This window comes from Ochotona princeps, chromosome 1 (genome assembly GCF_030435755.1).
Source record: "Ochotona princeps isolate mOchPri1 chromosome 1, mOchPri1.hap1, whole genome shotgun sequence".
Taxonomy (NCBI): Eukaryota; Metazoa; Chordata; class Mammalia; order Lagomorpha; family Ochotonidae; genus Ochotona; species Ochotona princeps.
The window spans coordinates 18,375,439-18,519,617 of record NC_080832.1 but is presented as its reverse complement, the minus strand read 5'-3'; the positions used below and the strand labels follow the sequence as shown (position 1 = coordinate 18,519,617).

Below are 144,179 nucleotides of genomic sequence, written 5' to 3'. Positions count from 1 at the left end.
AGTAATCTCTGTAACTTGGTTTGAGACCTTTCTAACTCAGGCTCATCTATTGCTCTGATTTTCAAAGCCCTCTGAACCACCCTACCTGAAGAAGCTCCTTATGTTCAAAGTAAAAAATCTTGCAAGTCTCTTGTTTTTTGGTTGGCATTCTTTTCTGTTTCTCCTGAGTCACAAGTTTCCTAAATTTACCTGTTCTTTTCTGTGTCATCAAATTGTCCTCCATTGGCAATTGCCACGTCCTTGCCTATGTGTTCTCAGTTACCTGCAGTATCAAAAACATTTTGCTCATTTCCTACTCCCACGAGCATCCAGCCTGCAACTCTGTCTTACTTCCCATTCTAACTTTCATGAAAATGCATGTTCATGGCTTCTACTTGTTTGTATCTATTCTTTTTCTGTGCCTCTAACCAAGCCATTGCCGCCACTCATCTAATGACCCTCTTCTGTGCCCATTCATGCCAATTCAGGGATTGTCCCTGTTCTAGTTGGTTTTCCTTTGTATTGCTATCCTGGTTATTTGACACCTTCCCTGAACCTTGTCTTTCCAACTGTACCCTATCTATGCAGTGGACCCTAAAGTCCCCTCCTGACACCTCCTATTAATTAATTATTAATTATGTGAATTTCAAAGCAACACAGCCTTAAATTCCATCTGGAACTTGTCACCATGTGAGTAGTGCTGCCTTGCCCATTTCATCACCTTGGCACTACAAAATGGAAAGAATAATAACAGCTGCATCCCACTGTTCTTTGAGTATGAAATGAGAAATCGTTAGGAAGTGCTCCTAGTCCTTGTACGATAGTATGTGTCAATTACCACTTTCCCCCAAGGAAACACAGTCCCTTGTTTTGTACTTAGGGACATAAGCATATTTTTTCCAAGTTCTTGAAGAAGAGGGAGTATCTCAATTGAGCCTCCTAAGGTATCTCTTTTGCCCTTCACACACCTTTGCTAGTGTATGGATGGAAACAGTTTTTCTGTCTAGTTGAGTTACCTTCAACTTACCTTCTCTGTGTTTTTTATACCCTCATTTTATGCAGAGCAGCCTGCATGCAATAGTTTTCTGTAAGTCCAGGGATCTATATCAGGAGATCTGTTGTTGTACTCCAAGTCATGGTCTTGGAAACTTTTTGTATTAATCAGCCATGTCTCTTGTCATTTTTAGTTGATCGTGAACCACAGCAGAGGAAGGAGAGTGGTGACCCATTGAAGCCCCTCAATTCCCAACACTATTATTTTTTTTTCCTATTATACTGGATTCTAAACTCTAGGATATTCCTGCTAAAATCCATCCTACACATCACTGCCTATATTCATCCTAAAGAAAAGCTTGCACAATGTCGTTGCTTTTCTAACAAATGCAATTGCTTTCCACTAGGTGCAGAATTGTGTGTGGATTTTAGACAGGCATTCATAGCTTTCTAAAGCATGATTGAATTCTCACATTGCTGCCTTTGTATTACCCTGAGTCCCAGATGAGCTGGGTATTCCCCTAAACAGCACTGAAATTTTCAGCTTCTGTTTTGCTTTTGCTATTTCTTTGACATACAGAATACTCTCTCATTCCTCTTCATTTTTTTTTAAATTCTAGTAATATTTTTAAGGGAATGTCTGCTGTCTGTTTTAATAAAGACATCCTTGGTCTCCTTCTGCTAGTAATGTATAATGTATTATTTCTTTTGCATCTGTTTTTCAATTTTCTTTTAAAATTATGTTTCTTATTTATGCAAAGTTAAAATTTTATAGATATATTGTTAAGAGCATGTGGTACATCTTACCCTATCCTCATTCCAGCCCAAATTTCCAATATCTCTAAGCCCTCCTTTCCTATTTTTCTTTTTAATTTTTGCAATGACATGTTTTCCGTCTGTTTTATAATCTCAAGCTTAAATTTCCATCTCAAGAGCACTTCAATAAGTCCAGGGAAAAGGGAATTAAAAATAAGAATATTGTGGTGTAAAAAGGCTTTAAAATTCATTCATAGTTTTTTTGGTAAACATTTCCATGAACTTTGTGAAGAGCCTCATAGAGCTCTTTGTTTCAATGTTCGTAATGGGAATGTTTTCCCCTCGTTCATTAGAAATCATAACCTACTGACGGGCACAAAATAAGCATAGCATATTTTTCTTAAAACTTGGAAATGTCTGTTGAATATTTTCTGTAGTTACCAAGTGTTATACCACTTAAAACAATAAGTCAACCATTGTCTTTGTTTATCCAGAGAACAGAGCTGACACAGCATGTATTCAAATACACATAGTCATGAGCATACAGATATATGATTTATGATAAGGAATCGGTTCATGATTGGTTGTCTGTAAACTGAAATCTACTTCTGGGAACCATTTGAGAACAGTAGACTTGTGTTCTAGCCCAAGTACTCCGTCAAAATGGATTTCTTTTTCTGCTGCTTTTTGTTTCATCCAGGCTTTCAGTGGATTGGATACGTGTCTGTTCTCTTTGTAGAGGTCTTTGTAGTGAATCCACTAACTGAAATGCAAATCTCATCCAGAAACTCTTTCAAAGTCAAGCTTAGAAGCAGTATTTAATCGAGGTACCAAATGTCCTGTAAAACAGACACATGAATTGAACCAACACCTCCGTATTACACACACACACACACTTTCCACTTATATGTTCTTTGGATAAAATATTTTATGAAAAAGATAACTGTCATTTTGGTATGACAAGAAGCCATTTCTAACTAAACACTTTTTAATGGGAGTAAAGGAAAAGGGATCATGAATTGATTTTGCATGCAGATCTAGTTTTATCAGTAGTTGTGTGAATCATGCACATGTTTTCTTTGAAATGAGCTTCTAAACATTTAAATCCTCTGGATGCTTGTTTTCTTAAATTTGTCCCATAATGTATTTGTCACATGGCTCTAGCACAAGACACTAAGCTGAGCCTGATAGCATATTCAAAATTTAACTTGAAAACTTTTGTGGATAGGCGTTCTGCCATGCCATGCCCAAAGGAAATGTTCATGTTCATGATGCTGGGCCTTTTTCTTTTTCCATTATTTCAATTCCCCTGGTTGTGTTTTATATCTATTTCTTTTTAATCTGCCCCTTCCGTCTTATATATTTTATCTTGTTCTGCACACACCTGCCTGAGAGTTTATTCATGATCCCACCTATTAAAATATTTATTCGTTTTTTTTTCAGTCATTTAACCTTTCAAAGCCTTTGAGAGGATCACACAGATCCCTGTGACGCAGCAGACGAGAGGCTGGCTTGATTACATGCAAGAGAGCATGTAGAGCCATGAGAGTGGGTCCATACCCACCCTACTTGTTGTTGTAGACTCAGCATCTTGTTCAGTACACTAAAATAGTAGATATGTGGGTATTTTCTGAATCTTAAGTTAGGAGCACTAACACAGGAAGAGCATCTTGTAACACACCAGAATACTGATGACCTTTTGGCTTGGTGCTATTGCCAAGCTTGGCGAAGACTTTATATATGTGTGTTGACCCCATTACCTGGATATGTTATGACAAAAGTTCAATGCACTCATAATAAATAAAAAAAACCCTTTCCCTCTCCCTTTCACATCTTTCCTTCATCTGCTTTTGTTCATCCATCTGATCTACTTTTGACAATTGCTTTTAATACAACTCAAATCTAACATGAGTGCTATGCAATCCTATATTTGCAGCAGCACAATCTACAATAGCAAAGAATGGAAACAATCCAGATGTGCGTCCAAAGAAGAGTGCTTAAACAAACTGTGGTACATCTACTCCATGGAATATTCAGCTATTAAGAAGAATGAAATTATACCATTTACAACCAGGCGGTCCCAACTAGAGACCATTATGCTCAGTGAAAGGAGTCCATCACAAAAGAACAAATACCATATGTTCTGTCTTACATAAGGAAACCAGCATGGAAAGTGTAACTTCAATCATCTAATCCGTACTGCATTTTGGTTTGTTTGCTTGTTTTTTCAGCTGTATCCCATATGTTCTGATGTTTTTATTACAGTTTTGTTTATTCCAAATAATTCCTTTTCTCTTGTCAAATTCATCACTGGCTCATGGATTACATGGTGGCATCATTTTTCCCAAGAAACTTTTGTGTTTCCTTTTTGTCGCTCATGTGTTGGTTACTCAGTGGTGTGTTTTTCATGGGGCTGTAATTTGTTGTTGTTGTTGTGGCTGTTCTAACTTATACCAGTTGTTGAGCTGGTTTCGTGGCTTCTCAATTATGGAAATGTATAGTGATGGAGTACTGGGGTCTATCATATACAGATGTGGGGGAATAATGGAACATGCATCCCTGCTTTCAGAGGAAAGATAGATTCCCAATGGAACTGTTGGACATGTGTAGACCATGGAATGTTAAACTGCCTGACATTGTCTGTACCAACAATGTTGGTGTACGCTTAAATAAGAGACTAATAGAATTATGATTCCTTACGAAGAACTACACTATTGTAGTAAAATGGGGAAAATCTGTTGGGATGGGAGTTTGTGGGGGGATCCCAGCCTATACGAAATTGTGCCACATAATTCAAAATTCAAAATAAAAATGTATTTAAATTTTTTTAATTAAAAAAGGGAGAATTCAACTGGAGGGCCATTCTGTAAGGGATGAGTAGAAGTACCTAACACGAGACACGGCAGTACTGAAAATGAATAGGAGGGTAAACTACACAGCCCAAATCTAGGGTGAGTCTTCTCTATATTCTCCTTTCCTACTCATGCATTTTACTTCATTTTTTGTATACCTACTTGAGAGGTTCTATTTATTTATTTTTACATTAATTAATTTATTTTATTATTCAATAATACAATTCTACAAGCTCCAAGATTTTCCTTTCCCTAACTCCTACCCTACCCCCACACTAATTTCCCCCACACTGTTTCAATAGTATAGTCCTTCACAGTCATAAGACTATCATTCTGCTATTTAAGTGTATCCTGATTTTATGTTTGTAAATGATGATTTTTCTTATTTTTCAAACTTTTTCTTATCTATTTGAAAGACAGAGCGATAGAGACAAAGATCTTTTATCCACTCGCCCCAGCTCTCAGTGGTTGGCCAGGCCAAAGCCAGGAGGCGGGATCTCCATCCTGGTCACATGGATGTTTAGGACCCATGTGCTTGGGGCATTCTTTCCTGACTCTCCTGACACATTGACAGGGATGCGAATTGGAGCTTCAGCCAGAGTTGAGACCAGCACTCTCATTGCAGTTTAACCTATTGTATCACAATGTCTGTGTCTTCACAGTTCTGTTAATGCGGGTTTCGATCTAGAATTTAGACTGAAATAATTTGTTTGAGTGTGTCAGTCTATTAGCATAAAAGTTCTGCTCTCAGTGTCCCAGAAAATGTCTGTTAACATAGAGGAGAAAAAATCTAACAGTAAACCTATTGTTATCCTTGGATGAATCCCCATTAATTTAACAGTTAGGGCTAAATTGAGAACTATTTGCAAGTAACATTTGTTTTCATTTGTTGTAGATCAAATTCTATATGTGCTTAAAGAAAGTAGTCCCAAATGCAACTGTCTTTTGTTATTATTATTTGATTTCACATATCATCTGACCAAAAGGCAATGTTGGGAACTAATGGCATGTAGAATGAGTTTAAAATGATCTCCCAAAATGCAGAGTGAAAAGCAGATGAAAAAAATAAATGAAAATGCAGATTGTTGGTATGGAAAAAAATACAGAAAAAAATGCCAACAAAGAATTCCAGATAGTCTCACAGCAAGACAAAGATGTTAGAACAGAATTAAAACTTAAAAGCATAAACTTTTAATCTTACAAAATTATCCTCCCCTAAAAGACCATGTCACATCTCAGGTGAACTGAAATCTACAGAAAGGATGGCTGGATGTATAGTTGCAGTTTTTGTGGATTTCAAAATAGTGAAAAGAGAACAGAGCAAAAACAAAAGCAGTCTACTGAGAATAAGAATATGAGCTTGGACTGGCTTCAAATAGGAAAAATGAAAAACGTCCAGAACTATTGTGGAAGACAGTTATCTGGGCAAATATCAAGATGGTGTCCTTAACCTGAAGGCACTAGACAAACATATTTACAGGGCCCGGTGCAATAGTTTAATCACTAAAGTTCTCACTTTGCATGTGCTGGGATCCTAAATGGGTGCCAGTTCATGTTCTGTTTGCTCCACTTCCCACACAGACCCCTGCTTGTGGCCTGGAAAATCAGTAGAGGATGGGCCAAAGCCTTGGGACCCTGCGCCGGTGTTTGAGACCCTGAAAGAACTCCTGGCTCCTGGCTTCAGATTGGCTCAGCTCTGACGCTCATAAAGATCTCTCTCACTGTCTCCTTTTCTCTGTATAAATCTGACTTTCTTGACAAACTCATTTATTTAAGATTTTGTGAATGAAAGAATTATATTGCCAACCTGCTGAGGAATTACACAAATATATTCTCCATCTGACTGATTTTCAAGTCTAGGTTTTTATCTCACTACATAAATCACATGCAACCTAGATATTTATTTATGATGTCTTTTATATATAAATCGGTATCAAAATGAAAATATAGGGAAATATTTCAAGGCAATGACATGAATCAAAGACAAAGCATTTATAATATTGGATCTTTCTGTATCGTATTACAGGAGAAACCACCATAAACCAAATTTAAAGAGAAAATAATTAACAATACAGAAGTATTTATTAGACTATGTGTTTATGTGTGTATATATATTTACATATTTATGCATGTACAAAAACATTTATGTATATACTTACATGTATTTACATGAGCATGGGTATGTAAACTGTAAAACTGTAGCGAATACAAAAAATATGGAGCTTAGATATGGGAAGATATCATTAATAGATAATTATAAAATATAGATAATTTCATTAACAAAATTAATTTCATTTATAAAACTTTCGGGCCCAGCACGGTGGCTTAGTGGCTAAATCCTCATCTTGCTTCTGCCAGGATCCCATATAGACACCAGTTTGTCTCCTGGCTGCTCGTCTTCTCATCAAGCTCCCTTTTTGTGGCTTGGGAAAGCAGTAGAGGATAGCCCAAGACTTTGGGACCCTGCCTCCCTCCACATGGAAGACCCAGAAGAAGCTCCTGGTGCCTGATTTCGGATTGGCTCAGCTCTTGCCACTGGCCACTTGGGGAAGAAGCCAGAGGATGGAAGATTTTTATCTCTGTACTTTCTTTTCTCTATATATCTGCCTTTCCAGTAAATAAATAAATAAACAAACTTCAAAGGAAACTTTCTAGGTTACATATATGTGCATATCTGCCCTGCAATTTAACAACTGAAAAACAAAGACAAACTAAATAGACGATCTGATCCAATTTTTCAATCTATCAAATATGTAGCCAAATCAAAACAAGGTTATTTTTCCATGCTAGGAATCGATTCTTTGAGTTTTTCCAGAAACTACTGCATGAAAATTAGTCTAATTCTGGAATGCATATTGACAATAAGTATGACCTTTAAAAAGTTGATTTCTTTTGACTCAGCACAATCTCTTCTTGATTTTTGTATTTAGAAAGCTATTTAGAATAAACAAAACTGAAATAAAAAACATCAAAACACATGGATACAGCTGAAAAAGCAAGCAAGCAAACCAAAATGCAGTATGGATTAGATGATTGAAGTTACACTTTCCATGTTGGTTTCCTATGTAAGAGAGAATATATGGTATTTGTTCTTTTGTGATGGACTCCTTTCACTGAGCATAATGGTCTCTAGTTGGGACCGCCTGGTTATAAATGGTATAATTTCATTCTTCTTAATAGCTGAATATTCCATGGAGTAGATGTACCACAGTTTGTTTAAGCACTCTTCTTTGGACGCGCATCTGGATTGTTTCCATTCTTTGCTATTGTAGATTGTGCTGCTGCAAATATAGGATTACAGATATTCTTCTCATATGCAGATTTCACTTCTATTGGGTATGTTACTAGGAGCTGGATAGTTGGGTCATATGGCAGGTTTATTTGCAATTCTCTAAACACTCTGCATACTGATTTCCACAGTGATTGTACTAGCCTACACTCCCTCCATCAGTGAAGGAGGGTGCCCTTCTCCCCACATCCAAATAATTCCTTTTCTCTTGTCAAATTCATCACTGGCTCATGGATTACATGGTGGCATCATTTTTCCCAAGAAACTTTTGTGTTTCCTTTTGTCACTCATGTGTTGGTTACTCAGTGGTGTGTTTTTCATGGGGCTGTAATTTGTTATTGATGTTGTTGTTGTTGTGGCTGTTCTAACTCATACCAGTTGTTGAGCTGGTTTCGTGGCTTCTCAACTATGGAAATATATAGTAATGGAGTACTGGGGTCTATCATATACAGATGTGGGGGAATAATGGAACATTCATCCCTGCTTTCAGATGCGAAATGGATTCCCAGCGAAGCTGTTGGACATGTGCAGACCATGAAATGTTAAACTGCCTGACATTGTCTGTACCAACAGTGTTGGTATATGCTTAAATAAGAGACTAATAGAATTATGATTCCTTATGAAGAACTACACTATTGTAGTAAAATGGGGAAAATCTGTTGGGGTGGGATTTTTGTGGGGGAATCGCAGCCTATATGAAATCATACCACATAATTCAAAATTCAAAATTCAAAATTCAAAATAAAAATATATTTAAAAAAAAGAAAGTTATTGGAATACTACTAGAAGTAGATAAAATATCTAATTGTTGCATATTTTTAGGTCAATACATGTTTTACGTATAAACATTTTAAAATTTCTTTTCATGATGTGAAGAATGTTTTAATTCCATAATGATAACTGAAACATCAAACATGAAATTATTACTATGATTTGAGTTTTGTAAGGAAAATATTCATTAAAATTAGAAAGGATTAACCAAACCTAATACTATTTTCTCTTCATGGTGGATATTATGTGATTTATATAACTTCTGTCTTCTATTACATATAAAATTCTAAATATTTGGTAGATGTCACAAAATAGTGGAAAGTTATTACTTAGTCAAAACATATTGATAAATAGTAAGAAGCAGCTTAAATAGGTTCTTATCTTGCTCACAAGAATAAATTTGCTTGTTTTCTGCCGTAACATGTTGTCCATTTAAATTTTAGCACCTGGTAACCTTACTATTTTGCAATTCAGCAACTAAAATATTTATAATGACTCATAAAAATAACGGGGTGACTAGCTTGGTTATTACACAATTCCAATTATGTTTTTATAGAAATATTAACTCTTTAATTTACATTTAGACCTCAATTTCATGATGTTAGAGGAAAAAAAGTGAATTGGTGCACAGGTTCTTAGCCTTTTGCTGTCATTCCAGTACAAACAATTGAAGAGAGTATTTGCAATTCTTGTGCTGTTGGGAATATGTAGTAATTACATTTCTTCAGATTTCTATCTATTATAGAATATGCACTCATTGGAGAAGTAATGATCAGTAAATTAGCATATTAATGAAAACCATGTTTTATTATTATTCCTTTCTCATCCTTTAATCATAGTAAATCAAGGAATTCAATTTTTCTAAATAAGAAATGTGAGTTATAAAGCATGCAAGAGAGCTTTTGATGTGCTCCTGTTTTTTAGATATTGTTAACGTGAAAATACACTCAATTTGAGGACAATATGGCTTGGAAATGTTGCTTGTTGTCTAATAGTACAAACCAAGTAGGTATTCTTAATGTTTTCCAATGCATTTTAGTTCATGTTGACTGTTTGATCCCTGGCCTCACTCATCCAGCCTGGGTGACACTTTCCTTGACAATCAACATCCAATTAATCACCAGTGTCCTGAAACTCCCTCTTTCAAGGCTTCCTAATCATATACCTTTTCCCAAACATGGTTGCACTGACCCAATTATTTGACAGTTGTTTCACATAGAGCAAACCTATCACTGCCAATTCCCAGGCAGACACTTTGAGTCCTTCCCCATTGTGCAAACCATCCCATGGGATGACTGCATGAATCAATCATCCTTACAATGCACTTCTTTCCAGCTCTGCTAAGTTTAAACCATTTCCAGATTTTGTCACATTTTCCCCTAGGTCAAAGTATTTTACTGGGGTATAGGTGATCTGCTAGCAAGTTCTGAGTGACAACACATTAAGATGTGAAGTCCTACAGCAAGCTACCCAGTATTAGCTCTCAGCACTTGACTAGGCTGAGTCCTCTTGTGTCAACTTGTCTTTAAGCAGTTGAGTTGCTTTGTAATGAAGACTGTAATCAAGATTACTATTATGTTCAGCAAACATACATCAAACAGGTACCATCACTGAAAAACCATGCAGAGGGTTTGAAGGACGAATCTGTGATAATATTACCTTATAATTCAACATTTGCGAAGCTGTAATGGAACTTCATCATTTTGCTCTGCTGTGTTTATCTAAATAAGACAATAATTGCTTTGATGGATACTGTGCATTAACATCTGTTCGGAAGCTTTAATACATAAAGTCTGTGGCCTTTCTGACATGAGCAGACCTTATAAACAGAATTGAGGTGATAGCATAGCAATTAGGATGATAAAGACATGTTTTTCTTTTTGTGAGTGTAAGCTTTTTGTTGACTGAATTAAATACATTATATCACTTGCAATGAGGTGTGTAAGGGTTACACTAGCTAGGAAATAACCACTAAGATTTCAAGCTAGACAGACTAAAGAAACCACTATGCAATACAGGTATAATTTATTTTCCAAGACCAAGTGTGAAATGCTTATCTTCTGAAAATAAGCTCATATTCCAAAAAAAAAAAAAACAACTCATAAGAAAACAACACCAGATCATTTACCCTCAAGGTTTCATTTTATTTTATTTTATTTGGATTTTTAATACTTGGCCAATACCAACTAAAGCAGTCTGGAAGCAGGTGTTAAACTTATCAGTTTAATGAGTGTGTCTGAGACTAGAGTGCCTGTGTACAGCTGTGTCTAACTCTTGACTCTAATACAGACTTCTTGCTAATATAAACTTTGGAAGAAGGCAGCAGTGGCTCAGGAAATTGAATTGCACCACAAACATGGAAGAACTAGATTGTATTACTTGCTTTTACCTTTGGTCTCAAGATTAGCCCTATCATTGTAACTATAGGCATTTTCAAGGGCTCTCTCTTTGTTTTGCTACCTATCTTGCCTCTCTTTCACAAATGTAACTATTAAATTATAAATCTGATCATAACTTCTTTCTAAGTCAATATTTCTGCCGTATTCACAAGAGTTGAGATGTCATGTCAGACTTCGGTTTTATAACATATTTACAATAGTATTTTATCTGTAGTGTCAGAACTTAGTCTTTCGCTGTGGTGAGAATAAATGTACTCCAAAGTCTCCAAGTGGCATAATGAAAAGTGGATAAATAGATCACATTACCTTTTCCCCAGAAGTTTGATTAGGTTTTAAACTCATTCTGTTGTACACTTACGAAGGGCATTTACCATCAGTAAGCATAGAAACCTATTCCTTAGGAAAAAATCTCTTCTGTCTACCTGCACTTGTAATGAGAAATAAATGATCACATTATGAACCTGCCAATGGGCCTGGGGATAAATGTCCACAGCACTCCAATTCAGGTTCTCAAGAAGAGTATCACTACTGTATATTGCCCATTTCCATTGTGTAAAAATAGAGAAATCAATATGTGATTTTGTATTTCTGTAATTCCTATTTGTATGTCCTGCAACACTGTTTCAAAGCGAGGCCATGCTTTCCCTTTTCTCTTAGCCCCCTAGCAACCCTGTGCTAATACAGCAATTAATAATTGGTAAAGACAATGGGGATAGTTTAATTTGCACTTCACAGATAAGGAAACGTGGATGGCAAGTACCGCACAGTTCAGAGGACCATAAAAGGGATGGTGAACAAATTCACACCCAGCAAAAAAGCTTGACACTTGTGTCCTACAATACTTGCTAAACTGGATTATGTGGAGTAATGCATAAAACTAAACAATTTAAATATGAAACAAGAGAAGAAAGAAAAGAAATTAGCATGAAATTCAGACACAAAGTGCTGATGTGGAAGCCTAAATTTACATATTCATATTTTGTATGTAGTAAATTAAGATCATATATTTTCATTCATCTCAAAGGCTTAGGAACCAGAAAAGTTAGAATTTGATGGGCAATTCATTTTTATAACAATGCATTTTTATAACAAGCATTTCAGGATTCAACATTATTTCTGCTGTTTTCCAAAAAGACATGCTTAGCACAGAAAAATATTTTGAAAATTAGGCCTTGCAAAAATCTGAAAGCATGTCTTATGTGTTTCTCTGACTTTAAATCCTTCATGATATCATCATGTCTACCTTGGATGATGGAGGAACCTTCTATACTAGGTCAAAATTTCAAGAACGAAAATAAAGAAGATAATGTCACTTTTTTTGTGATTTCTCACTCTCTTGCTGAGGGATATAAAAACACCATGGACAGATGGCTGAAGTTCCTCATGACCCCAAAGGATTCTTCGCATACTCGCCTCTCTTCTTCTAGCCTTTCTCCTTTGGTGTCGCCAGAGATAGTTGTTCGCAGTCTTGGTCCAAGCCATATTTGACTGCACTAACCCTTGATGAATGCCATTTTTGGGAAAAATAGGCTTATGAGATACCCTAATGTTGATTTGTTATAGCTACCAAAGAACATTAAAAAGTAAATAAAAAGCAGTGAAATCCACCTTGGAGGTTGCCAGTGCCCCTAGCCTTGAGTCTGCACCTTGAGCCCGAATGTAAGGGTTGAGGTCGGAGGCATATCCAAGGCTCAGGAGAAAGCTTCGCTGAGAAGCTGGTTGTAGTGGACATAGGATAGTGGTCTGTGTGAACTCCCCTTCCCACCTGAGCAGTGCTGTAGCTCCAATCGCCAATCATGGATCACTGCTATGGTGTTTGGTCACTGCAACACCGTTCCACTGTCTCTGTTGCTTTCCTGTGTCAGTGGGTCTCCAGGTATCCCTCTGTCATTGGCTTGTGCTCTCCTGTTTCCCAGGATCACACCCTCTGTGCATCTCCCTGGCTAATGATTCTTTATCTGAGAGTCAGGAGGCTTTGCAGGGAATGCTTTCTTGCGTTAGACTATTGGGTAGGATTTGGGCTGCTTGTGGAGAAAAATTGTAGAAAGTTTGCTTGGGGTAAATAGAATAGTTTTGTTGTTGTTGCTATTTTCTTTTTAAGAGTGATTGTGTCTGGAGAATTAGTGAAGCACAATAGCAAATGAGAGACGGTGCTGTGACCATGAATGGAGTTATCTTGGTTGCTTATAAAGGAATAGAGACATTATTTCTAAAATATCCAACAGGAAGCTACACAAAGCTTTTAAGCAATAAATTATTGGATACTTATGAGGTGGAGAAAACAGAACGATTTCAGGGTAAAAGGTAGGCTTTTAATGATAGCACCATAGAGAAGGTTAGGCTAGTAGTTAAAGGTCCCAAGACTGTGTGTCTTGTATTTAAAATGCTAGCAATCGGGCTCATGCTGTGGCATAGAGGGTAAAGCTACTGTCTGCAGCACCAGCATCCCTTGTGGCATTGGATCCTCCACCCAGATCCAGCTCCTGCCTGGTGTTTCTTGAGACACAATGGAAGATGGTCCACTTGCGTAGGGTGCTGCTGTGCAGGAGGGGACAGAGAAGGTCCTGGTTTCCGGTGTTGATCTCCCTAGGCCTCGCTGTCTGGGGCAGTGAATCAATGAATGAAGGATTATTGTCTGTTTCTCACTTTTTAATCCTGATTTCAAAACACATGAATAAATCATTTTTAAAAAGGCTAGCTGTCTGCGTCAGAATGCTTTGGGGGTGAATGTGCTTCCTGACCAAAATCTAATGCCTTCTCTTCTTGCTCCTCTGGTATTTAAATTAGCAAAGGTATTTGGAAAACCCCGAATTCTGGTCTTTCTATGAGCAGTATGGGGGTTACTCAGTGCATAACTCCCAGATGAGGTCCTTCATGTAAGGGGCAACTAGGCAGGTGGAAGACTTATGGCTTGTCCTGGTGGAAGGACATGTTCCATTAAAGGAGAAAAAAAAAACCCAGAATCTGCTTAAGTGAGAAAACACACCAGTCAAAAGTGGTGTTCTTCAAACACAAACCACAGAATATAAAATAATTTGCGGTTAAATCTTAAATAACTTAGAGTTAATTCTATTTCCTGTGTCTTAAATCTGAATTGCATGCTTTGAATATTGGCCACATTGTCAAAGAGCAGAAATATCAACAAAATTACTACTTCCTCTTCCAACCTCTAAGAGACGCACCATTTTCACGGATTTCTAATGGTTGTCCCATGATGATCATAGTGACTTCGAGAAGGACTCTTGTATAAACCAGAGGGGAAATTAAAAATGTCCCTTCTAAAGGAGGCTGATAGGCAGTGCAAAGGGTTGGAATCGGTGTTTAGAACTTGTTCTTTTTGTTCCAGATGGATAATTATTAGAGGCTTATTACCAGTTAAATGAAACAACAATTATGAGGAGACTATGGACAAATCTGCCTTCATTTTTATTTGAATGTTGGAGCACTCAGAGTATTTGTTGTGTGCTCCTGATAATGGAATTCAATCCTTTATCTTTTGTTAAAATGTTCTTCAATACTGTATGATTATGCAGATGCATGGGAATAAAACATGCGTTGCAAAGTCAGTCTCTGCAATCCTTCAAAGCCTCTCCTGTTTTGTGTAACTACAATGAGAATGTGCCTTTTGATTTGCTAAAGATATGCATATGAGCGCTTATTTTAAGCCATGCAAACAATGAAGAACCAAACACAAATACAACCAATATGCCTTTTGAATAAATGTAAACTTAGGGAAAAATAATAACAAATTACTGTCATTTTGGGGGCATCTGTTATTATATCTGAATGGTTTTGGTTCAAACAGCAAAAATATTTTTAAAGATTGCATGCTTATAGTACGCACAATCTGGAATTATGATCCTTTTTCAATAAAAGTGAACTATACAGGCTATTTTCTAAGAGTTCTGCAGAAAAGATCACCTCAGAGTCCCCAAGAAGCCGATAGAATATTGTGAAGAAGAAATGGCTTCACGTGTAAGCTTACTGCTTTGGTTCTACATTCTTTTCTGAATAGGACAAACTCTTGTTGGTTGGTGCTACTTATTCTTATCAGCTCAGAGTTACCTTAAAATCTCTTTTAAGTCGGTTACTATGGTGACTGATGGGTACCTCCAACATAATGAGAACATTAGGATAAACAACACATGGCTGGCTGGATTTTAATCCTTCATTTACTACCATATGATGTTAGGAAAATTCTCTCCTATGGTCTTTAAATGCCAGTCTTGATATTATGTAAAGCAATTCATGTTCTTCTTGCTTTAAAGAAAATACAATCGTAAATAACTTACATGAATAGTGCTACTTTAGAATTCTAGGGAGCACCATTGTGGTATAGCAGATTAAGCCACTTCTGTGCTATCTACCTTTGACCATTTCCGTGATTTTTGGTTTTAATATCTACTTTCAATTTTTAAACTTTTGGTGATTCCAGAAAAATCAGGGTCAAAACCGAAGTGATTGTTTTCCCCCGAATGCCTCATTATCATGATAGTCATGTAATAAAAAATGGTTGTAAAGTGTAAATGTGTAAATCCTCAAATCATACTGATGTAAAAAGATCCAAGTATGCAATGCGCGTACATACACTCTTTTCAGTCTGTAATTTTCAGTATAAGTGCACACTACAACACCTTCTAAGGTACAAGATGTAGAGTTTCTTTCTTTTTTTTAAGATTTATTTATTTTTATTGGAAAGGTGGATGTACAGAGAAGAGGAGAGACAGAGAGAAAGATCTTCTGTCTAATGATTCACTCCCCAGGTGAGCGCAACGGCCAGTGCTGCACCAATCCTAAGCCAGAACCCAGAGCCTCTTCCAGGTCTCCCACACGGGTGCAGGGTCCCAAGGCCTTGGGCCGTCCTCAACTGCTTTCCCAGGCCACAAGCAGGGAGCTGGATGGGAAGTGGAGCTGCCAGGATTAAAACCAGCGCCCATATGGGCTCTGGCACGTGCAAGGCAAAGACTTTAACCACTACACTACTGCGCCAGGCACAAGATGTATAGTTTCATACAAACATTTTTAAATCCATGTAATTTTTTCATAATACATACGAATTTGAAAAGTGTTTATGAAGAGTGTATTTTTTTAAAGATTTATTTATTTTTATTGGAAAGGAGGATATACAGAAAGGAGGAGAGACAGAGAGGAAGATCTTCCATCCAATGATTCATTCCCCAAGTGACCGCAAAGGCCGGTGCTGCACTGATCCGAAGCCAGGAGTCAGGAGTTGTTCTGGGTCTCCCACATGGTGCAGGGTCCCAAGGCTTTGTGCTATCCTCTACTGCTTTCCCAGGCCACAAGAAGGGAGCTGGATGGGAAGCAGGGCAGCCAGGATTAGAACCAGCGCCCATATGGGATCCCAGTGCGTGAAATGCGAGGACTTTAACCAATACACTATCGCGCTGGGCCCAAAATGTATTTTTTGACATTTTAACTGAGCATAAATCAGTGTGTATTTACAAGAGCTTATAGGAGCAGCTTGCTTTTTAAAACTCAAAACAATCATTATTTCCAATTAATTATAGTAAAATATCTGTGCGACTTAATGCAACTATTGGTAGTTAGGTGTAAATCTACTATGTTATATACTTTCTATCCACTTTATTATTATAGTATATATACATGACATAATTTGTAATTTTAAACATTTTCATTTTTTGGATTAAATATATCAAAATGGATCTGCTGACTTTTTGTTTCTAATTTAAGTGATTGATAGATTACAATGCCTACTTTTAGTTTTTCAGAGTCTGTCTTAACTTCATTTGTATCAATTCTTGTGATCACTCACAACCTTAGGATTTATTTTCTAATTCCGATTCTCATTCTGCTTTTGTCATAGAACCAAGCCACATGTGTCATGATGACTTTCCTGCACAAATTATTGCTATCATTACGGGTAAATTGCCTATTTTTGGCAAAGACTCTTATCTTTTCACTTAAATAATGTGTGTTGAATGTGTCTTCATCTTAAAGGACAGTTTACTGAATACAGAAAGTCAAGTTAATGATATTTATCTTTTCTGGTCTGAGATATTTGCTGATGGCAACAGCAGACTCATTGTTAACTTGATGTGTCAATATGCATCACGACTCTTCCTCTGGTTTCTTCTGATTCCTCATTTTTGCTTTTCAGTAATTTGATGAGAAAATGTGTGATTTTTTTTTCTATATTGATTCAGTCCAAGGTGTTATTGAACTTCTTAAGGTAAGTGGGATGACTTTTTAAATCAAACGGATCAATTTTTATCATGATTTATTTAAATATTTTTTCATACTCCATTCTCTGTCTTCTTGTACTTTGGTTAACGTTAGATATGCTGATATGCACATCCCTTTTTCTGAAAAAGTTTATCTATGTCGGTTTTTACTCTGTTCATTAGCTTAGGTTCAGCTTCACGTTTCTCCCTTCTACAATAAATGGTCTTGTGGTAAGTTCATCTAGTATTTTTTTTTTTAATTCTCAAATGGTATATTTAGTTTTAGAATCCTCATTTCTTTCTCTGTTGATGTTTTCCCTTGTCCATGTGGTTTCTCCTGTGTTCTCACTGTTTTCTCTTGTCAACATTTCTAAGGCCTTTGCAGAGCCTCTGGTGTCTTTGCAACCCTTTATCTCGTGAGTTTCTTCTGCTATGCGTCACGGCTCCTACTCATTCACCTATCTAGTATTTTTGTTCTTTATTGTAATCAGTTCTTGCAAACGTAACACTGAAAACTGGTGAGTCCCTTTTGTAAGAAACTTACATTTGAGCACCACGAAGTTAGATAACATCATGGCTGCATCATATTTTTTTTTGTTGTGCAGTGCAATATTCCTGATCTCTACCCATCAGAGATAAGCAATACACGTACCTCTAGTGGGAAAAAATGACAGGGTTTTTGGGGAAGAAAAAATATCTGTAGGTCAGAACAATCGTTTGTAGTAGTCATTTCTTGGCATACAAGAAAGCCCGTCTTCTCCTTTGTGGCCTCATCTTCACATGCAGGGGATCACCATGAACAGTCTCTACTCTGGCTGTCTAGAATGTCACAGCTTTTGAGGACTGTGTGACCTTGTAGAAAGTCAAAATCATTGCAGAAATCGCTGTGTTTCAACAGTCACAGTCCTGAACTATCTACTGATGGACACTTGAAAATGGTTGTTGCGTGTGTCTGTCCAGTTTTAATGTCTTTCACAGTAGAAATCTAACAGATGCTGGTTGTTACCCTTTGACAACTAGTATTGCATTTGGAGTCTGAATAGTTAAAGCTTGCTACCAAGGTCTTTGGATCAATTTCATTTGTTGTCACATTGAAGAAGTTTTATTCCAGTGTTGTATAGTCTTTTTTGAAAATTTTATTGAGTTAATAATAGTGTTATTTCATATTTACAGAAAATCTTGGGCTCAGATTTATGTATTTTTTCTTACCTGGAGGAATGAACACTTAATAAGAATTTATAAATTATTTGTCTTAATTTTACTCATTGTTTCCTTTACAATGTTTGTCTTTATTTCTTTTTAATACCAACCCTACCTACCTTTACTTATCTTTGGGAGGTAAAGTTACGCTGAGGAAGTGACTTTCTTTGACAATGAGAGATTTATTGTCAAGATAAGAATAAACATATATTTCCAAATAGTATGAATACTTTTCAAAGATACAAGCTTTTAATTTTTTTCTTATTAACACTATTTTCCCACATCCCTTTTGCTTGTAAGTTTCATGATTATCAGTTTCATCATAAACTAAGTTCTGAGTTTCTTTTATGAAAAATGTAAGAAATTATTCAGAGAATGAAAGACCAGAATGGTAGCCATAGCCAAGCCCATGACTAGTTGCATAATAATTATCAAACAAATTACTTAGTGCATTTTGCCTTAGCGACAACATCCTTAATGAGTTATGTCTCCTAATGTGCTTTCCAGCTATAAGTTCTGTCTTGGGCATTGGGATATATGAAATGTCTATTTAATCTAACTAACTTACATTTCCATAAAAATTCTAGTTATTAAGAATGATTTTTTATTCGAGTTGAAAAAGGACAAAATGTGAGAAGCATAAAGAAAATTTTAAAATGTTTATAAGACTTCAGAAAGACAATTTTATAATAATTATTATGGTTTTACTATTAATGATATTCATTTGTTATGTTTCTCCTATTATATTGGATGTGACAATTTGGAATACTTTCATGTTTATATCTATATTTCTGGAAAAGAAGATTGGAGACATATATTACATAAATTGATTGAACACATGCATTGTATCTGTATTTCCAGAACAGAAGAATAGAGATTGTCTCACTTCATGAAACAAATTAAATATGGCTTTCCTTTTCTTGAATTGCCACTGTTTCACAGCCCCTTCTAACCATTTATTTGAGTTCCAAGTCACTTAATTTTACCTCAAGCCATCACTATCACTGTTTTTTAAAAATAATTATTTATTTTTGCTTGGAAGGCAGATTTACAGATAGAAGGAGAAATAAAGAGAGAGGGAGAGAGAGCTTCCTTCTAGTGATTCACTTCCCAGATGACAGCTGGAGCTGAGCTGAACTGATGCTAAGAGTCAGGAGCTTCTTCCAGGTCTCCCACATGCATGCAGGGGCCCAGGGACTTGAGCCGTCCTCTGCTGCGTTCCCAGGCCATAAATAGGGATCTGGATCAGAAGTAGGTCAGCCAGGACATGAACGGCAGCCCATAAGTGATTCCAGCATCGGTACATGAAGGATTAGCTTGCTGAGTCATAGTGAGTCATAGATTCTTAAAATATGGAGAACCTTTATGTGTGTCTGTGCATTTGAATTGAGCTTTTCATTAAAGTGTTGTGGTTAAATAAACCTTAAGATGCCATATTTGCACATTAGGAGTTGAAATTGCAATTCAGTTTTGCAATGCAATCAATAACTATAAATAACTATAAAAACATGTGCATTAGCTCTATATTATAATAATAGGTTACTTGAAGCTCTTTTATTTTTTTTTTATTTTTTATTAATTATTTTGCATTATGTGACAGTTTCATAGGCTCTGGGAATCCCCCCACCCCTCCCCCTCCCCTCCCCCCTGGTGGATTCCTACGCCTTGATGCAGTATTACAGTTCAAATTCAATCAAGATTCTTTCCTTGCAAACATATACCAAGCATGGAGTCCAGCTACTTATTGTCCAGATGGGTTGAACAGTTTCTTGGGGAGACCATTTCTGGTCCGAAGTTAGAGCTGGTAGAATATCATCCCAGTCAATTAAGAGTCCCAACATCAACAGCAATTTGCAATATTATGGAATTGACATGGTTTTGAGTAACCAGTATGTTAAAAAAAAAAAAAGAAGCAAGTTCTTAACCACAACCTATGATTAGCTCATTGACATTTCAATTTTAGTTTATATACAGGACCGGCTGCTATATACCTTAAATTGGCTATAAGGTACCATTCAGCTGTCTCGTGTCTATTTCATTTTAGTATTTAGCCATTTGTTGTGTTGAAGTATAATTTTGCTGATCTTGGCAGATTTTAGGATAATCTAGACTGGCCTGTAACTCTAACAAGATATTTGTCGACATTTAAGGTGCAGAACAATTTTTTTTGGGGGGGTGGTGTGCAGGAAAATCCTCAACACCATGGTGAGGAGTGACTAATCTTTGTGTCCGACCCAGCGAGGCATGAGCCAATCCACGCCAGCTCTTTCTTGTCAGATTCCAAGCTCTACTTTTTGTTGTTTGTCTATTTATTTTAGGTTTTTTTAGTTTGTATGATTGTTTGTTTGCTATGAGGAGTTTTCGGAGCAATCCCGGTGGTCATTGCGAGGGAGGGTGGGGGTCCAGAGGTGGAGCCAGGCTCAGACCAGAGAAAGCTCTCCTCCCTGGTCCCGAAGGACGTTTATTGTTCTTCTGTTTCTGCAGACCACTCAGGGCTTCTGGTTGTCTTTCCGATGACGTTGGTTTCTGCACGGTAGTGTTTGGACTTCTTCCATCCCCTGCGGAAGCTCCGGTTGGGGGTGGGTGACCTCAGAGTACTCAGCCTCCGAGGGCATCCAATTCCCTGTGGCCTCCTTGGCAGTTGGGGCATAGTCCTTGTTGCTCGTATTAATAGTTTGTGGTGAAGGTCTGGGAGTCTTCATGGTTGGGATCCAAGCTTCCTCCTTACCACTTGCTCCACTCTGGAGTGCCCCCTGCTCCACGCACATGACCTCCTGTTAAGAGATTGTCAGGATCGCACCCGATTCCCTCCTCATGCATTGGTATAGTAGTAGTTTTACTGTTGTTTAGTGCCTCTTTGAGTCTGTTGTCTATGAATTACCAGATTTGATCTTGATAGGCTATATTGTACTTTTTCATGTTTGCCTTAATCTGAGATGAAAAGATGACAACTTGGAAGATAGTATCTGTATATTGTAATATTAGTGCAATCTCTAACAACCTGTATCCAATGCAATAAGATAACGTGATATAATCTATAAACCAATAATTAATCTCAGAATACATCGAAGCTCTTTGATTTTATTTAAAAAATTTTTTTTGGCTCATAGTTCTGGAGTTTCAAAATTAGAAGAGATCCATATGTCCAATTCCTGTGATGGTGTTCTGACGGGCAGAGTCCTGAGTTGGCACAGGCTACAAGGAAAGAGTCAGGGTAGACAGACATATCTATGTCCGTGTTTCTTACAGTTAACAGGATTTAATCATGGAACCTCCTCTGTAAAAGCCTGATCCAAACGGAAGCCTTCCTGGAACCCCCACCTCTAACACCAGTGTTAGATGAAATTTTTACTCTCTTAGAACAATTAATATAAGACTTTGGGAACAAACTTCTGAGTTGGGAGAACAAAGATTCAACCTGTAACACCACGTAACCATTTCACAGGGTAATATGGAGTCATAAGCAAAAAAAAAAATGGTTTTCATTTCATGATAGGACTTGAGAATACTGTCAGCACTAGATTCTTTTTGTGCCATAAACAAACTTTCCTCTTTCAAATTCTTAATCTACCAAAGACCAGAATGTTGTTTCACTTATGTGCATCTCCAATCATCCATATTTCAGTTGAGCCTCTACTTTTTTCAAGATTTATTTTTTGGGGGGGCCCGGTGGCGTGGCCTAGTGGCTAAAGTCCTCGCCTTGAACGCCCTGGGATCCCATATGGGCGCCGGTTCTAATCCAGGCTGCTCCACTTCCCATCCAGCTCCCTGCTTGTGGCCTGGGAAAGCAGTCGAGGATGGCCCAATGCATTGGGACCCTGCACCCGCCTGGGAGACCTGGAAGAGTTTCCAAGTTCCCGGCATCGGATCGGCAGGTACCGGCCCGTTGCGGCTCACCTGGGGAATGAATCATCGGATGGAAGATCTTCCTCTCTGTCTCCCCTCCTCTCTGTATCTCTGACTTTGTAATAAACTGAATAAATCTTAAAAAAAGATTTATATTTATGTATTTTTACTAAGAAGTTAGATTTACAGAGAGAAGGAAATACAGAGAGAAAAATCTTCCATCTGCTGTTTCATTTGCCAAATCCTGCAGCATCCAAATCCGAGTCGATCTGAAGCCAGATTCCAGGAGCTTCTTTCGCGTCTCCCACATGGATGCAGGGTCCCAAGGCTTTGGGCTATCCTTGATTGCTTTCCCAGGCCACAAGCAAAAGGGAAGTGGAGCAGCCAAAACATGAACTGGCATTCACATGGGATCCTAGAAAATGCAAGGTGAGGACTGAACCACTAGGCTATCACATTAGGCCTGAACCACTACCTTCTTTAAGGCATTTGTTCATTTTTCCAAAGTAGTGTCACCTCAACAATGTAATTTTCTTAGCATTTTACATTTTAGCCACTTACCACTAACCACAATTAAACTATTTTTTTTATTTTATTTTTTATTTTATGGCACAATTCCATAAGCTCTGGAATTTTCCTTATCCCCTGCCCAAGTTCCCTCCTCCACTGATTTCTCCTATATTATTACAATAGTCCTTCATAAGCAGTAATCAGTCCCTCATTCTGCTATTTAAGTGTACCCCGAGTTTACAGGTACAGACAGTGGCAGACATTCAAGCATCCTATGTCAAGAACATTTAGCAGTTTCATTTGAAAGTCCATCTTTGATTTGGGAGTAGAGATGCATACTGCATTGCATCCTCACATCTGGATGTGATAGTCTCAATTACACAGTCACTATACATTCCCTTAAATGAAAGCCATAAAACAAAATCAGCAAGAACAAAGATGAAAAATTACAACACCATGGAGTTAAGTAAGATGATGTTGAATGACCAATGTGTTGCTGAAGTAATGAAAATGAATATAAAAAGTGCTCTTTGAGAGGATGATGCTGCTGTATGATCTATGTATAAACAACCCTGTAATAAATGGGAAAAGTTAATGAACAGATTTTTTTAAAGAACAAATTCAAATGGTTAATAGACATATGAAAAAGTGCTCAGGCTCCCTACCATCAGGGAGACACAAATGAAAACCACAATGAGGTTCCATATAACTTCAGTGAGATTGTCCTACATTCAAAACTCTACTAACAATACCTGCTGGCATGACTGTGAGAAACATATCCTCCTTCACTCTTGGTAGGAGGTTAAGCTAGTACCATCACTATGGAAATCGGTATGGAGAGCATGAAGAAAAGTGAAAATTAATCTGCGATATGACTCAGCTATTCCACTTCTGGAAATATATCCTGAAGAAATGAAAACTGCATATAATAAGGGGATCTGCAATAGCAAAGACATGGAAACAACCCAGATGCCCATCCAAAGAGGAGTGGTTAAAGAAACTGTGGTACGTCTACTCCATGGAATACTACTGTGCCATTAAAAAGAATGAAATTCTACCATTTGGAACCGCATTGTCCTAACTGGAGACCATTAAACTCGGTGAAATAAGCCTATCCCACAAGGACAAATAGCGTATGTTTTCTGTGATATAAGGCAACCTTGATGAAAAATATAAGGTCATTAGCTCTTTCAATATTGTTTTTGCTGCAACTCATGGATTTTGATATTTTTGGTTTTATTTTCTTTTTTTTTAAGATTTATTTTTATTACAAAGTCAGATATACATAGAGGAGGAGAGACAGAGAGGAAGATCTTCCATCCGATGATTCACTCCCCAAGTGAGCCGCAATGGGCCGGTGCTGCACCGATCTGAAGCCGGGAACCAGGAACTTCTTCCAGGTCTCCCACGTCGGTGCAGTGTCCCAATGCATTGGGCCGTCCTCGACTGCTTTCCCAGGCCACAAGCAGGGAGCTGGATGGGAAGTGGAGCTGCCGGGATTAGAACTGGCACCCATATGGGATCCCAGGGCATTCAAGGCGAGGACTTTAGCCACTAGGCCATGCCGCCGGGCCCCTATTTTTATTTTCATTTCTCCAAAATAGTTTCTTTTCTCTTAAATTATTTATTTGTATTATTGTTCATAGTCCGTCTCCTCAAATGGTAAGAACCTGTTTGGATCTATGTTATATCTGTGGCAACCTAAAATATGTCTGGCTTGTAGCAACTACTGAATACAGACTTAAGAATAAAAAATAGAAGTGGACTAATGAAAACATTTAAAAATGCGTATCTCTTTCCCTGTTCTCACTCTCTGTGTCTATCCAGAGTATTGGGGAATTGTTACAGTTACTCTTGATATTTCATGTTTCTTTTATTCAGAAAATGCTTTTTGAATGAAATATTATTGTAGTTCAGAGCCCATATATATATATATATAGTATATACAAAACACACACACCCTCTTGAGAATAATTACTTACATTTATTAAATGCTTACTTATTTTTACAGATGGTCAGCAAGCCTGAACTTGATGGGTTAACTATGTAATATGAATAAATAAATAATAAACATATATGCAGTCATTGCTTACCGCATTTTACAGCAGCATTGTTGAGTCTGATGGATTAGGTCACTGATAGGAAATGTTCAGGAGGCCACTTTTTCTCCAGGTATGGTTGATAGTCTCTCTTCCTTGAATTTGGGACTCAGTAATGCTCTTTTCTTTAACCAATGAAACAATGGTAAACCCAATGCAAGAAGACCTGTGAGGTGTAATTGCACAGCTGGCCTTATCTCTCATGCTTCCAGTATTATCACAAGTTTCTTAAAAGTGGTGTTCCCTTGGTCCCAGATCACATCTAATAAATATAAGAACTAGGCAGATCTGAGCCCAGGCATAGAAATCCCGGCATGAAGCTGTGCATCGCAGCAGTCTGCTATAAATCAGCCAAAAGCTCAAGCAAATGTGTGAATGAAAATAAATAATACTTTCATGCAACTGTTTTTAAATACTTTGTTATAATTAAAGATTATAAAAATGTCAGCCACATGTAATTTCCAAAGCCTTGCTGAAATCCCAAGTTATGAAAGCCAGATTTATATGTAAACCTTGGTTTTATTCTGTTGGGTATGCAGAAGTTACTTAGGAACAACAACAGTTGCTCTGTGAGCTAACAAGGCACAATAAAACAGGTGTTTTTTATAGATATGCATGGAATAAAATAAGTTCTGTTCTCACAGGTGATATTTACCTAGAAATGTAGATCCAGCTTAGCATATTATACAAGAGCTTTAGGAAGCCCTTTGCTTATTTTCTGTGTAATTCATGCATCCTTAGATCAGAATGAAGGTAACTGATAATGTTTCATATTACTGAGCATATGTTTCACAGACCAAGTTCTGGGAAATCATCACCTTTTTAAAACTGAAAATATGAAATAAATGTATTAGTTGCATATAAAATATAAATATAAAAGCACAGATCTTGACAGTGGTATAGTGGACACTTAACCCAAGCAACATAGTTCCAGGCTCCACATTTTAACCTCAGTAAGACAGTGTTAGAGTGTATCTGTCTTATTACTCATCTATAACTTGTATATAATAGATGCACAAACATCTGGATTCTAAATTTTCCAAGAGCTCAAAGTTGATTTCAAATACTACAGTTTGGGCCATTGGAAGTTTACTAAGTGCAAACGTCTCTGATTTTGTCCCTTACACTGAGTCCTATGAATCATCTGCTTGCATTTCTGCTTATCAGAGGACAGCTGGGAGACCATCAACAGTCAGCACACAACCTTGAGTTACAGGGCCTGAAAACACTGTTGGGAGTGTCAAGGGAAAGTTCGTAGTCACACGTTTAAGACACACAGATAGCTTATCAGAAAATGCTGCCTTAAATGAAATCATAGCAATTACCAAGAGACATCAGTTTATGGTTGTACATGGGCAATGACACTTTTTAGTGCTTTTGAAGGAAAGAGGAAGGGCAGGGAACTGTAGGGAAGGGAACGGAATGAATGTGAAGGGAAAGGAAAAGATTCTAAGATACTAATTTTCTTTGCTGAAGAAGCACAATTATTTTTGTTTATAAATGTGTAAAAATGGGAATATCTGTGCACAGTATAGTATCCTTTACTGTAGATTCTAACATAATATCAGGTGATTAAGTTTACTAAGAATGCATAGATGATCTTTTTGAGATTAACTTTGGTTAGTATATACAGACACGGGATATGTTAAACTCACACGATCTGCTTCTTGCTTAGTGATGTTAAGTCCTAAGAATGAAAGAGATATGAAACAGTCAGTCCTACTTCCTAGCACATTTAATTGTTTCCTTCAGATTATTTTTTCTCCTACCAAGTATAGAATTTTTTTAAAAAGATTTATTATTTTTATTACAAAGTCAGATATACAGAGAGGAGGAGAAACAGAGAGGAAGATCTTCCGTCCAATGATTCACTCTCCAAGTGAGCCGCAATGGGCCGGTGCTGCGCCGATCTGAAGCCGGGAACCAGGAGCCTCTTCCAGGTCTCCTGATGTGGGTGCAGTGTCCCAATGCATTGGGCCATCCTCGACTGCTTTCCCAGGCCACAAGCAGGGAGCTGGATGGGAAATGGAGCTGCTGGGATTAGAACCGGCGCCCATATGGGATCCCAGGGCGTTCAAGGTGAGGACTTTAGCCGCTATGCCACGCCGCTGGGCCCCCAGGTATAAAATTTTAAAGGCAGAGGAGAATTTCACATCATCTAAACCCAAACCTATTTGATTTTTGAATCTCCTCACTTGGACAAAGGCACCACTTACGGGGTGTAGTCAACCTCACAATCGACATACTTGTTGGGCTGTCTCAAGTGAACATACCCCAGACAAACTCTGATACTCCATCTCTGTTAATGTGTTTGTCATCCCATGCACCTGCTACTCAGACAGAAATGGAGGGCAGAACTTTCTTGCCCTGTTGGCTTTGTCCTTCATGCTTAGTTTACACCAAGTATTGCTGAGTACGCCACCTAGGATCTCTGCTGGGTGCTGCCATGTTCTGTGTCTGTACTGTCATACACTCTCAGAAACCACACCACTCACTCCAGACCAGGTGGGAATGGTCTGATTTCCCTTGCTTACCCTAGCTCCATTTCCTTGATTCTTTTTAGAACAACTAATGTTTTTTCTTTACTTGATGTACACAGCATCCTTTGTTTTCTTCTATAAAACCTTTTACTTGACTGACATTTCACTTAGAAAAAACTATGATCTTTGGCTTTAGATCTTAAGCTATCTTCATCTTTCGTACAAAATTTATCGGTGGTGATCTTTGCACTGTTTACCATTCTCATTCATATTTTAAATTGTTGTCAGAATTAAATGGTAAGATATTTGCAGATTAATTGCAATAGTGCATGGCAGGTTGGTGTTTAATTAGCCATGTTTGTTATGTTGTTGCTGCTTTTTATTTATTTTGTGCTTGCTCTTTGAGAGTAAGGTTTTTATCTATTTGGTTCACTGACCTATAATTCACACTTGGAAAATGTGACATAGATATTTTATATTTTTAACATACATTGGATAAATGCTATACTTACTTCTAGTTTTTAAATTGAGTTGTAACAAAAATATTTATTATGTCTTCAGGACACATTAAGTTTTACTCTGAAATATTTATGATTAGCTTATCTGTTATTATTAGTCTTTGCTATCCCAACTTCATTTGTACTGAGTTCACCAAAGCTTCTTTTTAAAAATATTCAGTTTAAAGTACTTTAGCATTTTAATCCTACAATTCAAAAATTGTATAAGGCCTTGCTGTTTTAAGAAGTATGAGAACTAGTTTAGATTTCCATTTTAAGACATCTTAACACTGAGAAAGTTACAGACTAGAGAAGACTGAATGTCAGACTTTTCTTTCTAATATCTATAAGCTAAATGAAGGTACTCTTATTCCTACCTTTACATTCTTAAATGAATCACAGGATCTTCATAAGAAATGATTCCTTCTGTTTTTTTAGGAAAATAGTTTATCTTAACTGACTTCAGATTTGAGTGTGTATAATTACCAAATACTTGATTGAACAAATTCTCCTGTACAAGAGACAACTTCCTAGTCCTTTAGAACTTTAATGTAGGGCCTGGCGTGGTACCCTAGTGGCTAAAGTCCTCATCTTGCACACGTTGGGATCCCATATGGTGCCGGCTCTAATCCCAGTGACCCCACTTCCCATTCAACTCCCTGCTTGTGGCCTGAGAAAACAATTGGGGATTGTGCAAAGCCTTGGGACCCTGCACCCTTGTAGGAGAACTGAAAGAGTCTTTGGGCTCCTGGCTTCGGATTGGTGCAGCTTTGGCCACTGCAGCCGCTTGGGGAGTGAATCAGCGGATGGAAGATATTCCTGTTTGTCTCTTCTCCTTTGTGTATATGTGACTTTCCAATAAATATAAATAAATCTTAAAAAAATTTAATGTAAAGACATTTCCACATACCTGTTGAATCAGTCAAGAAAATCCACAGGGAGCAATATAATTTCCTCCTCAGCACATACAACAGAGAGATATAGAATATAATATTGTCAGTGATCATCTCATCATCAGTGTTGGGTTTTGAGTAGCTGAGTCCCTATGAAACAATTTAAGAACATGAGGAGAAGGTGGCATTGATTGACAACAGGTTGGGCCAATAGGATCAATGGTTCAAATACTGGCTGTAGAATGTATTTCTTGTATTTTCTGAGGAGGTCAGCAGGGAAACGCAATATTAGTTAAGTTACAAATGTGTAACTGGAAGGACTTTTTGTTTCCATACAGGGAAAAAATAGAACAACTGTCCAGTTTTCAAAGGTTTGTAAAACCTGGCTCAGTTGACTCTGATCACTTCAGAGACACGAAAAGAACTCTAGTAATGAAAAGTCCCAGCGGAATGTGGAGTCCTTGGAGAAAAGTTTGGAGAAAAACCATGCAGCCTCTTAAATGATATTTTATGAAACAGTATGCAAACTCAACTGAAAGTAATGTTAAATGGAAGACTTATTACTCTTCTGGGGAAAAATATAATGGAAATCAAATGTTATAGCAGTGTATGTAAACAGTAAACGAGGGAGATGAACTGTCATCCTTTATGCCTGATTCATGTGGACAGGCAAGCCAACCATTTAACAAAGAATATACTTCACAGGTTTTGTGGGAAGATTTTGCTTAACAGATGTGGATGATTGCTTATTTTTTTAGATTTATTTAATTTTATTGAAAAGTCATATACAGAGAGGAGGAGAGACAGAGAGAAAGATATTTTGTCCATTGATTCACTCCTCAAGCAGCCTCAATGACCAGAACTGAGCCGATCCAAAGGCAGGAGCCTGAACCCTCTTCCGGGTCTCCCATGTAGGTGCAGGGTTCCAAGGCTTTGGGCTGTTCTCTACTGCTTTCCCAGGCCACAGTGCAATGAACTTAGGATTGCTGACATACAGAGTGGTATGATAATAACTATTTTGTTCCAAGTCATCAAGTTTGTGATAGATGGTGATAGCAATGATAGGAAACTAGAACTGACTTTGTTAGCTCTATCTGATGAACTGATGTTAGAAGTACATAAATATGTGGGATGACCTTGGAATTGGCCAGTGGTCAGAGGCTGGAGACCTAAATGATGCAGAACTGTTAATAGAAATATGATTATCAATGACTATTGTTGTGATATCAAAGGGATGAAGAGCAGAGAAAGCATGCTACCCAAACAATACTAAGTTATAAGGAATGGAAGTTGATAGAAATAAAAGTGTTAAAGGTATTGCCAGTGATGGCTCAGGGGGAAATGAGAAGTATGCTCTTAAAAAGTACAGGAGAGAGGATTGTTATCAAATAATGATAGAACTTAGCCTCCTGGTGTCTTGCAGCTATATGAAGGTAAACCTAAGGTGATTTTCAAGCATAGCTACTGAAAGGACATCTTTGTTTATTTTGGTTATTTGCAGTAAGAGTGACAGAAAGCAGATAAATTGAGTATAAGACTGTTAGGAATGGATAATCTGAGAAGTTCTCAATCAACATTATGAGTATACTAAAATTAGGAGATTTACTGTTAAGAAAATATGCTTTAGGGCCCAGCGCGATAGCGTAGTGGTTAAAGTCCTTGCCTTGAAGGCGCCAGGATCCCTTATGGGTGCTGGTTCTAATCCCGGCAGCCCTGCTTCCCATGCAGCTCCCTGCTTGTGGCCTGGGAAAGCAGTCGCGGACCCAAAGCCTTGGGACCCTGCACCCACGTGGGAGACCCAGAAGAGCTCCTGGCTCCTGGCTTCAGATTGGCTAAGTTCCAGCTGCTGCGGCTGCTTGGGGAGTGAATCCTTGGATGGAAGATCTTCCTCTCTGTCTCTCCACCTCTCTGTATATCCATCTTTCCAAAAAAAATAAAAGTAAACCTTAAAAAAAAAGAAAATAGGCTTTAGAGATAAAAACATGGATGCACTTGGACCAGGTGTTGTCAGTGCAGTTGGAAGGTTGTCCAGTCTATTCAATCACACAGGGGACTGAGTGCAAATTTCTATTTCAGCAGTACCTCATTCCCACCTCACTGACTTGTTTTTGAGCAGACAGTTTGCTTTCTAATTTCATAGGATTGTAAGCGTAAAGTAATTTTGTCCCAGGGTTCACATTTTTTCGCTTAACCCCTTTTGTAGATGACTAAAGCGAAGCTACTTTGGAATATTGAACTGAAGGCATTTAAATGAAAGTACAAAATTTGAGTTGGGACTGCAATGGGAGGAGACATTTAAAGGCATTTGGATGCTGTGAATGTATTTTGCAAGTGGGACTGATGTGATCTTTATGCAATAGAGAACATATTGCAATGGGCAGAATAATGGCTGCCCAAGAGACTCACATCTGATTTTCTGAGCCTGTGATCTTGTGGCATGACCAGGGGCATTAATGTACTAGATGGAATTAAGCATATTAACCAGCTGATTTACAGATGGGTGTTTGCCTTAAATTATTTTTCTCAATATTGAAATGAGGTTACTTAGGGTTTTTTTTTTTTTCTTATATTCCATTGCTTTAGAAATTTAACAACATTCCTTTCGGCTAGAAGTGATAGACATGTTAAGTTAAATTTCTGCTATATGTAATTTTATTTATTTTATACTTAAGAGCGTTTCCATCAATATTTTATTTCTGTTTTAGTGTGCTTGGATATATGTGGGTGTGCAAGTCAATTCTTCTGACATCTTGGAAAGTTGCCATTATGTTAAAGCAGTGACTTTATGTTTCACTTTCAAACATACTTATTGTTAAGTATAACCCTCATGCAAAAAAGAACATGAAATAAAGAATGTTAAATATGCACAGTTCAGTGAATTTTCACAAAGAGAAAATTCTCATGCAACCTTTACCCAGGTAAGAGGTTTGAATATATCCAGCACCTGATGATACGCCCCCAGGTCTGTGTCCAGCTGCTAGCACAACTCTTTCTTAGATGAGAATTGAACTTTTAAACTTAGAAATTATTTTGTTTTGAATGGTATTTAATTAAAATTATATAAAGTTTTTATTTTGTGCCCATGTTCTTTTGATTAACATTGTCTATGGGATTCATACAAGTTGTTGCACATAGAATAGTTAACTTACTCCCATCATTCTGTAAAATTATTTTGCTGTAAAAGCATTTATTTTTCTCTTTTACATTTTATTTATTCAAAAAGTATTTAATATCTTCAGCATTCCTATTTTATCACTTTTTAATTTCTCTCTTAAAAATTTTAGCTGATATTTACATAGTCGATCAGGGTGGAAAGAGTTTATGGTTAGGTAGAAGTGGGAATGATCATTGTTTTCAAGCTTTCTATTTCTTCTTCCCATTTCTGGGGGAAGGGGAAAGATAAGGGAATAGGCCATACCCAGCCTCCCAACCATCCCAGTACCCAAGAATGGGGAAAGGCCACCCCATACTAACCCAGAGTCACAATGGCACATGTTCCAAAGATTCTGCCCAGGTGGATGGAATAGTTTCAAAATGCTGTTGCCTTTGCTGATCTGTGGATGAGGAATCCCCTCCAATGTCCATTGGCTGGCGTCACTGACCTCCAGTCACCCAGATATTTGCTGTCATCATTTGGCTGGAGCAGTCATCTATACGTTCTGTTCTCCATTCTCTGCTATGGTACCACTTGCCCTCTGTGGGCCCTAATGAACTACTATGTTCCCCATATGCACTATTGTTTGTCATCCAGCACTCCGTCCTCTACACTGAGTAGGACCAATTCTCCTAGGCTCTAGGTGGGCTAATGGACCTGAGCCATGCCGGACCCCAACCCTCCCACCCTCCACTGGGGCTCTTGCATCAAGCAACCACCTCTTAGTTGACACTCATGGCCCTGGGCTATGAGGCCCAAGACCCACGATTCTCTGCTCCTGGGGCTCAAGAACCCAGCCCCTACCACTCAGGCTGGTTTGGTTACCTGGACCAAGAGACATAGGCCCCTCTGGGTTCCCCACCTTTGGGAGTCACGGATCCAGCACCCACCACACAGTAAGGCCCCAGGACCTGGCCAGGAGACCCAGGGTCCTCCCGGTCCCCACCCCTGGGGCTCACAGATCCGGCACCCACCACCACCAGACTGACATGGCTCATCTATCCTCAGCATCCATCAGAGGGTGCTTTAGCTGCAGAGTCAGGCACCAGGCCTGGCTTGAATGTGAACTGGCTGGTGATACAGTCTAACCCAGCCTCTCCTGTACCCCATCCTGGTTCTCAGATCTGCCAGTGGATGTTATGATCAGGCCCAGCCTGGCCTACCCCTTTTCCTGACCCACATATATGCCAGCAAGGTACTGCCACCTGGTCTGGGTTGGGTTGTTCCCTGTCTTGGTTCTTGCACTTAGCTGCAGAGACTGCAACCTGACAAGAGTTCATCAAACTTCTCTATCTGGTCTCCTCTCAGTGGCAGAACTTGCACATACTGGTGGGTCCTTGCCCATGTTGACTTTGCCCACCTGTGGTCCTGGCAGGGACAGCGTTCTTGTCCAATTATCCCATACCTTTTCTGATTCTTATTGTTGAGTGTTATAACCCATTCACACCTGGTCTGTACACAGATACAGCTTTCACATGGTTCAGCAGGAGCCAAGACCTAGCCCACGCCATTCAACATCCACTCTGACTCTCCTAAGTACTAGTGGGTGCTAGAGTTTAGCCAAGTCCAGCTCTCCCAAGGCCCAAGCCCCAACCATGCCAAGGGGGATTGAAACCATGTTTAGCCCAAGACAATGCACTGATTCTGGAACTTGTGTTCACTGAGAGGAATTCTAGCCCAGCCAGGGTATCTCATTAGCTCCCCAATCAGGCCTGTTCCTAGCCACGGTACTCGCATGTACCAAAGGATATTGCTGTTCCACATGTGTGAGCCCACATATCGTCCTGTAGATTCTGCCCCTAGACCTGGTTCACTCATGTATTTGTTGACTTCATGGCCCAGCTTCACAGGACCTGTTCCCTTTTCTGACACTCTGGTGGATTCTATGTTGTAGCCCTTCAAGTAGAGTGATAGAATGGCCTTGTCCATAGAAGTTGCAGAGAAATCATTCCTCACCTGGACCTGAATCCTAAGGTTCTTGCTGATCCCCACCTGTGCCATCTCTCAGACTCCCTGTAAGCCCCACACCCCCAAGACCCCAGAGCACATTGTCAGGTGACCTGCAGGTTTCACCCGTGGAGCCACTGGTGCACTGGGCCTCCTGGCCCGGGTTCTCCCAGCAGTTGGGAGAGGCGAACACCTGTGCTCCAGTTTCAGACTCATTTTGGCTGTCCCCACCAAGGTGTGGTGGTGGGTGGAGCCAGTGTCCTGCATCTGCCCAGATCCATCCACAGTGTACTGTGGAAGGAGGTATTTCTCAGGCCTTGGGACAAGCTTAGGATTTGCCTACCATGTGGCAGTGGTGGCCAGAGCTAGAATGCCATCCATTAAGCCTGGCTCAGCCTGGGTCCTCATACAAGCTGCAGTATGGCTGGCAGAGTCGAACATCCATGCCTCAGGCTTCAGACTGACCTGGGCTGCCCCCACCAGGATGGCAGTGGTAGACAGCTCTCTTTTACTTTTGACAAACATTTGAGTTACTTCTAATTAAAAAACACTGAACTGTGAACATTCTTCTTCATGTCCGACTGTGTGTATATATATATTCTGTTGAGTGTGTAGCCAGGAGTATAAATTCATATCCTAATATGAGTCTTTCTGTATGAATTTATGAAAACTGTTACCAGTTAAGGATGTTTTTCTCAATTTTATTTTCTGACTATATGACTGTGTGCTCTAAGGTTTGAACAATTTTACACTTTATGGCACTACTTTCTACATCTATTTAGTTATTCACATCAGTATTGTTGTTTACTATGTTATAGTGCACTCAGAAACTCTTAGTAAATTACATAACCTTGGTGAAAAGAAAAATATACCTAGGCAAATTATCACAACTGATCCAAGGCAAAACAGAAAATTGGGATAAAATGCTACAAAATTGAAGAGATTTAACTGTTGATTAAAATATCCCAGCAAAGAAACCTTCCAGCCTAGTTGGATTTACTGAATAATCTAAAGCAAAGTTTTACATTATAGTTCTTATTTTATGAAACCAAAATTGCCATGATGCCAAAACTTAATAAAAGTATCACAAGAAAAAAAAAAACACGGACCAAATTTTCTTTAAGATTTTGTTTTGTTTTGTTTTTAATTTGAAAGACAGGTGTGCAGAAAGAGAGAGAGAGAGAGAGAGAGAGGAGAGATCTTCGATCTACTGGTTCACTCCTCAAATGGCCACAATGGCTGGAGCTGGGCCTGAATGAAGCCAGAAGCCAGCAGCTTCTTCTGTGTCTGCCATGTGTGTGCAGGAGCCCAAGTAACTGGACCATCTTCCACCGGTTTTCCAGATACATTATCAGGGAGCTGGATCAGAAGAGGGGCAGCCAGGACTTAAATCTGTGCCTCCATGGATGCTGGTACCACAAGCTGAGGCTTAATACACTGTGCAATGACTTTAGATGCCAGACCAATATTCTTATGAACATAGATGAAAAATCCGCAAAAAACATGGATATTTAAATCTAATAGCATGTTAGTAGTATCATATACCCTGGCTAACCATGGCAGTTCAAAATGAGAAAATAAATCTATGTATTCACATTAATAGAAAAAAAAGTGGGAAAAGTACTATGATTGTCTCAACAGAAAAAGAAAGATTTTGAAAAAAAATTAAAGTCTTTTTCATGCTAAAAAGTAGTAAACTGAAACTAGCCCTGTAAGGGAACATTCCAAACACAGCACAGGTTTTCATGGAAACCACACAGATATGGCATAATCAGTGGTTAAAAAAAATTAAAAAGGAATGTTTCCTTCTGAAAACAAGCAAGTCAAATTCCTCAGTCCCATTCCATGTAGTGCTGGAAGTTTGGCAATATCCTAAATGGAAAACACAAAGAAAAGATACTAAGTTCTTAGCCACATTCTGTGACTACTTCATTGACATTTCAATTTAATTTATACACAGAACTGGCTGCTATACACCTTAAAATGGCTATAGGGTACTATTCAGCTGTCTCATGTCTATGTTCATTTTAGTATTTAGCAGTTTATTGTGTTGAAGCATAATTTTGCTGAACTTGGTGGATTTTAGGATAGTCTAAACTGGGTTATAACTCTAACAAGGCATATGTCAATAATTGAGGTGCAGAACAGTTTTAGGAGGGGTGTGCAGAGAAATCTCCAATAACCTAGTGAGGAGTAATTAATCTTTGTGTCCTACCTAATAAGGTATGTGTGAGTCCATGCTGACCATTTCCTGTCTGGTTCTAAGCTTTCCTTGTTGTTCTCTGCCTATCTATTGTAATGTGTGTGTGTGTGTGTGTGTTTGGGGGGAAGGGCTCTGGAGTGACCCTGATGGTCATTGCAAGAGAGGGTGGGTATCCAAAATTGCATTTTTTTTAACATATTGGTTACTCAATACCATGTCAATTAATTCCATAATGTTGTAAATTGTCGTTGATGTTATGTTGTGGCTTTAAATTGATCGGAATAATATTCTGCCAGCTCTGCCTTCAGACCAGAGATGGTCTCCCCAAGAAACTGTTGAATTTACCTGGACAATAAGATGCTGGACTCTGCTTGGTATACTCTTGCAATGAAAGACTCTTGACTGAATTTGAAATATAATACAGCAACAAGGTGGAGGAATCCACCATGGGGGGAGGGTACGGGGAGGGGTTGGATTCCCAGAACCTGTGAAAGTGTGCCACATAATGCAATGTATTAATAATATATATATATATATATATATATATATATATATATATACCAAAGAATATGAAAGTCTAAATGCAAAGTTTAAGCAGCCAGTCTCAGGTGAACAGCACTCCTTTGATTCTTACTCTGGAACTCGTGAAATGTGAGAGGGTGCTACAGCAACTTCCTTTTCTGCAGCTATGGAAAATTTTGATTACTTAGACCTAGGGGAATGGGGCAATCATACATGACTGGTTACTGGGTATGAGGTTTATTTGGTGAAAATATTTTTTTTAATCACTGCAAGGTGGTGAATGCACTGCACAATGGATGCTCTGAGTGCCACTGAAGTATTCATTTTAAAATGATTGCTTTCTATCCTGCAAATTGCACCTTAATTAAAAGATAATAGATTAATTTTAGAGAAAGGAGGTTGAGGTGATGCTTGATGCAAATCAACTAAAAATATCAGTCCAGACTGATGACTCCACAATAGGATGTTAACTGTGAAGCAAACTCAGTTACATATTTTTTTAATTGTTGCATTACATTATGTTTTTGATATATCATTTTGTTTATTTTCTGGAATTTGGCTTTATGATTCTTTTTTTGCATCTATCTCTTAAATGATATTAGAATACATTTTCAGAAATGTTTAACTTTTGTGTGGTTTTTGTGTTATGTAGTATAACACATCAAAGGATGAACTGTAGAATGTTAATAAGATAAAGGTGGATTCTTCCAACACATATAAAACCAACTGATGAATCCTATGTTTTTAAGTGGGCACATGATAGTTAAGTGGGCACATGATAGTTAAGAACTTGCATTTCATGTAGTTTGCTAGTTTAGACTTCCTAAACATTACCCATTATATGCTTATGATTCAAATTTGTAAACATAAAGTTTTGACACTATTTTATAGTTGTATTAATTTTATCTATATCATGTTATCTTTATTCTAAATAGTGCTCATTTGGGATTTTTTAAATTCATGTCAGTAGCTTCCAAGCATTGTGTAATTTTTTTTCCTAAAAATCAAAATTTAGCCTGCTTGATCATTTCTGTTACATCTTTTCTCCAGTTTCATTAGAAACTGAAAATTATCACATTAGAGCTGTTTTTATGGAGATTAGGATATATGATCATATACTTTAAATTATTCCACATCATATTTTTGCTTTTCTCAGCATCTGCTTTTAATCTGATACTAGTTTAGCACTGTGATTGTGTGTGTGTGTGTGTGTGTGTGTGTGTTTGTTTTTATGTATTATTGCAAGCTGAGTAGGTTTTCACTATTTATGTATTTGAAAGGCAGACCACAGGGAAGATGTCCTGTCTGCTGGTTTGTTCCCCTATTTCCCACAGCAGCCAAAGTAATTCAGACAGAAACCAGGGGTTAGAACTTTACATGGGTCTCTTAGGAAGGTGGCAATGATCCAAGTGACCAAGCCAGCACCTGCTGCCTTCCAGGGTGCACATCAGCAGAGTGGCAATCAAGAGTAAAGTCAGAACTCGGATCTATGTACGTAGATGTGGAATGTGGGCATCCCAATGCCCCTTGCTATGTTATTTATAATTAATAATCAGCTTGCTTTCTTTCTCTCTTTCTTTCTTCCTTTCTTTCTTTCTCTTTCTTTCTTTCTTTCTTTCTTTCTTTCTTTCTTTCTTTCTTTCTTTCTTTCTCTCTCTCTCTCTCTCTCTCTCTCTCTCTCTCTCTCTCTCTTTTTCTTTCTATCTTGGAGAGTGATGGAACTAGACAGCACAGTCTAAACTAGCTTTATTTTGTTTATTTTTAATGATTTGATTTATTCAAAGTATTCAAAAGGTAGATACACAAACACACGTGGAGAGAGGGAGACAAAGAGAGGGAGAGAGAGAGAGAGAGACCTTCCATTTGTTGATTCACTCCACAAATAGCTGTAACTGTCAGGGCTGAGCCACGCAGAGGTCAGGAGCCAGGCCTGTTTTCCCAGGCCATGAGTTCACCACTGGATTGGAAGTAAAGCAGTTGGAACAGGAACGGGTATCCATATGCCAGAGCTGGACGTGGCAGCTTAACAATCTAGCCCACTAACTATGCTTTTAATGTTTGACTTATATTATCTCTTTCTGTACCTACCCTGTCTCCCAGTGCAATAAGAAACCAAAGTTTTCAAGATTTTGAATGACTTCCAGTGGCATTGACTTTAAATTTTGTTTTCAATAAATAGGTGAATTTATTAGTTTATGGCTCATGTGTAATCTTATATAGACTATACAAATTCACCTATGCTTATTTTCTTTCCATTGTTTTTTTCTTACTCGAGTCTTTAGAACAGCTTTAAGCTTTCACCAATTAGTGCACAGTACTTGCAGGTTCAAACTACCAGATTTTGCAGCACTCTTAAACCCCCAGCTTTGTGTGGGAGTCTTAATTTCAACTCTCCAACTTCTGTGGTTTGTCAGATTATTTTCCCATTATTATGCATATTTTCATTTTTCAAAAATCTTCTTTACAGAGTCTAAACTCTCTGGGCTGCGTTTTTACTCCTTTGTGATCATTCGTTTTCCTTCCCCATTTCTTGCACTTGAAGGATAATTCTTCTTTCCTGTTTCTATTTCATTCTTTATCTTGAAGTAATGTTTAATTTAAATTTTGACTAGCGTTTAACAGATGCAATATGATTTGTGGATACAGTTCTAAGACCATAATGATACAAAGGAATACATGTATCAAGTTAATTGACCACATTGTGAAGAGGTTAGAAAATTTTTTTAAAATTCCACTTTAAAAAAAAATGAAACCAAGAAGAATTTGGACACTTAAGATAAATTAATGTCACATATCTATTAACCCCAACCTGCTAAGGGTTATTTTTTGGTTTGAAATGGTAAGATCTAGAAATTTGAGATTAAGATAATTTTAAATTGGACTGTTAAGGGAATTCATTAATGAAGTCACTAAGCCATTGAATTCACTTTCCAAAAGCCATAAATTGCTGCACTTTGACCCCTTGTTCCACTGTAAAAAGAAAATCACATTTGAAAGATAATTGAAAGAAATTTGCCAGCCTGTTTACCATCTCAAAGCATAAGAAGGCTGCACTGGAAATTCACCAGTTCTCTGTCCTATGACTTTGCAGCCCCGATGAACCCAAAACGTGTTATGCTCAGTCCTTCGGCTTTCTCCCTTCAGTTTTTCCTTCCTTCTAAAAATTACATATGCCATAAAGTTACATTCTCAGGAGTATGAAATAATTATTTCTTCCCTGAAGCTCCCAGAAATATCTACGATATCTAGGAATATTATTTTTACCATCCAAATGACCCTGCAACTCAAGAGTTGGTCCGCCACAGGCCATTGCAAGATATATTCCCCACTAGTGCTTGGTCATTTAGTTATTCTCCACTTTCAATCTCTGAACCTCTCACTCATTACTTTTGTTCCTATGAATTCTTACTCACCCTTAAAGTCTCCATAATAGAATCAATGAGGCAAAAGAAAGAATCTCAGAATTGAGGCCTGGCGAGGTGGCCTAGTGGCTAAGGTCCTCACCTTGAATGCGCCGGGATCCCATATGGGCTCCGGTTCTAATTCTGGCAGCCCCACTTCCCATCCATTTCCCTGCTTGTGGCCTGGGAAAGCAGTCAAGGATGGCCCAAAGCCCTGGGACTCTGCATGCGCATGTGGCTTCAGATTGGGTCAGCTCCGGCCATTGTGGCCACTGGATAAGTAGATCATCGAAAGGAAGGACATAGAACTCCCAACAGGGTTGACCAAAATTGATCTTCAACACAACACATGATAACAGTTGATCATAAGGAACAGATCCTTAAATATGCATGTGAAAAAATATCAATTGACATATAGAGGAATATTAATCAGATTCACAGATGATCTGTCACAGGAAACTCCACAGGCCAGAAGAGAATGGAATGACATATACCAGATTTTAAGAGAAAAAGATTGTCAGTCCAGAATAACCTTCCCAGCAAAGCATTCCTTGGTCTTCGAAAAATGAAATAAAATTCGTCCACACAATAAAGAAAAGTTAAAAGAATATGCCTCTTCCAGACCTACCCTGCAAATGGTACTTAAAAACGTTCTTTTAACAGAGAAAGAGAATTACACCCATGAAAACCAAAGGCAAATAGGAGGAATCCCAGTAAAATAACAACAGGAGATAAAATAACCTCATCGAACAATGAACCACCCATTGCTTAAATGACAGGACCATATTACCAGCGGTTCATTTTAAGCCAAATGTAAATGACTTAAATTCATCAATTGAACATTATAGATTAGCTGACTGGGTCAAAAAGCAAAATCCATCTATCAAAACAGGTTTTTTTTCTTGTATTAAATTCTACAGTGCCTCATAGATCACACAGTAGCATCATTTTCTTCAAGAAGTTTCTTGATTTTCATTCCTTCAGCAACACATTAATCATTCAGTAGCATGTTACTTAGTTTCATGGTGTTAATTTCCTTTTTTTTCCCTTGTTGATTATGTTTTGTGGCTTTTCATTTAAGGGGATGTATAGTAACTGTGTAATGGAGACTGTCATATGAACATGTGAGGATATAATGCCATATGTATCTCTACTTTCAGATCAAAGATGGACTTCCAATGAAACTTTAAATATATCTTGACAATAGAATGCTGGACTCTGCCATTGTCCATGTCTGCAATGATGGACATATGGCTGTTTATGAAGAACTATACTATTGTAATAATGTAGGGAAAATAGGGGATGTCATTGTGTCAAGGGAGGGAAGAATTTTGTGGAGGAGTGTCAGAGAGATCTGAGAGCCTATGAAACTGCATCATAAAATCCTAACAATAATATTTTTAAAAAATGGAGAAGAAAAAAATGACATTAAATCAACTGAGGTCAGAATAACTACTATTCTTACCAAAGAGCTATTGTTTTCCATGTTATTGTGCATAGTTCTTGCCTGGAGTCCACTGTCTGTAAGAACCCCCTTCTCAATCACAGGACTTTGTTAGACCAGAGACTACTAAAAATTGGGCGTTTTAAGGAGCAGATAAATCTTATTAGATAAGGTCAATTTTGATCCCACAAATCAGCTTTAAATGTTGCAGAATTTCAGCCTTAACATCAACAGTATGTGACCCAGTTCCCACAGAATGTGACATTAAATTCTTTCTGGAATGCACTTGAGGTAAGTTCAAGAGACATTTCAACAGTGAGAAGTGTTTGAGCTCTTTAGGACAGAAAAGCTTGCTAAACAAGCTCTAAATTAGGGAGTTCAGGTGTGTGTGTTTACCGACGGCCTGATGATGAACAAACATTTGTCTGGGGCAATTTTTTCCTACTACTGAGGCCAGACTATTTCTTTAGCTCTGATCTTAGAAGAGATTCATCACTTGAGGTTACCAAAGGAGATCATCATTGTAGAAACGTCATCTTCATTTTCTGACTGACTTTAAAAGCTGTGGAAACTTTTCAAAAATTTAAGAGTTCCTAGAGGAAATAAAATACATAGTATACTGAAAAACATGAAATTATATGTTGAAACATGATCTCTTCTGGCAGATGAGAGTATTTTACACCAAGGATTCCGAGGCAATGGGTAATGTTCTGACTCAGTGGCTTGCTTTTATCTTAGGGTCTTTCCAAGGCTGCCTAAAGCACTCTTCTAGAACCTCCTCTCTTGACTCGACTTTGCTCTAGCTCAGATCTCAGCTCGCAAATTGTCCAAGTGGCTTCTGAGACCACTCGGGGACTTTCCTGAAGCTCCGTTACTAATCGGGTTCTGAACAGACTACTGTATTAGGACAAGCAGGTTCATTTTGGCTCATGATCCACTCATGTGAGAGACCTGAAGGAAGCTCCTGGCTTTAGGCTTTGCATGGGCTCCATTCCAGTTGTTGTAGCCATTTTTGCGTGAAACAGTGGGTGGAAGATTTCTCTCTGTTGCTCCTTCTCTCTGCAAAATATGCCTTTTAAGTAAAAATGAATCAATCAGAAGAAGAAAAGAAAATGTCTGTTAGGCAAGATGAAAGTAGCATTTATGGTCATTTTTCCCCACCACTGAGGCAAGACTATTCTGTGGCGGCCGCTCAGCAGCGGTAACACTAAAACGACAAGGCACACTCTGGAGGGTCCGGGAAAAGCCGGAACTACAGCCCGACCCCTCACTGCCAAAAGCAGCTGCGTTTAAATCCTTCTCTCTGCTGTCCCGTCCCCATTGGTCTAAGCTTTAGCTCCCCGCTTCTCCAGCCCTCTTTCCGCCACCCTTCTTCCCATATTTCTTCCCATACTTTCTGTTGCATTTCTCCGTTCTTGTCCTCGTCTTTCCGTACTGCTTTTACTGCTTCTGTCTGTATCCCTCTTTTCCAGCCACCCTCTCTCCGGCACCCTTCCTTCCACCTGGCCTCTTCCATCCGTCTGTTGTCCAGCGTCTTAGTCGTCCGTTCGTCTGTCCTCCCCTGTCGTCCATTCGTCTGCGTTCGTCTGACGTGTCTGTCGTCCCCTGTCGTCCGTGCCTAGCTTTTACCGGCTACTTTTATATCGTTCTCCACCAATCACTTCTACCCGTGGGTCCAAGAGACAAAGGGGGGCGACGGCCCCTCCTATTCCAGCTTTGCTGTTTTGGAGATCAGCTTCAGCACCCCGCTCCCCACACTAGTCCTTGTCCCTTTTAAATTATTATTATTAATTACATTGCTTTATGTGACACATTATCCCCCCATGGTGGATCCCTCCACCTTGTTGCATTACCACAGTTCAAGATCAGTTGAGATTCTTTCATTGCATGCATATATCAAGCATAGATTCCAGCATCTTATTGTCCAAATTCAACGGCTTGTTGGAGAGACCATCTCTGGTCTGAAGTATCATCCCCATCAATTAAAAGCTCGAGCATACCATCAGCAACAATTTACAATGTTATGGAATTAATTGACATAGAATTGAGTAACCAACATGTTTTAAAAAAATGCAAGTTCTTTACCACATCCTGTGACACCTTCGTTGACATTTCAATTCCTTGTCCTTAATTCAATTCTCCATGACATGTTCCACCCTGGCGTTTTAATGGTAGTTACTCTTCCTAATGCTAGGCGACCCTCTATACTATTCCTTTAAATTTTTTCCTTGGTTGTTTCCTCTGTCAATGACAATTTCACCTCATGCATGGGCTACTAAATGAGGTTCTTGAGGGAGGTGGACTGCCCTCTCTTTCCATGGCTGTCTCTTCTCCTTGTACCATTTATATGAGCCCTGGTCAGCCATGCTAGGAAACTTTCAGCTTGAGAGACCTGGTGTGGAAAACTGCAGTCAGTAAATTGAAAACCTTGTATGGGTCATCTCGTTTCTTGCTCAATAAGTACAGCTGTTCATCTGGTGATGGCTAAATGAATAAAGCCAGTCTAAATTATTATTGGAAAAGTTGCACTGCTTCCCTCAAATTTCCCAAAATAATATCTCCTGATTTATATGATAATCTCTGGGATATTTCAGAAGAATTACAGTTTATTATTGGATACACTCGATTATTGGAACTCATAATTCTAAAGAAAATCACTTTGGTGACTGTTTCGTAATTTAATTGAATGAGAATAAATTCATCTGAAATGATTTTGGACACTTAAAAATTAATAGATTGTATAACTACATTTTACTACCAATTTGCTGATTATTTTTAGCTGATATAATGCACATATAACATGAATATAATTCCTGTAAAGTTATAATTGTTAGAAGTAGAAGTAGTATTTTCCTGTGGTTGAATGTAGAATTTATTAGGTAGGAGTTAGAATGTGAAATTTTATAGAGAATAATTTGGTAAGAAGAGAATAGTCTTTTGAGAAATCGATTTATAAAAATATTTAGTGGGGAGAGGTAACAAGAACTCTTATATATTGTGAGAAAGAATAAAGACATAAAGCTTTCTGACTATGATCCAGTTCTTCCGCAATGCACAGTTTTATTTCCAGAAGCCCAGTTAGGAAAAGAAATGCATACTCGGGAAACAGATGGGGTAGCAGAAGCTGCTAGAGGCTGTGAATGTGTCCCGCAGAGGCCAGCACCATCTGAGGCTGGGTTATCACCCAGCACAGCAAGATCTACTCCAGGCCCTTGAGGAAGTGACAAGGCGCCTGAAGGTCATTTCAGGTCAAAACTAGTCTACGTCAACTTCAACAGTGTCTTCTAAGAAGCATCCTAGGCCAAGAATGTGATGAGCTACTGGCATTCTATTTCAAATACAGGGACAACTCACCAAAACAGTATTCTCACTCCAAATCCCAGTACAGCCAAAAAGCAAAATCCTTGAAATTCTCTTCCAATGCAATTGACAAGGAATACATAAAATAAAGTCTAGCCAGGAAAAACAAGGAGCAACTTTGCAGTTGTGTGCCAGCAGTTCTTTTGTGCAAGACATCCTAACCCCTTATCTCTGATAGGTTTTAGGCCTCATGCAAATTTTACAGCTAACTCTTTAGAAGATATTCTCTAAGTCTACTGGCTTGAATAATTTGTATTTCATATTCTGGTCCTCCTTGAATTTAAGATGAGCTGTAACTTCTGGGAGGTAAGTTATGCTTAGTAACAATGAAAGGCTTTGATCAGTGGCTAAGGGAATTTTGGCCTTTAACCTGATAGAATACAAGAGCTCAGATTCAGCTATATTTACAAACAGAGCTTCATTCTCATGATGTGACTTCTGTGGGCTCATGGCAAGGAGGTCACACTTTAATCTGCCTTTCCCTAATGCTATTGCTGCCACACAATAAGTTAAATTAAAACAAAGCAGAAATGTAAATAGATCTCATCGAAAACTTATTTCATACATTTTCTTAAAGCTGTGAGACGGTTTTGTGTACAAACTGTAAATAAATCTCACATAGCAGTAAGCCTTGGGGGAAAACACACTTCAAGCCTAACCTTTATGTCAAAAAGCAATTCCTTTCTTCACCTAAGTCATTTCGATTTTATTATTTATTAATAAGCAGAATTTCTTGAAAGTCTAACTGGTTTCATTTTGCACCTCTTTTAAGCAAAATTTGAACTATTGCCCAGATCTGAAAATTACTACGAAATTGTTAAAACATAAATGTAAATAATTTTAATGTAATTACTTAATCAAGTTGAGACTTTCTAAGTAGAATGAAACTGCAAAAAAATATTGAATGCTCTTTTTTCTTGATAACTTGACAAGCTGTCATCTTCAATAATGGTGCGCAAAGAACACGCCAGAACCACACTGAGATCGCTTGCCATGTGGGAGGGCAGCTGCCTGCCTTTATTGAGTAATAAGAAGGCTTGTGACATTTGCGGACTTTCCCCAGTCCCCAGGATAATAGATCCTTAGGTTTATATGTATACTTTCATCTCATACTACTAATAAAATCCTAAAATACACCAAACTGTATCGTTATGTTAACCTGAAGGGAATCTTCTTCTTTTTTAAGATTTATTTATTTTTATTGAAAAGGCAGATATACAGAGAGGAGGAGAGACAGAGAGATCTTCCTTCTGATTCACTCCCCAAGTGGCTACGGAGGCTGGAGCTGAGCTGGTCTGAAGCTAGGAGCCAGGAACTTCTTCTGGGTCTCCTGTGCAGGTGCAGGGTCCGAGGCTTTGGGTCATCCTTGATTGCTTTGCCAGGCCAAAGGCAGGGAGCTGGATGGGAAGTGGAGCTGCCGGGATTAGAACCAGTGCCCATATGAGATCCCGATGCATTTAAGTTAGGACTTTAGCCACTAGGCTACTGTGCCAGGCCCGAAAGGAATCTTCCATGGCATCTGTCCTCTTCTCTACCCGAGTAGTAATAGCACCCCTACCTTTAAGTCTCAGCTTCAGCATCAGTTTCTTCAGGGATCCATCTCTAGCTCTCCCTTCCATCTACACACCTCCATCCCAGAATAACCAAGAACTCCCTCTTATCAATTCTTTCACTTCAGAAAGTTTGTGATTGTGTTTAACAGCTTTTCTTCTCCCTCATCTGCAACACCAGAAGGCAGAATAGTGTGTGTCTTCTCCTCAGCTGAGCAAGGTGCCTGGCACACAGCGCATGGTAGGGAAATGAAAAAGAAGAAGAGGCAGAAAGGAAGAGAGGGAAAGAGAACTGGAAAGAAGGAGAAGGAACAGAAAATCTGTGTAGGACTGTAGGTTTAGAAGTCTGTGGACATCTTCTAGTTTGGGTAAACTAGATCATGTTCAAACTCCCATTAATTCTACATCATTTTATGTCAGCCCTATCTACCAGTCTTGACCTCTTGGAAACAGAGTTCACGGATAGACTGGGAAGATTTCAGGGAGGAACTGAATCATTTAGTTCATCTAAATGGATGGTGCATTAATACCAGTTAATCTCAGGTAACAAGGGCTGAACTATGGTCGGTTTCATGTATTTCAGCTTGTCTGTTTTCCTGCTCTGTGAGAAGCAAGCAGCTAAATATGTTCTCCAGTTAATATTGCTTGGTTATGCCTCACAAACTACAGGGCACAATCTGTGACTATAGGGGAAAAAATGCACTTCCTGATCCCAGTGGCCTAAAGCTCCTCTCAGTTTAAGCAAAGCTTTAACAACTTTCTTCCTGAATTTCGCCACCTGATTTTTCTTTCATACAACATTTACATTAGAAAGTTTGAACTTGTAAATTTTTTGTCTACTGTTTGGGATGTAAATCTGTTTCCAGGTTTCATGACTCAGGAATGCCTTTCCCAAGGATTTGGAAGCATTTCTTCCAAATGGAATCATCAGGAATGATGACACATCCTTAAATCCCAGTTCCTTTAGGAGAGAAGGACCCTAATTCATATAAGCGACAATTAAGTAATACAGAGGACCTTGTTGCATTGACCCTCAGCCCCATCATCCTCCAATTCTTTCCCATTAGTTTTTGTTTCAGCAGTTTAATTCAATGGTCTTAAACAAAGTCCTCATTGTCCTTTCAATTTCTCCAATGTAATTTTTCTTTGACACTGTTTTAAGTCTGGCTTATGAGTCCAAAATAAAACGAACTTGTATCATGCATGCCGACTGTGACAATTCTAGAAAAGAACCAAATGGTTTAAAGTTTATAGCCCTTTAGTATATTCTATTGGAATGGTGGTCTTTCTGTTGTGGTCTAAGTTTTGGGTCAAACATTTATTTCCTAGGTTCTTGCCTCTTACTTAAAAAAAGCATTTTAGGTACAAGCTCCGGCATAGCTTATGCAAGTAGTAAAGTTTATTCAGAGGGTGAGGAATACAAAGGTATATGAGCCATGTTCAGGGAGAATGGGCCAGAAAGGGAAAGGATGTGCAAGGAAGAGAGATTGCTGCCTCTGTCCTCAGAGTCCATCTACAGGAAACAAGAAAGCAAGCAGGTACAAAGTATGTGCCCGAGAGAGTGATCACCCCCCAAATGGGCCTTTATGAGGGCTTGAGAGAGGAGTGGTTACATAACACCCCTCAGGTTGCAGGTGATGATACGTGAACGTCATTTGATTCACAAGTGGGCAGAAAGGATTACATAGGCAGGGGAACTGTGGTTTCCAAACTCATAACCCGGAACTAGCTGCCTATTTCTTACTTGTTGAGTTCTTTGCTGGAGGATTAAGCCTGTGCTTGTAAAGTAAATTGACCGTCTGCTATTACAAAAATTGAAAGGATAAACAAGAAAGACAAGAGGTAGGTGCAGGATGGAAAGCATATTACGTGCTTAAAATTGCATACGTGAAATTTGTTAAATCTGTTCTCTATTTAAATAAAAAATTAATGGAATTGAAGATTGATATGCTTGTATTTAGTGAGAGGAATTCTTTTCATATGTGGCAATAAAAGTTTTATCTTTAAATGACGTTTTTTTGTAATAGCAGTAGTGAAAAAAAAAGTAATTCACCTGACCACTTGTATGTGAAGAAAGTTTGAAGATTGCCCCAGGAGAAAAATATGTTGACATGTCTCAGAACTTAGTTTTCTTCCCCCTGGAAAGTAGCTTACATAACGGTTTTGGCTGCAATGGTGAACCCTAGCTTAGCTCTTGTTGTGAAGATCCCGGATGCCTAATCGTTACCTTCTCTACTTTGGAAGTCAGTGACAAGCTATCTGGTTAGTGGTGAAACCACTAGACTCAAGTCAGGATCACCCAGACTCACCATGACTTCAGCTGGCTGGAATCAACATCTTCCATTTCAGTAAAAGCAAATAACAAAAAGCCCGAGGTATAGTGGATTCTTAGTGAAATGTAGTTGTAACAGTCCCCGCCATTACTTTTAATCATTACCTGCATTCCTGGGCAAAGACAAACCAACAATAAGGAGAACGTTCCATTTTCACAGCTTTCTCCTTTACCCCAGACGTACTCAATGATGCATAGTAATATTTACTTACAGTGAACTTCAATTTTGCTGGGATATTTTTCTTTGTTTAGATATAATGCTGAGCTCTGTGTGAGACCTTTGTCATTCTCTCTCCCCACCCTGGTTCCTGTCTTTAGCGATGGATGGGCAGACAGAGATGAAGTCATTGAAGGGTATGAGGTGGAAGCCAACGGGGGAATCACAATCAAGCTGCAGTCTCCGGAGGTCCGGTCGTTTGATGACTACTTCCTGAAACTGAGGCTGGACACCAACACAAGGAATCCTTGGTTCCCCGAGTTCTGGCAACATCGGTTCCAGTGCCGTCTGCCAGGACATCTACTGGAAAATCCCAACTTTAAAAGAATCTGCACAGGTAACTCATGTTCACAACACACAAGGTAAAGCCTTGGTCATCTCCTTTAGCTCCATGACATGTGGTTGGATTATAGCAGTTATTGGGGTGGAGATTCAAAGGCAGGAATCCCCTACACAGGTAAGTAGAAAAATAGTCTATTAGGGGAGTGTTTAAAAGATACCACAGATATAGTAAAGTAGCACCACTTTGATCTCTTTGCTTTCCCTTTGTGACTTCTATATATTCTCAAGTCAGAGAGAGACGAGAGGACCACATCCTTGACGTGGGCGTTCACAGCGTACCTGCTGAAAACAGCCCTCTTCGTGTAGGTCAGAATTCTGATCCCCGCTTCTTCCAACGCATTAACTCATCCCTGCCATGCCAGCAAAGGGCAGTGCATTGATCTAATTGTTTTAGTAGTTTGGCGAAATACACAAAATACCTATTTTATTTTACAACAGAAACTGCCATGACCAAGTCTCCTTAATGTTGTATCTTTGATGGTTACTATTATTACTGAGAGGCAATAATTGCCCTCTGGGCTTTTCCAATATAGTCTGGATCACAACAGGATCATCTTGGGTCTATCACAATGCCACTCAAAGCCAGTCAATCTGTGCTAGATGAATGAAAAAACATGACGAACTTCCCCTGCTGATGCTTGAAGGCCTCTCTTTACATCCTAATCTTCACTGTAGACTTGTGGTCATGCATGCATGTTCTGCATAAGACTGAACAGATATCATTTAGGAAGTTCCAGAATCCATTCATTTATAGCATACCCACACATAATATATAATACAGTATATGCGGCAGAATAATCTGTGACTCTTCATTAAGAGAAGGAGCTTCTAGTCTATTTTGGCAAATGAAAAAATTTAAAAAAATGAATCATATGTTGGGCTTGGACTTGGCACAATGGTTCAGTTGGCTGTCCTCTACCAGCACAAGTTTATGTCCTGGCAACTATGGACTGAGAGCCCGCATCTCCTAAAAACTGCAATTCCTGACTTATGACTTTTTATCACTTACTGTCCTTTGCCATGTGGAATCTGTGAAGACCAAGTATCTTTACCTCTTTATCCAGTACGCTATAAACTTAGGTTTCTAGGAGTGCCATTAAATATTCTTAATAAATTGATGCTAGTTTATGTTTCTTTCATTCAAGACATATTTATTAGGCATCTTCTTTATGAGAGACATCATTTCTGGAGATGAAAATGCAGCAGACAATGCAACAATGAGGAAGCAAGCATGCTCTCAACCACCTTGCAATGCAATGCAGCAGGTAGACAATAAACCAAAGCAGTGAAAGCAGATGTGTCTTTATTGATTTTATCACAGGACTGTGAAGGGCTAACGTAAGGAATGAGGGTAGAGAACAATGCAAAGGAGGAAAAAAGTCTATCCGAGAAGGCTGCACTGGAACGATGATTAAAACATGGACATTGAGGAAAGTGTGAGCCATCCTAACCTTGAGGAAGGTCTTTCCAAGCAGAGGTAACAACACGAGTGTAGAGGCCCAAATGTGCCAGGACCAGGGAATATGCAGTGCCTAGGAGATGACCTCAGAACAGTCAATAGGGAGCAGATCTTTTGGGGCTTAACCAGCTTCTGTAAGAATGTCTTCCTTTGCTGGGAGAGTGAGGGGAAGACACTGGCAATTCAGCATGGTGAAGACATGATTGGCTTTCCCTTTCTCAGTAGAATCACTCTGGGTGCAGCATTTAAGCACTCACAAAAGGAGAAGGGGTTTGAGGAAGGAGGTGAGTGAAGATACCCCAGAAATAACATGGGCATGCTGGAATGGGCTCAGCCCAGGCAAGTGGAAAGAGCTGTGCAATGCTGAGCTTATGTGGCATAAGAATTGAGATTTGAGCAGACTGCTAAGAATGCAGGAGGATGGGGTCACTATTGACTGAGACAGGAAAGATTTCAGAAAAAGCCAATTCAGATTTCTGTTAGTGGCCCAATTACCTATGTCACTGTGTCATTGTGTTTTATGACTAAGTTCAAAGATACAGTGTATTAAACATGCTGGAAAGTCTTATTCTTAAAGGCTTATAGGAAATATTTTTGTGACTTGAGATTGCTAAGCAGAAATTAGAACTCTGAAGCCTGGTGCACTAATAATTTAGTTTTTCAATTGCTTTAGTCCCTGTAAATGTCAAGGTCAGAGCTTGAACTTGGCTGATGTTTGCAGTAGGAAATAAAGATTTTTCAAATTCATGAATTATTCTTGCATTGTGCTTGAATCTCAAAGCTCTTTTTAAGAGCCTGTTATATGATTGCAATCTCTCATAAACACGTGTTTATTTGCATTTCATTCTGGAGTCAAGTTCAGCAAATATTTTCTTTAGTTCTTAATTTTAAGAAATGCAGAGGCTTTTATCTAACTTTTCTGTTTGCAGCTAATGCACAAAATGCTTGATCTTTCCTGCTGCAAATACACTGGTATTTTATCTTCAGTAGCTGATATATATATGTAATACATATAATCAGTGTGTACACATTCATGCAAACTTACTTTACTCTTCAGTTTCAATAACATTGAAGCCAATTTCACTAACATACAAACTTCCACTTCATATTTTATTATTATTCTGCTAGGCATCTTGAATATCAAATTAATTCTGTAGTCTTATAATGAATATGTAGACACATTTGTGAAAATTAGAGTGAGGAAGTGGAATTAACTTTTCCATTTTATTGATAGCTACTATTTCTGTCAGTGGGAAACTGGGTCACTTGTGGTGTTTTTAAAGTTTTGAAATTGTCATTAGTTTCTATAGAAACCTTTATTGAACTTAATCTCAGATGTTACTATTTAAATAAGGAGTTTACAAGCACTAAGGGTCCTGAGCCTAGGCTGAGTAATTTGGGAATCATTGTGGATAATTAAAAAGTACTTCATGCAAAGTCCACATCACTACTTAATTAGTTGAATGTATCAAGGGATTGCAGATGTGTTGGAAAAGCAATAACATCAAAGCCAAACTTGTGAAAAATTAACCATTGTACGAATAGGAAAATAGAATAAGTCTAAAACAAATAAAATTACTCTTTCATTGTCTTGGCTACTTAGAGGATTTGTATCATGTTTACAGTGGCATAATGTTTCTCATTCTTGATGAAAACCATGAAACAAAAATTTTAAAGGATGACAAAATGTAGCAAATGGAAGTGAACAACTGGATCCAACACTGGCTTAGTTATAATATGTGTAGATAGATAGATAGAAACATAATTTGACCACAGATTCAGTTACTGTATCTCTAAAATCTACACACAAGTGAATGTGAGCCTTTAATGCACATTGTAAATGCACTATTTTGCAACCTGTTAGTAGTTATAAAGTGTAAAAGGCTATTGTAAGTGCCACAGCTTAGGAGAAAAGAAATAAGACACGAGACAGTTCATCTCATAAAAATGGAAGCACACACTGTTAATCTTTAATCAGTCAACCTTATATAGTTGATGCCAATTTAAACATTTTCTTTTCTATTTTTTCTAGATAGGTTTCTAAAATTAATGATGGAGGATAAAAGTAACATATGCTATCCATGTTTATTGCATCTTAGAAATACCAAAACTCTTGAGAAAATCAGGAGCGTTAAGAACTTTTTTTTTAGCATCATTAATCCTTATTAAAATATTTGATATATTGGCACTGTTCTCTATGTAATTCTGAATTATATACTTAATGCTGTATTTTATGTTACTTCCCAAAATAGAATAATTCTTTCTTGTAAGTCTATAAAGTTTTCCTTGTCATTACAATCCTTAATTCTTAATGGTTGCATAAAATTGTGAGTATATACAATCCAGAACTCATCTAACCATTTAATTTTTCCCACATACTTAGAATTTTCCTAGTCTTCACACACTAAAAAAGAAAAAAAACTTCCAAGATTTAATAAAATTTCTTCTTCCTAAACCATTTTCGCTTATGCATTTTAGATAGTTTTTTTAATTGTATTTCCAGAACTTCAGTCAAAAGGTACACACATTTCCAAAGCTTTTGAAAATAAGAATTGCAAGCAGCAACTCCTACCAGCACTGTATGAAACTCTGCACATTTTTCCATTTTGTTTTATATAGCTATAATCACACTGTACATATAATTCTATTTGTTATTTCCACTAGGGAGTGTGTTTTATATGATGTTGTTGCATGGCCTTTCTAACTACCATTATAATCGTTCCTTAATAATGTATCTGATAAAAATACTTGCTCCAGTTTTAGTTCCTATGAAAAACAAAGAAGCAAATAAGCACTGATAGTAGTCCAGAAAATTTCAAAGATTTTATTGATAATTTCTTTCAGTTATTCCCTTATAATGTTTTTCTAAATATAAAAGTATTTCGTTAAGATTAGGAGACTCTTGAGGTCCTTTAAATTGATTGTCGCAGTTGGCAGTTGAGTTCCTCCTGGTGATATCCATGGAAACTGGCCGATGATGACTCCTCTACTTCAGTCTTACAAATTACAGAGAGAACTCTGACCCTGTTGCAGGCTTTTGAGAAGTGAGCCAGCAACTAGAAGGTATCTCTCCATCTTTTTCTTCATCTTTTTCTTTTCTTGTCTCTCTCTCCATCTTTCCCTATTTCCCTTCTTTAGGCTTCCTTGCATCTCTTTCTCTCCCTTTCTCTTTCTCCCTTTCAAATAAAATGAGGATGAGTTTAAAAAACCCATGTATTATTAATGTCTTGCAATGTGGCCATATTACTTTCTTTGGTTAAGTTTATTGTCTATAATGCAGTTGCTGAGTTAGAAATGTTTTTCCAAGCCTTTTTCACAACCCAGTGGATTTACAGTTATAATTTTACTTTCCCTCTTATTCTTTGAACCAATTGGAAACAGATAGCAACAGTGCTTTTTAGAACTAGTATACAATTGTATTTGGCTATTATTCAAGACATAATGAAACATTTTGGCTGATTATTTTAATGTGCACTAACAACTCAAGACTAGTAAGATAATTATGGCTAGCTAGATGCTATGGTTCAAATGTCACCTACCAAACTCATGTTGAAATTCAATTTACATTATGATGACATTAGCACATGGAACCTTAAAATGTTAAGCCATGAAACACTTCCTTTATTAATGAATTAATTCTAGAAATAGTCTTCTTGTAAGATAATAATTTTGGATCCCATTATCTCTTACACATTCACTTGTTCTTCTGCCTTACATCATGAGATGATCCAGTCCAAGACCCTCCCCAGATGTAGTCCCTTGGCTTTGAAATTCCTAACCTCCAGAACCATGAGTAAAATAAGCTTTTATTGTTTGCAATTTATTCTTTCTGTGAAATTTGGTTCCAGTAGCAAAAAACATACTAAAGTGCCAAGGCTTCCAAACAAGGAAACTTCCACAGTATCTTAAATACTGTCGTGCACAATTTTTACTGGTACAAGTTTTTATAATATGCTTGCTTTATTGATTTTCTAAATGTTATGAACCTTTGAATTTTCCATTTTTAATCAACTTATTTTGCAAGGCCATATAAGATTGGTCCACTATGATTGATTTGTGTTAAGATGATCCATGAACTGAAATATGGATTAATTTATCTTGGCTTTGGGTCCTAGGATAATGACTGTTTTTACATTGGAAAGTTTGGATCAAATGCAAAATGTAATTTACCTTCAGAATATAATTTACCTTCAACAAAGTATAATTTACTTTCAACCATGAAGTAGATAATCTTAATTAGAGTTTACAGAAGACAGTGTTTTTCAGCCATACTTGTATGCATCCTCTTGTAACAGATTTCGCAGCCCCTTTTAAGAGGTAAACTTCTCATTTCTCTCCCTCTCTTGCAACCCTTTCTCAACCATAAAACACACCTGAGTTAGTCTGCCAGAGACATGCAATAAATGGATTAAAAGTTGGATGATTCTCAGCTGAGGATGTCCTAGATCAGCAAGGTCCCGGATGAACTTGTGTTTGACTGTTGGTAGATTAGTGAACTCCCAATTCCTCTTAGATCTGTGAACTAAGCAAACCCTTGCTATCCTAAACTATTAAGCCTTGGCTGTGACTTACTGTGCAGCTTCATGTAGAAGTAGCTGACTGGTTAAGGGTCCTCACAGCATTGCAATTCTTGACCCTGACATGGGAAATGATTGGTTTAGCTAAATTAAGGAAAATCATTCATCAACCAATGCTAAATTCAATTTCTGCCCCCCACCCCCAGAAGAAAAACAGCATTATACCCCAACTTTCCTGGCAAATGTTTAACATATTTATAGGTCCTAGAATCAAGAATATAAGGCCCCTGATCAAGGCAATACAACTATTCTACCTAGGAAATTCAGTTAGCACACAAGAACTTAAAATAGGTATAATTGAAGTTACGCTAAATATATACTCTTAAATGTAACAGTTGTGCGCTCTCACGTGATGGTTATAGAAGCTGCTTCGTGGAAGCATGTTTCTAAGGCTGTGTATGTCTGCTAGCTAGAAGAATAAAAGCAAACAGACTTTATGTTGCATCTAGACATTGCAATTTCTGAAGCAAATCTTATTATCACACAGAAAGCAAGCTCTGGAAATATTTTGCTATAAGCACAATGCTTATCTATCTTTCTTTTGATTAACACTTTTAATCAGAATGATCAAATATGGTAGCCACAAAATTTATATCTAGTTATATTTAGCTTCATTAAAATTAAATGAAATTAAAGATTCAGTTTCTTGTTCTCACTCATTTAACATGCCATTAGCCACAAGAGGTTATTGTCTACCACATGGGATATCACAAATGCAGGAAATTTCTTTTATTGAACAGAGTTCTTTTGCAGAGATATGCACCAGAGAGTTCTACTTTTCTCATCTTATAAATGCACATTTGATTGTTTCAAAGTCTTTTGGATATAATTTACAAAATAGCATTTTGATCATGCTCACGTTTGGACATTCTTACAAACCTCTGTAGCCAAAATATGGCTTGTTTTTCTCACAAAAGCTATTTGCTCCTCAGAGACCTTCTGCCCAATGAAGGGTGACTAGACATGCATAAAAACTAGGCATGCCTGTATAGCATCCTCTGGTGCTGGAACTGAGGGCAAGTCCTGTCGAACTAGATTACAGAATCACCTGAAGAGTACAAGATCTGGGGCAAGGAGTGGGTCCAGTAGGGAATTTGTGGGCACCTCTGATGGGCTGCAACTCTCACTGAACGTGAGAACCAGAACTGAGGGCTGGCCTGGTTAGACAGCTGGTGGCATCTGCTGGCTTTGGTCTGGGCTGGCGGGTGAAACTGGTTGAGTTCAGCAAGGTTTTAATGATGTGTTTGAGAGCTGAATGGGATGTGGGATAGACCAGGCCAGTCCACTGCACATGCTGACAAGCACAGGAACTGGGGCTGAGGGCCAACCCCACGGGGCTTATTTGGGATCCCTCTCACTGGGCTGCAACCCCGCCCCCTCCGGTGACAAGAGGGCTGAGCATGTGGTGGGCAGGGTTGGGCTGGGCCGCAGCACCCACTGTTTTGCATAAAGGAAGCAGAGAAAGGAGGGCAGAACAAATAGATCCACTACCCCAGCTAAGCTAGACAGCAAGTTTTTGGGTGAATGGAGACTCTGAGGCAGACTGTGTCACCCAGTTGAGCTTGGAAGGATTTCCTTATCCTTGAATCTGCAAAATCAATAGCATTTCAGAACTATTGAAACCACTTGAGCGGAACCCTCAGAATATGTTTCACATTAGGGATCCTGGCATGACATCGGGTGGCCGTTCTCCACCCCCAGGGACTGGGGACGTTGGGAGGCTAAGTGTGTCTCCTCTTCCCCCCAGATAAAGGAAGAAGGGAAAGAACGTGTGTGAACAGTGACCTCACCTACTTTCCCCTAGTCCTCAACCATTCCCACACTGTTCAACTGAGTAAACATCATCAAAATTAAAAAAAAGAGGGGGAAATAGAATACTGAGGAGTGATTGAAAAATCAACACTGACATACTCTGAGAACAATAATTAAAGTCCCATGTTAAAAATGAACTAAAAAGAAAAGACTAAGCCTGGCTTCATTCACTTGTTAAGTCCAATACAGTCCCTATTTCTCAGTGCTTTTAATTTTAGATGTTATTAAAGAAACATGTTCTGTTATCTAATCAACTCATCATAAAGGTTTGACAGTCATGTGATTCTCCAATTTAAGCCTTTTCGAAGAGGCTTAAATGATTTTCAGTTAATAGAAGATAGAGAATTAAGGTTTAAAATAGAACTTCTTTAAGACATCTAATATTTATTTTGTGAATCATTGCTGTTTTGTCTTTTAGTGAAAACATTAAACCTACAGTTGTATATTATTAGATTTTTTTTTTAAATATGTCAACTAACCAGGTACCTGTGGTTCAGATACCCCAGCTCTTACTGGAATTTGTTTCAATTGAATAGCAGATTTTTCTGTTAAGTTATTAACCTTTATTAAAGAGCTTCTGTGTCCGTGAAGTTGAGTCCTACCTCAAATGGTCCATCTAACTCATGTACAAGTTTGAGAGATTTTTTTTTTAGTGATTCTTTATAAAGGTTTCACCCTGATATATGTGGCTGGTATATATTTCAGGAAATTACTGAAGAGGTTCCTCCATATTCTGTATGTTGTGTAATTTCTCACCAAGGAAATCATTTTTATCTCATTTATTGTGCCTGTTTGCTGCTGAGGAATTTCACAGGTAATAAGTCGTAATGTGGAAAAGAGGGCTCTGTGTTACTTGTCAAGCAGCCCAAGAAATCGCAGGCTTTCTCACAGCTCCCTGCTGAAAGGGAGAATGCTGAAAATGAACAGTGCATTGCTTTTTTGCTTTCTCCTGTTAAATGGATTTGGGTTGACTGTCTTATATGCAGTTGTTTGATTTAGCTTGAAAATTAAAGGCACAGAGTAGTTTCCAGAGATAAGCAGTGTCCTTTTAAATGTTTATACTGTGAACGCAAAGTTAAAACAACCAAAATACATGGTGAATTTTCCAGCGCTCTCATCACATTATCACGTTTGTTGTCACTTCTCCAATATATTGTGGAGGCTGACCTCTGTATAACTAACAGTGATATTGTTGACCCAATACTGTAGTGTTAAGGTTCACTTTTATCTTGGGTTGCAAATCTTTGTCTCTTGTAATTACTGTATCCCTTTACTTCCCCTCGTCTACTTACTATGCTGTCTGTCTATTGTTATCCTTATACTGCCCTATTTTTACCCTGTAATTCTGTCTATTTAAAATTCCCTAATGTTTTGACTAAAATAAACAGGGCTTAACAGTTTAAAATCCTGTTAATAGATTCAGAAACCTGTCCTAAGCAAGTGTTATAATTGTCCTGCTCCATGGAAAAGTCCTTTAAAGAGTAGTGCTTGGGATACGGAGCGTGCCTCTCCATCTCTGGAGTGTTCCTTGCAAGTGTTGGGGCCATTATCAACTTGTATTTATTTTGTAGACTAAGGATCTCTACCCTCTCTATCAGGTGTTCAGGAAAACAAGCAGAGTAGAGAGGACAGCAGTTTTGAAGGGTTTTATGCAAAAATAGCTTTCTAATGCCAACCATTGTGATTTTTGAAGATAAATTTGAGCAGAAAAATACAGATAGATAATAGATGATAAGTAGATAAAATAAGCAGGTAGCCCTTAAAAATGACATACGGTAAGATAGTTGGTTTAAAAAATTGTCCTTCAGGTGTGTGATAGCTTGGAAATTAGAAAGACACATTAGTGGATGGAAATGTTATGCCCAAAGACCATTACAGCATTATTATGATATCAAGAAAGACAGTTGTCATCCCCAGAGACTGTCTTATTCTTCCTCTTTTTTTAAGATTTATTTATTTTTGTTGGAAAGGCAGATATACAGAGAGAAGGAGAGTCGGAGAAAGATCTTCTGTCCGATGATTCACTCCCCAAGGGGCTGCAGCTGCTGGAGTTGAGCCAATCCAAACCCAGGAGCCAAGAGCTTCCTCCAAGTGTCCCATGTGGGCGCAGGGTTCCAAGGCTTCATGCTATGCTCTACTGCTTTCCCAGACCACAAACAGGGAGCTGGATGGAAAGCGGGGCTGCAGGGATTAGAACTGGCACCCAAATGGGATCCTGGTGTGTTCAAGGAGAGGACTTTAACCACTACTCTCTCGTGCCTGGTCCCAGAGACTGTCTTTTTATCGAGTGTCTGTACTTGGTGAAGTCCTCATGCACCATGCATATCAGTTAATAAGACACGTGAGTTTTTAAGTGCCACCCTGAATATTGTGACAAAGTTGACAGCACACAATAATGCTCATTTGTTATCTAACAGCTCTGAAGGGTAGAAATTACAGCACACCCTGGCTCATGAGTCTTATCTGGCATTTCATAAGACACTGGATATGAATGTATCAGAAACTCAACTAGGTTGTTGACCAAGTTTTCAGTGGTAATGGTGAGGTTCCAGCATGTTCCTGAAAGTTGTTACTCTCAGAGGCTCATACACTTTTCAAGTTTTCCATCTTATCACTCTAGGCAAAAATGACTTAGGTCCCTCCTGGGCTTCAAATCTCAGATTCTCTTCTGCTGCTATTTCTCTGACTCTACACAGAAAGAGTCCTTTATTTTTCAATGGTTTATGTGATTTAGATAGGATCTACATGAACAATTCAGATTGACTCTAATGAATTCCTTAATTTTATCTTTAAAGAAACTACACCATCATCTCTTCTTGGCCTTTTGGCTAAGATCAAGTGTAGTAGAGAAACTACACCATTGGGCTGATGTGGTGGCATTAAAGGCTAATCTCTCACCTACAGCACTGGCATTCTGTATGGGCCCTGGTTCCTGGTCTAGCTGCTCCACTTCTAAATCCACCTTCCTGTTTAATGGCCTGGGAAAGCAGCAGAGGCTGGCTCAAGGCCTTGAACACTTGAACCATTATAGAAAACCCAGGAAAATTCCTTGGATCCTGTCTCAGCTCCAGCCATTGCAGCTATTTGGGGAGTAAACCAGCATATGTAAGATCTATTTCTCTCTCTCTCTTTTTCTCTCTCTTTCCTCCGGTTTTTCAGTAAATCTGTCTTTCAAATAAATAAATAAATAAACAAATCTTACAAAAAGAGCCTGTGCTACGGTCATGGCATTTATACATTCCAGAAGACGTTGGCATTAGTTGGGGATCATTCTTTTTACCACAAAAATAATATATTTATTACTATTTGCCTGCTTTTTTTGTTTCAGGTAGATTAGCTTGTCAATCTCTGTTATCTTCAATGCATGAAATCAAACTTCTTAAAGTACTGGCAATTAAATGATGTGAATTGGTTACATTTGAAATGTGTGTCCTCCCTTTCCGGAGTATCTCCGAGCATGAGTAGCCAGTTTGCTCCTTTATCCTGGTTAGATTTCTCAGTATGTTGTATTTCACAGATAGCCAGTTTGGAAAAAGGATAATATGTATTGATAAGTATATCTCATTGAACATAAATGATTATCTTAAACTATTTGGGGCAACCGTTATGAAAATACTTTAGTACATTTCCTGATATGAATCTAGAAAGATGTTGGTAATGAGTATGTCTCCTCTGTTGTAAGATTCTGCCAATTGGAGAGACTGAAGTGACTGATATAAGACCATTCCTATCACTGAGTATGTGTAACTCCCAAGTGGTGCTGCCCTTTCCTCCAATGGACACCATCAGGGGCTTCTGGGATGGGAGTGAGCTAAATCCTAACACCTGAAGGATTCTGATTCTTATGTGCTTTGTTACTGGTTACATTCCTATTTTTAAATTTTTGCCAGTTTGTGAGGGCTGGAGATAGGTACAGGCGTCCTGGTCAAGCAGTCTCTAAAGCTTTCTCTTTTTCTTTTTTTAAAATGTAATTATTATTACATCCTTTTTATTATAAAGACAGATATACAGAGAGGGGAGAGGCAGAGAGGAAGATCTTCCATCTGATGAATCACTCCCCCAATGACTGTTACAGTCAGTATGGTGCTGCACCAATCTGAAGCCAGGAGCCAAGAGCTTTCTCCAAGTCTCTCATGCAGGTGCAGGGTCCCAAGGCTTTGGCCCGTCCTCGACTGCTTTCCCAGGCCACAAGCAGGGAGCTGGATGGGAAGCAGGACTTCCAGGGTTAGAACCGGTGCCCATATGGGATCCGAGTGTGTTCAAGGTGAGGACTTCAACCGCTAGGCCACCACACTGGGCCTTCTCTTCCTTTTTAAATGTTTATTTCCTTCGGTCTAAAAAAGATAGATTGAATAATGCCCAAATTTCTTATCACATTTATAAAGCCCTTTATCCTGAAGCTGGTACTGTCTCCTTCATCCCTGTGGCACCTGTGTCCTTCAGGCACCTCACTGCTAACTAGCACTGAGTGAACAGGGACAGAAAACTAGAATACAGTTACATTTGACCCAGATCATCAGTCCTGATGGAAGACTTGGGGAAAAATAACGTGGATACCAGTAACCAGAAGGGATTTGTTCTCTGACAATTCTTATCCTAGAATCCCGTGACAACTGTCAGAAGCTAAATGGTATTGTTCTTGATATGTGGATGGTCTTTAACATGTAGATCAGGGGAGTCCATCATTACTCCTTCTTACTTCACAACATAAGGAATCTAGACCAGATACAAAGCTTTGTTTCTCCTTAATAAATCACCATAAATTTCAAGACTTTGTTTTGACAATCTCGTTTTTTTTTTTTTTAGCCCAAGACAATTTCATGTTGCTGATGATATATGGCCAGACCTTATCCTTGCTTCAATTCCCATATAATTTCTTTTCATTATGAAGTCTTTTCCTCTTACAAGATTAGCTAAAACCTAACAAGAAAGGAACACTGCATTTTGCAGTCTCACTGCTAAAGCAAGCATAACACTCCAGTTGCAGATTTTCTCTCACTTAGGAATGATTTAGATATCAAGTAAGAAAGCCCTTTCATTGAGTGACATATTGCAAATGAAATTTGTAGCCTCTTGAACTTCAATACAATTTTGAGACTCAGCCAGGAAATTATTATGGCATAATAACTTATATTTATATAATGCCTTTTTTTACAACTTGTTTGAAACATCCAGCACAACCTTTCAACTTATCTCCATAACCTGAATGTTACTTGTTAAGGGTAAGGACTCACTAAGTTCATTTGATAAATTGTAAGTGAAGTTATATGATCCAACAGAATTCTCATAATTTTCTAGTAAATATCATTCACTCTGAATCCCTCCAGGGAAAGCTGGTTTCATCCATCAGATGCCCTTTATTTGCAATTCATTGTGTTGTCTATGGATTCAGTACCAACTTCTGCTTTGTATGTCAATCCCAGTAACTATGCCACTCCGTCATTTGTCACCTGATTCACAGCCATCAATTGTTTGTCTTAATGTTCAAAGTACATGAGAATCTACAACTATTCTGAGTGTGAACAACGGTGGCTGTTTTTGTAGGCCTACGATGGAGTCCATGCCCCAAATTTAACCAGACACTAACAGGATGTGATGGTGACAAAACATGACTGACAAAAAAAAAGTGATTGACACAATGTGCCTAATAATCAAATTTGGATGGGAAACTTGGGTAGCACATTAGAATCTTGAGTCTACCAATTATGATGTTGTGTATTCCAGGTTATCCTTCTTGTTTTAGGAGAAGTTCCTGAGAAACAGAGTGAGAGATAGAGATTCTCTAATGCTTTACTGAGGTGTGTTTGGGAGAGAAAAGGGAGGGAACTGGAGAGTCTGGGAATGAGCTAAGCAATGTTGATCCCAGGAGGCTGCACTGAAGCACAGATTGAAACAACCAGGAGGCCAGCACCTCTATCCCAGTGACAATCATTAAGTTCTCCTATGAGACTACGAATGGGGATGTAAGGCCTGCTTGAGGGGTGTCTCCAGTTTTCCTTGGGCTGATTCTAACTCTGGTTTGCTTTTAGCACTTCTCCACCAAGTGGAATATAGTGTGTTGCTGATAAGGGTGATCTGAGTCTAGCAGTTAAGATTATGTGTTATAACTCTCCACTCCACAGGAGTCACTGTGTAGCTTTGACCTTCCTTTAGCCTCGCTTCTGCTTAATCCTGAGAAACAGTTCCATCTTCCACTCAGGTCAAGTACGTGTCTCCATCTTCTGCTTTTGAGCCCCTATTTGGTAGATTTCAATAGAAACAGACTGTTAAGAAGACTTGATCTTAATAATCCTTTTCCTAGACAGTGAAGTTCTGCCCTGGACCCTGCCTGTTAAAAGGGTGCCCACACTGGGCTCTAACAAATTACAAAGATCATTCTATAATCTGAATCTCTCCCTATCAGGGCTCTCGCATTCCTGTTGACGGGTGTGCTGACACTGGCCTTATTTCCAGGTTGGACTTCAAGGGTACACAACTGTGAAGTGTGTACTCTGATAATGTGTTCTCTGATAATGGTGTCTTCTGAAAATGTGAAATATGGCAGCCCATAAAATGCTTGTTGGGGGCCCCGGTGGCGTGGCTAGTGGCTAAAGTCCTTGCCTTGAAAGCCCCTGGATCCCATATGGGCGCCGGTTCTAATCCCGGCAGCTCTACTTCCCATCCAGCTCCCTGCTTATGGCCTGGGAAAGCAGTTGAGGACGGCCCAATGCATTGGGACACTGCACCCGCGTGGGAGACCTGGAAGAGGTTCCTGGTTCCCGGCTTCGGATTGGCGCGCATCAGCCCGTTGTGGCTCACTTGGGGAGTGAATCATCGGATGGAAGATCTTCCTCTCTGTCTCTCCTCCTCTGTGTATATCTGGCTGTAATAAAATGAATAAATCTTTAAAAAAAAAATGCTTGTTGGCCAAGGAATTGGGCTTAAACTTTTGGAAAAAGAAATTGACGAATCTCACGTTTAGTCTTTGTCATGTTTCAGGGTCCCCTTGGCTATATCTTATCTGTTGTGAAGAATGTTTTTACTTCTTCATGGTCATATACTCTACTGTATTTCCTTTTTTCACTTTATTATTATTATTATTATTATCATTTATTGATACAATTCCATAGGCTCTGGTGTTTCCCTTATGCCTTCTCCCAACCCCTCTCAAGCCCTGCGTCCCAAGTTCTCCCATATCATTACAACATCATAGTTCCTTAAAAACAGTCATAAGGCCGTCATTGCAGGCATGGACAATGGCACAGAGTCCAGCATCCCGTTGTTGAGACACATCCAACAGTTTCACTGGGAGTCCATCCTCGATCTGGAAGTAGAGATGCACACTGCACCCTATCCTCACATAGGGACATGACAGTCTCCACTACACAGTCACTATATATCCCCCAAAGTGAAAAGCCACAAAACAAAATCAACAACAGGAAGAAGAACTGAAATTTACAATGCCATGAAGTTAAACAACATGCCACTGGAAATGACAGTCTCCAGTACACAGTTACTGAACATCCCCTCAAATGGGAAGCCACAAAACAAAGTCAACAACAGAAAAGAAGTAGAAATTTACAACACAATGAAATTAAACAACATGGTACTGAATGACTAATGTGTTGCTTTTTTAAAAAAAATGCAAAATTGTAAGAGGCCATCAAAGACTCTGCATTTTTTTGTAAACTAATAATGAAAATATATGCTCTTTGAAATAAGTAAACACAATAACTAAATATGTAAAAGTAAACAAACAACAACAAAACAAAATGAAAACAAAGATGTTAAGCCAGTTTCCTAATGCCTTAGTTTGGGTCAATGCACTACACAGCTTTCTCATGAAGCTTTGGGTCTGTGTTTTAAGACAGCAGTTTGGAAACCACTGTTTCAATTACTGCTTGCTAAGGATATTCTACTTGAATGATATGGCACACAAGCATGTGTTTGGAAAATTAGACTTACATTTTGTGTTTCATAATGTTGACTAAAACTGTGACTATTGAAAACTCCATCAATAATGATGATAAATATAATTATTAATTGAAAGGCAATTGGGTAACAGATAGGAATGCATAACTCACAAGAGAGAAAACAGTTTACTGCTGGTAAGAAATGAAGCAAACAAAAGGAATCATTTTCTGCCTGTCATATATTGACGCCGTTCTCACAAAATTGCAGTGTCTAATGTTGGTTAGGACAGGAAAAATATGACATTAAGACACATGGCTTTTGGCAGAATGATTTAGGAAGGCAATTTTTCAAAATGCATCTGGAATCTAAAGTTTGAAGGGCTGATGTTTGTGTTGCAGTGCACTAAGTGGTTCAAGTTACAACTACTCTACTTACTATACAACTCTCCATTAACACTCATAGGAAGACAGTGGAAGATGACTCAAGAGCTTGGGCAATTGCCACTCCTGGGTAGCCCCACTCGGAATTCCTTATTACCAGCCCTGAACTGGTCCACATGTGGCTGTTATTATTTGGGGGTGTGAAATGATAAATAGAAAATTTCTCTGTTTCTATCATTCCTCCTTTCAAATAAATAAATCATTTTTAAAAGATTAGACAATTTACTCCAACAGATTGATACCAACAGGATTAACAGACATGCAATAAGGTTAACTTTTTCTTCATGCAAACCAGAAAATAAGTTCTTTATTTATACTTTATTTGTATACTTTTTTCAGTAGTGACATAATGCAAGTTTAAAAGCTATTAAGATTGTGGCTGATTGGGAATGAGAAATTGAGAATAGGGTAAAAGTTGTTTGAGTCTAACAAACCCCTTTATGGCAACATGACTATGTGGCCTATCCCATTCTTTTTGATGTAACCAATCCCTTTCGTTTTGAAATCTGAATTTAGTTTTGTGTTTATGTCTCAATTAATAAGACAATGTTAACTTCGTCTTTTGTGCCTCTTGGTTATACATGTGTTTTAGGACCTCGTGTCTGTAGAATAGAGAAAGACTTCTGTGTGCTGAGAATATTCATTTTGGACTGGACACCAACTATATACTATATGAGAGCTATGAAAGTGTGGTAGCACCCATAATGTGAACCTTCTATCCCAAAGATTAGGATGACTCCTTTGACTTATTGTGTCAATGTAAGCCCCTCTATCCAGAATGTCTCTATTATGTTCAGTAAATTATGCCTGTCATTGCTATCTTTTCTAACCATACCCTCCAAACTTATTATGTTTCTCTGTTTTCCATTTTATTAACATTATGGGTTCTGATGAACCCTTCTCCCTTCATTCTCTTTACTTTGTCTCTCTCTCTTGCTTGACAATTATCTTATGCCCAACTTCCTCCGTGAATATCTTCTGCAGGGCTTACCGGGATTCTACCCTGACTAAGTGCTTTCCTATATCCATATCCTTATACTTGGATCCATACAATTTTACTCTTTATTTTTTTTAAAGATTTATTCATTTTATTACAGCCAGATATACACAGAGGAGGAGAGACAGAGAGGAAGATCTTCCGTCCGATGATTCACTCCCCAAGTGAGCCACAACGGGCTGATGCGCGCCAATCCGAAGCCGGGAACCAGGAACCTCTTCCAGGTCTCCCACACAGGTGCAGTGTCCCAATGCATTGGGCCGTCCTCAACTGCTTTCCCAGGCCATAAGCAGGGAGCTGGATGGGAAGTGGAGCTGCCGGGATTAGAACCGGCGCCCATATGGGATCCAGGGGCTTTCAAGGCAAGGACTTTAGCCGCTAGGCCACGCCACCGGGACCCAATTTTACTCTTTATTTTATGAAAACAGCAGAGTAAGATGTGTGAAATATGTTCCATGGAAAGCTAAGCGAACAATTCTCAAAATGATAATAATTTCTATTCTGTTGAATAACTTCAATGAATGATCTGGTATTTTCATCGTCATTTTATTCTAAAAGCTGTTATTTCTATATTACTTCAGATATCAATGTCTTTATTATATCAGAGAACTAGGCATCCATGAGCCTTAAGCTGTTCTCTTTCAACCACTCTCAGCTCATGTGTATAAACTGGAATGCAGTTTTTATTCTGACTGAGGTATCTGAAGGGTGCTTTACCGTATTACTTTATTTTTTGAAAGATTCATTTATTTTATTGGAAAGGTAGATGTACAGGGAGAAGGAGAGACAGAGAGGAAGATCTTCCGTCCAATGATTCACTCCCCAAATGACTGTAACAGCCTGAGCTGAGCCAGTCTGAAGCCAGGAGCCAGAACCAGGAGCCAGGAACTGCTTTCCAGGTCTCTCACATGAGTGCAGGGTCCCAAGGCTTTGTGCCATCCTCGACTGCTTTCCCCAGGCCACAAGCAGGGAGCTGGATGGGAAGTGGAGCTGCTGGGATTAGAATTGGTGCCCATATGAGATCCCAGCGCGTTCAAGGCGAGGATCTTAATAATTACGCTATCGCGCTGGGTCCACCTTATTACTTTAGACTGAATACATACCTGACCTTCCTACTGCATTGTTTTCATTTTATACAGCTTCTTAATTTATTTCCATAGATTTAGGAACTCCTGGTTTGAACAATGCATTGTAAAAACATTTCATTTAATATTGCATTGTTATTCAGTTATCTCAAGTGATAGCTAATAAACATCATATTATTTTCCTTTTGAATGGTCTTTAATGTATTTTAGTTGCCATCAATTATAATTAAGATTCATTTCATCCTGATTTGTCAGTCATTCTCTATCGGAACATTTGCGATCATTTGGCTTTTCTGACAACACGATGATAGTTTTGTGATTGGGATAAGGAATAAGGAAATTTTTGTGAATTTCTAGCATAAAAGTGGTACTTTTCATTCCAAGCATCCCTTGGCCTCTATGAATACTATTACAATCTCATTCAATTTCAGAAAGCCACAGACAACAGAATTTCACTGTTAAACAGCAGTATCCTTTTTACACACAAAACAAACCTTTTCCCTAGACGATTTAGCCATAAAAAATATTCTCCAGAGAATACTGTATGCTCCCCATTTAGATCATCAGTTTCAGTAGATCTAATGACTGTCATTATTGTGATTCAGTAATTGTTGAAGCTAAAGGGAACCATTCTGCTTTGCCTTTTGCACTTCAATACTGTTCAGAAGACACATCTGCAAAACCAGTGTCTAGTGTAGTTTTATTGAAGCTGCTTTTAATTGCTTCCCTGTTAACCTCACCACTAGAATAGACTGTCATATTTGATCAATGTGGCAATGTCGTGCTGACCAATATTTTCACAGCTTTCCCTACTCGAATGTTTCTGAATTTCTACGAAATGAATATATATGTTGTAATGTCAGTACTTGTTTCTCAGCAAGGGAGTCACTCAGATGTCTTTCTTACCCCTTGTTCAGTACGGAATTCATCTCTGCAGCTCCCTTTCACTCCCAGCTCTTTAGGAAATCACTGCTGAAGGCCCAAAGCCTTGTCCCTGCCCTCAGCACCAGATCCATGCCAGCTCAGCACGATCTGGACTAACGAAGAGTCCTTTATCTGTGTTTAGTTCACTTGGACGAATCTGAAAAACAACAGGTGCTCAAGTCACGTGGATGGTGCTTTGCATTGCATGCATAAAGCTATTTAGCTCAAGTCATGTAAAAACATACAGGCACATCTGCTAAGAGTCGTTTTTGTACCCAAGGTCAAAATTGTCTTCTTAGTACATATGCTTTTGTATATATCAGTCTGAATTTCTTCCTTGATGATGAATCACAACTATCTTTTTTTTTTTTTCAGTATAACCTTGACCATGACAAACCTTGGTCTATAATCTGTGCTTTCTCAAAGTTGAGCCTTATTGTTTACTATTATGAAGAGGTCTCTGTCATGCTCCTACTAGAATTGAAGCCCTGTGTTGTTGAGAATCAGATAGATACACTGGGAAAAAAATGAGAAATCCTTAGTTCATCTAAATTCCAAGCCCCATTTGAATGTTTATCTTGATGTATTAAAAAAAGTATACTTTTTAAAAAGATTTAGCACTCACGTAGAAGGGAGAATTATTTGTATACACATAAATTTTGTTGTGGATATAGTTTTTGTCAGACTTTGTTTTAGATCTCTGTCAAAGAAACTACCACACCGTTTCAATGTAACTACCTTATATTTTACTTTGCGTCAGTGCAGTTGAATATTTTTTCATTTGGTAATTATTTATGCCCATTGCCTCTTTTCCTGCTGGACTATGATATTTTTACTACTTTTATAAAGATTAATTTATGTTTATTTGAAAGGCAGATTTATGCTGTGAGAGAAGGAGAGACAGAGAGAAGTTCCTCCATCCATGCTGCTTCAATCCCCAGGAGCTTTCACATACCCCACATGGGTGCAGGGTACAAAGGACTTGGCCATCCCCTGCTGGTTTCTCAGGTGATAAGCAGACAGCTGGATTGAAAGTAGTGGACCAAGGAATGAAATGGTGCCGTTATGCAATGCTGACCCCACAGGGTGCAGAATTACTCTGGTGACCACCATGCTGGCCCCTACCTTTTTATTCTTTATTTGCTTGTTTCTTTGTCTAGTAGAGCTATTAAAGTCCTTAACTGCAAAGCAATTCTTAAAGTGTTATTTAAAAATAAATAAAATATTAAGTTTTAAAACGGCAAATTCTGCTTTGGACACAAAAAAAATATTAAAAAACCCACATAATTATAATAAAAGAAGCACTGGGCTGGTCTCATATACCCTCAAATAAGAATAGCTAGCAACCATCTGGAAAAAGTTGGGCATGTTTCCTGATTAGTGTTTCCGTGGGACTGAATCGCATGGTGAAGATATCATCCAAAGGTTATATACCACGTATCATCCTAGAAAGCCAGTTTCCTAAAGTCACTGAAGAAGCAACAGAACTTTGGGCCAGAGATGCTGAGTTTTATGTTTCTGAAGCCCATGTTTAATGTATGTTTTTTTTAAAAGATTTATTCATTTTTATTGCAAAGTAAGATATACAGAGAGGAGGAGAGACAGAGAGGAAGATCTTCCGTCCAATGATTCACTCCCCAAGTGACCGCTACGACTGGTGCTGCACTGATCCAGAACCAGGAGCCAGGAACTTCCTCCAGGTCTCCCACACGGGTGCAGGGTCCCAAGGCTTTGGGCCATCCTCGACTGCTTTCCCAGGCCACAAGCCAGGAGCTGGACGGGAAGCGGGGCTTCCAGGATTAGAACCGGTGCCCATGTGGGATCCGGGTGAGTTCAAGGCGAGGACTGCAACTGCTAGGCCATCATGTCGGGCCCTAATACATGTTTTTATAGGCTGAACCACAGTCAGTTCGCAAAGGACTGACCTCGTCAGTACAGTTTCCAGAGCTTCAGTTGTAGAGACAGTGCTGCTTGAATAGAGCTCCTCATGATCCCCTAGATTTTCTTTAAAATTGGTGCTTATCATTTGGCCTCCAAACTCACAGTCAAGAATGATGCCTGCCTCAAGGGCTGCATGCTTGATTAGATTGTGGAACTATTCCTCCGTGATTGTTTCCCACTAGAACAGATTTATTCCCATGGAAGATACACTTCAAGGTTTTGAGCAACAGGAAACAACTGTATTTAGAAGCAGTATTGTAAAGTAGCATATGGGCTGAGATACAACCTTGGAGAAATATATTAACCGTTTCCTGTGCCTAAGAGAATCTGAAGTTCACAAATATTGAAACAGAATACTGATTCTTAGTGGTGAGTTTATTTCCAAAAATTTAAAAGGAATTCTTATGCATTTATCTGAGAGGCAAAAAGGTAGAGTGAGAAGGTCTCCATTGCTGATCCAGTCCCGAAATGCTGTCAGTTGTTGGGGTCCAAACCTGGAAGCAAGGAGCTCAGTCTCAATCGCCCACATATGTGCCAGAAACCCAACTACTTGAGCGATTCCTATTTCCCTCAGGTTCTATGTGAGTAGGAATCCAGAGTTAAAAGTCAGGAACTGAATTCAGGTACTCCAATGTAGAAAGTGAGCATCTTGCTCAACATCTAAATTTGTAAGCCCAATGTTACTCCAAAACACTTTTTTGTCTGTTGATTTTGACCTTGTCTGTGCAGTGACTGTTGGAACTATTATATGAAAGATCCAAGAAAAAGAATTTGTCTATGTATCAGTATCATTCATGAAAGATAAATCATGGAACATCACAATGTGATGAAATTTTGTACAAGGTCTCCTAGATTATACATGGTCTGTGACGAGGGACAAAATTTATGTTAACACCACCATATTTATTAAATAATGATTAGTAGGATAAATTTTGGTACATGTTTTATTAGTTAATAATTATTAACATGGTGACAAATAATGGGTTTCTTAAGTATAATATCACTTCTGGTTGAAAGTAAATGACAGCAGAATACAGTACAAACAGTAGGAGTCTTGAAGTTGGACCAGCTGTCATTCCACTGACGATTGCCTTTATCCAGCGTTAGGATTGTGGGCAAATAATCTGGTCCAGTCTACAGATTTTTCATCTGTGAATGTGATAATAATGTCAATTTCACAGATGCTTGTGAGATTAGTCAGGTAATAGAGTTAGAGAACTTAACTGTATTCCTGAAACATAGCCAGCAATACATCATGTTATCACTTACTGGGCCAGAAGTGATGCTAATTCTTGTAACATTAAAAAAATCAAATTTTATGGTTCGGAATACATTTTTTTAAGTTACCAAGGTAGTACAGAGTATTCTCCTACACTCTACAACTGGTTTTCCCTATTATCATTTTACGTTGCTATGTAATATTTGCCACAATTAACAAACCAACATTGATAGATTAGTATGATCTAAACCCTCACCAAAATTTTTAAGTTCATCAGTTTTTTCTTTTACTGATCTGGAGTTCTATCCCAGATATGACATATACCATTGCATTGGTTTTTTTCTTTTGTTCCTCTTTTTTAAAGATTTTTTTTTATTGGAAAGTCAAATATACAGAGAGGAAGAAAGACAGAGAAGATCTTCCATCCGATGATTCACTCCCCAGGTGGCTGCAACAGCCAGAGCTGAGCTAAAAGCTAAAGCTAGGAACCAGGAGCTTCTTCTGGGTCTCCCTTGCAGGTGCAGGGTCCCAAGGTTTGGGCCATCCTTGACTGCTTTTCCAGGCCTCAGGCAGGGAGCTAGATGGCAAGTGGGACACAAATAAGCACCAATATTGGATTCTGCAGGTAAAAGGCTAGGACTTTAGCCACTACGCTACCACACTAGACCCGCATTTATTTTTCCTGTATGCTTAGTCTTAGGCTAATAGTCCTCAAACATTTCTGATTTTTGATGACTTTCACAATTTTCGGAGCACTGGTCAGGTATTTTGTAGAATAACCCCCAAATGGGATTTAGGTGATCTATTTCTTTCAGACCAGGACTATGAAAACCTACAGCACAGAGCTGAAGTGTCTTTCTTCAAACAGAACTGGAATAACTGAGGCAATCTTATGTAAAAACACAGTTGGGGGCATCACAATACCAGCTTTTCATGCATATTACAGGATAGCTAAAATCAAATCAGCCTCGAACTAGCACAAATATTGGCATGTATAACAATGGGACACAAAAGAAATCCCAGACATTAATCCATACCTCTACAGCCACCTAATCTTTGACAAATGAGGTAAAATTACTCTGTTGATAAAGGACAGTCTCTTCAACAAATGGTGTTGGGAAAAGTGGATCTTAGTGTGCAGAAGTATGAGCAAAACCTGTACCTTATACCCTGAAAAACTCACTGACAGTAGATAGAGCATCTAAATCTACAACCTGATACCGTCCAATCACTAGAGGAAAACACAGGGGAAACTTGAATCTTATTGTCACATTGAAGTCACCACCACCGTTTCAGTTTCACTCTATGTCAAGCAACGCAATTGGCTTCTAAAACCCTCCATCATTTATTTATTTGTCCAGTCTTATTACACAAATGTGTATCTAATTCAGCACTGTTAGCACAAATCTCATACAAAACACTATTTCTGACTAGTCTACTGTGTTTATGATTCCTTTGCTGAGTGTAGTTTTAATACCTGTATTAGGGCTTGGATCCCTCATTGTGATTTTTGTCATGAAAGCATTATATTTGCCAATCTTGCTTCTTTAGAGTGTTGATAGCCAAAGTTGAACAGATATCCAAACACATTTATATGAAATCTGGACATTAAATTTGTTTCATCGAGAGTCTTTCTGATAACAGCTCTTTGCTCTATATGCTTGACATCATTAACCTTAGGAGCTACTCTTAAATTCTTAACAGCTTTTGACTAAAATTACACAAGCCTTGAGTTCAGTGTGATTTTATTAGACCCTTAAAAATCCTAAAGTTGATTATTTTAGAAGACATTGCTGGGAGACACCTTAGAAAAGCAAACATCCACCAAATAAATTCCTACAATTGCAAAGTTGGTAGAGCTGATGTTATGATCTAACTCAACACAAAGGGCTACATAACGTAATATTGGGAAATATAAACCAGCTATTCAATTCCCCTAGGAAATGAATTTTAAATGGAAATCCACACATTATCTTCTTTAAATCGTAAGCCATAATGTCTTATTTGTCAATGTTCCAAGCATGGTTATAAAGACAATGGCCTGTATTTAAACCCCTAAGACTGTGAGGAAAATGGCAAGTTACATTTCAAGCTCTCATTTAATTAAGTTGATATATGGACGTAGAGAAAAGAAATGAAACTCTTTAATTTGTCACAATAAAGACATTTTTATGTAAAATGTTTTGTGAAGTTAGATACTATCTTCTATTGTTCAGAAATCATTAATAAAATTAGGTGTGCATTCTAATGTCACGTAACACGTATGGCTTTCTTTTTCTAATTAGTAAGGCCCTATATCAATTATCAGATTATCAATTATCAGAATTATTAGATTGTAATTGGAGTACATCAGAGATAGAATTTTCAGACACAGCTATTCCATTTCTGTAAAATCCACTCTGAAGTATCACTTTAGCTTAAATCACAGCCATGTGAAACTGGAGACATTAAACTGGAATGCTCATGTATATGTAAGGTAAGCACATTTTCTATCAGCCATTAAAAAGAAGAGGTGGTGCCATTTTAGATCTGCCCTTTAAGAATATGAAGAAAGCTAAGAGAAATGGACTTGGCCAAGACCCTGACCCCAGAAGGCGGGTGAGAAGGGAGCAGGCTGCTGGGGAATTGTAATAATGCAACTTCCTGCATTGACTAGATTGCCAACTCTCTCATTCTCTAGTTCTTGGATTACTTTCCAAATGTTTACTGCAGATGTGCAAAGATTAGTAACGCCACAGGGAGTGATTTATAAGCCCATGGCATAATTTTGTGCCTGATCAATAATAAAAGCAATGGCGTAGCAAGCTGTCCTGATTTACTGTCTTTGGAGAAACAAAGAGCGTTATAATTCAGCTGAGTGTTGCTGACAGAGCTGCAGTATCACTTAATGTACCAACAATTGTCCTTGTTCATTTTGCACATACATCATGATTACTTGAAAGATGGATTGACTAAATACAGTTGTATTTCAGGAAACTGAATGTTTACCATACTTTCTCATCAGTTTGCCAGAAGCCTCCTGTTTGTGTATTCTGTAACTGGGAAATTTCTCCCTTAACAATAGTTGTGATAACGTTTTAGGAAAGCTACTGTATTGTTTCCACATGCTAAGAACAGGTGGGTTTAAGCATTAAAAATCCAACTGATAATACTAGTTTTAATAGCATCTGCTTGGCTGAAGGATCCTTTTCTCTTTTCCATCCTGTATAAAGCTTAATGTAGGTCTTAATATAATCAGTAGAAAGGAGGCAAGATGGCGGCATAGATACAGACATGTTTGATATGACGGATAAGCTTTAGACAGGGTGAAGTACAAGAAGCAGATTACAGGGGAAAATGGGGGTCAGGCAATAAGCAGGGGGTACCTGGTGACGCCCTGGACACAGGAAAGCAGCAGTGGTGGTAGAGCAGTGTTGTATTGTACAGAAAAACCCACCAGTGGTCAGTGAGCAGCAACTCAGACTCCAGGGATCCAGGCTCCAGCAATTCGTTTCCAGCGCCAGCCAGACATCCAGCAGTGGCCTCCGCTCATATCTTGTGACAGCCTGTTGTGAGCCTGGGTCCACGTGAGGAGCTCGGGAGTCAAGTGCAGTCTGGGACCTGCCAATTGCACTGGGTGACATGGATCAGCTGCAGGCGGAAAAAGAGTAGGAGACTCAAGGTGCCTTCTTCTGCATAGAGGTGCAGTGTGGAGTTGATGGAGTGGCCCAGAGGGGGCTTGATTCTGTCTGATCACGTGGAACTGATCCAGTGGGGAGGGCAGCACCAGCTTCACTCCCTGCAGGGTCTGTGTGGTCCCTGGAGCTGAAAGCCAGCAGCCGCAAGCCTCCAGCAGCGTTCTGCCTGGCGACATCTCGTGTAGTCATACGACCCAGTTATCCCGCTTCTAGGAATATACCCAAGAGAAATGAAATCTGCATATGAAAAGGGGACCTGTAATCCTATATTTGCAGCAGCATGATCTACAATTGCAAAGACATGGAAACAATCCAGATGTGCGTCCAAAGAAGAGTGGTTAAAGAAACTGGTACATCTACTCCATGGAATATTATTCAGCTATTAAGAAAAATGAAATTATACCATTTACAACCAGGTGGTCCCAACTAAAGACCATTATGCTCAGTGAAATGAATCAATCACAAAAGAACAAATACCATATGTTCTCTATTATATAAGGAAACCAGCATGGAAAGTGTAACTTCAGTAATCTGATCCATACTGTTTTTGTTTGTTTGTTTGTTTTGGCTATATCCCATGAGTTTTGATGTTTTTATTTCAGTTTTGTTTATTCCATAAAATTTCTTTGCTCTTGTCGAATTCATCACTGGCTCATGGATTACTTGGTGGCATAATTTCTCCCAAGAGAATTTTTTTTAAAGATTTATTTATTTTTATTGCAAAGTCAGATATACAGAGAGGAGGAGAGACAGAGAGGAAGCTCTTCGGTCCAATGATTCACTCCCCAAGTGAGCGCAATGGGTCTCCCACATGGGTACAGGGTCCCAAGGCTTTGAACTGTCCTTGACTGCTTTCCTAGGCCACAGGCAGGGAGTTGGATGGGAAGTGGGGCTGCAGGGATTAGAACCGGTGACCGTATGGGATTGTGGCGCCTTCAAGGCGAGAGCGTTAGCCGCTACACCACCGTGCCAGGCCCTGCAAGAGACTTTTGTGTTTCCTTTTTTTCACTGATGTGTTGGCTATTCAGTGGTGCATTTTTCATGGTGCTGTACTATGTTATTGATGTTACTGCTTTTGTTGCGGCTGTTCTAACTCATATCAGATGTTGACCTTATTTCATGGCTTCTCAATTATGGAAATGCATAGTGATGGAGTACTGGGGTCTACCATTTACAGATGTGGGGGTGCAATGGAACATGCCTCCCTGCATCCAGATAAAAGATGGATTCCCAATGAAACTGTTGGACATGTGTAGACAATGGGATGTTAAACTGCTTGACATTGTCTGTACCAACAATGCTGGGGTACACTTAAATAAGAGACTAATAGAATTATGGATTCCTTATGAAGGACTACACCATTGTAGTAAAATGGGGAAAATCTGCCAGGCGGTGGCAGTTTGGAGGAAAACCCAGCCTATACGAAATTGTACCACATAAATCAAAATCAAAATAAAAGTATATTAAAAAATAAAGTCAGTAGAAAATAGTGAAAATGTCATATTTTTCTGTGATTTGAGCATAGAGAATCCTTTATGGAGGAGTAAAATATAATTTTATTGCAAACAAACTATTCACAGATGTTAAACTTAAGCATAGTCAAGACTAAACTGTTCTGAGTCTTATCACAATTGCTCACTAGAAAAGCTTAAGGGAAATTTGTCAGATCAAGCCTTCAAGCAAAATTGAGGGCACTGAAGTCCTTTGAGGTTATCATTTTTCTAAAAATGACCTGATTAATCCTCCTTTGGTAAATCTAATACTTGGACATTTAAAGAAATAACAGTCATGTTCTTGCTTCATACGTTAACAATATAAAATAATTGAAACTCTTCCCACTTTGATCTAAATTGAGATTATATCAAATTATATAGTCAACACATAATTCCTTGCACAAAAATGAAGCAGTGGGGAATCACAAATATCAAGAATTCAGAAGCATGCTTCTCCAGGAAAAATTATTCTTACCAGTATTTCCTAAATGCTTTCTTCTCACGAGGATGCAGAACACCTCTTCTGCCTGTGTTTGTATGAAAGGCTATGAAAAGGCTGTGCCATCAGAAAAACATGCACAGTGGTGGCAAAGAAAAGGCATCCACCAAAACACGTTATCTAAACATTCTTTCAATCTTTTGTCTTTCTTTTTCAAATCTGGCTATTCAAACTAGGACAATGATCTTAAAATGTAAGAATAAGTAATGGCATGCTGATCATTTTTACTATAAATGACCTGTGGGTAGGACTACTACATGCATGCACAGTAGTACTTGGAGTGAAGAGCCTTGCATATTATTAGTGTTTTTATTCTTTCTAGCTGTGCACCATTAAACGTGGCACTGATTGGAGTTCAATGGGCCAACCAGTGTTATTTCCTTTCCAAAACTGAATGCAATGTAGAAATGAACTCAGGAGGCAGCAGATGGGGGCCAGAGTGTTGCATTGCAGGTAAAGGCATCACTTGCAACACTGGCATTCCATACATACCACGTTGTCACTCACTATCTCCCTTCTGATTCATGTTCCTGTTCATGGTCTGAAGAAAGCACATAGTTATAGATGAGGCTTCTGGTTCATGGCCCAGTGCTGTCTGTTGAAGCCATACGAGGAGTGTGCCAGTGGACAGAAGATTATCCTTCTGGCTCTCCCTAACTTTCTCTTTATCACCGACTTTCAACTTATTAAGCAAAAAAAGCTGAGACAAAAATTACATCTCAAGCTTGTTTGCTACCATAGATCATCTCAAGCTTGTTTGTTCATGGAATATTCAAAAGAATTTATAAAAATTAGCATTAATATGTAAACTTAGCACACTTGTACCATGCAGACTCATACACAAACATCATTCATAGGCATTTATATGTTTATACACTTGCAATAGAATTTTAAGAAAATACACCAATTATGGTAGTTAGTACCTGAAAAATAAAATGCATAAGATCCCCAAACTGCAAGTTTTAGAACATTGCTGGAATAAATAAGAAGGCTTGGATAAATAGATGCCTTTATTGGAAATATTTCACATCATGATCAGTGTAATAGTCACAAGTGTAGGTATATGAGAATGCATTGACCTGTGCAGTACAGATTTCCATATCTCAATATGAGGGAGCTTTAAGATGTTTGTGGAAAAAGTAAGTAAAAGATGAGTAAATTTTTATCAGGGATTTTTAGAAGACCTCTTGCATGTGAATTATGTTTCATAGGAAAAGTTGTTACATTTGGGGGAGAAAAAAAAGATAAACCAAGCACTAAACTTGATTGAGAATATCAATTAGATAAGTGGCCACCATGTACCTTTAAATGCTTGGCTGGACAGTAACATTCCACCTAGACCAACACAAAAGAATCAACCAGAATCTTTGAGTCAATTGCTTGGCTTCAAATCAAGGAGGAACAACTGAGTTGCATATACTGTTGCTTTTCGTAAATCCACCAGCAAGGTGAATGTGCCCTCTCTTCACGAGATGGGGATAGGGCGTGTGCTGTTACTCTGAGGGAACCTCTGAAAAAAGAAACAGCACCAGAGAGCCAAGGAGGACATCAGTAGCAAACCAGATGTACTATCTAAATGCTTTATTCCTCGCATTTACAAAGCAATGGTAGTAGAATGTAGTTCACATTATCACGAACAGATGGAAAAAGAACATGTATGTATGACTTCATCAAGGACCAATAAATGTAGAATTGGAAAAGCAAAGCATAAAACTTTACAGAGGAAAGCGGTGTTTAGAAAGGTAATTGGATCCATTTCATTTGCTTTATAGATTAGGAAAAATTGTGGACCAAGGATGTCAAGACAGTTGCCCAAGTTGTAGGGACTGCTGGAAATCTGGTCTTGATTGTGATGGCAGGCATGTGTCTAGATCTCAGCTGTCTTTGTGTCAAGTACAAAACTCTTTCTTCTCTATCACTGTGCTGAACCGTAGCAGCCTGGAGTATTTATCCTCCTTCCAATCACAGTTTTTCTGCAAGGTAGTCTGATTACTTCTGTCTCCATGGAAGCCCTGTGTGCTTTGCTCTCAGGTAGCAATTTATAGTTCTTATTATGCTTTTGCAATAAGAACAAGATTGCTCTTTAGAATTAAGGTAGCTATTTTCACTATCCACTGTGGAGCGGTTAGGCTGATACTCTTTGGAAGGTAAATAAACACAGTCGACCTCAATTATTTGTCTCCATTTGGTGTATTAGAAAAGGTAATGGTTTAATGACATCCTGGTAGCTTACAATAGTTAATACATCACAAAAAAAAAAAACATATCACAAAGCCCTCTTCTCAATAGTAGCTCTGAAATTAGTTTTAAGAAAAGGCACTGAGCCCCAGACAATGAAGGTACTTCATTTTCTCTTTAATAAGCAATATTACAAGTTTTCAGTTGTTTATTCACTGGCCATGAAAACATAGGATCATGGTGAGACAAGAAATTTTGTGATATGCTTAGTTTGTCATATGATGGATTCTTGCAACAATTATCAGGGAGAGTTGTTATGTAGAAGTTAGTGGTCTTCTGAAGTTCACATGGTTTTCTTTTTTTTTGTTTGTTTTTTAATACATTTTATTATTATTGTTATTATTTTATAATACAGTTTCATATTCACTTATCCCCTCCCCAGTTCCCTCCTCCCCAGTTTCTCTATATCATTACTAGCATATAGTTCTTCATACTCAGTCTTATATTCATCATTGCAGGCCTAGACAATGGCAGAGAGTCCAGAATCCTATTGTCAAGATACAGTAAACAGTTTCATTGTAAGTCCATCTTTGTCTGGAAGCAGAAATGCATACATCACTACATCCTCACATCTGATTGTTAGTCTCCATTTCACAGCTACTGTACATCTCCTTAAATGAAAAGTCATTATTCAAAATCAACAATAGAAAGAAAAGTAGAAATTTACAATGCAATGAAGTTAAATGGCATGTTACTAGAAATGACAGTCTCCATTACACAACTACTGTACATCCCCTTAAATGAAAAGTCGTAATACAAAATCAACAATGAAAAGAAAAATAGAAATTTACAATGCCTGAAGTTAAATGATATGTTACTAGATATGACAGTCTCCATTACACAGCTACTATACATCCCCTTAAATGAAAAGCCACAAAACATAATCAACATCCGGGAGCAAAAAGAAATTAACAACACCAAGAAGTTAAATAACATGCCATTAAATGACTAATGTGTAGCTGAAGAAATGAAAATCAAGAACCTTCTGGAAGAAAATGATGCCACTGCATAATCTACGAGTCATTGATTTAATCAGAAGGAAGTGTTTTGAAGAGATGAAACTGACAGAAAACAACAAAACCCATGCGATATAGTTTCTGCTGATCTTTGTTGAAGTGTGTCTCCTCCAGACAATAAACAGATGGGTTTTGATTTTTAATCCAGTGTACTAATCTATGACATTTTATTGAGCTTAAGCCATTTACATTCAGGGTTTAATATGTATGGGTGGTACCTTGGTCCTGTCATTTTAGGAATGGGTTGTTCATTGGTTTAGTCTTCTGTTGTCATTTTAGTGGGATGTTCTTCACATTTGCCTTTGGTTTTGGTAGGTGCTATTCCTCTTTTCTGTCAAGAGAACTTGAAGTATCATTTGTAGGGCAGGTTTGGAAGAGGCAAATTCTTTTAGCTTTTCTTGACTGTGGAAGAATTTTATTTCATTTTCAAAGACAAAAGAAAGCTTTGCTGGATATGTTATCCTAGGCCGACAATTTTTTTTCTTTTAGAATCTGGAATATGTCACTCCATTCTCTTCTGGCCTGTAGAGTTTCCTGTGAGAGATCTCCTGTGAGCTTAATTGGCTTTCCTTTATATGTCAATTGATTTTTTTCACGTGCACATTTAAGGATCTTTTCCTTATGTTCAATTGAAGAGAGCTTGATTATCATAAGTTGTGGTGAAGATTGCTTTTGGTCAAGCCTGTTGGGAGTTCTGTGCCCCTCCTGGAACTTGTTTCCCAATTCTTCCTCTAGATTAGGGAAATTTTCCTTTATGATTTCATTAAATACATTTGCAAACTCACCTTCTCTTTCTGCACCTTCTGGGACTCCCATAACTCTTATATTTGGCCTCTTTATAGTGTCTTTCAATTCTTGAATACTTTTTTTGGCCTGATCCAGCTCTGCTTCCAGCTTTTTGTTTGCTTCCCCCTGATGACAGGAAATACCTTCCAATTCTGAGATTCTTTCTTCCGCTTGCTTCATTCTGTTTTGGAGACTCTCCACTGTACTCTTAATTTGCTCCACTGTGTTCTTGATTTCTGATATACCAGCCTTGATTTGCTTTATTGCTTCCTTAAATTCTTTGAATTCTTGCATGAACTTATGAGCTTATGGATTCTGTGTGCCCCATTTTCTCGATGTCTTCCTCAGTTAACTCTGAGGTTGGCAATGGGTTTTGCTCCCTTGCAGAAGATTTTTTGGCAATATTCATTGTGCCTTTGTCTCTTCTTTTGCTCTTGATCATTGTACTTCTGGTTAACAGAGTCTTCTCCTTCGCTCAGGTTTCTAAGCTGTGTCACCCACAGGGCTACAATGCGATTTTACCTATTGCTGTTGGTACACACCTTTTTCCTTGCAGCCACTTGTGCCACAACCTCCAGCAAGTTCTAGGTCTGGGTTCTTATGTCAGGTTTCCACCGTGGTATCCACAGCCCCAGCTCTTGGCTCACCACTCTCCTCCTCCTGTGATACCATGCTGAGGCTGCACTGTTGTCTCTGCAACCTTTCTCCAACTTCCGGTTGGAGCAGGTCCCAGGATTAGAGAGACACCAGGTGTCCTATATAATTAGGTTGTTGGTGGTGCTGATCTTTTTGGAACCTGTTGGATGTTAGGTCTGTGTGCCACACGGACCTATTTTGGCTGGTACGATGCCACACTCGGTATAATTTTCCTGCGGGACCGGTGCAATCATGGACCTCAGCAAGTTCTCGCGAGATCAGCACTTGCACAGTTCACTATTGTCCCCCGGATTCCCAAAGCTATTGCCACAGTGCCCAAGATGGCGCCTGATGTACCACCACTAAGGTTCTTGATTTGCTGGCTGTCAAATACGAGGGCTATCCCGGACCTGCCCCGGGTGGAACCCGTAAAATGCCACGTCCTTGCAGTTTACTGAGACAGAAATGAGCTCCCAGCTCAGAGCATGCTCAGTCCCTCCCTTGCCCTTTCCTCTTTACACAAAATGGCACCCAGTTCAGCTCTAGGGGGCTTACCAGGCTGTGAAATCCACTCTGTTCTCGCACTGCCCATCTGAGATCTGCTGCTCTGTCTCTGGTCCTGGTCAAATCAAACGGACCAGCAGAACGGACAGTTCTTTGTCTGGGTTTACCACCTAATCTCCCAGTGAAAGTCCCTTCCCACCTGGTTGCTGGTGGAGTTGTGGCTGCTGTGGAGTTCAGATCGCCATGCTGGAGTATCAGTCTCTGCAACACCACACTGCTGTGTCCGCTGCTTTCCTGTGTCTGTCAGTCTCCAGGTACCTCTCCGCTGTTGTTCTGTCCTTTCCTATTTCCTGAAATATGTCCTCTCTGCTTCATCCTGATTAAATGTTTTTCTGTCTGTATAAACGTGTCCTTACCCTATTCTGCCATCTTGATTTTCCCACATGGTTTTCTAAGTATGTCCTGCATTCTCAAGTTCAATTTCAGTGGATTAGAGGTAGAAATGGTGGGGCAAAGTGCTAGTTGGAGGAACAGCAGGACATGCTTTGTGCGCTGAGTTAATGGGTTGCTGGGGAAGGCAACTGCGTGTGCTCATTTCAGATCAACACAAACATACAACTGTTTATTTTGGAAAGGGCTGCAAATTATGACATTACAAATAGTCCCTAGAAGCTTGTGTCTGGCCCCCTGGCTCTGTTATGATATACACTGACAAGAAGAACTCCGTTTTCCTGATTTTCCTGAATTGGCTACCAGGACTTGTAAACAGACAGCTGTGCATTTCTGGAATAATCCCAGGGAGAGTCCAAAACCAGGCTTGGCACAGTAGGATGCTCTGTCTCCTGACAAAATAAAAGCAACTGTTCCATGAATTTCTCATTGTCCACCTGCACTGTCACTGAGGGCAACAGAAAGAACCAGGACCTAGGAAGAATTTGTACCCGCATATGTGACATTTTCTCACCTGTAAAGTGGCATGATTAGCTTTTAATTGCTAGAATGGTGGTGAATATTAGAACTTTTTATTGAGGACTGTACAACAAATACTAAAGCTGATAGTTTTTTAAATTATTATTGGTATTTTACCATTAAGATAGGATAAATGTGAAGTTAGCTTCAATGGATAATATTCTGATTATCATATTTGTAGAATATACATTCAACTATACATACACATAAATATATACATATGTGTATACATATGCATATGGGTGCAAATTTCACTCACAGTTTAAAAGTCACATGGCTTACAAGATAGGTAGGTTTTTCCCAGTTTCCCTTGTTTACACCAATGTTTCAGAATAAATATTCCTAGCACTCATTTTCAAGTGACTTTGGAAGATAGGTTACATGATCAGCTGAAATGATAACCAAAATGAAAACACTGATTTCAAACATATCTAAGAATAGTTATTATACTGGTGCTAATGAATGAAGTACCTGTTAGGCAAGGCTCTCCTCTCCTCTCCTCTCCTCTCTTCTCTCCTCTCCTCTCCTCTCCTCTCCTCCCTGTATTACTTCCCCTCCCCTCCCATCCCCCATTCTTTGCTCTCTCCCTTCCCTATTTTTCTTTCACTTAGCTTAATTATCTGATTCTGGTACCCTTTATATTTGGCTCCAGTACTTGAAGTTGGGGAACAACTAACAGCAACAAAAACTTTCCTGGCCGATAGCATTACTTTATCTCTTATTATTCTGACAAGTTTGGAAATGGAAGAAAAAAAAACTAACATTAAGGACAGCAGGTCTTGATGACATAAATGTTATCCTACTTAAAGGACATTAAAATTTTTGCAACACAGACTTCTGCATTCTTCCTCATACAAGTTTTTCTACTTAGTCTGCATGGTCTGATTTTAAAATTTCTTTTGTCTCTCTTTCTATATCTCCTCTTGGAAAAATCTGTTCAAACAGAAAAATATTACTTCAGTAAATTTTACTTTTTAAAATGGCTCTTTCATTTTTGATTGACATATTGGCTACAAACAGCTGTAGGGTACATTTTGACATTTTGTACATGCAACTCTGATAGACTGAGCAATGATCAAATCAGCCAAAAGCACCTTAACTATCTATCAAATTCCTGTTGTGGAAACCCAAAAACTCCCTTATTCTAGCTATTTTGAAATATACATATCTTGATTGTTAACTGCAGTACCTCAGTGTGCAATTTTCACAGTGCTCTCTGAAACAAAATAGGAAGATAAAATCAAATCGAATAGGCCCTGCAATTTTGCTTCTCAGTCATAGAGTATAAATATTTTCAATTACATCTAAAGTGATCAGCTTTTAATAACATTTTTCAAAAACTTTTTTCAACCTAAAGTAATATCAAAGCCAAAATCACATTGCTTCTATGCACACATAAGCTGTCTAATTTCTTTGTCTTCTAACCCAAAATCTTTAGTGCCCAGTGATCGAGATAATTTGGAACTAATGGGGCAGCTGGAAGATTGTAGAAGAAGCTCCATGTTGTTCCAAAAACTATAAGCAACTAAAATTTATAATTTTCCCAGCTATAGTACCTTGTACATGGGTTGTGACCTTGTAAAGAAACAAGATCCACTGCACAGAAAAACAATGTTTGAGAAGAAATTAAAAGTTTATAAGTTAACTCAGAGCTGTGCCTTTTCGCATTTATTACCTTTATCTCAGTATAACCAACTGGTTCCCCAGTTTCACATTTATATGTAAACCATAATGTTTATATGTCTAATATGGAACTTATATCCAACCCAATACTGTTCTTGTGTAACTCATTGTTAAATGAGAAATATATATTCACCTGTGACAAAGGTAAAAATGATAGCAACATTTTTGAAATACATAGGTTAAAAACTAAAAGCTTGGGGAGAGCACTGTGGCTTAGCAAGTTAAGACTCCATCTGTTGTGCCAGCATCCCACATGAGCACCAAATGGAGTAGCAGTTGCTACACTTCCAATCCAGCTCCCTGCTGATGGCCTGGGAAAGTAGCATAGGATGGTTCGAGTCCTTGAGTCCCTGAACACATGTGGGAAATCAGGTGGAAGTTTCTACCTTGTGGCTTTGAAACATTTGTTATAGTCATTTGGGAGGTGAACCAACAGATGGATGATCTCTCTCTCTCTTACTCTGTCTCTCTCTCTCTCTCTCTCTCTCTCTCTCTCTTTCTCTCTCTCTCTCTCTGTCTCAGTCTCCACTCATTGCCACTGTAACTGTTCCCTTGAAATAAATATAGGTAATATTTTTTAAAAAGCAAACACACAGCACATACACTCACACAAACACAAACAATTCAAGAGCTTAGAGCCAGTGTTGTGGTGTTCCACGTTGAGCCATCATCTGAAGTTCCCACATCTAATTGGACTGGTTCAAGTCCTGGCTGTTCCGTTGCTGATTCAGCTCCCTGCTAATGTATCTGAAAAAGCAGCAGCAGATGGTCCAGGTACCTGCGCCCTGGCACCCATGGGACCGTCTGGCCCATCCCTGGCTGTTCACTCCCGTTTGTGAAGTGAGCCAGCATGTGCAGAATCGCTGTGTTTGTCTAACCTTTCTGTAACTCTGATTTTCATATAAATAAGTAAATCTTTTTAAATAAATCTAAGAACGTAAAATTAATGTATAGCGTGACTCATTTAGTAATATTTTATCCTGATTTCTAATAGCTTATCAAATCTGATTTAATCACTCTACATTATCAATTTTATATGCAAAGAGAGCTATACTACATAGCACTTTTAATAAGATTTATTTACTTATTTGAAACAGACTCATACACACACACACACACAGTGTGAGAGAGAGAGAGAGAGAGATCTTCCATCTATTAGTTCACTTCCAAATGCTGCTGCAATGACTGGAGGTATATCAGATTGGAACCAGGATCCCAGAGCTTCTTCCAGGCCTCCTTTGAAGGGGCAGGGCTGCAAGCATTTGGACCATATTATGCTGCTTTTCCAAGTGCATTAGCCTGGAGCTGGACAGGAGGTGGTGCAGCTGAGGTTTGAACAATCAGCCCTGCCGGAGTCCAGCTTCAGCTGAGTTCGGAGCTCAAAAAGGGTGTGTGGAGTCGGCAAAAAGAAAAGACACAGTCACTGTCACTTGGTGCCTTCTTGCTACAGCTCAAGAAGAAGCTGTCCTTTTTATTTACTTAGACACAACACAGCCTCTACACAAACATGTGATTTTACTGTCTTTAACTTCAGAACTAAGCAGCACATACAGATGTTCAATTAATTTTTACTTCATGGTCAACCAGGTGCTCTTAAAGATCATTCTGTAAGTTACCATAATTACTTTCTTCAAAGCAAGCCATTATTCATTCTTCAGTAGTGGCCATTGGGTGACAGCCAACACTCCAAGGCCAAGGCACATGCAATTACTTGCTAATCAGTAATACATTCCTACCGCATTTCTATTCCCACAACTTACCCATCATTTAATGGGAGAAATATGTTACAAGGGAAAAAACATAGCAATCCAAGACAAAAGTTTTAAATATTAGATCCCCCCACAATTACAGGCTCTATAACCCCATAAACAATCAAACAATAATCAAAAGGCTATCTCTATAATATTAATAAAATCACCCTATCATTCCTCTAATTAAAAAAATTGTAAAAGCAGCTAAAACACCTGCATTTTCTATGCTCCAAAGAAACTGCAAAGACAGACTAGCCTTTGAGATCACAATAACAATATTTATTGCCATAGCAGTTTCAGCTCTCACTTTCATCACTTGCATTAATATTTAGGATATTTATCAAGCCCTTTCCCAGAAGGCATGCCTTATGTCTGGGCCAGATTTCAGGGCAATGGGTTAGGTACACAATAAGGTGTCCAGAAATGGCATGGGTTTAAATGTACTCCTGTGCCCAGTTTAAAGGCCCACTCACCAAGACATTATCAATCACAATAACTCCCAAGCTCATGTTGGTTGCCAAAGCCATCTCACAGGGGCAAACAATGCCTCAATAGATTGCAGAATTCTTAGCGGGGTGGTTGAGTGTCCATGCAAAAAGGGAGTGAGACTGTGTCAAGGTGGTCAGAGAGAAATCTGGAGGGCGCTGCCAAACATTGGAGCTGTTCTCTTCACACCTTTGTGTTATCCACACCTACTCCATGGACTCCAGCACAGCCCTTCAGGCAACAGCTTAATGTGCTATGTCACAGCTCTGCACATCATCTTTCTTATAAGTTCAGGTTTTGAGAGCCCCACAAGTAACAAAAGATAATTCACTAACCAAAGAAGAAATATTAGATGTTAGATCATTCAGAAATTGAATAACCATAAATTGTGCATTATTTTAGAAGATTCCAAATTACTTCTCTAGTACTATGAAATATGAAAGCTTTAAAAATAAAAGTCCCTGTTTGCTGAGTAAGAGTTGTTTTCATCGTCCCTTAAAAGATTTGCTTACCAAATTTGAAAATTACTTATTTTCCCATCTATAGGACTTGCTTCATACCTCATAAAACAATTACTGAGCACAGAAAATGAAACGGAATGAGCTATTTTCAGACGGAATTCACTCCAGCTAGTCATAAGTTTGCACAAGCAGGTTTGATCTTTGCTCATGTCATTGCTGTTTCCCTTCCATTAACGAGCTGGAGTATTGAACATTCAGGCTTTGTCTTCATAGCAGTGACCTTGGGCATGCTTTGTTTTTATTGTTACAGGCAATGAAAGCTTAGAAGAAAACTATGTGCAAGACAGTAAAATGGGTTTTGTCATCAACGCCATCTATGCCATGGCTCATGGGCTGCAGAACATGCACCATGCTCTCTGCCCTGGCCACGTGGGCCTGTGCGATGCCATGAAGCCCATTGACGGACGCAAACTCCTGGACTTTCTTATCAAGTCCTCCTTCATCGGCGTGTCTGGAGAGGAGGTGTGGTTCGATGAGAAAGGGGATGCTCCTGGCAGGTAAAGTAATCTTGTCAGACTCGGGTGCGAGTGACGCTGTGAACCTCCTGAGCCAAGGAGGTGGCAGCCACAGCTTCATTTCTTTCCAAGATTTCTCAGTGCCTTGAGAATCATTGCAACTTAACAGTCCAGAACACAGCATAAAATGAAAATGACCAAGTATACTTGCTTTTTATAACATTGAAATGGTTCTTAGTAAACAGAAACTTCAGTCCTGCCTCTATCAATTCTGTGTGTCTCAGGTCTTACCCAGTCCTTCTGCAGAGTGCCTGAGACTGCACCAGGGGGAGAAAAAATCACAGCTGTCCAAGAGACTCCGCTCAGGCTTTCTGACTGGGTGGTCACAGTTCTATTCCTTGCAGAGATCATTTTGAGTATCATATCTGAATGAAGAACTTAATATGTGACTATAATCTAGTCCTACCCACGTATCCTGCTTTCTCTAGCTAACTCATACATTTTGTAAAATGTAAGAATGGGATTTTATTTCTGAGATTAAATCTGTATGGCTTCATAGAGTTAACCAACCAACATGCAAAGGAACATTTAACCTAAATACTCCCCTTCAGCCATTTTACATAAATACTGTTTATTCTGCAATACTTGTTTTGATAGCAACAGTTAGCACATGTATAATTGGTTCGTAGAGAATGATGTCAGTGTCAAAATCAGCTGTGCTCATGCACGCACATTTTCCTAGGAAAGGGACGATTAGAATGGTAGCAAGTGAATGAAAACCTGCAGCAGAAAGGACAAAGGCCTCCACTTGGCTGCTTTCCAGCATGCCCACAATTGTGTAAGCCCTGTTATCTTCAAGCCTATGATTTTGCAGAGCTAGTACTTTTTAGGGAAAGTATACGTTAGGTTACAGGGGAAAGTGGAATCATTTAATCCTCTTTACTGGAGGTGTATCATCATCCTTCTGCTACAGATAATGAAACAGAATGCCCGAGAAACTAGATCAATCATCTCAAGTCACCAGAGAGCAAGTGGGTGAACGGTGAAGACCCCTGAAGCTGGTAATTTTTCCTGAATCACAATGCCTTTTAGCTATTGCTAGAATGAGGCAACATTGCCAGCAAACTTCTTTTTAAAAAGTTTTATTAATTTTGAAAGGCAGAGTTACAAAGAGAAAGAGAGCAAGAGAGGGAGAGAGTTAGAGAGAGAGAGAGACCTTCTATCCACTGCTTTATACCCCAAATGACCACAACAGCCAGGACCAGGCTGTGCTAAAGCCAGGAACCTGGAGCTTGTTGAGGGGTCTGTCATTTAGGTTCAGAGGCCCAAATACTTGGACCCTGTTATGGTGCTTCCTCAGGTATATTTTCAGAGCGCTGGATTGGAAGTGGAAAACTGGACCTCAGATAGAAACCCACGTGGGATGTTGGTGTCACAAATGGCTGCTTAACCTGCTAGTCTAAACTCAACATTTTAGTTCTGGGTTCCATTGGAAACAAGACCTAGAACATGGCTGGATAGGCAATGTGAACCTTCCTTCAAGATTCCAAAAGCAAACGTGAAAAACATGCGTATGGCCGGATGCATTTTTGTTACTGCATAAATGCAGCTTTCCTCCTCCTCACTCTCAAGTTATGCAAAATGTGAGTGCACAATTTTAGTTTGTTTCTCTTACATCTTTAATTACATATGCAAATCATGAGCCTTCCCTTGGGTCTCTTTTCAGGGATCATTTCCTCCTGCTGGAAATTGGACCTTGTCATCTATGTTCAATTCCTATTTCAATCACATCCCTCTACCCCCATCTCCTGTCGTAGCACTATGCTTGTTTTTGGGCCCTCCTGTAATTATTGTAGTTAATCATCTCACTACATAAACTGAGTGCAATTAGGAGATGCTGGTAAGAGGTATTTCACAGCATGAGGATGTTAAAAATAAACCTAACAAGTTAGAGACTCAGGTCAAGAGAAAAGACCCACAGGGCCTGGCCGTGTGGCCTAGCGGCTAAAGTCCTCGCCTTGAACACCCCGGGATCCCATATGGGCGCCGGTTCTAATCCCAGCAGCTCCACTTCCCATCCAGCTCCCTGCTTGTGGCCTGGGAAAGCAGTCGAGGACAGCCCAAAGCTTTGGCACCCTGCACCTGCGTGGGAGACCTGAAAGAGGTTCCTGGTTCCCGGCTTCGGATCGGCGCAGCACCGGCCTTTGTAGCTCACTTGGGGAGTGAATCATCGGATGGAAGATCTTCCTCTCTGTCTCTCCTCCTCTCTGTATATCTGACTTTGTAATAAAAATAAATAAATCTTTAAAAAAAAGAGAGAGAGAAAAGACCCATATTGGTTAACACACAAGGTATGAAGAAGGCCTCTTCTTTAGAGTAAGTCATTATTTTTCCCTTTGTATCTTTCATCATTTATTGTTTTTCCTTCCAGCTCTTTGGTACTTTTATGAGTTGCGTTTCATACCAAAATAAGGTGACTTTTTTTTTTAGTCTTTTAATGCTAGTGGATTATGAACTGATTTAAAAAAAAATTTAAAACATGAGATTGAAATAAAATTTTTAGCTTTATTAAATAAAGATATCCTAAAGCTTGCATTGCAGCAAAGTTTTTATTGAAAGTATGAACGGACCTGGCGTGGTGGCCTACCGGCTAAAGTCCTTGCCTTGAATGTACGCCGGTTCTAATCCCGGCAGCTCCCCTTCCCATCCAGCTCCCTGCTTGTGGCCTGGGAAAGCAGTGGAGGACGGCCCAAAGCCTTGGGACCCTGCATCCATGTGGGAGACCTGAAGACTCCTTGGTTCCTGGCTTCATATAAGCTTAGCAACAGCCAATGTGGTCACTTGGGGAGTGAATCATCAGACGGAAGATCTTCCTCTCTGTCTCTCCTCCTTTCTGCATATCTGACTTTGCAATAAAAATCAATAAATCTTTAAAAAAAGAAAGGATGAATGGAGTGGTAGTAATGAAATATGAGGTAAAATACAGAAAGTGTTGGAAAGAAATGGGGAAGCTACTTATCACAGACATCACAGTAGGCTCTACAGCCTGATGAGTTTCAAATGGAAACACACTGGTGAGGTAGATCAGAATCACTAAACTCAGGATAAGTGTTGGACACTGGCCCACAATTGCTATCAACTTGTAAATTACTAGGACAGTTCTTCCGAGGAACATCCTGGCAGGTCTCAGGAGCAATAAGGACACTCAGTGTCAGAAAGTAATGAAATGAATTCTATTTTCCAGATGCTGCACATTGGTAAGTCCTCTTTTCCTTAGGGGACAGATATTTGTAGAAATTGCTAGAGTCTGGATTTGGAATAGCCACCAGCTTCCCTGTGGCTGACAGGATGTTTTTCACATTGTGAATGTTACCACTGAAGCTAGGTAGGTTCTTTCCTCAGTAAAGAAACAAAAAGCTTGGAAGCAAGCACAGCAGAACACAAACTTTGAAGCAAGGCAGTATGAAAGCACTATCCCTCAAAGATGTAGGAAAGTGGAGTGTCTACCTTCACACTGGTTTTAGGACAATTCAGATGGGCTTTGAAAAGTTTTTTTCCCCTTTTCTCACAATCATGAACATAGGAAGGGGAATGGGTGATTCTTGTGTCTGGGTTAACAAACAGGTGCCTTGATGCCTCAAGTGAAAGTATTCAAGTGGCTGCTTCTTTTGGGGACATGGTCCATACTCTCCTTTTGCCATGTCTGCACAGAAAAGAATGGAAATTTTCTTTACTTTGGTTAGTTGCTCTACTACAAGACAGTCAGCAAGTTTAATATGTACAGGCAGTGAGCTGTCTACATGTGGATAAACCTCCTCTCTTCCTTCAGGGCCCTCGACATGGCCTCAATGAATAGGCAAGGGAAGTAAAGAAGTCAATAGATTTTAGAAGCCAACTCAATGCTAATTGGTACTAGTTTTCTGGAGTACAGGCTGAGAATGTGGGTTTGGAGGCTGAAGAATCTAAGAATAAGCAGATTTGGAATGGTGTCAGTGCCTAGTTTCTGTCTATGTATGGCACTTTCTGAATGTCCTTATGTGGTTAAATAGTCAGGAGAGCTCTACTGGGCAAACCCTACATGGGGACTGACCGATCCCACACATGAGGGTTCTGCACCAATGAACTGATCATCACCTCCAATACTCCATCTTCGGACACACTCACTTTGGGGACCAGGATTTCAGTATTGGAATTTGGGAGAGACACAAGCATTCAGACCAGAGAACAAGATAAATGTCATTGTGAAGTAGTTTCTTATCGCTTTACCTTCAAAAACTGATTGATCAATCAATTATTTTAATTGATTATTTTTCCTTTCAAGACAAATAGGGAGAAATATGCACAGCAAAAGAAAGAGAAAGGTGCTTTATGTTTTGATGTACCTATGAATGTGCTTCAAATAAGTCATGGAAAATAGAATATATGTTTATTTGGTGCAAAAACACTGTACATAGTCTTTTTCATCATATGCAGCTCTGTGGCCATTTGGAAGATGCCACCACTTTAAAAAATGTTTTGCATAACAATGAAATTTTATGTGTACATGCATATGAAATTATCTGTATGTTTGTATACAGTGACATAATTATTATGGTAAAATGTTCTAGATGTAGATTTGATCATTGTGTGGCATTTTGACATTTACAATAAATGCAACAATAGACAACTATTATTTATTTTCAAAAAATGCTTGTCCTAATCAGGGAAAAAGATTATGATGCTTAAATGTCAACACACACGATGTTAAATCCCCAACATCCTTACTAATTAGAGCTACTTCATTTGCATTTCTTGCTCTATTAGCACCAAAAAAAGTTTACAGACTTAGAAAACTGTCATCCTACAACCCAGTGTAATGAGAAACACAGAAAGTTGAAATGAAAATAGTTAAATATTTTCTCATTAGTTGTTTCTTGGTGAAAGAATAAGTGAATAATGACTTGAAGAGGACCAACTCAGCATACATAGAAACTGTTTTGGAGTTCAATGACAGAGAAAATTACAGGAGTAATATATTATTTAGCAAATATGAATGGCACGCAAAGAGAAGGCAATATTCTGGAAAATATGAGCAAATATTAGAAATAGACTAGAATATTAATACAAAATGGAATAGAAATACACTAGAATATTGATACAGAATGGAACAGAGGATTCTGGCCTCTATTTCATTTTTATTAATCTTTATAGCTAGTTTCTTTGTCTTCTTTGTAGGTACGATATTATGAATCTTCAGTATACTGAAGCTAATCGCTATGACTATGTACATGTTGGGACCTGGCATGAAGGTGTGTTGAACATTGATGATTATAAAATCCAGATGAACAAGAGTGGAGTAGTGCGGTCTGTGTGCAGTGAACCTTGTTTGAAGGGTCAGATTAAGGTAAGATACAATCTCTTTATGTCTGGGCATTAGTAAAGAAAAACATGAACAGTCTTAATCAAGACTGTCCAGGTAACAGTGTCCTAGGCTTACTGTTTTTGCTCTTCTTGTTAGTTAAAATGGAAAATACAGGAAAAGCTTAGAAACAGGATAGATAAACTAGTAAGTTATTTGGAACAAGTTTCATTTGAAACTTCTTAGTGATAAATTTCTTAGTGATAAACTTAAATGTATTATAGGCAGCAAGGGGAGGAGTAATCAAATTAAAAATGAGACAGAGCTAGATGTGAAAACCAAAACCAAAAAAAGCTCTCTAGTTATTGCCTCACTATTATTAAAGAAAACTCTGGGAGAAATAATGAATAGCATAATGAATAGCATAATGAATAGGTATATGAAATCACCATATTGTACACATTGAAATTACATTATTTTTGTCTGTTAAATATGTTAAACTTTAAATCTTGGAAGAGAAATAAATGTGGAAACTGAACCAACAATACCACTTAGTCATAGCTCCAGCTATTGTTAAAAGAAAGCAAAAGATCAATAACACTTAATAAGCACATATTTAAAATAACAGAGTTGGAAGGAGGTGATATAGCAGCTCTTCTTTTCACTTCCTTTTTCTCTACCAAATTCTTTGGTATTCCTGCAGCTGGTGTTTTATCTTGTTTGTAGCTGAGAGAGAGTCTCTATTTTCTGATTAGTTTCAGGTTTTCTGTTTGAGTGGTGGGTGGTAGGATTTTGACAAGCAAGTTATGTGTACATTTTTGTACATGAGAACTAGGGTAAATAGATATCAATTCCCAAGCATCTGACTGAGTATGCTGGCAATTCTTGGATGAAGAATCCATGGAAGAAGTCACTGTGCCCCCTGCTATTTAAAAACCGATGATGCATTGGTAGGCATGGGGAGGGGTTTTGAACTGGCAGGGGTATGGATTAGATGATCTAATAGGTCTTTCCCACATCTAATTTTCTGTGATTCATCTTGGCAAGTAGACGCACTGTCACATAAATGTCACACAGCACAGCTGGGGCTGGAGTAGTTCGTGTGTGAGACTCCAGCCTCTTACAGTGTTGCCATGTTGTTTCACTGTTCTCTCTGTTGGAGCTGAAAAACCAAACAGCCAAAGGAGATGCCTTGAGAAGTGTGCATTAAGGTCCTCACACTAGAATCTTGGCATAGGGTAAATAAGTTTTGGTGTAGAAAATGGAAAATCTTTCTCTTGAACGCTGGAGTACAATGAAAGAAAAAAACTTGCCACACTGGCAGTCCTGGTGGATTCCAAGTCTTCATGACTCCAGGCACCCGGAGGAAGTAACAGACTTCTGAGACGAGTCATTCTTGTTGCGCATATCTTGTTCCTTTTCTGCAGAGATCCTATTAAAAAACACTTGTTGTGAAAGCCATCTAATTGGAATGGACACTATGCTAGTTCTGAAAGTGTACCACAAGTCTCCTACCATGGCTATGGTTAAACCTTGATTAGATCCTAGGAGGATTTAGCCCAGGAGCTCTATCTGGTTTAATTAGTGTTGAGCATTCAAGAAACATGGAGACATGAATAGTGTTCAGTGAGTGTTGCAATCTTTCAGTAGAGAAACACTGGCTTGACTCAAACCAATGTGTGTAGGCAGGGTGAAGGCCTTGCTTCTCCCTGGAATCTACTTTTGATCACTCCCCAGATGAAATTCTTTAAGAAAATGATTTTGATAAACTTTTCCTTGACCCTTGTCATAAGAGGCCAGATCAAAAGAGGCTTTTGGTAGCATCATCTAAGGACTGAAGTCACATGATAGAGAAAATGTAGAAGCCCTGTGTTCATGTCTACAGCAAAACTGAGGATGTCATAACAGGTTTCTTTTCCAATGTGGGTGTCACATTGGGTCAGTAACAGACAACTATCATGAAACAGTTTATTCAACTCTACAGGGTTTGATTTATGAGAGCATGAATGGGGAAAAAAAAAACCTAGCAGACAGGAAAAATCAAATTGTTCCAAGCATTCATTGTACTCCAGTTCCCTTTCAAAACATCCTGTTGTCACTCTGATTGCTAGTAAGCTGCGAATTGGAGCTGACACACAGTTTCTATTTTCAATCCATTTTTCAGAGGAGATGGTTTTTTACCCCCACCTTCAGAGGCAAGCCGGCATATACCTCTTCACCTAGACGCTGAAGTATTGCTGGCATTGTGTTTATGCTAGCCCCTCCAACACAATGTGGTATAATCAAAGGAGAGTCCAGAAATCACTGCAAAGCCATTAGCATGCACTTACTATAAATGCAAATATCCTGGGGGCATAAATTTAGAAACATTGTGTAGCCTGCTGGAAGAAAACACACCTGTTATCAATAGTGCCTGGAGTGCAGGTGAAAGAGGTGGTATTTGTTTGCATCCCATAAGCACCACGGGAAGTAGGGAAACAAAGGAAATCTGAATTGCAATTTGGCAAATAATAGCAGTTATATTTGAACACCTCCAATTTGCCACTTACCAGACCTGGGAGGAATAGAAGCAGATCACAGTTACCCCTGTGGAAATGGAGACAGACTGCTTCCCAGGAGACTGTAGGACATGCACCTGTATTACCCAGGAAATGAGTTTAGGAAAGAATGAAATGACACTTAAAATGCTAAAGGAATAATTTGATGTCTTTACTGGTGATTCATAGAATTTTCTTATAGTTTCCTCTGAATTGACTAAAAATCATTTGCCCTATGTTCTACATAAATGTATGTTACAAATATAGTACCTTATGGAGTCATACTGCTTTCATTTATACCAAACATGCATATAACTAAAACAGCTCTTGAGAGAGAGAGAGAGAGAGAGAGAGAGAGAGAGAGAGAGAGAGAGAATGAATGAATGAGAATTCCCATGTATTGGTTCATTCTACAAATGCACAAATGCATTCAGTAGCCAGGGCTGGGCCAGGACCAAAGCAAAGAGCAGGGACTATAACACAGGTTTCTGTGCAGATAACAGGAACACAATTAGTTGAGCTATCACTGTCACTTAGAATTTACACTAGCAGGAAGCTGGATTGTGGAGCTTGGGCACACTGAATTTTAAGAATAACATTTAGGTACTCTGATCTGAAGCATAGGCAACTTAACTGTCTTCTTAATCAAGGTTTTCAAAGTTATCTCCTTGTGTTTTTAAGCAACTCAGTGTTTAAGATAGATTAGATAAATTGTTAGGCAGTTTAGACAGGGAGCAGCAAAAATCATTTCCACTCTAGGGCTAAGAGGATACATGAAAATCTCAAAGCTCTGCTCTTGAATACTCGAAGTGGGGAGGAAAGGAGACTTTTTCTGTTTGTCCTCATTTCATATTATTTCATTCTATGCTGGCAAATCTAACGAGAAGAGAGTTGGCTTGAGAATCTGTTACATTCAGTTCATCGGTTTCTCAGCTTAGACTACTCTCAATCCCCCAAAGTATGCAAAACTTAAATACTAACATGCTAGTAGGAGACTGAAACCCTTGAGAGTTTCCCTCTCATGAGTGAGGGAAATCCAAATCACACTCAACCCAGATGATGCATTCATGGGCAGGTGGCTGTTTCCCCTGCACTAGTACTCAACCACACGGAGTTCTGTGGACTGGCTATCCTGAATAATGAAGGAAGCGGGGAGTGGGGAGTGCACACAAATATTATGCACACATTCTTATTCCTGTGATCAAAGTTTAATTCCATAGAAGTTAAATCTCATGACTTCTTTCAGTAGCTACAATAAAATCCATGACCTGTCATATGTCCCTCCTTCACTTTTTGGGGCCAGTGGGAGGAAAAAAGATCTGGGTGGATCCACTAAGCTCATCTGAGCTCCTGCTATGATGAATCCAATAGACAAAAGTCTGGAATCCAGCAGCAACTTCAGGAAGAAAGGGACAACTGGAGATACAAAAAAAAAAATTAAGCAACAATGACAGAGGCTGAGATCCTAATTGCAACAGTAGCTAGACTTTTCTAAGAGCTAGTAGCCAAGGTCTGTGGTGTGGTGCTATGAAGTACATACAAGTACATATAAGCTAGATGTACTAAAACAATAATCCAAAGATTGGTAGGGGAGACAGAAGAATAGTCTTATTACACATGGATTATTTGTCTAGTATGTGAACATATACTAGTTAATTATGTACATTTTGAGCCTTAGAGAAACCACTAGAACATTAAAGTAAAGAATTTTAGCTAGTGAGCCCATTACTGGGAATAAAATGGATGCTAAAAAGAAAGCAGAGAATCAGGGAATATGAAAACACACATACACGGAAAACAGAAAAAAGTAGAGATGATTTATATTCAAACATTGTGATTATTATAATCATTGTAAATACACTAAGAAATATTGCTAGGCTGGAGATAAAAGCAATACTAGATTAGGCACTGTCTGTAAGAAATTTTTACTATCAAATAGACTAACAATAGGGAAAAATTTGTACTTCTCAGATAACAAGAACCTCATCAGAGATCTAGACAAGGAAAATTTCTTCAAACAACAAATAATGTGATTGTCTGAATTCAACAGAGCCAGTGAGACAGAACCAACACAGTGTTTTGCATTCTCAGTCTTCATTCAGCTTTATGAATTTGTAACTGCTTTTGGGTGAATTTCTTATAATTAAATCTTTCATAACTATACTAAATATTTTATAATTACTTGATTTGTATGTAAGTTTCCTTAATGTATAATGTCTGTACTTAAGTATAACTTGCTTGTTTTCAGGCAATAAAATGTGTAATTTTACATTTTTGAGAGGAATTAAGAAATAGTCATGTAAATAACAATAAAATTAATGTAGTAAAATCAGTATATGAAAGAAATTATTACTGAAAAAAATCTATGTTCACCATGTAATAAATTGGCACTTACATCTCTATTCAGATTTACTTTCTCATGGTTCTTCATTATACGAATCCTTTTTCAAAATCCATTCTAAAAAAATCATAGTATGAAAAAAAGTAGTATGTAAATAAGTTCTCAGGAACAGATGACTGTGAGAAAACTGTCTTTCAAGTGTATGAAATCTCACTTTGCTACAGGTCATACGGAAAGGAGAAGTGAGCTGCTGCTGGATTTGCACAGCCTGCAAGGAGAATGAATTTGTACAAGATGAATTCACCTGCAAAGCTTGTGACTTGGGGTGGTGGCCCAATGCAGATCTAACAGGTGAGAAACGCTTCACACGGAAACCTTGCCCCTCCCTATTGGCTCAGTTTTCAGATTAGCTCATGCCAGTGTCACTTGATGTCAGTATCAAGTTAAAGTGAATACTTTAGAATTCATGTCAATGAGTATGCACAAATTTGTCATAATTTTTCCTTAGCTTTATTGAAAAGAAATTTTATTTATATCCAAATTAATCTGTTATAGATTTGCTTTTGCTTGCTCATTTAAAAAAATGTTACTTGCATTATTTCTATACATCTGGTTGTATATCTATAATCATTTCTGGAATATATGTGCTGGTTATTATTGTGTATCTCCAAGGTACAAAAATAATTGAAACATTGAGCCAGGTTTAATTATGCTTAAAATTGATCAGGGTGGAGGCTTAGGAAAATATATAATAATTAATATGGTTATTACAATAGTGATAGTATTCATAAAGTGCTATAAAGTTTATCAGGCATATTAAAAAAACAAACAGAATTCCAGACAGCAAGTAGAACACAAAAAATTTGCAAGTTTCTACCTTTAGGGAAAACCATGGAACAAGTATATTCAAAACAACTCCTGAAAGTAGGCGCCATTGAATTGTGGTTTTCCTGTGCTTAAAGCCAGAAGCCAAACTCATAGGAGGAAGTTGTTACCATTGCCCCAGATCACTTATTCCATTTCATTTCTCAGACTTGGGTCTGTCTAATTGTTAATAGTATGATAATAGTATGCTGGAATAATTTGGTCCCTCTTATTAGAAAAAGCAGAGGGCTACCCATATGAAGCTCTATATCTGAGATCAAGCAAGTTGTTAATTGTTAGATCTGGATTTCGGTAGTTACCCAAGTATGGATCATAGTTTCTTTTGGATGCTCCTTACAAGCACAGAGAAGAGTGGTACATTGACAATGTTTAATTTTTCATTTGATTCAAAGTAAGAGTATGAAACTAAATGATTAGTTTTATTCAAAGGATATCGAAAAATGGCTAGCTAAGTAGAACCATATTGAACCATATAGTTAAAATTATACTTTACTAAGAGGTAATACCTTATGGAATACTACTAAAGAAACAAAAATGCTTATCAAGCGACGGTGTTAACTGAAGCACCATAGACACCATTGTTTGTGATGCCGGTGTTCTGTATCCAAGTGATTGGCATCAATGCCATCAAGTATTTTTTTAAATATATATATATAGTTTTATTTCAATTGAAAGAGTGAAATGTGCTATTTTAAAATTGTGGAATGACCAATGTAAAGTAATCAACACCATCTGTCACCTCAAGTATTTATTACTTCTTTGTGATAAACATTTAAAAACTTATTTGTGTACATGCATATTGTCAGGATATATTTAACTGGAAGAATGGTAGACTTGTGACTGCTGTTGAGGAAGTAAACTGTTGCTACAAATTAGGGGAAAACAGTGGGGTTGTAGTGGGTGGGGAAGGGTGGAAGGGGAAATCCCTGAGCCTAAGGAATTCTAACATGAAAAATAAAGAAAAGAAAATCCAGGGAAAAAAATCTCTTATTTTAGCCATTTTAAGTATGTAATTACAGTATTAGGTGTCTTACTATAGAACCCCTTCTACTAAACTATCAACATTGTTCCCCATCTTCACCCCTTCCCACCTCTGGAAATCACCATCCTATTTATACTTCCCTGAGTTTAACGTTCCTAGATGCCACAGAAGTGACATCAGTTAGGAATTCTCTATTCCTTACTATTTCTACTTAGCATAATGTCCCTAGGTTTAATCATTGTTGTTGCAAATGACACAGCTTCCTGTTTTCCTTCTTTAAAATTAAGGGTAAATACTATTCCAACCTGTGTCTATCCATTTATCTATACATTCATGTATTCATTCATCCACTGAAGGACAGTAAGCTCCTTCCAACTCCTGGTTAATATGAATCATGCTGCCAGGAACATAGGGATGCATGCATCAGATATGCATATTGATTTCAATTCTTTTGTGTACATACCAAGAATGGGGATGGAATGCTAGATTATATACACCTATCTTAACTTTTTGAGGAAATCCCATAGGCTCCCAAAATATTTGTACGGATTTTCACTCCTGCCTATAATCCACAAGGGCTCATTTTCTGCACATTCTCACTAATGTTTGTCTTCATGATCTGGCAAAAAATGTTAGAACTTCTAAAATTCACAGTTAAGTCACAGGATACAATATCAGTAGCTTTTGCTATTACTTAGCAGCATTTCTATGTGGCGTCTTATAAAACAACGAACAACCTACAAAATAAGTTAATAAAATGATTTCACTTGTAATGACATTAGAGATAAAGTAATACTTAGAGCAAATTTAAGCAAAAAAAAAGTGAAAGATCTACAGACTAAAAGCTATAAAACATTGTTGAACTTAAATTGAAGATGACACAAACAAATGGAAAGATAGCTTGTTTGTAGATTTCATCAAAATTTTCAATCTACATATTCAACACAATCTCCATCAAAATCTCAATCTCATTCTTCAAAAATATAAAAATAATCTTAAAATTTGTATAAGACCATAAAATACTCCAAATAGCCAAAATGCTATCTTTTTCAACAAAAAGAGATTGTATCATATCCTGGATCTAAAAATATACTATGAAGGTATAGTAACCAGGAAAGAATTTTACTAGATTAAAAACGGATACAGTGATCAATAGGATAGCCTGCCACATAGCTATGCTTGATTGATTTTGGCATAGATATCAATGGGAAAACATAATCCTTTCAATAAAAGGACTTGGGAAAAGTGGAATTCACACATGGAGAACAGAAATGGACTTTCATTATATCTCAAGTAGGCATGGAGTAATGTCTAAATGGATAATTTACCCAACACATATGGGGTGAAATAGATGTTGTTTTTTTCTGTTTCTTCGTTCTTGTTAAATTTGACTTCACCTATTGTAGATAAATCTGGTGTTAAATTTTAGCCTCTTCAAATACATTTGGATCTTATAGGCACCCAGAATATTTGTTTCAAAAAGTAGTATTAGCTGTTAATCCTCAAATCAAAATCATCGACTGTACCAAGTTTTCCTTAGTATTTTATACTATACCTGAGCAAATCTGAGCTAGCTGATGGTCCTATTTCTCCAGGACAACTCTAACCATATGTCCTCAAGTCCTTAAATTTTAAGGGGTTCAGATATAGTATGTTCCATTCTCATAAAGTTTCCTTTATAGCATCAGTGGTCAGGTAGACCCAGGACTGTACTCACAACTAGTTGAAGGTCACTTCCACACCTTCTAGTCTTTTGAATTGGTCAGCTCCTTTCTTTAAACCTCAACACCAGACCCAAAGTCACCATATAACATACAGTGAGAATATAGGTATAATAGAGAATATAGACATTAGAGCTAATCTCAAAATAACAAATTTCATGCCACTCAAATTTAGGATTTCAAAAAAATTAAGACATGAAATGAAGAAGAAAAAGATTTCTAAAAAGCTTAATCAAATTGTAAATTGTCGATCGTGTTATCCAATATTATTCTATTATTCTTTTCCAGTGCTACTGGATCAACATTGAAGAACCCAGTTTCCATATAGGAAAGAGAATCTAGGAACTTTCCTAGAGATAAAGCAATCATAACAGAGATACAGGGTGTTCTTGTGACAAACTGATACTTTTTCCAAACAAGAATTATTATATCCCCTTTTAGCATAAGCATATTTTCCTCCATTTGTGTGGAGAGCACTGTGTAGGACAGCTATTTTACAGTTAGGCTTTGGGCCACCCGGTGATTATCTATGCATTAGTATGTGTCTCTTAATTTTGGCAGCGTGACAGGGACTCAAATTTATTATATGTAACTTAAAATTTGAAAATTGTTGGTGACAACCAAATCCAGTTTTCTTACTGGTGAATTTTGCTTGGCATATCCTAGTTGACAGCCTGACTTGGCAATACGCTCTGAGGGTGATAGAGGCAATGCTAAGAGTTTCCGCCTCGAGTTGTCTCAAAGCCAATAATAATTATCCAGGTCTTAGTAGTTTATTCTGCACTTGAAATATATGTCTGTATGAATAAACACCCTATAGAGCCTGCACCTAGTTAATGACCCTCTTGGTGATGACATTCCATATCTTTCACTATATCATGCATTTGCTTTTAAGTGCAAACATTTCATAAATATATTCTGTAAGCCTTCATGATCTTTTCATGTTTATGGTCTTAAGAAATCTTGCCGGATGGGCTGCTGCTGTGGAGTATTAGGCTAATTCTCCACATGTGGTGCTGGCATCCCATATGAACATCGGTTCTAGTCCCGGCTGTTCTACATCTGCTCCAACTCCATCCATGTGCCCTAGGAAAGTAGCAGGGGATGGCATAAGTGCTTGAGTCACTGCATCCACATGGAAGATCAAGAAGAAGCTCCTGGCTCCTGATTTCAAATCAGCTCAGGCCATTGCAGCCGTTTGAGGAGTGAACCAACAGAAGGAAGATCCATCAGCAGTCTCTCTCTCTGTCTTTCTCTCTCTCTCTCCTCTCTCTTCCTTCCTCCCTCTTTCTTTGATTCTGTCTGTGCTTTTTTTTACATTTATTTTATTTTTTATTGAAAAGTCAGATATACAGACAGGAGGAGAGACAATGAAGGAGATCTTCCTTCCAATGATTCACTCCCCAAGTAGCCGCAACGGCAGTACTGAGCCGATCCAAAACCAAGAGCCCAAAGCCTCTTCCACGCCTCCCACAAGGGAACAGGGTCCCAAGGCTTTGGGCTGTCCTTGATTGCTTTCCCACGCCACAAGTGGGAAAGTGGGGCTGCTGGGATTAGAACTGGTCCCCATATGGGATCCCAGTATGTGCAAAGTGAGGACTTAGCTGCTAGGCTATCACACTGGGCCCTGTCTGTACTTTTAATTAAAAATATTTTTAGAGAAATCCTGTCATAACTAAAGTATATTGTAACAGCAAGCATTTTGATATTACTCCTCACATTATCTGTACCAATGGGAGTTTAACATAACTAAATCATTGAATTAAAATGATATCTGTCTCCAGTATAATCTAGGCATAAACAAATCACTGTTGCCAAAACCAGTCAAGATGAACTCATATTTGTGAAATTTTATTAATTTTATTTTTACTGAAATTAAATATATAGTTAAATAATCAATCTTATTTGAGAGGCATGAAGATGGAAACATGAGAACAAAGCTGTCATCTTTTTTATTTTCTTTCTGGCTTCTCAATTGCTCCCAACACCCAGGGCTTGGCTGGTCTAATCTGGGAGCCAGAAATGCAATCTGGACTCCCATGTAGAGGGCAGTAATACAACTGCATGAGCTGGCCTCTCTAGTGTGCACAGGACAAGAAGGGAAGGCTGACTCTTCAGGCGCAGCCAGGACTCAAATGTGGGTACCCTGAGAGGGGCTGTCTACCATCCAACTAACAACCCAACACCAGCCACGGCTTTATATACATAATTTTAAACCAGTAAGGAAAAAGGTCATTAATAACCTGGAAACGAATGTATCCTTTATATAAAAATTTTCTTATGACAAACTTATGCAGAAGATCTTTATGTGGTCATCAGCTTGTTGTGAAGTCCTTGACTTAGCTGTCAATTTATATAGACTTTCTCTTTCTGGAGCTTTCAGGAGAATCCCTATTTAAAATAACAAATCTTCAGGAATGTTAAGATTCTCTCATTTTTCCAGAGGATTGAGTATGACAAAGACAGCTTTTCAAAGCTTAAGTTCAGCCAATAAGTCCACATGTCTCTGGATTCATAAATTAGAATGTTCTCCAACTAGGTAAAAAATTAATTGTATTGTAGCTGGTGTGACTTTTCAACAGAGAGGTGTTTCAAGCCATTCAAGGGTTAGATGTGATGTTTGGTGCAGGATTTATACTGCCTTATGGGACACTTGTCCCCTTGTAAGAATTTCTGAATTCAACACCCAGACCCTCTTTTCCTTCAAATTTCCTGGGAAGCACCAGATGAGGGATCAAGTAACAGAGTATCTGCTGTACTTTGGGAAATCTAAATTGGGCCCCAGGTCCTAGCCTCAGCCTATCCAAATATGCTCATTTGGGAGAGTGAGCTAGCTCATGTGAGAATTCTCTTGTCTTTCTATATATCTGTGTGTATCTTTTTGCATTTCAAATAAACAATAATCAAAACAGAAGTTTAGAAATAAAATAAGCATAAATTTGTATTACTGTATGTTTGTAAATCATAGGGTGATAACTAGATTTGCAGATATCAAAGGGTTCCTGCACAATTTTGACAGTAGCCAAGTTCACAATTTTTCTAGATCAATTTCATTTTAACAAGGCATGAAGTAACTTTATCTTTACTATTTGGCTACAGTATTAGTTTTGTAGCTAAATTATACTTTTAGGTTGAGTGATTTAATTTCTTCTTAGTGGATTTTGCTAACGGTATTTTGGGCATTTTAGCCAATATGATTAAATATTTATTCTTTGTAGTACAGATATTAAGTATCTACTTAAAATGCAGAACTGTAACAAACATTACATCCCCGAACTTCAAGTTGGCTCTTACTTTTCACTATAAATTAGAACTTCAATTTTGCTTTTATAGATGCAATTTATGTTTTATGAATTTCAAAATATGACATTAGTTATTAGTCAAAACTAGTGGTATCATAGCTTGTACAAAGGTAATATAATACAAACTTATGCAGGAAATGACTGTGATAAGCATAGCATGAATAGGGTTAGAGAGAAAGATGATATGTAATTGAGAAAATAAGAAATGAGACAGACACCAGATAAAAACTACAAAAGCATGGTAGCCAGATGAATGTGTTCTTCTCTAAAGAAAATGTTAGCCCAGAAAGTTTACTGCCTCAATCTTGTATTGAATTCTTTGGGCAATCAAATTACAGGAACTGATGTGGCACAAACCTCGATAATGTCACATGTTGGTGTTAACACTCCAATGCTTGATGGTCAGGAAGCAAAATTGTGTCCCAAGTAGAAAATTCAGTCGTAACTGTCTCAGGGATGCCTTTAAGCACACAGTTCTGTGGCGTTGGACAATTGCTCAACTGTGGACTCTCACCCTCAGGCCTTGGTCTCGGACTTTTGCCCACTCTGGGATCATTGCAAACAGATGTTTTTCTGGGTCTCTGGCACCAGCAGCAGTCTTGGAGTTCAAGATTCCAGACGCAGTGTGTCCTGCTGTTCCCTATCGAGTCACACAGTTAGTGTTTTAAAAATTGCCTGTGTTGGAAATGAAAGGTTATAGAGTAATTGATTAAACTGCATTTGAGTTGGAAATGGCTTATTCCAATCTCAACATCCAACTAAAAACATTGACTACCAACTATGTTGTACTTTATCACATAATAGATCAAGAACTGCACTTAAATATTACATTGATTTTGTAATATCAAAAGTCTCCATTTGGATTGTTCTCTTAAATTAGTCAATCTATCTTCTATACATCAGAGCTACATTTACCTGTCTAAATATTTATCAATGACCATCAGGAAAAATCAATATTAAAGAGTGACTTTACCTAAGAAGCAAAAATTCTTCTAGAAAAAAGTTAAGACTTAAATATAGATTCTGAAACACAAGAAAGAGAGCACTAAGGTCTGTCCAAAAATGTGTATTTATGCATGGTGTCTCACAATCCTAAAAGAGAGTATAGAAAGAAACAAAATGACGGTACAAAAAATTGCCAACACAGGACAACCAAGAGAGACGTGAGAGTGAATGTTCAATTGCTTTTTATAAATTGGTCATGAGTTTAATGAGTAAACTATTTTCATCTTGGATTGTATCATAACTTCCACCTAATATCTGTAAGCCATTTCCCTTAAGGTTAACTATATCTTGAAAATACATCTTGAAAATATGATATAAGATTTTCTGCCATTGCTTATACCAAAAATGTCATGATACACTTAAATAGCATGATGTTGGACTTGTGACTGTTGCTGCAAAGATTATACTATTGTAATAATGAGTAATATGGGGAAATATTATTGGTAGAAACAGAATGGGTGGGAGGAAGGGAAGGTAGAGGGTGGATTTCTATAGTTACAAAACTGTATCAAGAAAAATAACTAAAAATGAAAAAACTCAAAAGAAAATTCAAAACAAGATACGGAAAATACATGAAATAATACTTAAACAATAACCAAAACAAAGGAAGCAACAAGGGAACTTCCAAATGTGCAAAAACATTTATAAAATTGTGTATATCTGAATCAAAATCTTCACTGACATCTCATTCCTATACATTTTTGGGGGGTATTCTATATTAACACGCTGCGTAGGAATTTGGCTTTTTAGGACTCAGTCCTTCTTTTATGCTCTTTTGGAACTGTGTTATTTTTTTAAGATTTATTTATTTTTATTACAAAGTCAGATAAACAGAGAAGAGGACAGACAGAGAGGAATATCTTTCATCCACTGATTCACTCCCCAAGTGACTGCAATGGCTGGCGCTGCATCAATCTGAAGCCAGGAGCCAGGAACTTCATCTAGGTTTCCCATGTGTGTGCAGGGTCCCAAGGCATTGGGCCATACTCAACTGCTTTCCCAGGCCACAAGCAGGAAGCTGGATGGGAAGGGGAGCTGCCAGGATTAGAACCAGTGCCCACATGAGATCCTGGAGCGTTCAAGGCGAGGACTTTTTGCTGCTAGGCCATTGCGCCAGGCCTGGAACTGTGTTGTTTCTAGTTTTATCTGTTGAGTATTATCAATAGTGATGCATTAAGTCTGTGACTATAGGGTAGATTAAAATTATATTTTTGCAACAAACTTGCAGGAAAAACAAAGTTAGGAATCTCATGGGATTGAGTGAGAGAAAGAGCAATGGAGGTGATTATCACTCTCTTAGAATCGGGTCTATGAAATACATGAAATATGTGCTCTTTACATTAGTAAAAATTGAAAAAATGTCCAGGTATTTTTTAGAAATAGTACATCTGATTACTTAATGGAGCACCTCAAAACGAAAAGATGAATTTAGTTACAGATAGAGATATAAGTATTTCATATGCAGGCTCCAGTTTAATTCCATCATACAAAGACCTGTATGACCACCAATACTAAAATAATACTAAATCCTAAAATAAATACTAAAAATAGAACTAAATAGAATACTAAAATAACTAAATACATTTATAAACAATAGTATTAAGCAGTTATCCATAGCTAGAACATTGTCAAGCTTATCTCATGTGTACTAAATGGTAAGGGAAGACTTGGGATATAAGAGCATAGTGAGTTAACCTGTTGACTGGAACATCTCCTGGAACATTACAAACTAAGATGTTTAAATGACTTTGGCAAAATCTTTGGAAATATGAAAAGCAGATAGAATAAACACAATCATTTCCATGCATCCACTGCTTCTGTGCCTCTAGATTCAACCATCCTTTTTATTAAGGATAAAATGATTATATTTGTATTAAACAATTAAACATGTACTGAGTATTATTTTGGCATTATTCTCTAAGAAATGCAGAATATAAGTAGATATCATATCACATATACAGTCTACTATTAAATGTCATTAAGTAATGATTCAAAGTAAATATGATTTGCATGGTTCATTGGCAAATACTATTCACATTGTTATGAGAAACTCCAAGCGTTGCCAGATTTGGATATCCATGCTGGTCTGGGACCAATATTCTGTGGAAACCAAAGGATAATTGTACACAAATAGAAAAGAAACCCAAACAGCTGCATTTATTGCTTAACATAGTAAAAAGTGGGTATGAAAGTCAGATCACTTTTCCCAGAACAAAGGAGCTGTTCATGCTATAGGAGGTTTTTAAATGCGTGGAGTTCATGGATATATAAATTTTCAGAGCATGAGCTTGTTGGTACCATGGGTAAGTTTGTAGTCACTTGGGGCTGGTATTGTGGTATAGCAAGTTGAACCACTGCCAGTGATGCCAGCATACCCTATAGGCACAAGGTCAGTTCCTGGCTATTTCAGTTCTATGAACCAGCTCCCTGCTAATGTGCCTGGAAAAGCACTGGAAGATAGGCCAAGTATCTCGACTCTCATTCCCCATAGTTGATACCCTAATGAAGATCCTGACTCCTGGCTTTGCCTGGCGCATCACAAGACGTTACATTCATTTGAGAGTAGACTACTAGATGGAAGATGTCTTCCTCTTTGTCTCTGTTGTTCACCCTATCTCTTTCTCCATAAGTTGCATTTCAAATAAATGAATCTTTTAAACAGATAATCCATGTAAAATTGTTGTTGATTTGTTGGCACTGATGTAGTAAGGCGAGCCTGTGGCAGCCTGGCTGGTTATCAGCAGACTGAATTGGTTGTCATGCAAATATGTTCACTGTGGTAGGTTGGTGCTGATTGCACAGGATCAAAACAGGTTCTGGTGCTTCCTTGCTGCCATGACTACAGAACAATGCCTCTTTTCCTAAATTTACAACAATGATTTTGCTTTCACAATTTAGGAAATGCTTGCCCATACCAAACACAAAACCTGATTAAGAGCTTGTCTCAGAGACTTACAAGTCCTTTTGGTGTTACTTTGAATTTCATAATAGATTTTATTCTCTATCTAGAGGGAAGAGATGGACATTCAGAAACACATATTGGCCTCTCCTTTCAAGAGATCCATGAGGGGAGATGCTATTCTTTGTGTGTTTGTTTGAAGTTCTCAGATGGCAGGTACACATATCCTACAACTAACGAGATTTTTAAAGTGATTAATGTAGAATCATGTGGTGAAAAAAGCAAATGTAGATTCTACTAAATAATTAAAATTAAATTTATCTTTCAGACCCTTGGCTGGCCAACAATAGCCAAAATTACATGCTTTTATAACCTGAAGTTGCCCATGAATGATGACTGCATAAAGCAGAAAAATTTTCTTAGCTCATTTCCTGTTAGTTCTACCATCATATCACCACTTAACCTTTATCAGAAAATTGGTTTGTTTTTCAAAATTTTTTGAAAATTTAAAACTGAGCTCCACAGAACAGTGCCTATGTTGATGTCTAAAGAAAAGTTAATTTTCATAGATTCATATAGGCTTACACTGAGACCGATTTGGGGGACATGATTGTACAGAGTAGATTGTTATGTATAATATTTTAATATGTATAATAATGAGGTATCATAAAAATGCCCAAACTAGCATAAATCATGAAGAATGTGCAATCATGTCTGTGGAAACTATTAAGCACTGTATTTTTTCAAGACATTATTTATTTATCGATAATACAGAGTTACCTAGATAGAGAAGAGAGAGTGATCTTCTACCTACTGGTTTACTCCTCAATGACTGTAACAGCCAGGGCTAGCTTAGTCATGACGAAACCAGGAGCCAGAAATTCCATCTGGGTCTCCCATGGAAGTGAAAGGACTCCCAGTATTTGGGCCATCTTCCAACACATTCCCAGGTACATTAGTAGGGAGCTCGATCCAGAAGTGTATCAGCCAGGGGTTAAACCAGTACTCAAACAGGACACCTGCATTGCAGGCTGCAGCTTAACTCCCTGCACCACAATACCAGGCCCAGACTTGGCATTATCATTCAGCAAAAATCTTGGATTCATGTTCCAATGACTTTCTTTCTTATCGCAGGCTGTGAGCCCATTCCTGTTCGCTATCTTGAATGGAGCAACATAGAATCAATCATAGCCATCGCCTTTTCTTGCCTGGGCATCTTGGTTACCTTGTTTGTCACCCTCATCTTTGTGCTGTACCGGGACACTCCTGTGGTCAAATCCTCCAGTCGGGAGCTCTGCTATATCATCTTGGCTGGCATCTTCCTAGGCTATGTGTGCCCATTCACTCTCATTGCCAAGCCTACTACCACATCCTGCTACCTCCAACGCCTCCTGGTTGGCCTCTCCTCTGCCATGTGCTACTCTGCCTTGGTAACCAAAACCAATCGTATCGCACGCATCCTGGCTGGCAGCAAGAAGAAGATCTGTACCCGGAAGCCCAGGTTCATGAGTGCCTGGGCCCAGGTGATCATTGCCTCAATTTTGATTAGTGTACAGCTAACACTGGTGGTAACACTGATTATCATGGAACCCCCCATGCCCATTCTGTCCTATCCAAGCATCAAGGAAGTCTACCTTATCTGCAATACCAGCAACCTGGGTGTGGTCGCTCCTTTGGGCTATAACGGACTCCTCATCATGAGCTGTACCTACTATGCCTTCAAGACTCGCAACGTACCCGCCAACTTCAACGAGGCCAAATATATCGCCTTCACTATGTACACTACCTGCATCATCTGGCTTGCTTTTGTACCCATTTACTTTGGGAGCAACTACAAGATCATCACCACCTGCTTTGCAGTGAGCCTCAGTGTAACAGTGGCACTGGGGTGCATGTTCACTCCAAAGATGTACATCATTATTGCTAAGCCTGAGAGGAATGTCCGCAGTGCCTTCACCACCTCGGATGTCGTCCGCATGCATGTTGGCGATGGCAAGCTGCCCTGCCGCTCCAACACTTTCCTCAATATTTTCCGAAGAAAGAAGCCAGGGGCAGGGAATGCCAAGTGAGTTATCTGAGCTGGGTTTGTCTCTGTCTCTCTTCCCTTCTTCCTTTTCCCCTTTCCCTGCCTTATCTCACTGTCTCCTTCATTCTCTTCCACATCTCTAAATAGTTTTCCTTCATTTCTCCCATGTTTTTTAAAATTCATTTCTTAAGCATTTCTAGCCTTCTGTTGCAGTAAGTATAGAATCAAAGATCTGCTTCACTTTCATCCCTTTGAAGGAGGAGGAGCATGAAGCTGCAGCCAGCTGAACACATCTTCATTCCTGCTAGAAGCGCAGTCTTCATTCTGTCAGTGACTTTTTCATTCACATGCAGCCTTCCCCCTGAGGATATTGGAGGTTCTATAACACATTGGGTTTCTAGTGAGAGATACAAACACTAGTTCTAGATTATGCAATAATTGGGGATAGCCTTTGATGTATTTTTACCATTCTGTACTCTACCAGTGGTAAGACATGGAAGAGAAGGAAATCAAGCTCCAGGGCAAATTACTGCTTTAAAATTTTACAACAAAGTACCAAACTTGCCCTGAGATAAGGCCCCCTAAATCTTATTCACTGAATTAAACTCATTTTGTAAAATAGGTTACATCATGGTGCACATAGGTTATTTCTACTCAATCACAATCAGAGTGGTTTCTTAGTAACCAAACCTTCATAGAACAAAATAAAGAAGATGAACCCCCAATATGAACATGTGATGAACAAAGTCTAGATGATTGCTATTCTGGAAATTTCTCAGTAGTTTAGACAAAGATATAAGTACTTTGCCTTCTCTTGCCCAATTCTGCTTTGAGAAGAAGCATATGCTAATTTTCATGCCTGATCTCTTTCAGGGTCTCATGGAAAAAAATTCATGTAATAGGTATACTTTTTTAAATGACACAGATGTTTGAAATTCTAAAGGTAATAGATCCACTAAAAATTTGACAACTTTTTCCACTATATTTTGAAATTTACTCTAGGAAATAGTCCTTCAAAAGTGAATATTTTAATACCAAAAATTAGAACATATACTTCGTTATGTAACTACTCTGTCCACCTGAGCCAGTCAGAAAAGGGGAATGAATACTATTTTTCCTCATTTGTAGGTTGTAAAAACTAAGTTGTTTTGAATTTGTGTAACTTTTAAATGAAGTTCTGCTTAGCCATTCTTTGCCTAGGTATCACTGATGGAAAACTTTCCATTTTACATTAAGTCAAAAAATCACAATGCTTTGAAATTCTGAGTTTCATATCTTTGTGAAGAAGAAACACAAGCATCTTTTATAAAAAAAATAAATTTGAAGCTCAGTGATAGAATCTTAGTGACAATATCTTTGAAATGTGTAAAGTTACTGTCATTTCATGTAAAAATATTAAGTCAAGTTGTGTCAATGTTGGGGATAAGGACAATATTTGATGCCTACGTCTTGCCACATAGATTAAAATTCTTCATGGCATGTTAATAACACAAGTGCTTAGTCACATTTTTCCCTTGTCCTGTTATTTTGTTGTTGTTGTTATTGTTTTGTGCGAGCTAACATTCCCTCAGAAATAATTTCTGATGTAGAGTTACCAACAAGCATGGAAGCAAAAAAAAGGGCCATCAAATGAGGGCTGGGAAAAACCAAACCATTACCCACAGAGCCCATTTGTAAAATGACATTGAAATCACTTTCTTAATGAGGGAAGGAATGGGAGAAAATAAAATGAGAGGAAATAAGATACTCTTGGATGTTTGTGGTGCTGAAGCGATTCCCTTTACAGCATCATATTTGATTTTGGAGTGCTCCTTTCATCATCATCAACTATAATCCAGTTCCATGTTTCTAACTTTCCTGCCTTTATTTTAGTTCTTCAGAAACTTCTGTGTGTGATTTTTCAGTCATGACTCATTTCTGAAAGCTGTTCTTCTAACCATTTAGTGGGAAGAGGGAAACTATAGGATTGAGATATCCTGTGTTGGTGCCCAGGAATATGCCATTTTAGAAACTCTGCTGTGGTTCTATGTATAGATGGATATGGCACCTATCCAAGAGAGTTATGACTAAAGAATGTTCAGTGCTGGCTGCCAGGATGATTCAGAGTGAGCTGGTGTTTCGTTAGCCATGCTTAACACTTCTCCAGAAGCCAGACATCACTGCACTTTCCCACGACCTTCCAGCACCTGGATGCCTTTCCTTACACTCTGAGAACATCCTTCACTGGTAGAAATTTCATCTGGAATATGGTTTGGAAGAGAAAAAAAGTTCAATTTAAATGAACAAGATTAGTCTTCTAGGACACACTGGATTCACCAATAAATTGAACTGTTTAGCTGTAGTTTATCAAGCATTATCATCATAATATATTTCTAATTAACAACTATAGCATGTAACTTTCTAAATAACATGCAGGTTCTTCCATGTGCATTACACAAGTGAGATGACTGGTGGAAAATATTTGGGATCAAGTGTCTATTAAACCTATTCAGAGGTTAACTCATTTTTAGCCTTCATTCTGCTATATTGCTTCTGTGTGATTCCATAAGACTACAGTTTTAAAATACAGCAGTAACCTCAGTGCCAACATCATTACTTTTATTCTTGTCCTTTTATGTTTTCTGGTTTGCCTCCAAAGTTATAAAAATCACAAACAATCCAATATTTTCCACAGCACTAAAAACTAACAGTTTTACCAACTAAAGCAAGAGGCTGAAAACTCTGGAGAACATATCGTGCAATGAGCTTATTACCATTCTGGATGTGCAGTTTGTACGTTTATAGTGCATTGAGAGTGTTCAGCAGGCTGCACATGCAGCTATAAACACAGAACAGATGCGATAATGAAGAGCTTCCGATTAAGCTATTTGTTGAAATATTGTCTGGAGGAATTTGAAATTCTGAAAACATTCTGGTTGATAGCATGTTTCTGAATACAAGGGTAAGATGATGCTACATGGCTGTTTTTTGAAAAGTTTGCTTCATTTTTTTATTTCCTCCACAATCAAAGATCTAACACAATCAATGATTTGGGAATTTGTTTCATGTTGTCTGACATGTTATACAGGAGGAACTTAAAAAATAAGTTGTATGTTTGACTTACATGAGCTATTTACAGTTAGACATCTTAAGGCATAGTCTTATCATGGAAAATCAACTGAGGCATCATTGATTTTGTCACCTCTAATTTATTTAGCTATTTTTTTACTATACTTGAATGGAAAACTGTTCAAATCTAAACTAATGTAAAACGACTTTCAAAAGAGTTTCAAAACTCTCTTCAGTTGTCATAGAAAAAAAGCAATCCACAGATATCCATAGGGAAATAGACAAGTGGTTGGCCTTAGAAGATGTTTTTGGTGTGAGAAATTGTACTATAGTGATTTCATTTCACATATGGAAATTATTCAGAAACATTAATATATGTTTGAGTCACCTCATGCAATACAGAATTGATAAGGCTGTTAGAAATAGGAGTGGAAATAAAAGTATGCAGCCTCATATAAACCAACGAAACTACTCTTTATCTGTTTGGGCTTCTATGGTAAAATTTCAAACACTTGGTAGCTTAATCAACTGACATTTACGTATGGAGGCTGGAAATGTGAGATCCAGTTGCCAACTTCTGCTAGGAATTGTCCCCTTGGGTTGCAAGCATTTGCATTCTTGCTGTGTACTCATATAATGTCTTGTCTGTGTGAGAGGAACAAAGAGAGAGGGATATAGAGAGAGAGATGAAGAGACAGAATAAGCATGTTGCTCATGTATCTTATGAAGACATCAAACCTATTACAGAGAACCCATGTCTATGACCTCATCTAAACCTTATTACCTAATTGTCTTAATTATCCATCTTAAATATAGTTTCACTAGGATTTAGGGCTTCACCCCTTGAATTTGGGGACAGTGAGATGACTGAAACGTTCAGTTCATAGCAAAGTTTGTCATTGAGATAGAAACCAAGATTTGGGTAGAAGCTGTGCTGCAAGACATTGATGAGTTTGGCATCAAAATAAGAAGTGTAGACATTCTAGAAGGAGGTTGAGGAAGAGGATATGATTTTATAGAAGACAGGATTAAGAAAAATCATAATATCTGGACAAGAGCCAACAGGAACATTTGTATATATAAAAAAGATCATGTGATTCATGCTGGTAAAGCTTTATCATTTTAGTGGAGTGTTAGTACATGACATATGTGGCTGGCACTGGTTCTAACTCAGCTAATGTGTGTAATTCTGGAACTTAAGACGAAGTCAGGACATGAACTTATAACATTTAGAATTAACATCCACCCAAAAATATTATTGCTGATTTTCACTGATCTCTGGACTAAGAATATTGAATATACATTCAAGGACAAATGAAGAAAGTCTTGCAAATGAAGTGTGTATTTCTAGAATTCTCAGTTCCCAGAAGACTTTTCTGCCCATTTAAATGAGGGTCATTTAAAAAGTGGTACTGTGTATCAAGAGCCAGAGTCAGCCAGGAACAAAGCCGGTATATTTATTTCAAGGACTGGAGAGATCCTTGTATCGCCACCTGATCTCAGTCAGGACGCCTAAGCACCAGCATCAGGATTATTGGTTTGGGAGAAAGCCTGTGTCTCCCCAAAACAAACTCAAATGCCTCAAGTCTGGAAAGACAAAACACTTCTTCATCAGTTAAAGGTACCTTAGGTCCAACTTAGAATGAACTTAGGCTGGTCAGTGAATTGTGTTTGCAGGAGGCCTCAGCTATGCATGACCATGTAGAGAGGCTCCAGGCTCACAGGAGAGGAGGATGAATCACCTCAGGATGATGGGAGAAGCACAACTTTCTTCCTATCTGGTGTACCAACTTTCTGGTCACCGCTGTTTCCTTGTATTATTATTGTTATTATTAACTAGCACACATTCAGCAAATAACACAGATGTGACTTTCCCTATACTCACACTATAGATGATACTATAGGTTTAGGAGAATGGAATTCTTTTTTTGAGGCAGATCACATCTATATTTCTTTTATCTTCAAAAAGCTTGTATGATTTACACACATATTTAAGTCTTTAAGCTTGATATCACCATATGGCATAATTTATAGTTTGTAAACTGAATTCTGAAATATTCTCATATGATCATCTATAATCACTCAAGGTAAACACATTAATCACCCCACTGTGTAAATAAAGAAATATAGGCTTAGAAAGCTCAAGGCTTTTTTTATGAGAAAAATAAATGGGACTAAAATAACTGTTTTTGCAATGCCACTCTAATGGGTCCTTGTGTCTCTTAATAATAAATTCATTCATCAAATGAAATGATGAGTCAAAGCTTGCCCTCACAGGGTTGACAGTTTAGTGGTAGCAAACCTTGTTATGAGAAAATTGGGCTATAACACAGTTGCAGTCTAACGTAATTCCTCATGTGGATGGGTATCTTCAGCCAGATATATTCATAGTCAGGGTGAATTAAACAGTGGAAATTTATTTTTCACCATCCTGGAGATTTGGAAGTCTAAAATAAGGGTAACACTGTTTTGGGGTCCTGGTGAGGTCCTTCTTTTTGTCTTGAGGTAGCCATCTTATTGTTGTATCCTCACATGGCAGCAAAAGGGTAGAGCTCTTGAGGACATTGATATCATTTTCAGTTGATGGCTTAATCACCTCGCAAAAACACTTCTCCCAATTATATCAGATTAGGACTTGACATGAATTGAGGGCAGGGCACAAATATCAAATTCATTGTAGATATCTCTTGACTCGTTTTTTCCAGACTACTAGTTCACAGGCAAATTGTTTAACTTATTTGTATGTGATTTATAAAATGGAATGATAACAATACTTGCCTCATAACATTGTTGGAAGTGTTAAAACAGAAAATGCCTATACATAATACAGCGTAGTGCCTGGTTTGGAATAAAGTTGTAATTGTTGTTAGCTAGTGACTTTAAAATTGTGAAAACATCAGATGGTACAAGGGAACTTCTATACTAACACAAAGCTATTTCACCTTAGGTAGAGTTTCAGAAAGTAAAAATAGGTATTATCGTTATCAGTTCATTATGTTTACAGAGGTAAAACAGTTGAATGCTTGTGGAGTGTGGAGGCAAGTGTGGCTCCACAGGCGATATATGTGAGGAAGGACCCTCTTTCTGTCATGTTTGGCAATCTAAAGAGGCTTGGCCCCGGCCAAGGAAACATGAAGTCATTTGTACTTCATCTGCTATCTTGGTGCTGGTGTGAAGTGTTATCTGCTCCAAAGAGAAACTGGCCTAGTGAACAACTGGCTCATAAAGTTGGTCCAAGGGCACAGGCACTCCGTGTTTACAGAATGAAGAGCATATAAAGGCAGTGCCAGTGAGTTTGGAGGCTTGGATTAGGGAGTCATGGTAAATAGAATTCTTTGTGACTTTTAAACGTCCACTTAAATTAGCCTAGGCACAAGGGGTGGGACACACAATATAAAGAAATATGGAAAATGGTATCAGGTAGCTCACGTGAATGGGCCCAGAGTGCTTTTGGGACTTGCAGATAACAGAGCTCCTGAATACGAAGGCTCTAGGTCTCTTTGCCTCTTCTCTCTCTCTCTCTCTGTCTCTCTCTCTCTCTCTCTCTCTCTCCCCCTCCCCCTTCATCCCTCTTACCGGATTTCTTTCACCGTTTCTCAGGCACTTCCAGAAATTGGAAGGTCATCATTCCACTTCTAAGTTGATGTGTTATTACATATCTGGCTACCCAAGGAAGACTGTCAATGTACTGCATCCCCCAGTTTTACCTACCACAGGAAGACACATTGCCAATGGGGTGCTTGGGAAAAAACTCTGTGGCTCAAATATAGTGTTTGTTATTAAGGTCTGATATGCATAGACAATTAAATGCAAAAGTCAAGGACAGATTTTTGGCATGTTTATGTAGATTTCTGGCTAAAAAATGTTTCTCAGCTGCTTCAGGATGAAGAAAGAGAACAAAAGAAAGTTTGTCAGTTGGTTTTGCTTCCTTTTGTTTTATAAGGAAAACAGATCACTGGAACATTGTCTTCTGCGTCGGCCAAAACACAACATCAATTATGGCCAACAGTAAAATGTTGATTCTGAGCATTGTTAATAATGGTTAGTAGAATGGAAAAAGAAAGTTAATGCATACTTGGTTAACCCCCAAATTTGTCCATGCTTAGTTTTTAATTCAAGGAGTAAGAGAAATCTCCTTTAGTTGATAGCAATTAGTATCTCTGTGCATATGAACTTCAAGACACGAGAGGACCTGACAGTTAACATAATCAGGCCCCATCCCCAGGTGATATGGCCAAAGGCTCTGTCAAACAATGAATGATCTGTGACTATTTTAAAGTGCATAGCATGTGAGTGAAATTGACATCTTTTTGTCTGTGATTATTTATAGCCCCGACTATATTCCTGTTCCACTATTGCCTTTTATTTCTTATTTATTGAATTCTTTTACTTCTTATTTATTGAGTTTATTTAGTGAAGCTCTGTGCCTTTGATTATAATACAAATTAGCAACATGTCATCTCAAAAACATAAATAAAAATGGAAAAAATGAGAACTGATACTGCAGAAAACAATTTTAGCAAAAACAGTTTTAATGACAGTAGAATTGATAATAAATTCCTAAGATTTTTTTCAATGTATAAAAAGTAAAACTAAGAAGTACCTTTCCTTCTCTTGCTTCCTAGTTATAAGAACTTCAAGGTTCTTCAAAAGCCTCATACATTTAAAAAATTGTAGGTTTAATTTGGTGCAGAAATTTCAAAATCCATGGAGATTTTTCACACTAGACATTTTTCCATGAAATTTCCTCATGTGTATGGACTTCAAAGGATTTGGCACTGAAATAAATACATCAGTAAACCTCATTTCTATAACTTTTTCTATTGCCTTCAAGTGTAGTCAGTTTCCAGGCTCCTTAAAAAATTGCCTCCCAAAACTGGGAATTGATTTGTTTTTCTATCTGATCAAACTTAACATATTTCTTGCATATTTTGGTTGGGTATGGAAAGAATAACAAGAAAAATGTTAACAGGAAAAATAATATACCTAGATGAAGAAAGTTCCATTAAAGAAATTATAGTACTGGGACTGGTGTGGGGGTAGAAAAAGGAGAAGGGATATCCCCAGACTTCTCTGAGATGTTAGCCATTGATTCTTGGTAGTGTCTTATGTTAAACATTTCAATATTTCTAATCCAACCCTTCATTTGAAAAATATGTGGATAAACTACTATTTATAAACTATGGGTGATTTATTTATGAAGAAAATAGTGTGGTCTGTGTGCTCACAGAAAAAGCAGTAAATGAAGTAGAGGAAAATCAACAAGACATGGGCAATGACAGTAAGGAGTATGAACTTCCACGACCAAGGGCATAAAGTGTGTCCTGGTATCACACAAGGTGTCCTTCACTATAGACCTGAGGTCAGGAAATTGTAAAACCTATGAGAAATATTTTCCAACTGGACCAAAAGGGGTGAGTCTTGAACTCTGGTCATTGGTTCTTTTCATCTTGACAAAGGAATCGCTTAAGACAGTTCGGTAGGCTAAGGACCGTAGATTACTAAACCCAAAGCAGGTTTCAGTAGGCTTCTTCATTTAGCTCCAATGCAGAAAGCCAGAAGTTATGTCAGCACTGATCTTAAAATGCCATCACTTTTCTATGGTGGGTTAATGGCCTGAGCCAAGGTTTGTAAAGTGTAGAGATGTAGCAACGGTGACTCATTCATTCCATAAATGGTTAAAGCACCTGGTATCTGCCAGCCAATGAGGCAAGTAGAGTGAACTACAGGTGTGAACGAAACACACCTTTGTGGTCTGCCTTTATGGACAACAAGATCTATCCAGACAACTGGCACTTGGAAGAGTGTGCGTTTCAAGGACAAATAGAAGCTGTCACGGGCGTGTTGTGAGAGGTGTCTACCCAGCGCTAGGATGTTGGGATGTTTCCAGGAAGCACTGTATACCCTAGGGTTTGGCCAGGAGAAAAAGAGGTGGTGGTGTAGAGCAGTGGGAATCGGGTTGTAAGGGTTCTGGGAAACACTCAACACTTCTGGCTGAAGGAATTAGGGGCGATTCCAGGGTATCAGAGCAGAAACTTTTATGAACTGGATGAGTCAGCTAAAAACAGATTATGTAGGGCCTAATTAGGGATCCTAAAAGTTTGGACCTCACCTTCTGCACAATAGGAAGATACTCAAATGAAAAAGCAGTTCACTATGCTGGTGAACATGTGGGTTTCTGAATCATCCTGTGACAACAGTAGATAAAAGAGACTGGGGCCTCAAGGAAAAGTTGGTTGCAAGGGGAGCAGGGTGTTAATGTTTAGGGTGTTAACAGCTAAAGGTGGAGAGTAAGTACAAATACTTCAGAGGCAAAATCAAAATGAATGTTGCTCAAGCATGGCACGACAGCTCAATTGGCTAATCCTCCTCCTGCAAGTGCTGGGATCCCGTATGGATGCCAGTGCATACCCCAGCTGCTCTACTTCCCATTCAGTTCCCTGCTTGTGGCCTGGAAAAGCAGCAGAGCATAGCCCCAAACCTTGGGATCCTGTATCCACCCAGGAGACCTGAAGAAGCTCCTGGTTCCTATCTTCTGTTGTGCTCAGCTCTGGCCATTGTGGTGTTTTGGAGAATGAACCAGTAGATGGAAGATCTTTCTGTCTCTCTTTTTCTATGTAAATTTACATTTCCAATAAACATAAGTAGATACAAAGAAAGGTAATGATGTTCACAAAATTCTCTTTTAAAATCTATGCAGAGGGGCCTGGCGTCATGGCCTAGTGGCTAAAGTCCTCGCCTTGAACACTCTGGGATCCCATATGGGCGCCGGTTCTAATCCTGGCAGCTCCACTTCCAATCCAGCTCCCTGCCTGTGGCCTGGGAAAGCAGTCGAGGACGGCCCAAAGCTTTGGGTTCCTGCACCCGTGTGGGAGACCCGGAAGAAGTTCCTGGTTCCCGGCTTTGGATCGGCACACATCGGCCCGTTGCGGCTCAGTTGGGGAGTGAATCATCAGATGAAAGATCTTCCTCTCTGTCTCTCCTCCTCTGTATATCCGGCTTTCCAATAATAATAAATCTTTAAAAAAAATAAATAAAAAAAATAAAATCTATGCAGAGTAAACAAAAACAAATAGAAGTAAGTCTTCACCTTGAGATTTCTGCACTCCAATGCCTAAAAAAACTAATTAAAGCATGCATATTAATAAATTAATTATAATTGGTTAGTAAAATGGACATGCTGATCAACATGGGAATAGTCATCAAAATAAATTGCGTAAGTAGCTACAGACCTCTTGAAAATGATGTGGGTGAAGGCTGTTTAAAAAACTGAAGTCTAAGTGAGAAGGCAAATCCTAGGCTTAAAAGAAAGAAACAAACTGTATTTTTTGGTCTGTTTGTTTAATTTTTACTTTATTATTTTTATTAAAAAGGGAGATTTACAGAGTGAAGGAGATAAAGAAATAAGATCTTGTATCCATCCTCTGATTCACTTCCTAAGTGGCTGTAACGGCCAAAACTGAGCCAATACAAAGCTTCTTCCTGGCCTCCCCCAAAATATCTTTTCAAAGTCTTTGATTTAACTTTTCATTTTTAAGATGGAATCTTTTGATAAAGGGAGAATTTAATTTACCAAAATCCAATTTACAAATGTTTCTTTTACAGTTGGTTCTGTTAGTACTCCGTGCAGGGCATATTCTCTTATCACAGATCACAAAGGCTTTCTATATTTTCTTCTAAGAGTTTTATGATTTTGACATTTATGTTTTACACATCTTATAATTTGACTTTCACATTTATTACAGCTTAAGCAACTTTTATAAATGGCATAAAGAGTGTTTCTTAATCCAGTGTACTATAGCAAAATACCATACGCTAGGCGGCTTATAGTCCATTGACGTTTACTTCTCATAGCTTTGGAGGCCATAAGTCTGAAATTGGAGTGCTGACTTAGGTGTGTTTTGCTGATGATTTTCTTCTGGGTAATAGACTATCAGTAGCCTCACACAATCAAATCCAAAGGAGACTTAAGTTCTTTGAGGATCCTTATAGTAACAGCAGTATACTTCACAAAAATTCTACCATCATCGTGTAATTACTTCTCAAGACCCCTTGTTCTAGTATCATCACATTAAGGACTAGGATTTCCACATGTGAATCGTGGGTAGGTTCAAACATTTAGTTCGTAAAGTAACAGATTAGAGTTCATTGTATGTTTTCTTTAAATCTCCATCTTTCCAAGATAAGCTTTTAAAAAGCCCTTGCCTCATTGAATGGCAGTGGTACTTTGGTCCAACGTAACTGAGTACACATGTGTAAATCCAATCATGAATCTTCTATTCCATCTAATTGATGCACTCATCTATATGTCTTCAAATTTCGTACTGTAAATTTACTAATCTAATCTATTTTGTCTGCAGTAATTCTAGAACATCCTGTTTCTATTTGAAATTGTGTCATTACGTATGACAGAAGGTTGGACACCAGTCTTCTGAAGACATTTCCTTTTATTCCATGTTTCTGAGAAATTTGTAAGGAGCGGACATTGAGCACTGTTAGGATTCTTTTTTCTGTGCCAGCTCAAAGGGTCATATTATTTTTATTTACTCTGCTGGCGTTGGAAATATGAGGAATAATTATCAGATATTAATTGAACCTTGAATTTCTGACCTAAACACTTCTTTGTGCTCCTCACGTCTCTATATTTTGTGAAGCATAGAACTGACTTTTTCAGATATTGGTATGGCTAAGGGAGTCTAATGATTAATATTTGCATGATACATAATTTTTGGTCCCTTGATTTTCAGCTCTTTGTAATTGGTGTTTAAGGTAATAGTCTCATAAATTCCACTGCAGTCAGTCTGATAATATTTGCCTTATTTACCATATGCATCTCATTTGCATTGACTGTAATTGCTAACACAATTGTATTTATGTCTACAAGTTAGCTATTTTCTGCTTGTAACACTTTTTAATGTTTTGTTGTTTCTTTATTTTGAATAATCCAGTATTTTAATTTTCAATGTCCATGATATTTTTGTTGCTTTCATATTCTTTCATCCTTCTTGTTAAAGTTACCATAGAGATTAGAGAAATACATTTCTTAATCTTTTATGATCTACAAGTAATTAGTGGCTTTACTGGTTTCCAAACAATGCAGGACTCAGAAAACACATAGATATCCAAAGTCAATTTTCTGCTTTTTCCTCATGGAGTTAAATTCTAAATATATTTTACATCTTAATTTTACACTGTTGTTATTATTTTATAGCACTAATAACTTACTCCTTAACTTATAATTTGCACCCTAATAAGCTCCTATAGGCTGAAAATGCACTTAATAAATTTGAACTGTTAAACATCAAAACATTCTCTAGCATATCTTAAATATTCCCAGGATACTTATATTAACATAAAAGTTGGACCAAATAATCTAACACAAAGCATATTTTGTAATAGGCTGCTAAATGTATCGTGTACACACACACACACACAGACATTGCAAAAACAATGTGATACATCAATACCAATATCTGAAATATGCTGGCAATACGATACCCTGTAGAGTATCAGTGGTATCTCTCATGATTGCAGGCTGACAGGGAGATGTGGCTCACTATTGCTGTCCAGCAACATGAGAGAGCATCATAGTGTACCATGCTAGCCTGGAAAACAATTTTTTAAAAAAAGGTGTAGTGTTTACTGAATTCATGTCACTAATGGTAAGCGGGAGCATTGTAAGTCAGGAAACATTCTCACTTGCTTACATATCCCCGCATGCTTTCCCTTTGTGCTATAATGTACTGATGGACAGAGATGACTCAAGTGTGAATTATAGTGTGCTGTATCCCCTCATTTCCTATTCTAATACAGCAATCTATGTTCTGATCGCTTGCCTAGACCTCTCATTCTTAAAATGGTTCTAATCCCAATTGTGATTGCTAAGGCTTCTGAAATCTCAACCAACTTCATCCTGGCTTTCAGCAACGTTTTGTTCAGTTTTGTCTCGTGGCTTGGGGCATCCTAAAATTGCCAACACTCCCTGAGGGAGCTGCCAATTGTTGATGTCGTAGATCCCTCACCCACCACTTTTTCCAGAATCTTGACTTTTTACATCCAGCTTTCTTGCAGAGCTTGAGCTGGAATTTGGGGAGGTCTAAAGCTCTTCTTTTTCCTTGCCTTTTTATTAAGATCTCCTGCTTGAATTCTCACTCTGCTGGTCTGTAACAAGCATCATCAACTGTGCTGTGGGAAAAATAGCTTCAGGATGATCTGCTCGCCACTTCGATGATCTCTTGCTGCTGACTTACTGGTCTCTTAAATTCTGGTTGTCTTGGCAGTATTCCAATGTCTTCAAGCATTGTTTTTTCTTTTTATCCTCTGATTTTCACCCTTCTCTTTCATTCTAGAAACCAGTGGGATAGTTACTTTGCTACAAGGTATTATATCTTATGTGGAAAACAAAAGCCTTCTTATACCATTTTAATTTCTTGCCTTCACCTTTCTCTATAGGCTATTATGTGACTATGATTTGTTTTAGGGCTATGATAGCCATACTTCAACGACTGTGATAACTGTCTATGAAGTTCTTCTTTTCAGGTTTGATGGGTAGTGGTCTGAGGGAATTAATGTTTCTGCTTAAAGAGATACGATGGAATAAAATGAACCTTAATGAGAACATGTGCAATATTATAGTTAAACTCTAGATAGAAGCAAGGTTTCCAAGATGAGGTGTCCATAGTGCATGGATGCTGCAGAGGATCTTGGTCCTTTGGCCAAGAACATGGCATTCTTGTGCCAGGTGTTGGCAAGAGTGGCGACTTTTGGGGTTTTTTTCAAAGGAGCCTACTTGTTTAATGTAAATAATAGAAAGTCTTAATAACTTTTCTGTAACACAAAGTAATGTTTTACTGTGATGTTATGGATGTACATAATATATGTATAACAAAGCAGCAGGTGCCTCCTTAAAAAATATTGTAGTTAGTGCAATAACCAAGAATTTCAGAATCCTTACCAAATTTTCCAGGTTTAAGTCCACTTTGGTTTTTATGGTTTTATCAATTTTAAGCCTTTTGTCTAAGTAATGATTAGCTTTTAAAACACCCTGAGGTGAAATTCTTAGCTTTTGGCAAGTTGCTTTCATCTTCTCTTTCCCTCTGTCATAAATAAAATAAAATTAAATGCACACACTCACTCACCTTACTTTGCAGCTTTGCCAAAACCCCACGTCAATCTGGAAACACACCAGGATATTTTTCTCTTTTTGTAGAAATGGAGCTGACATTCCCCCCCTCGTTTTGAGCTTTTTGTTTAAGATCTCACCAAATGAGAACATTCATTTAAGATTTTCACGCTATAAAACAATTTATGTGTGACATAAAGGCAAACTACACTCTTCTACATAAATCTGATCATGTGTGTGAAACAGAGATAGTGTGTACCGTCCACTGCAGTGCAATCAGTGTTCATGAACTTGATCAACATGTTGGAATCATAATGCAAAATTTGTGAAGACTAAGTGTGTTTTACACTGAAACAACCTAAATTTGATCAAAGTAACAGAAGCAAGAAAAATAGAAGTAGGAAAACCTTAACAACATAATTTTCCAGCTAACATTTAACAAAAATTAAGTACTAAAGAAATATTTTTTCTTCCTGGTAGAATAAAGTAGATTCTTACAGAATGGAATGGTTACCAAAAACAGTGAAAAAGGCAACATAAAAGGGGAAGCAAATCTGTTTATATTAGTAGGGCGCTGCTTAAATGATGACAATGAGAATAAAACTTTTGAAACACAAGGAGATGAGTAGGTGATTTGCACTTGCTTTTCTGTGGGGGAATTTGTCAGTTCTGGGCACTGAATGGAGATGGAGTCTATTTGTTAAAGCAGAAAAGACACAGGGAGTTGAGAAGGCAGAATAAACTTTATGCATAACAAGAGCTGGGCGAATAAGTCTAAGACTATAGAGGCTTGCACACAGCGCCTGCTTCTCCTGTGAAATATTTGCTGATGTCTGCATTCTAATGGGTCAGAAAGGTTATAAATAGACTGCCAGTCTCTGACATACAGGATTCTCATGGAGTTCTGTGGTAAGAAGACACGTGTGCTCTAAGAGAGAAACTGCAAAAACAGTTTCAGTGATCACATGAGACAGTGGAGACTCCAAGGCACACAAACATGTGGTCAAGGTTCCCCATCTACACATTTGCCAAATGCTGAGTTGGATGGGGCAGGGAGCCAAAAGGCTGGTTAGTAAATTTTTGGAAAGCAGAAGGATGAGATAAAAAGTCACCAGATTAAGCCAATAGTGTACAGTCAGTTCTCTGTTGAAAGTTCTGAAAGGGTATGACCTAGTATAGACTGATCCCTATTAAAATTGTACAACAGCATTGACTGAGCTTAATCACAATTTGGATTATATTGAACTCACTCTGCCTTCTTTCTATCAGAGAAAATGGTAAATCAACTCAGGTGGCAATAACACCATCTTGAGTTCATAAATAATTTTACTTTGGATATGTGGTGCACATTATCTAATGTAACACAAAACGTAGTACTGGATAATATAATAGACACACGGGGGGACAATCTGACAATAAACACAGATCACTGTCAGTGAATGTTTAAAACAAACTCAGTTTTCTGACATTACTAAGTAAAGAAAAACAAGCTTACATTTGAACTTTAGACATCAAAGACATATGGAAAGGTTATTTAATTATTTAATTTTTATGCTTTTCATCTCATTTGAAAAGGAGAGCAGCCGGGAAAAGAGGGAGAGAGAGAGCACAAAACAGAAAGATCTTTCGTCTGTTGGTTACCTCCAGAGTTGTTCACATCCGTTGGGGCTGGGCACGCTGAAACTGGGAGTTTACAAACAGGTCGGTTCTCCAACATAGATAGCAGGAACCTAAGTACTTGAACCATCATCTTCTGCCTTCCAAAGCAGGTGTTAGCAGGAATCTGGAATTCAAAGTGGATTGAGGATTCAAAACCTGGCACTACAATATGGGATGCAATTGTGCCACTGGTGGTTTAACCACTATGCCAAAAATGCACCCCGTAGGAAGTTCATTAGGAAAAAATACCACTACTCAAGGATATCTAAGAATGCCTATTATAGATAGCATTTGTTAAAAATAGCTAATAGTCCATCAGATAGACTGTATTTTTTTAAAAATATATGATATTTAATTAGGTTTAAGTGAATAAAATATAGAATAGTCAACATAAAAGGTCTAATAAAACTAAAAAAGCAAAAATGGAAATTACTGAATGGAAATGTAATGCCATATATACAAGATTTAATAATTTGCTAAGCACCATTACATATTATTTAATTCATATGTACATATTGTAAAATTATTAAAATATGTCAATTGATGATATACACGAAATTTTCTTTTCAAAAGAAGGGGGTTAGTATTGAGGATCATGAAAAAGCCTTCAGAATGTCTTTAATGTTTTTAAAAAGTGATTTTAGCAATGCAAAAAATGAATATTTAATCTGTATTATTAATTAGGTTGAGTTATTAATTAGGTTGAGTTTAAATCATACTCAGTATTCTCTTTTAAGTAGTTGGCTTTCAGATCTTAATAATTAAGGATTTTTGAGAGGAACAATAAAGTATGAAAGACAACACAGCATATATTACAGTGTTGTATTTTGTCAGACACACATATATTAAAAGGAAAAATGTGGCCCGGTGTGCGGTATGGTATTCAAAAGGAATTTGTCCAAATCCTATACTAGAGTGTCTGATTTAATCCCTGGTTCCTCTGCTTCTGACCCTTCTTCCCAATGGTGCCTTGTAAGGCAGCAGAAAGTGGCTCAGATACTGGGGTTTCTTCCACATGTTGAAAAACCAGGAGTGATTTCTTGGCTCCTGGCTCTAACTGTGCCAGACTCAGCTGTTTAGGCTTCATATAGTAAATCAATGGGTGGAAGATTGATAACTCTCTCTCTCTTTTTCTCTATCTCTTTCTCTCTATCATTTTTCTCTGTGTGTATATGCCTTTTGAGTAAAATGAAAGGAGTTATATAATTTTTAAGTGGAAAAACTTCATTTACAGAAGAGCTATAGTCACAGAGGCCATTCTGTGATTTAGTGAGAAAATATTAACAAATGTATATTAGAATTTAGAAACTGAAAATGTGCACTTGGCTTTGGAAAGCGATCAAAGACACAGGTTATCTCATTTATCTATAATAGCAACAACACTCACACCGTGCTTTGTTAATGTTGCTCTGTGCGGTTGCTGTCAGTTTTCACAATTATTTTCGAACCTTGCCACACTGTTACTCCACATGCTGAGCTTTATGTCACTCTCAGACTGTAGACGATAGGATCGCCCAGAGCATTTTTATCTCTATTAAAAGTAGATTTACTTCCAGCTGTATCATGGACATACCACTTTAGTACACTCAGTCAACATTGCAAAGGTAAATATCCCTGCTACCATGCAAGGCCGTTGATGTTTCTTCCCACCAAAAAGAATACTACTTTTTGGAAGGGAACAGGAAACCTAGCTCATTTTCTATTAAAATTGATTAAAACTCTTAGAACAGAAAATGACTAGAGTCAGTAAGTCAACTGCAGTGAATGAAGTTTGGGATACTATAAATGAATCTAATCTTTATAAACACCAAAATTTTCAGTGTCTTGGTGTTTTATCTGTGTATTGGTTTCTTTCTTCTTCAGAAGTATAAACAGTAACAGCTCAAGCTGCAATTGCATTTTTGAAATTTGGAAATATTTTCACACAAACTATCCAACCATCTTTTCTGTGGGGTAACGAACTTGAATTTGAAAGATGTGAGCATATAACCAGAGGGTGCCATAATCCTCCAGGGACTGCATTAATAACAACACACTGAGTCAACCTCATCTGTGACAATTCCTGGAGTTCATGTGAAGAGTAAATCCTGTCCTCAAAAATTTATAGGTGACACAAAGTAAATAAAGTAATACGTTACCACAATGTCATGTGAAGCTAACTACACCTTGCGAATGATTACAGACAACAGCACAGGGAAAGACTGTTTAGGTAATCAGAATGGAAGGCAAAGGCTACCTACAATTCATCAGCATAAGAGTAGTGACTCTACAACAGGAAGAAAGGAGGAACTGGAGGAAGGGAGAGAACAAAAGCGGCATAGAAGAAGAAAACAAAGAAGAGAAGGGGATGAGAGGGAAAGTGGGAGGGGGAGAGAGAAAGATTTCCTTTCACTTTCAGAAGAAATTAAAGAGGAAAATAACTATGTTTCTGGGGTTCCTTTAAATCCAGTTTCTGCCAAAAGATTCAAGTGCAGTTTTGGGACTTATATTTGACAAGACTCCATATGCTACATTTTCCCTCCAAGCTTTTCCTCTGGCTTGCTGAATCTGTGCTTGGTTGAATATGTGGTTTTACAATTGCTAAAAATATACTGAAGTAAAGCTCCTTGGCTCAGTTCTTATGCAGTGGATAAAACTGCCACACGGGCATCAGATTCTCCAAGTCTTGGACTACAACCTTTACTAAAGTACTTCTTTTATAAAAAGCAGAGTCTGTACTCAGAGACCACTTCGTTTTCAGGTCAGCACAGACTGAAATTCAGAGACAAAAAAAAAATGGCACCATCAAGAAAAGGCTCTATTTCTTCCAATTATTTCAATCATTCATTAAGAGGTACTTAAGGTTACTTAGTTATATGCAAAGTTAATCCTTCCAAGGTCCTTATTCCCCAATAACATTGGACCAAGTTCCATACAGAGGACACTCCAAAGCAGAATTCACTACAAAATTTGCTAGGCAGAGCCAAGAGTGTTGAATATACTTTCTGTCTGCATTTATGAGAAATGAAATTGCTTTATATTATTTTACAGATTAAATGTTCTTTCCCATAACATTTTATATAGTGAAATGTACTTTGATTCTACATTATTTCTTTTTACAAATGCTTTCACTGATTCAGCAATCTTTGTCATTTCAGGTGGGCTGGATGAGTGTCGGTAATTAAGATTTCTATCAAACTCTGTCATGTTTGATGGAAAATAGTCTATCTAATTTTCTTAAATAAGTTGATTATTGTATTAATAATGAAACTATGCCAAGATGTCTCAAATTCTTATTTCTAGATGAAGATTTTATATTGTTTTAGATGAATCGTGTGGATTTCCATAGTTAATGGGCTCAAACTCAGTGGCAAAGCATATTGATCCATTTTGATTTGTTTGTGTTCCATACAACTGAGCTACAGGATGTCCTTTCCATCCTTGGAATTCAGGTCAGACCACTTGCTTTCAAGTAGCAAAAGATTATTTCAGTTTTTTTTTTTTAATTTCAATTTCACATCTGCTACTTTCACAGCTTTCAGTCCTGAGCCTGGGAAATTTGGCCTGAGCCAGGACATGGTGTACTCCTGTGGTAGTCCTTCCCCATTCCGCCTCTCCTCTACTCGGTCCTCTTTGATAGAAAACTGAGTTGGGAGAAATGGAAAAGACGTTTGACTTGCTAGGAGATAGTGTGTTCATCTTCTGTCTCTCATTATGTCCTCATCACCGGAACCTTGAAACAGGTGTCGAAATTATGACCTGACAGATCTGCGAATTTGTAAGAAACCCTACATGAATCTGCATCATTGCAAAGTTCCTTAACATTGTACATCTGCCCTCAACTTAATCAGCTCATCCGTATTACCTGTAACTTACTGATGTTCACCCTAAACAACCAGTCTTCAGTGACAAACAACCTTCTTATGCAATGTAACAGTAGGATAGTTCAAGCCAGCACCTGCTAGAGTGCTACTTGATTCCTTATACCAACAAATCATGAAAAGGCCTACTACCCATAGTCTTCACACCAGCCTTGCCATGTCTAGACTGTGCCTTTTTTCCTTTTACCAAAATTGCAAATATAACAGATAGATCATCCTAGCTGCTGTGTAAGGGAATGAGGTGGTATTCTTCCTTTGTTTCTGATGCCTCCACATCTCAACCACAGGCAATCCGTTGCCAACTTCTTATCATCTTGGACACATTCTATCTTGTGAGTGTCAAGAGATAGATATGACTTTATCTCAAGTGACAGAATGTTTTTATGGTGATAGCATAAGGAGGAAAAAGAGCAGTGCAAAGAAAACCCACAAAACCAGTTAAAAATCTTGAACTTCCTGTAAGAGGGGTGGTACCTTGGAAGACTGAGCTTGTATCAGTGTTGAGTAAAGTTCAACCCATTGCCACCAGGAATAAAATCTGTCAGGAGAGGAGGAGCAGATCCTCAGTAGGAAAGACACACACACACCCACTGCAGGAAGAGCATCTGTCATTCGGAAATACTTCCATAAGGTGAGAGAATGAATGCACTCTACTGCTGTGGCTTCTAGCCATGAACCTATTACCAAGAAGCAGCGCACAAGACCTCAAGGAGAAAACCACGTGGAGGAAGGCTCAGGAGCCAGGCCTGGCCTTATCCCATGACCAGGCACTGCCGTATCTATGCACATGTGTAACCACTTGCTCACTGGTGTCTTTTTCTTTTCCGTCTTCAGGAAGAGGCAGCCAGAATTCTCGCCCACCAGCCAATGTCCGTCGGCACATGTACAGCTTTGAAAGCCCCCACACTGCAGTGAATGTGTAAGAGAAGCTGCATGGAAAATAGAGTGGTTTGCCCTTGCTTTCTCTCTCCTGGGTTTTTCCACTTCTTAACATGGAAACAGATGTGGTGCATGCCATTAAGAATGAGGGGCTTACTGACGTGCCATGGTTTGCACGACTGCCTTAATCTGATTGTCCATCGTTCTTAAAAGGACACTGTCAAGCTGTTAGCTTAGTCATTTTTGCTTTTTTTATGTTTTGATGCAACACTTTTTCCAATTCTGGAAATTCGCTTTTGTTTGTGACTCCCACTCACCAGCAAAGTGAATTCCTCCCGCCTCACCCCCTTCAGAAAGCTTCTCCATGGCAAGAAGAGCCTGCTTTTCTTTTGTTTTGTTCCTTTTTGCTGTTCTGCCAATGTTTGCTATGATCCTGTCTGCATTAAAGTGAAAACCATAGCTTAAATTTGTGGAGAGTTTTATAATATCAGTTTTGGAGCGTGGTGCCAACATGAGCCTCTGCTAGGTTTTTCCCATGCCCCTGAGGAGCACAAAACAAATGTTTTGTGGGTCCCTGCAACCCCGATCCCCCCCAAAAAAGAGTTTTACAAAAAGAAAATGTGGTTATTTTCCCAAAAATCTGAGTGGCTTTTATCAGACTTCTTATCTGATAAAACAAAAAAACAGTGCATGTTTGGTGTGAGTTTTCACCATTAGATCTTGACAGTGTCTCTTTAAGTTAACAAAAGAACATAGACCATGTCCAATTCATTGTGCATGGAGTCTGTGGTCATTTTCAGCTGTTTCTTTACAGCCCTTCAAACTCCTGGGAGAGTCAAAGGTACACATTCCTGCAGCAGGAGGGAGCTCACTGATGTGGGGGTCTATGATCTGAACTGCTCTTCAGTTGAGAAGAGTCTAATTGGTTCAAATGTTTGATACGTATTTTGGTCACGTAGGCCGGAGAACAGAGCAATAGCATCTTTTTTCCCCCTCCCTAAAGTGTATTGTGAGAGAGACAGAGATCTAAGGTCTACTGTAACGAGCAATTTCACCAAGTCACACCGATTATTAGAGGAATATAGCAGGTGGTCATGCCAGAGTATCCCTGGCAATAGTTGGGAGTCCTCTGCAGATCTAAGGCAGAGCCACTGTGGTATGATTAGATGTATTTTCTGTAATGATCCCAAGTCTAAAGGCATTGAATGTTTCTTGTACCATGAGGTGAGTCTGACCAAGGACAAAACAAGGAGATCCTAATTGTGCCAGTTGCTGGCTGCCTGTCAAAAAGCATTGATGGGAATGGCTAGATATACTTGTGCTACCCTGACAGCAGAGCCAGAGAGAGGGGAGAGTCAACTGACATTTTGAGGCTGAAAGGTGAGTTGCTTTCTGAATGCAAAAGTTAAGGCTGAATCTAGTACATCCTCGTGAGACAAAAATTTTGCAATGAGCAATGACAGGAAGAATTTTCATCTGGGATCTATTCAAGTTTATCTTCATGACATCACACAGGATCAGAAAGAGATAAATAAGAATAAAGATATGCACTAAAAAACTGGATATTTTTAGCCTTGGTTGCTCCTGAAACAAATATTTTAAAGGTTGCTCTTTTTGTGATCTTCAGTTCCCACTGGCTCTGGAGCAGACTAAGCGAAAGGGTCAGTATTGCAAATAAAGCTTGCATACCAGATCATTGTGACCCATCTAGATCTATTCAAGAATAATCACAGCAGAGCAAAGCAACCACCTTGTATTTCTAGGGCAAAGTGTGAAGATCACATATAAAGTTTAAGTGTATATGATGATCTGTAATTAAAATTGCAGGTCCGGTAGCATGGAATACAGAAGAAATGGTCATGCCTTTTCCTGAAGTGCCTTCAAAGGAAGCATAAAATAGACTCATCTGTGCTATGTGAATGAGTATAATTACCTCTGATAACATCTGCTAAAGCAATCCTCTGGTACCAAAACATTGTTTTAAATTGGCAAGAGAGTTTCTTATATTCTAAAGCATAAGGCATACCTTAGTGGCATCAGCCACTAAAGATACTTACACTTGGTGATGAGCATTTAAAATTTACATGAAAAAGTGTAATGACCATCAGAAAACTAATATTTAATTTGCAATGCATTGGGACTATGTTCTCAACGAAAATAGACTATTTTCTCAAAGAATCAATTCCCAAAGTTTAGGGGGGACTTCCATACTTCACTGACTGTGATAAGGTAGCTTTATAGGCTGCTTTATTTTTCTTGATTGAATCTTTAACGACAACAAAGGCAAACTGAGTTTCTCTATGCATGTTTTGTGTTTTCTTATATAGCTGGAGGATTCAGGATGTAATTGGTCTAAAGAGTCTAAGAAAGAGACTATATGTTTGGACCTTCTATTATAAATTTCAGCAAGCCAGTAGTTTATTTACTGCCTCACAATCTAGTTTGAATCAAAGGGAAAAATGGTAAATTCCACAATGCCGTTTAAGATTTAATGTTAGCAGAAACTCAAATTCTTCTTCAAAAGCATTTTCCATCTTACAACTAGTAGTGAGTCAAACATTTGGGAAATTTTAATTACTTTCAGATATGTGTTATGCTTTAGAGTATATGCTAAATATGCAGATCCTTCTGGAATGTTTTCAAAAAGAGAAGTCAGTCAGTGGGAGTCCTTCACATTGAAGACCATATTGAGGTTGGCCGGGAATACAAGAAGTCAGATCCAATTATTTCAATCAGCTCTTATTTCTGGGGTTCTACAGGAATCCCTTTCAACCTGAGTTCTGGTACCAGCAGCTGGCGGTGGTGAGAATGAAGGGTTTAGGCAGCTGCATCTCCAGCGTCCCTTTCCGAGCGTCTATGTGGGCAGCACCATCTCTTTATGAAAAGCTGCGTGTCCCAGCAACAGGAGCGTTCAGATGCCACGGAAAAACTGCCCCAAAGCCTGTAGCTTGTTTTTCTTTCCTTGTTGATGGGTTTTCCCTTGTGAGGTTTTAGGGTTGTATTTTTTTTTTCATTTTCACTCTCAGAGAGAGCAAATGTTAGCTTTCTGGGGTTCAAACATGAATCTGCCTCCCTTGTGGGAAAGTTTTGCTTTCTCTGTGGGCTCTCTGGATGCTAGCCTTGTCTGCTGCGAAGCTAAATGTTGTGGAAACTACTCGAATTGGACATAAGGGAGACAGGTGTTGAGTAAGCGTCTCCTTGAGGCAGCTTGGGCAGAGTGTTTCCATCCTGATCTCAAGCACCCACCCACTGCTATTCCCATTTTAGATCTCTCTGGAGCAGAGAGTGGTGTACTCTAGATGTAACTAGTACTTACTGAAACAAATAAAACAGGATTGCTCTGAATGCCAAAGATGTATTAACCTGTTTACACCACCCACTTCTGACTACTCTCTAAAATGCAGTAAATATTGCATTTTCTGTTAGGGAGGGGGTGGGCAGGACTGTGATAGTTTGCTAATAAGTGAAAAAGCAAGTGTCTGGGGCCCGATGCAATAGCCTAGCGGCTAAAGCCCTCGCCTTTAACCAATCATCAGTTGATGGACTTCTGGATTAATTTCACATCTTAGATATTATGGATTAAGTTACAATAAACAAGGGAGTGGGCCGGGCACCGTGGCCTAGTGGCTAAAGTCCTCACCGTGAACATACCAAAATTCCATATGGGCACCGGTTCTAATCCCGGCAGCTCCACTTCCTATTCAATTCCCTGCTTGTGGCCTGGGAAAGCGGTCGAGGACAGCCCAAGGCTTTGGGATCCTGCATCCAAATGGGAAGCCTGAAGGAGGTTCCTGGCTCCTGGCTTTGGATCAGCACAGCACCAGCCGTTGCGGTCACTTGGGGAGTGAATCATCGGATGAAAGATCTTCTTCTCTGTCTTTCCTCCTCTCTGTATATCTGCCTTTCCATTTTTTTTAAAAAAAGTGCCTGAATATGTTGTAATTGAAACTACAGTTCCAGGTGTGCCAGGTTCTACTCAAGATAACCATGTAACATCATAGTTATCTCTGGTTCTTCCATGCCTAGGAGCAATTTCCTACAAGAACATTAATGATAATATGTGTCTCTAACCACCCAAGATATGTGGGGGTATTTGATCTTCAAATACGATCTCTTAGGATTTTTGAAGTTAGCAAAAGAAAGGACAGGGTGCTTTGTTACAATTATACGATATTTTTTAACTAGATTGTTTTTCCTAAAATTAGGAAAGCAAATAAAATTAAATAGCAACACAAAGAAGCTGGTAGTTGATATATAAGCTATTAAAGTTATTTAGGTGCAGTTAAAATTTCATTTCTTGATATTGCATTTTTTCTTGCACTTATTCTTTTGTATGCTCCATATTTTTTTCTTAATATGACAGCCATAGACTTGTAATATTCTCAGACACTTATTGTTCACACCAAATACCATTAATCATAGTGAACCTATGTTAACAATTGTGTCTCTGCTAGTAGCTATTTGCATATACAACATGTTAAAAGCTTTTTACAATTTAGTCACACTTATATCTGACATCACACTTGATCATAACAGAATCAAATGCATTAAAAATGCAAGTGCATTATCTACAAAAATAAAATACATGTTTAGTGTGAAAACATTACTTGGAACAGGTGTTTGGAGCAAAACATAAGAAGGTGCTTGGAAAATCTCTATTTCACATCAGAGGTCGGGGAAGTTGCGTCCAAGTTCCTCTTCTTACAGCATCCTGGGCATGCAAACTCAGGAAGGGAGCGGGTTCAGGTCGTGGATCCTTGCCTCTTATGGAGTTAGAATGTTTCTGCTAGATGTTGCAGGCATTTGGAGAATGAAACAATGAGTGGGAGATGCTCTCTCACATTGATAATGATTTAAATATATCTAAAATAGTAGTTACTGCAAATAGGCCATTCTGGTTGTCTACGGGACCACAGGTAAACAACGACTAATGGTGAAACAGGTTTACACTGTGTCTTTCTGCTATAGTCTGTGAGATGTCTCTTTCAATCTGTTACCTTTGTCCTTGAAAAGAAAAATTGTTTTTCTTATGTTCTTAATCTGATAAATGCACTGGGGTCTTAGATCTTTTTCCAGAATAAACAGTACTTTAAACCAAACGTAGAGCAAAACTGCAGAGCAAGAAAGCTGCTGATTTTGACAGCCAGCATGAAAATCTCTCATTACAAGAACAAAAATTGGATTTGATTAAAACAGAACTTAACTGTAATTACATCTATCTGGCACATGATTAATAATACCGTTAGCATATGAACATATTGAAATGTGTGCTTTTAAAAGGAGCTTACATAGAATCCCTGAGCACGGAGGAAAACAGCACATATCATTGAATTAGCAGGTGAACATGAAGCAACAATACTATTTCCCAGGAATCCAAAGATACCTTTTTAGTGTAAGTGAAGACCAGGATAAATATATATCAGGGTATCTAACCCTGTTGGGCAGATTGAGTGTATACTTGCAACAGGTCTACTGTTGTTTGAGACATTATACGTATTTTGACAAAAGACACAAACACAAAGGAAGACATCATGTAGCATTCTAGTTTCCCAGTTTTCTTGATGAACACTGAGATGTAGCATTTAAGGAAAGAAAAAATTTTGCTATTGCATCTGAAGGTGTTGCGAAACAGGGTTGGGTAGTGTGAAAGGCACATTTAAGGATGGTAACAGACAAATCGATTTCCTGTTTTTTAGAAAATGCATAATAAATCCCTAAAGAGAGAGAAAATGTGTGTAGAGTTGTATACTGAAGTAGTTGAGAAAGATGAAACTAGTAGGGGCCTCATCTTACCTGCAATTTGAAGCACCCAAAGGACCCGTGGATACTGCTTGTGCTGTGGGCTTCATGAATGACTGCTATGGTCTTGATCTTTTTTTTTTTTTTTTGGCTTTTATTTATTTATTTGAAAGGCAGGGAGATACAGGGACGGTAAAGAAAGGGAAGGAGAGAGACAGCAGCAAAGAGCAAGAGAATGCTCCAATCTACTGGGGTGCTCCCACACTGTGAAGGCAACGCGAAGCCACAATCTCAATCCAGGTTTCTAACATGGGCAGCAGTCATCCCTGGAGACAGGAACTTTAGTTGGATGTTTAATCCATCTTTTTTTTTTTAATTTTATTTTATTTTTAATTAATATTTAGCATTATATGACAGTTTCATAGGCTTTGGGAATCCCCCTCCCCCTCCCCCTCCCCTCCCCCCCTGGTGGATTCCTCCACCTTGATGCAGCATTACAGTTCAAATTCAATCAAGATTCTTTCCTTGCAAACATATATTAAGCATGGAGTCCAGCTACTTGTTGTCCAGATGGGTTGAACAGTTTCTTGGGGAGACCATTTCTGGTCCCAAGTCAGAGCTGGTATAATATCATCACAGTCAATTAAGAGTCCCAATATAACATCAACAGCAATTTGCAATATTATGGAATTGACATAGTTTTGAGTAACCAGTATGTTAAAGAAAAAAAAAAAACAAACAATAAAACAAAACAAAACAAAAAAACAAAGAACAAAATAACAAAAAAAACAAGTCCTAACCACAACCTATGATTAGCTCATTGACATCTCAATTTTAGTTTATATACAGGACCGGACCGGCTGCTATATACCCCGAAAAGGCCACTGGGTACCATTCAGCTGTCTCGTGTCTATTTCATTTTAGTATTTAGCCATTTGTTGTGTTGAAGTATAATTTTGTTGATCTTGGCAGATTTTGGGATAATCCAGACTGGCTTTTAACTCTAACAAGATATTTGTCGACATTTAAGGTGCAGAACATTTTTTTTTTGGGGGGGGGGTGTGCAGGGAAATCCTCAACACCATGGTGAGGAGTGACCAATCTTTGTGTCCCACCCAGCAAGGCATGAGCCAATCCATGCCAGCTCTTTCCTGTCAGATATCAAGCTCTACTTTCTGTTGTTTGTCTATTTATTTTAGGGTTTTTTTGTTTGTTTGTTTGTTTGTTTGTATGATTGTTTGCTGTGAGGGGTTTTCGAAGCGATCCCGATGGTCATTGCAAGGGGGGGGGGGTCCAGAGGTGGAGCCAGGCTCGGACCAGAGAAAGCTCTCCTCCCTGGTCCTGAAGGACATTAATTGTTCTTCTGTGTCTGCTGTATGGTCTTGATCTTTAGCTTTTCCAGCCGAGAAGGAAGTTTGCAGCTCTAGCAAAGAGATGTGGAAGTCAATGAGTAAAGTATTCCACATTTATAAGCCCTTAATATATTCAGAAAATACATTAAGACAAGAAATGTTAATGCTGACCTAGCAAATTATAGGTGACACTTACATAAAACAATTAGAAATAGAGCAGTGGTTATGGTAGAACTATGCCTTTCCCAGATAATGAGGTCAAAATTTTATCTGTGGTATCTGTTTAGTGCCTTTGGATTTAGAATTTCCTTTAGTCTGTACCAGACTTATTGCATTTATATGTGTTTATCTGACTCACTTCAGCTTTCGGGATTATAAGCCATCATCCTCATCTTAAGGTCATTCATGCTCATATTTTCAAAATGATTAAATACATCATTAGATTAACTACTGATTGTTTCTTCTACTTTTTCCAAATAAAATTTTATGATACTGAGTTGTCTGCCTCTCAGCTCTGCCTAAAGCAAAACAGCTTCTGTTGCCTAGCCCTTTAATGCATTCTACTATGCTACTTTTTTAGTTTTAATTGGGTACAGAGAGAAAGCAATGTCCCACAAATGTAGAAGAAAAAGCACGTTTCCTGATGTAAGTATGAGCACAATTGTTATTAACACAATGCTTTGGTGGAATACCATCAACCGTTACAAGTCATACGCAATGGCACAGTTTTATATACTCAGAATCAAATTGAGGTGTGCACACACGTGCCTCATTCTTTTAGTCTTTAGAGAGCTTTATTTGGTTGATTTATGAGGCTTTGGAAAATAAGGAAGTTAATGAAGGTGAAATATTGGTTCATGCCTAAGATTTCATCTCACCAAGACTCAATTAGGAAAGACATATCTGGGCCAGAGCCCTTGACTTGGTAATCTTAATTTTGTCTCAGTTGCATCAAACTATATCCAAGCAGTAAATCAGGATGTGGGTCCTTGTGTGCTATAGGACTCCCTCATTCTGTCCCTCTTAGAATAGATGCAGTTCGAGGCATTCCCAGTGAAATTCCTAAATTAGCTGTTATATCAAATATTTCATGTGACATATACTCCTCTATAGGTGTTTTCAATTAAAGTGAGCCGACCAGAGGTTATGCAACTGTGAAATCAATCCTGGATCTGGGATTTTTGTTATCTGCTTCTCTTCCATGTAGATGCCATGTGTGTGATCATGTCACTGTGCTAATAGAAAATACTTGCCCATGGGAGTGGGCAACTGAAAAACTCCAGGAAAAGCCTTTCCTGGGGCCTTTGCTTAGACCCACGGTCTAAACTCATAATGTTCTTTTGTCTGTGTGTAACCAGGGCTAATAAACAATGTTTTTTCCTTCATCAGCTTGGGAATCTTTTAGACTTGCAGTTAAGGACAATTTTATCATTACCTCGGTGGGTGTGGGAGGGGGTGTGTGTAAGAGAGAGAAAGAAAGGGAGAGAGAGAGAGAGAGAAAGAGAGAGAGAGGAAAAGATTTCAAATCTGAATCAAAATAGCGGCTTCTACAATAGGTTGTTTATTCTCTGCAACAGCCTTTCTCAGGGTCAATGTCTGCTTCCTCCGCATAGGCAGCCTGTGGCAGTGGCCTGGATGTTTGATGTGTATAGAATAAGGGGAATGTGGGCAGCGAAGACAAGGCTACTGGAGAGGTCATTTGTTTCCTCTAGCCACCTTTGCAAATGATTCATGTTTTTTTTTTCTTTTGTGCATGACCTATCCGTAAATAAACTCATCTCTATTTTATTCATAGTTCTAATGGCAAGTCTGTGTCATGGTCTGAACCAGGTGGAAGACAGGTGCCCAAGGGACAGCAGATGTGGCACCGCCTCTCTGTGCACGTGAAGACCAACGAGACGGCCTGTAATCAAACTGCCGTCATCAAACCCCTCACGAAAAGTTACCAAGGCTCTGGCAAGAGCCTGACCTTTTCAGATACCAGCACCAAGACCCTCTATAATGTTTCAGAGGAAGAGGATGCCCAGCAGGGTCACTTTAGTCCTCCCAGCAGCCCTTCCATGGTGGTGCACAGGCGCGTGTCCCTCTCGGCGACCACCACGCCTCTGCCGCCCCCCATGACCACAGATGAGACCCCCCTGTTCCTGGCCGATCCTGCCCTCCCCAAGGCCTTGCCCCCTCTGCTCCAGCAGCAGCAGCAGCCACAACCACAGCCGTTGCAACAGCAGAAGTCCCTGATGGATCAGCTGCAGGGAGTGATCAGCAACTTTAGCCCTGGGATTCCAGATTTCCACGCAGTGCTGTCAGGCCCAGGGGGGCCGGTTCCAGGGCTGAGGTCCCTGTACCCGCCCGCGCCTCCACCCCAGCACCTGCAGATGCTGCCCCTTCAGCTGAGCTCTTTGGAGGATGAAACTGTCTCCTCCCCAGCGGACGACGAAGATGACAGTGAGAGGTTTAAGCTCCTCCAGGAGTATGTGTACGAGCGGGAGGGGAACACAGAGGAGGACGAGCTGGAGGAGGAGGACGAGGAGCTGCCAGCGGGCAGCAAGGTGACACCTGAGGATTCTCCAGCCCTGACGCCTCCGTCTCCTTTCCGAGACTCGGTGGCCTCGGGCAGCTCAGCGCCCAGCTCCCCTGTGTCTGAATCTGTGCTCTGCACCCCGCCCAATGTGAGCTATGCCTCAGTCATCCTGAGGGACTACAAGCAAAGCTCTTCCACCCTGTAGGGAGGAGGGTGTCCAGGTGAAAAAGTCAGACAAACCCGAGAGCGCCAGTCGCTCCAAGATGTGCAAAGAGCCAGGAGAAGATCCGGATCGGAGGCGGAGTCGCAGGAAGGGACCAGAATGCTGCTGATGGTGCCTTAAGGAAGGACAGAGGGAAGGACACCAGGCAAACAGTGATCCAGGCCAGGAAGCTGATTTTTGAGTTATTCAAAAGCTTTCCCTGAAAAGAAAGGATTCTGACAAAGCACAATTCCATATGGTATGTAACGTTCATCGCAAAAAATAAATAAATAAAATCAGCAAAAATAATTGCCTCTTTTGCACAACTGTGCATAGATCCCTAGGCCTGCATATACTTGGCCCCGCTTGTAAAGGGACAGCCCTTGTGGAATTGCCAACTGAACCACTAGCTTATCTCATGGCATTCACAGTGAACACATTGGGAACCGCAGGAAGCATCCAGGTGAGAGAGAGTACCCCATCCCACTCTCACCCCCACCCTACTCCACAGGGGACCACCCAGGGATTGCAGGGCAGAGACTCCTGCTGCAGAAGCCCTCTTGCTAGGCCTGCAGACACCATGTCTTCAAACACTGGCTCTCCTGGGAGCCTCTCTCCAGCCCTGCTCCCCAGCCAGTGCCGGCTTGGACACGGTACTGGAGAAAGGTGCATGGACACGCTGCAGCACTGCGGTGTCCCTCCATTTAGGAAAACAGAGTAAGAGTTTTCAATCATCACCCACAAGTGCTTCATCAGGAGTCCTCTGGAGTAAAGAAAGCAAAACAAGAGGGCACTAAGCATGAGACGTTGGATAGATCAGCACAACCAGCTCCCGGTAATCCAACTGCTTTGTTGGTGATTCTGGAAAAGAGCCAGCAGAAGAGATTGTTTTGAGAGTAGCAAAAGACTCTGGATGGATTAGTCTGCATTTGTGCCAGGTGGGGTCTTCATTACTCTTCAGTTAAACAGAACAAACCATGTGACAAAATTGTTACCTTCCATTTACTGTAGCAAATAATACTTATCGGTTGAACTCTAAGATTCAGTATATGTACAATGTGGTGCCATTGTTTCTCCTAGGTACTACACAAACAAATCCATCTTTGAGCCTAACATTGTACTCATAGCAACTACTACTGGGTTAAATGACAAATAATTCTTTCCTATTGTCACTGAAGTCCGTATCTAGAGAGTGAATGTGACTTTGTGTCCTTACTGTATTCATGTGATTATTAAATCTGTGAAATGTAATGTCGATCTAGCTACAACTAGAAGATTGTCTTTTGAATATAGTATAGGTATTTGTATGTTCCAATAAAGTTTTCTATATCGTTGTCACCAGTCCTATAGAAATTCTCTCAAGACTTAAGTATTGTAGTCCAATGCTTTTCATATGCAGCTCAGATGGTAATTCATCTTCTAGGAGGAACCTTATTTCCTGATATTTTCTGGTGTGGAAGTTCTGTATTAGTGAAGTGGTTTTGAAAATTTGTTATATTAAAAGTTTATAAAACAGGGTGACAACAAGAGGTATGTTTTATAAACCTACATACATAATTATTAAAATACAAGGTTGGAAAGACGTATTAAGATTATTCCAGGTCATTTTAGATTTTTAAAAAATGTTTTTCACAGTTATGTGAGCTTTATGTACTGTTAGTTAATGGTAACATCTAAGTCTGGTCATAACTTTTCAAATATGTATGTACATTTTTAGTCACATTTTTAAAACATTCTTGTTTTCATGTATTTTTGTTTCTGCATTTTTGCTGTCTTAACTTTTTTTTGTAGTTTTGTTATTCGCTGTTATATAATCTTCATGCTCATGTAACCCCATAGTTCCATTTTTACCCTCCCCACCACCAATAAAATGAATTTTTCTTGCTGTTTTGCTTTCTTCTATTATTTGTGGAATGAATCTACCCCCTTAACTATCTTTGTTTATGCCTTATGTTCAGTCATATTTTAATATGCATCCTTCATGTAGAAGCTGCTGATTTCTCAGCCAAAAATCATCTTTGAATCTTTAAATACCCACTGCATCATTTGTTCAGAATTTAACATCAACTCCAGTGCTGGAAGATTGTTTCTCATGTTTTACCATATTCTACTGCCAAATGTAATTATTTCCATATTAAGATTACATGCCTTTCTTTTACAAAATTACTTTTACAACACCTCGAGTGAAAAGATCTATTCTCTGATTTCCTTATAATGAGGAAAATTGACAGTTCTAGTGTCTGATAGTTTTCTACTAATGGGAAAAATCAGAAAGGAAAAACACATCAAAGCATTTTTATCATAATGCCACTAACATATATCCTTAGTATTGATGGACTTGTTTATTCATTTTTTTTTAAGTTACAATAGTTAAAGAATACCACTATTCAAATTACGTAAGAGTTCAGTATACTCTGAGGCTCTGGTGTGAAAACATTAGTGAACCAATTCAACACTGACC

At 38.5% G+C, this 144,179-nt stretch overlaps 1 protein-coding gene across 1 annotated transcript; it reads left to right on the top strand.

Moving 5' to 3' along the window:
* Positions 1-42,136: 42,136 nt before the first annotated feature.
* Positions 42,137-141,721, top strand: GRM1 (glutamate metabotropic receptor 1). The gene is made up of 8 exons (XM_058668956.1): positions 42,137-42,140; positions 42,911-43,052; positions 48,933-49,234; positions 88,096-88,342; positions 93,515-93,683; positions 98,741-98,867; positions 110,445-111,375; positions 140,791-141,721. Exons 1-8 carry the CDS (start codon positions 42,137-42,139, stop codon positions 141,719-141,721), a joined length of 2,853 nt encoding a protein of 950 aa, XP_058524939.1.
* Positions 141,722-144,179: the final 2,458 nt, after the last annotated feature.

Bases quoted from the DNA above. Each gene is read 5' to 3' on its own strand.
- GRM1 (XM_058668956.1), top strand. The intron at 49,235-88,095 runs GTAACTCATGTT...TTATTGTTACAG, and splicing joins CTTTAAAAGAATCTGCACAG to GCAATGAAAGCTTAGAAGAA. The intron at 111,376-140,790 runs GTGAGTTATCTG...TTTTATTCATAG, and splicing joins CCAGGGGCAGGGAATGCCAA to TTCTAATGGCAAGTCTGTGT.